The sequence below is a fragment of the Lepidothrix coronata genome, unplaced genomic scaffold (assembly GCF_001604755.1).
Source record: "Lepidothrix coronata isolate B3197 unplaced genomic scaffold, Lepidothrix_coronata-1.0 Scaffold1, whole genome shotgun sequence".
Taxonomy (NCBI): Eukaryota; Metazoa; Chordata; class Aves; order Passeriformes; family Pipridae; genus Lepidothrix; species Lepidothrix coronata.
Genome location: NW_016690181.1, coordinates 13,657,256 through 13,800,774, shown reverse-complemented (window position 1 = coordinate 13,800,774; position 143,519 = coordinate 13,657,256). Strand labels below are relative to the sequence as shown.

The window sequence follows — 143,519 nt, the reverse complement described above, 5'->3', positions numbered from 1 at the left end:
TATGAAAACGCTTTCCTATTGCTTGCTGTTCAGTGCAGGTTTAATTCCTTTTGCATTCTGTGGCTTTGGCTCCACTGCATTGGATAATAATGACCTTTAAGGGACTGTAAAGTAACAAAGGGAGAAAAATGTCAAAATCCCTAGTCTTGCAAATGTTGAGGTGTCCAGTCTCTTAGAGTCTGTGGCCAGATACCCTTTTCCAGTAAGGATAAGATGCAGATGAGAGACTGCAGACCTGCAACAGGAAACTACACAAAAGGGTTGTGTGAATAGCACTGAAAGGGAATAATGCTGCTGGGGAGACTGTAATGGATAATGCTACGGAACACTCCTGAAATCATGCCATGCAGTTTTCTTTGAGAAAGAAGTATTAGCAGGACTGCTCTGAATGTGGCACAGCGCGTTCTAGTGACTGCTGCAGTGGTGCTGATGTGAAACCCCACAATGAGCTCAGCATCACTGAACCCTTTGGCAAAGCTTTGGATGGCTGGAATGGTGAAGGAGTAAAGCTTAAGTGCAGAGCCCTTTTGCCATGAAGTCTTTCCATTCAGTATTTTACATAAATCATTGGGATGTCAGCTTGTAAGACTTCTGCTGAAGAGAATGCTACTGTCCAGATTGTCAGAGTAAAATATCCCAGCTTGCTGCTGGCATTTTTTTTAAAGACAATTAGAAGCATGTGAACTTAAATGCTTAGAATTATCATTTTGTGATATCTACTAGTAGTGTGATAGCTGATGCAGGTTGCAATCTCAAGTTTGTTGTGGGCCCCAGCAAATACTACAGGTATTCTAAAACACATGAAACATGCATATCAGCATTGGCAAATACTACTTTGCATATCAGTAGTAAAGTATGTGATACACAAAATACAGCAATTGGACATAGTAAACATTTTCAGCAAACTTACCAAAGATGTAAGTTTTTGATAGGTGTACAACAGTATGTTGACAGAGTACAGTTATACTTGCAGTGTCCTTAACCTCCTGAGAAATTTAAGGCTGTAGGGTGAACCTGGAGAGAGCAGTGATAGTGACTGCTGGGGAGAACAACGCAGCAAGTATCAAAAAGCTTGTGAAAAATTATCATTGTGCTGTAGTATTTATAACATTAGTCCCTCAGACTTTGGGGGAGAGGGATAGGAAACTAGCCAGCTGCAATCAAATGTGCAAAACCTTGTCCAAGCCTTGGGCAAAACCCACCACAATAAGAACAGCAGTGTCACTGGGCTGCCTGGTCTTTAGCACAGCGACCTGAAAATCCATGATTTTTCACATCCCTTGTATCTTTCCACGTTCTGAAATGACTTAGCATCTGCCATTCCCATTGAAGAAAGGAATTGCTGCCAATACCAGAAGAGATTTGGAATTTATGAATTTGCTTAGCTTCAATATTCTTCTGAACTTGAAAAACCAGTAAAGGAACATTAAACCAGGAAAATTGAGTTATCAGTTTAAATGTAAGATTCATGGGCCTTTTATTGGAGCAAAAGCAGTATCGGCATATAATTGCATACATTATTTAGTTAGCTGGGAGTATTTTGTTTGAATAAATTTGCTGATTGTACTGACAGAGGGAAGCATGTTTATCTGAAACGTTTCCAAAATTTGAATGCATGAACAAGTAAATGTGGACTGTAATACTTCAACATGCATAGGAGTAGTGAAAGACTTACAGTAAAAATAATTATAAATAATCAGCTCAACTATATGTTTTTAATAGCTCATTGCAGCCACAATGGCAACATCATCTGAAGAAGTGTTACTGATTGTAAAGAAGGTACGTCAGAAGAAGCAGGATGGAGCTCTGTACCTCATGGCTGAACGGATAGCATGGGCACCTGAAGGCAAAGACCGCTTCACAGTCAGCCATATGTATGCAGACATAAAATGTAAGTCAACACTTCCCCTGTTCCAGCTTCAGTAAGCAGGATTTTGACAAATATTTAAAGGTAACCCAAAGCTCCTATGCCATATGGCACTAGATATAGGTGAGGAAGGTTGCAGAGTAGCTTTGACCGGGCTACTCTGTGAAGCAGCAGAGATCAGGACTATGGTGAAGTATCACCAGTCTAAGGATGCTACTGCAGAACTTCTGTAGTTTTCAGATGTTTAACTTATACTCCATTTAATATTAACTTTTGATAGACTTCTGCAATAAATTGAACAGAAAAATAATCTATGCCATATGCTTGTGGAGGGAAGGGTGGGAGGAGGGTTGAGGAAGCGTATAGGATTTTCAGAGTCTTAACACAGAAAGTATCTGGCATGTCATCTGTTAAACTCAGCATCTAAAGCTGTTTCAATTTTCATATAAAATGAACTCTCAGTTTTATTTTCATCCAGCAGACCATAGCTTCAGAAGTGTCAGCTTCTGTCGTTTGGCCTAGCTAGTAACATTCTGAATAAGCATTTGCTGTTGCAATAGCAGAGTACTTGCAAGTCAAAACTAAACAGTAAATGTCTATAGCATGCTGCCTTTTTGGCTCCAATTAGTTCTCATATTTCATGTGCTGTAATGCCAAAGAAGGAATAAAAAGTAAGTTGTGTGCGTCACTTGGTGGTTTAGTGATTATTGCTGTTTAAAGTCACATCAGAGTACTGCAACATGATCAAAAATGTGTGATGAATCAGAACTAAGATGCTGTTTTCTTAAATATGAATGTAATAAGGAGTTTAAAAACCCTGTTCACCTATAATAATCAACTTTGCAAAGGTTTTATTTAGCTATTAACTTACACTTAAGCAGCTTATATTTTAAATACTTACATGTATAGGCACTGAAGTATTTTTAACTTAGATGAAAGATGCTCTTTTTGTCATCTAAAATAAAAAAAAAGGTGGAACGTATTTGTAAATTTGTAATAGAGAAGATGATTTAGTGTTGACATCTGGTTCCTGTCTCCCACTTGCACTGGAGAAAGGGATAATATTAAAAGTTAGGTTAGTGCCATTTGCAGAGCTACACTGAAGTCAGTATAGCATAAGAGTCTATAAGCATAGCTGTCCCAGCCTCTGCTCCCTCTGGTTATGAGGATGGAAGCAGGAATTAGGTTTTTCTTATGAGTCATGAGGGTGTAGTAGTACCTTGGAGGCACTGATGATCAGCTTGGGAAATACTAGTGGCTAACTGCACTTACCTCACCTCTGGAAACTGGGATCCAGGCATGCTGCTACTCACCCTGTCTCTGCTTTCCTACCACTGTCCTTCTGTGGGAGCTGGTCCAGCTGGAAAAACAAAAGGGGGTACTTTTCAGTGTATCAGTTCCTTGGTTCAGCTTGCTACACAAACACAGCCATACAAGAAAGGCAGCAGGAAGAAGTGGAAAGGGGGAATGAGGTTGTCATCTTTCAGCAGCAGTCTGGATTGGCTCCAGGTCGAGGTGTCCAGGTGATGACAGTTGCATTTGTGGCAGATTACTAATGGAGGTTGTGGGGAATGCAAAGATGAATCAGGGCTCCTGGGCAGGAACTGAAGGATACTGAGCAACAAGCTGCTGGTGTCTGTGTCTTGTGTTTTACCGTGAACAAGATGCAGGGTTCAAACTAATTCAGGGGGAAGACTGACTGTTCCACTTTCATGGCTGGAATTCACATGCAGGATAATGGTATTTAATTGGATGATGAGGATAACTGCTTATAAGCAAATACTCTAGGGAAGACAGTTTCTTGTATAAGCTTACTGTCTGTCTCTCTGCAATGTAGGCCAGAAAATCAGTCCAGAAGGCAAAGCAAAAATTCAGCTTCAGCTGGTATTGCATGCAGGGGACACGACCAACTTCCACTTCTCCAATGAAAGCACAGCAGTGAAGGAGCGAGATGCAGTAAAGGATCTTCTTCAACAACTGTTGCCTAAGTTCAAAAGGAAAGCTAATAAAGAACTTGAGGAGAAGAACAGGTAAAGGGAAAGGAACCTAAACTTTGTTGGATTTTTTTTCTTCTAATTGTTAGCTAACTATCATGTATTTCTGTTAACAGTTGTTGTTTCAACATCATAAGTGATACAGCATTTGTTTCCCTAGTAAAAATCTCCCTGCTTTAAATTTAGAGGCAGTTCCTTGGACTTGCGTAACTGTCACATGTTGAGACTATACTTGTATTCTTAGTGACACGTTCTTGAGGTGTAAATGCAGCCAATCTGCTTTTTTTCTTTTTTTCAAAAGGCCAAGAAAACAACCAAACTGCAAGCCCCCTAAAAAAAAAAGGAACAAGTAAAAAAACCGCCTGAAAAAATTTTTTTTTCCTTTTCCAGAAGTTTTCTGGAGCTTTGTGATTTTTTTTTTCCTCCCTGTATAGCCTCTTCCCCCTCAAATCTTCTTTTCTGATGTTTTATAGACTTCTAAATTGTTAAGTATTTTCATGTCTCTCACTTGAGATGCAGAATGTAATTTGGCATACAGGATGTTTATTCTAAAAAATGTTTTGAGATGATGTTGAGGATCTACGTCCTTTTCCCGAAAGGGCTAAGATACATTTCCGTTCCTTTAAACTGTTTGTGTTTAACCAGTCCTTGTGGCCATAGGGCTCCCTTCTCTGAACTCCTCAAATGAGTTTCACCTCATTCTAGTGTCTGCTGTGAATCCTGTACCTACAAGCTTCCATTTCCAAAGACTGTTCTAGCTTTGAACTTAGATAAGTTAAAGCTAGATTTTTCAAAAACATGGGAGCATTGCCTCATGGGGCAGATTGGATCTTTAAAGGGAGAATTCCCAGCAGAAGGACCAGAGCCCTAGTGCTGGAGCCGTGACACATCCAGGATTAACTGGTTCCAGTACTGCAGCAACCACTAGGGTCTGCAGCAGAGCAGCCTGCTTTGGCACTATTCCCATACTCGTTTCTTTATGCTACGTGCCTCATTTCTAACAGTACTGGTATTTAGAACATGGGCAGTCTGAGCCCTGAATCCTTGGATCCTTAAATGGAGTTTTACGGCATCACACCATGAGGCATCAGGAGCTTTTCTAGTTACTGAAAAGCCAGAAGCTCTGCACATACTCAGCCATAGTGTGTCCTCTTGAGGATTAGAAATCCAAGTCTAGTGAAGGGGCTTCATTAGCTTAATTTGCAACAGATAAGGCAAAAAAGTTTCAACCTGGAAGGATACTGCATCTAGAGTCTCTGCAGCACTGCCTTCATTTGTTGATATGTGGGAGTTGGGTATGTACCAAAATTCCAAGCTGTAATGAAATAATTAGAATAACAGACTGCTTTGTGCTGCACTAATTTGTAAGAATTGCCACTAATCCATATCTGTACCAACAAGAAAAAACTGGAGAAACCTTAGTGGTTAAAACATAATAGGGATGTGCTGCCACAAAGCTTTCACTTCCACCTCGTCCTACTTCATCCTTGCAGCAGCTACAGACTTTCATTCTGTCCAGATAGCACTTTATCCATATTCTTCCCTAGACCATGTACTATGTATTCATAAGATTTCTGATTTTTTTTTTGTTATTTGCAATTGATCAAGACCCTGAGGTACATGTTAAAGATTGGTGAGGTTATTGGCTGATTCCCTAAAAATAGCCCAGTGGGTTTCATATAAGGTACACAGCTGTATGCAAAGCTGCTTAAATGTGATTTTTCTGAAGATTCTAATGCATATACAGTCTTTGCATTTTGGGTAGTAAGGGTGATACTTGATATTTGGATGATAACTTTTGTAAACATTGCACCCTGGTGGAAGTAGTGACACTGACTGTGTCTGTAGCACTTGTGCTGCGTGTGATAGTTCAGTGATGAAGATCCTGCTGTCACCTCAGAAACATAAATGAACAAACAACTCAGATTAATGTGTGTTTCAAGGTATCTTATTCCATGCATATTTTGTAATCTATACTCTTGCACTTAAACAGAGATATGTAACTACTGAATTTTAAGATCTTAAACCAAGAATTGGACAGTGCTGAAATCTTTTTTTCCATCCATCATACTTTTCTTATGGAAGATCAAGAAAATTCCTTGTGCTTTTACAGTTCAGGAGACTCAGTCCTGGATGTGCAAAGACACAAGAGCATCAGGATATTTAGGACAAGACGTTAATCCCACGTTAACTTTTTCTTAGGCATTACTGTTTTCTAACATTCAGTGCTATTCCTTAAACATTTTTTTAGTCCTTTCATAAGTCTTTTGAGACAAGTGCTGCTATTGAGGTTGGTTGTTTACACAGTCTTGTTAAGAAATGCACAGCGTTTTGAAAGAGAAGTTGGTTTCTGTTCCTTTTGTGGACTCATGTTAGTTGTGGAAATAGCAGTGGTTTATTCTGCAGCGTTTCAATTCTATTCAATACATTCTTTTACCAGAATGCTGCAAGAAGATCCTGTTTTGTTTCAGCTCTATAAAGACCTTGTTGTGAGCCAAGTAATCAGTGCTGAAGAATTCTGGGCCAACCGTTTAAGCCTGAATGCAGGGGATAATTCTGCAGCACCTAGTAAGCAGGATGTGGGCATCTCTGCAGCATTCCTGGTACGTTGAACCTCTAACTTAAAGGATTTTAGAGCAAACAAATTTGGGAAAGTGAGGGTTCTGCTTATGTACTTTATTCCCATACACCTCAGTGTTGTTCTTTCCGGGTTCCACAGCCTAACATCTCTCTGCATAATAGGCTATTGCAAGTGTAAAGGAGAAAAAAAAAAAAGTAAAAGTTTTATGCAAATCTGCAACCTCAAAATTTTGTCAGTTTAAGATGCCCAGTTTGACCTTTAAATTGCCTGTAGGCAGATGTTGTTTGTGCTGCTGCTCTGCCTTCCATGAAACAGGAGTATTGTTTCATATAGAGTCACTAGATTACAGTGTATTAGCTCAATAAATTAGAAAGTGTATCTGTAGCAGCATTGACATGCATAAATGAACGTTTCTGCCCGAGGGTTTTATTCCCTCCCCAATTTTTTAAACTGGTACATGCTTTCAGCTACTTGAAGAACAACTTGTATATCTGAAAGCTCATTTTCTCTCCTCTTTCCCTAACCATCAGTTATTTTACTCATTTGTAGAAGCCATGCTTCAGTAATCCCAGTGCAGTTTAAAAGTAATCTACGTACAACTTCAGATTCCTCCCTCAGAGACATGTTTCTACTTCTGCAACACAATTCATTGATATGAATCTTTAGCTGGAATCCCACTTCCACCTTTGTAATGCACACAGTGGGTTTAAGAGGGAAAGAGGAGGTAGGAGTTGTTTTACACTTCAGCTGCTGTACAAACATTTGTGTTTCTCCCTCTGGAAATACCTGAATCAGTTACCAAACGAATTTGATTGCTCTGATTTCCTGTCTCCCGTTACTTTTACGCCTTAACATCAATTAAAAAAAAAATCACAACCAAAAAAAAACCACCAAACCTTCAAAACTGAATCTTTTGTAAAATAACTGGTTGTTTTTATGTTGTCTGCATTTGTGAAGAAGAAAACTTAAGATATTTGTGTGTCCTAGTTCAAGTTAAAGTATCTATCTGGCTCTGCTCAGAATGAGTGTTTCCCTAGGAAGAAGAGGGACTTTAGGTGCACAGGAAAAGGAGGAAAAGGTGGCAGCATGTGCAATCATGTACTTTTCCTGTTACTCATAATTGGACGGAGCACTTGCTTGCTCCAGAGCTTCCTAAAGAGGTCATTGAGATCTAAGTTGAAAGTTCTGACTAATGCTAACTCTGCATTTTTAAATTCAGTGTTATTTATCAACTACACTAAAATGCTTGTAATATATAAGGAAATAAGGTGTAAGAGCCATATATCCTTTTTTGTCACATCATTATTGTTGCTGACTATTCACTGAATTGTTGAGTGAACAATAACAGATGAGGCATATACAGTAAAGATACCTATTTTTACTTTAGAACGAAGATATGTTAAATTAAGCACACCTTCTTTTGACCAGTGGAGTTCTCTTTGCTTTCTAAAGCCTGCAGTCTACTTGTTGAATTTTCCTTTAAGTGGCAAGTATAATAAAGTAATAAATGCATGCTCTTTCATTTCTCATTCTAAAATACCTATTACGATCAAATACATTATGGATTATTGGAGGAAGAAGATTATTTTCTCTGCAGCAGAGCTTGTTTGCAAGATGTCAGCTTTTTTTCCTTTTCCAGTTACAGAAGGCATCCAGACATGACTGGGTTTTTTTTCCCTCTGTGTTTTTTCTTAGGCTGATGTACGGCCTCAGACAGATGGCTGCAATGGTCTGAGGTACAATTTGACTTCAGATATTATTGAGTCCATATTTCGAACATACCCTGCAGGTAAGAACTATACCAAACACATGCATTTAAGAATTGGGGTTTTACTGTCTTATTAGGGAAAGACTAAATGTTAGTCTGCACCTGGAAGTATAAGGGACCATATTTTCAGTCTTCTGGATGATTTTTCCTGCCTTGTTAGAGGGATGGGAAGAAGCATATTCATATGTTTCTGAAAATGACTGGTACTCTGGCAAATCAGACTTCTCGTGTGTGGGCAATTCAGGAGTGTTCAGGCCACTGTTTATGTGCATTTCTTTTCAAAGCATCAGCAAGCATTGCAGGGCATAAAGGAGTACCTGTTGCTCATGCCTAACTACTGCAGTCCCTTCCATTTAACGGGCATGAATAGAGGCAGCATTACCCAGAGAGAAGGCAAGCCAGCAAGGAAATGTTAACATAAAATGGTGTATAAACTTTTGTGGAACAGTTTGTAATTGTTCTTGGTTTTGTTCACAGTAAAAATGAAATACGCAGAAAATGTTCCACACAACATGACTGAGAGGGAATTCTGGACACGATTTTTTCAGTCTCATTATTTTCATCGGGACAGGCTCAATACAGGCTCAAAAGACCTCTTTGCAGAATGTGCCAAACTGGATGAAAAAGGTGAGCTGTTTGTTTCTGCAGTAGCTGCTACACTCATGGAGCACAGCACTGGAGAGGTGCATCTAGTAAACCTACCAACGCTGAGGTCAACAGTTTCCTTGTGTTCATAGACATCCTCTTTGGTGAACTGGAAAGTGAAAGCCATTGCAAGTTAGCTACAGCTTTGCTATTCTGAGCATGTTTCATAGTGAGGGCATTTCTTGAAACAAATTACCCTTTGGAAAGTGGCAGCACTAGAAATAAGCTATATTACAACTTATACAATAGTAAAGTCAGTGGTAAATTCCATAATTTGCCATCCTAGTAGATTGATTATGCTGTAGCATCAGTTACTATGGAATAATTTTGTGTACATAGGCTTTGTTTTGTGGTATGTGCACAATTTACGACAGGTACAGCTTTTTGTTATAGATGGGGATTTAGTAAACAAGATCTGTATTTGTCCAGATTGTCCAGAGGAGTTGCCATCCCCGTTCTCTGTCAGTCTTTTTAATGTGAAATCCTAATATAATATCTGACTTGAGTTTTTACTGAGCTTTTGAGATAGATTTGTGATGATACAGAAATGTGGAGAGTAGGGATCACTTAACACCGTTCCTTAGTACATATTCTGGCTAATGAAACCATTCTATTAGGAATGCAAAACCTTTCACCTGTCACCACATATAAATTGTCATTTTACCAAGGCAGGGCAGAGAAACAGTGCCAAAATTAGAAGAAACACAATTGAGGCTTCCCAGTAACTGCATATCAATTTATTTTTTTTAATCAAACAGTCTTCAGTAATGTCTAGAAGTTGGTGAAAACTGGGCTAATTAGTAGGAGGATCTTTTACAGTAACTTCCCACAACTATACCTTATTTTAAAAGAACTTTGAAAAGGGTTTAAAGTTTTAGTCTCAGTGTTACTTGGGCTTCTGCAGAACTTTTGTCTTTTCCTTTTAAATATTAAATATAATACAGTAATCCCACAATTATTTCTATTTGTTTAGATATCTTTTTTTCTTTGTTTCACACAGGGTTAAAAGCAATGGTGTCTCAAGGAGTGAAAAACCCCCTGATAGATTTAACAGCTTTGGAAGATAAATCCTTAGATGAAGTAAGTATAAGTATTTGGAGGAAAAAACATAAAACAAACAAAAGCTCCAAAGAAAACCATGCCCCCTCCTTAGTTTCATTTAAGGAGTAAATGGGTCCTTCTTTTAAAATATCTACAAATGCTAATTCTAAACCAAGTCACTTATTAGGCCATTGCATTGGTTAGGTACTCAACATCCCTGCTGTTGTATGTGTGTAAAGAAATGGACACTGTGCCCATGAACTTGTGTGCCTCACATCTGGCTTGGTGTGCAGGGTGCAAATGGAGAATTACTCTTCTACTTAGCTTTTTCATCTAAAGTGTACTCTTTGGGTTTTTTCTACCTTTTAGAAGCTGTGACAATGTACAGAAGAGTAGCACAAAAAAGGAAAAAGTCTGTGATTTGTTCTCACTTTGAACATTGCTATTAGTTTTGGCCTAATGTTAAGGACACTTTATACAGTTTTCTTAGTTTAGCCCTAAATACTTTTTTTTGATAAAAACATGATTTAACTTGAACTATTACCTGCATCCAAGTACAAGTTAAACCAATTTATATCAGTGGTGTAAAGATCTGCTTTTCTGCAGCTGATTTAACTGAAACTTTAAGTTGTAATTAATAATGTCACTGCAGTAGTTTTTTGGTTGTTTGGGGTTTTTTTCTTTTTTCTTTTCTTTTGTGTGAGACTTGTCCAAAGCTAACAGTCTGAAACCATGAGTTTAGGATAGGTGTGTTTGAAGTGCTCTGCAAACTGCCCTGGTTTGCTTTTGAGGCAGGTTAACTGCAAGCATGAAACTGCCCCTGGGGTAAAGTGAGTTGCCTTCAGCCACCTGGTAACTGAGGAACTCTGCCAACAGTAAGGCTTGAGGTTTCCTGAATTCCTGGTGGTATTACATCCTCCTGACAGATGTCATTTAGCCCATGGGCTGCTGCTGTCCCACTAGATGTTGAAAAGAGGTCAGTAAAACAATTGCTAGCTCTTCCTCGCCTGTGTTTTGTACAGGTGATCCTTAATATTTTTTTAAGCTAGTTCTGTTTTTACTTATAACAGGTCACAGTCTTATAAAATGATCTGTTTATCTTTTTTATTTTTTCTCTCTGACACCTCTAAATTGCCAAGCACTAAGAGAACAAAACAGTCAGTGGAGATTTTTCCAAGTACATAAGGTGATGGTGGGGCAAAGGTAGGAAAATGATGCTTCAGATGCTGATGCAGTATCACTGAGTGGAGTGCAGAGGAGGTGGCACGCAGACTTCCTGACTCAAGGGAAGACAGAATTGTCCTTCTCTGGGGGCAGAAGGTAATTAATGTTGTTCTCTTCGTAGGGCTATGGTGTTGCTTCTGTGGCCTCTACATCAAATGCCTCAAAGTCTGCTAGAGAAAGCAGCAATGCTGCCATCATAAAACGCTTTAATCATCATAGTGCCATGGTCCTTGCAGCTGGCCTCAGGAAACAGTAAGTTTCAGGGTTGTGTAAAAGCTTTTTGGTAACAAAGTTTAAGGAATTTCCAAAACAAAATTATGCCTTCCACAACTCATCCAACTTTCTCTTTTAATATTTATGAATTAATTATTTCTATCTAGAGACGAAAATACCTTTAGGTTCCATGTTACTTTACAGAAGTTTTTCAGAGCTCTTTGAAGTGACGAATGCTATTGTTAGCCATGTTAGCATATAAAGCAGATTCGAAAGCAAAGAATGTTTCCCCCTTAGATCTCTAGCCCTGGTGAACAGAATTAGTTTTCTGTTCACTGTGTGCAGGTGAGGGCTGGTGCAGGGAGTTCCTATTGCCTGCCAGCAGTGGGTCTACTGGGGCTTCCTGTGGTGGGGTGCAGGGACTTAAGTAAATGAGGAAGCAAAAGAACAGTGTGGCACAGGTGGATCCGATGAAAGATTCCTCTGATGCAGTACCCTGCCCCAACCAAAAACATGTGTTAGGTGGTTACATATGTTTACAGTGAACTTTGCAAATGAAACTTCTTAACAGAGGTACAAGATGTGTTTGATGTGATCTGCTCTGCAACTGGTTTATGGGCAACCGGCAAGGCATTACTGCTCTACCCAAATCCTACAGACCTTAACTGTGAGACATCTTAGTTAATACTTCCTTCTGGTAGCTGGGCTCCCTCATGTTGTTTTTCTGTCTTGCACAAACCAAACACTGGGCCTTAAACAATCTCTTCTGAGCACTGTGTGTTTCTATTTCTCAGTTCAGAAAGGGACAAAAGGATAGCTATCCTCCTGGGACAGTAGTATCTCAGGACTCCCAGAGCTCTGCTAATACCTGGTTGCATAAGAGCGTATACAAAGTGTTTCTAATTTAGCCATGATTTTGCTGTGTCCCACATGCACTGCTAGCATGCTACTATTTCTGAAGAGAGGGAGAAGCACTTTCCCCTGCTGTTGAATTTCCCTTGTGACAATCAGGGTTAATTTGAGGAATTGGTTCCTTCTATCTACATCAACTGCTAGAAACGAAGATATAAGGAGAAAAAGTTAACATACAGTATGTGAACATGTATATAAAGTTTTTGAAACAGATGTATTTACTTTGTCTCTAGCTTGTATCTTAAGTTTCCTGTGAGGTGAATTCTTCTTAATGCTGTTTCTCTATTTTAAGAGAAGCACAAAATGACCATTACAGTGAGACCAGCAGTACGGATGGAAACTCCAGGGATTCAGATTTCTTTCAGCCACCACTGAAAAAGGTATAAAGTCAGCTAATGCAATTCTGATTGAATGGAACTGGAAACTCTGTGTCTCATAGGATTGCTGAAAGTTCCTTACTTGTTTTATGACACATCTGAAGTGAAACCTCTTTAGCCCTGTTTAGAAGTATATAGAGTAAGTACCTGACAGCCTGTACCTCTGCTAGTACCACTGTTAGTAAACACAAATAAATTACACCTTGAAGTATTGCTCTGTTAATCTCTTCAGTAGTGCCCAGTGAAAGTAAAAAATTCCAACGTGCTTCTGATGGGACCCAGAAATCTAGTTATTTCTATTTGCTGCAGTTCTATTTTTGGCCTGCTCCCTTTTTTCCCCCCCCCCCAAATGCCTTAAAACTTCTAGAGAACATCCATCAGAAAGGGATATTGGTGTTCAAGCATCAATATTAGCCTGTCAAGCATGTTGTTTGTAGATGCTTAAACTGAATGATTAAACTGGAACATGGCAGGCTTCATCCTAAAGTCAGAAGCTGAAGTGAAGTTGAACTGAAAGTGTAGTTGATGCCTGGTGTACTGAAATACAGGGCAACAGCCTGGCTTAGACTAACTATAGCAGCTCACAAAGTGGAAGAGAGTACTGTAATTGCTACAAAATTGAAATGAACACTTCCTGGAGTTGACAGCCTAAACAGAAAATGCCAAAAGGACTCCAAACTTTGCTATATTGTGAGAAAATGTTGTAGAATACAGTATGTTGTTAAATGTTGGGATAGTCAACCACTTTGCCTTTCCCCAAAAGCTGCAGTTTTTACTGAGCACAGAAATGATATACCAGAACTAGAATAAACGTGATGAAAAGGGGAGTGAAAGAGTAGCAGGAGAGCAGGAGATTTCAAAAGCTGTTTTCTCACTGTACAAAGTCCGATATTGCTGTGCAGTTACCTCTCACCATTAATGCTCTGCCCTGCTGTCACTGGGTAGCTTTGGTAATTGCTGTGGTTTTAGTCTGATGCTCTTGTACAACAGCTATTAAATCATTACTATTTCTGCTAATCTGGAGTTAAATGGACATAAATATCAGAAGTCATTATCTATATAGCAGAACACTTTTTGGAAGTGGCAGGGACTGACAAGTTTTGACCAGAATCTGCAGAAAAGCAGTAGTGCCAAGACACCCAAATGGCACAATCTAAACAATATTGGGTTCTCTCTGGATGGTAGACATGAGTCATTCCACACTCTGGTTTTCTTTAAGATTTTAGTAACCCTTCTGCTCAAACTCAGTGAACTGGAAGAAAGCAGTAGATGTATGGAATTGTGTCTTCATTTGTAATGTGTATAATTTTTTGGCTTGTTTTAGGTGAAACTGCAGGAGGCCATTGAATACGAAGATTTATCAAAGAATAATGGCGTTAAAACTATTGCACTAAACTTAAAGAAGTCTGATAGGTGAGTTAAAATATGCACAGTTATTTCGGCATGGTTAGTCTAGCAGGTCTCTCATCACAGCCTGCACACAACCAGCTGATTTAGTCTCTACCACCCTTAAGCGTGTTTAGGCTAAGTTTAGAAACCTAATATGAGCTCTTGCATAAACCAGTTTCCAAGTAATTCCCTGTTAAATTTGTATTTTCATTTCACAGAGTGGTTGGGGTTGGAAGGGACCTCCTGAGATCATGTAGTCCCACCCTTCTGCTCAATTCCATCTTGCTTTTCAGAGTGTTGAGTCTCTGTAAGCCTCCCTGAATGCCTTTGACATGTAATTTCGGTGGAAGTCTAACAGACCTCCGCTCACAGTTCAGCACTTTGCTACAGCTTTCAATGGAAAAATGTACGTGTTACATGTGCAAATATATACGATTCCAGGGAAGTTCCACTCCCGGGCAAAAAAGCGCAATCAGGATAGTTTGGACTGCTCACTGGTCTTGGATTTTTCTAGTAGTAGTCCTCTTGTTTCCTAAACAAGAGTCTGAGAACCAAGATGTAACTTCAGAAAAGGAGTGATACTACAGGAAAGAGAACAGTTCCAAATGTGCACCTAACTTCATTTAGCTCAGTGTCAGTTGTAAGTGATGTGAATTGCTGCACTTTAAGGATATTCCCAGAATTAGGTGGCACAGGTAGATTTTCATTAGCAAAATGATGATCACAGATTCAACAATGGAAGCTCTTATTTTGCTGCCATACCATCCCTAACCCAACCTCTTTCCACATGGCAATGTATTGTACTTTGACAGTACTATCTAAACCTTATTTACTGATAACAGTTACAAAGTATCTAAAATTAGAAACATTAGAAGAACTGAGTTTGGTGTCTTGCTTTACCAACACTCTTATTAATGCACTTTTTCCTTTTCTCACTACACAGGTATTATCATGGTCCAACTCCAATTCAATCACAGCAATATGCAACCAGTCAGGATATAATTAATTCTTTTAATAGTATTAGACAAGAAATGGAAGCATATGTACCTAAACTAACTCAGGTATGGAAGAATACAAAAAAAAGTTTCCCTGTTGATGTTGGCATCTTGCTTTCTGTATAGGTTTGTGTCTCACGTGTACTGGAATTCTAATTTTTCAGGGTAAACTTAAATTATCTCCAGTAGTTTTATGTTACCTGATTTAGTTTTTGAGCTATCATGTTTAAGATCTACGCAGTAGGAAACTGAGTCATTGCTGATGCTCAGTTATATTCTACTGTTCCTGCTTTCTTTTGAGGAAATGGCAAAGGTATGAGGTAGTAAAGCAGGACAGTCATGCACAGGCCAGTGTATTGATCCCACCCTCTGAAGTTTAGGATGTAATAGTCTTAGAAGGTTATAGTGAGCAGGTTTGTAAGTGAACTGGTCGCTTGCTCCTAAATGCACTTGGTAGGCTATTGATCTCACCCTGGGCTGCACAGAAGCTGTGTCCTGGCACCTGGAGGGCAGCACAGCCCTGTGGCCAATCTCCTCAGCCAGTGTCTGAACTTCCTCCATTAGTAAAGCAGCCACAACTGTGAATGTGTCACCCTTCTGTACAATAACTCTGTCTCACCTCAAAGTAGCTGCACAGCCTGTTCCAGTCCTAGGTAAAGAAAGGGTTTGGTTTTTTTCATAATTAATTGGAGAGCTTTCACTGCAAATGAGTATAGCACTTAAAGGCACTGTGACTAATTCTGGAGAAGAGCTGACTGTTTGCCTGAGCTTCCACTGTATCTGTTCAACCAATCTTTGCCATTGGGGTTCAAATAGAACTTAGTTTAAAAAGATTTTTTTGGAAAACATGAGCTGAAATATTTGTTCCCTCTCCCTTCAGGTTCTTTCAAGTGGTGATGCTGCCAGCACTATTGCAGTCCTGTCACCTGGAGGAGCACTTATGCAGGGTGGAACACAGCAAGCCATAAACCGTAAGGATTTAGGATGTCTAATACTTTAATAGTATCTTATTGCATTGCACAGCAGTAGCTGGCTTGCTGTTTCATCTCTCTCTTGGAATGTGTTACAGTGATAAAGGAAATTATGGAAATGTGTAGCTGGAGTAGTACCGGGTTACAACAAAAAAAGGAAAGCAACAACCCAGCCAACACCATGAGGGTGGTACTGGCTACACCAGTGCTGAGGCAAGTGAGCAAGAGGAAAATTTTACAGAGCAAGTAATGAAGGATGCATTTGATAGATACTAAGTCCTCTTACAGATACTGGGTTTTACTTGTTCAGCATTTCTTTTCTGATATTTTTTTTTTCTGGATTGTAGAAAATGCAGGCATACCCTGAAAGCTCTAAGGAAGCAAGGTCTAGATCATTGTCTGAAACTAGGTTTTTTGCAACCTGATTTTAAGATCCACAGCTTGCTGTGAAAAAAGGCAACTTGAAGACTGCAAGGGCAAATCAGACAACCTCTCCTTCTCACACCTCCATGCAAGCACCCCTTTCCCTGTTGTCACATTCCTGCCAGTCTGAGTTCCTGTCTCTGTAGTCTGACAGCAGATGAAACTCTGTTCTCAAGATTTATAATAGTTTTCCAGTTTATCTTGTGTTACTTGCTCTGAAAAGCAACAGAAACTAAATCGGACAGCTGAAAAAGCAAGTATGAGTTCTTTATGGTAGGGAAAGAAAAGGAATCAGCAAGCAGTGGTGAGGCTTTCTGCCCATCCCAGTTGACATTCTGGGTGCTCACTTTGAGCCTGACCACCACTTTTTTTTTTTTTTTTAAAACAACCTCATCCTAGAGTTTGCTCTTCACTGTTCAGTTCAGTGTGCTCCTCCTCATCCTCAGTGATTGCTTGTGCTTTTTGTTTGGGTCTTCATGGTTGTGGTTCCTTCCTTGTTCTTGAACCCTGTCGCCCTTTCTTCTTTAAGAGTACCTGGGATACAGTTCCTTTTTCCTGTCTGGATTTTTCATTTTCCACACACTGTGACCATATTCTCATTGCCAATGTAAGATAGAGGGAAAAATTTGCTGTATGCACCACACAGTACTTAGCACAGTGCTGTGAGCGCAAGGTGCTGGTCCTGGAAGCAGTACTACCACACTGTTAGAACAATACAAATATACTACTTCTAATCCTGGGTTAAGGTTTGGTGTCCATTCTTTGCCTGGCATGGATCTCCCTGTGTAGCACACAAGCTTCCAAGTATAGAGCCATAAATAGCAGCTGAACCTGATCTAATAACTGCCAGTAGTCCTGATCTAAGAGCTGCTGAGGGATGAGGCACCTCGGTGTTCCCTGCTGGCCAACCTTTCTTTGATTCTAGTGGGAACATACATTGCTGACCTCCTTCATTAGCCGTAATTCTCACTTTTCATAAGACAGTTTGGAGTGATGTGACAAAACCTTTTTCCTGTTGCAGAGATGGTGCCAAATGACATTCAGTCTGAACTAAAACACTTGTACGTGGCAGTAGGGGAACTGCTACGACACTTCTGGTCCTGCTTCCCTGTTAACACGCCATTCCTAGAAGAAAAGGTAAGGCGGAGCTTCCTAGCGTGGCCCTGGTTAGGATGTGGCCAGATCATGGTTTAGAATGACTGTCATTATTGAAATATAGAATTAATACATGTGCCTTAAATCACTGCAGCTTTTACTCATCCCTAAAACTGAAGGTCACAAAACAATGCAAAACATTAAGTTTTTCAGTAATTCTGCTGATGCTGTTTAGTTAAAATCACCCTTGTTCCTGCCTCCCTGTTAGCTGCCTTTGGAGCAGTTGCTGTAAGCCAGTTTCAAGCAGATTGGTCAGCTCTCTTGCAGCTGCAGCGTTCTCATTCCAGTTTAAAACACAGAAACAAAAGCCTCTCTCCCCTAACTCCAAGAAATAACCTTTGTAGTGACAGTTACAAGCAAGTTTTCCTTATTCTTCTATCCATTGCAAAAATCACTGTCATACCTTCAGAACACACACTGCTTTTCAGAACTAAGGTGCAGACAAGAAGAGATGTCTGTCTACAGCCAGGTATATATGTATTCTTTCTTTTGACCTCACACGGAAAACAAAGATAAAAATTTGCATTCAGGTATTTTTGTATGTCTGCTGCAAAACGTGGCCTGAAAGTCCATGCTACAGTCTTTGCTTGAAGCAAAAAAAGATGTTTTTATGAATAGCTTTATCTATATTTAGTGTTAACTGATGGAGTAGTAACGATCAGAGTGCCACACTGCACTTGCCTCAAAAATAGATATGCACTCAAGAAGTGTTAGAGACTGATATTTGAATAACTGTTCTTTCTTAAGCTACTCATACCTGAATTAGCCCCCCGAATTAGTTACAAGGTGTTCTGTTGGAGAACAATTTGTTAAAGGAAATGAAACTTATGTGTTGTTACAATACTTCTGTATTATAATACTGGTTTCTGTCTTTCTCAGGTTGTGAAAATGAGGAGCAACTTGGAAAGATTTCAGGTTACAAAGCTCTGCCCATTCCAAGAAAAGATTCGGAGACAGTATTTAAGCACAAATGTAAGGGGAAAGTACTGTTTAATTATGTGGGTGCATACTAATAATTTCAATCTTAACTATTAAGGATGGTAGCTTTGTTATTTTCTATTCTAGGGCATTCTGAGTTTTTTGTTAACTAGGAAATGGGCAGAGGGAAATTAGGTACACAGTTAAGCATGTTGTCTCTCCCCATCTAACTTGCTGAGTGATGCCAGCAAGTGTCAAGAACTATAAGGTGAAATTACTCAAGTGAGACAACAGAAAGGTGAAGTCATGTTTCATTTTCCACTTCCACCATGAAGTAGAACTCGAGCAACTTCAGACTGTCTCCCACCATGTCAGACATGAAGTGGTTGCAGACCAAATAGTGGAACAGACAGCATAATCAGGTGGCACTTCCCTGTGACCTTACCAGCTTAGCAGCTCTCTGCACTGCTCCCTCTGTGGATACTTTGCAATAGAGCCTTTCTCTGACGCACCTCTGATTTTAGTGAGGTTACTTGTAGTGAATAAAAGAAGAATCCAACTGATTAGCAAAGGAAGGGGAGGGGATCTGTTTTTCCAGTAGCTAGGACAATTTCTCTCCCTCTTAAATGTTTCAGTTGGTAGGCCATATAGAGGAGATGCTGCAGACGGCCTACAACAAGTTCCACACGTGGCAGTCCCGGCGCATGCTGAAGAAGACGTGAAGGCGCACGCTGTACAGGTCTGAGAGCAAAGCCTGCAATAGGGTAGGAGTACAGCCTAGGTATGTCCAGATCAACTTAGAGTTCTTGCAGGAAGACCTGCAAGCTGTGGACTTCTGGAAACGATGCTAACTGAACTTGCACATTTTTGAAAAAGAACTGAAAAAAAACTTGAAAACTAGGGAGAAAAACAAGGAAGAACCAAAACAGAAGAGCCGAGGCGCAAAAATATTTAAAAGACACTGTTTACTGCAGTTACTCAGGAACTGCTTTTGATTTGCATAAAGAGCTGCTTTCAGAAATAAAAAATTTAAAGAGGGTGTATTAATAAAATTTGTTTTACTGTCTAATTTTTTTTTAAGAAGTGTATGGCACAGGGTAGATCTCAAAAGTTTTTCTTCACTGGATTCTGACATTTTATTGAATTGTTTGTACTTTCTGCAACAGTTTAACAATGGTATCTTAAAACATAGCTGAGACTGTTTTTGCTTTAAACATCTGGGAGAGTATAGCTGTCAGAAGACAAGCTCCTGCCATATGTTTCCCCACCAGTTGGAAGCAAGAGGCATTGCACTGAAAGTTGTTCATGGTCTGGGGTCCCTAAAGGTACATGGGGGCAAACTTTTGCCTGAAGTCTTGGATTTTTATGCAGAATTTTTTCAGCCATCAGTTTTGCATGTTTTCCTTTGAGTGCAAGTGTGTGCTACTGCAATCCTTTTTTTTTTTTAATGGTGGCATTTGTTCTGAGGAGAGAATGCATTTTTAAAAATGACATTAAATAAAGTTTCTTACAAAAGAAGTCATTTATTTTCAATTCTTAGGCATTTTTTTATTTCTTCTCCTAAATCTGTTTTCCTTCATTCTTCCCTTTTGACTATTATACTGTTTTTGGCGAATTGATAATCATTGCAAAGAGAAAAATATGTTATCACAATGTCCATAGATGTTGGGAATCTGTGCCATACTTTGTTCCAAATAGAATCAGTTCACAGTTTCAGACCAACTTGTCTTGTATTAAATGTGACTTTAAATGCAAAGTAACCCCCTTTTCTAGAATATATGCAGTTTAATGCCATCCTTTTATTTTTTTTGTCACCTTGACTGTACTAAAGCCCAGTATGGGCTACTGAACTTTTTTACTTAAGACTAAGCGTGACTGTTAAAAATGCATCTACTACAAAGACAAATCAGAGCGACAATATGTATTCAAAGCAAGCACAGCAGTGTTCAGTACAGCAGAAGAAATTCCCATTAGCCTGCATGATGGCTTAATGGCTATGTTTTGGTATGATGCTAAAATATGATAGTATGATGTTGGGTGGATAATTCTTGCAAATTCCTACAGAAGATGTATTGGTGTAGCCAAGTTGGTGCTTGTTCTGTGCTGCTGCTCCATTTATGCAAGAGGGGTTTTTTCTTTCACTGGTGTGTGGAAGTCAGCAGCTTCTTTTTACCCTTTTTTGCTTTCAGATTTTTGTATTATGCTATAATATTTTGGTAAAAGCTGAGTTTCAGTTAAATGCCACTGTCTGCACCAAAGTTCTGTTTGGAAATGTGTGCATATTGTTCAGCCTAGTTCCCTGTCTGCCTTTGCAGATTGATGCATGATCCCTGCTCTGTGCTGTTGATGTGGTTCTGCTACAAGAAATGACTGGACTCAACATGAGGTGCCCCTTGTTCTTGACAGGGTGGAAATGTCACTAGGAACAAACAGATGTACGTACAACATTTGGGGGATGAGGTGCACATCTTACCAAGAGTTACCTCTCGTGATAACTAAACTATTTCTCTAAAATTTAGGCTTAGGGGTACGGCTTTATTAAGCCAAATCCTCTTAGGTGCAGGCAGCTCCAGAAAGAAAGGGTAGTTTGTTCTCCCCCGATCCAAAGCATTTGATCTAGGAATTCTGTGACCAAATTTCAGCTGTTTTGTGAAAGCTAACACACCTTTCATCATATCAGGGCTAGGGTCAAGAAAACCTAAAATGTCTGATTTAAATTCTAACTGTGCCTGAAGCTATGAACAACGCATTTAAGTATTAGACTGCACTGAGACTTCACTAAAAAATGTATGGGACAGTTTTGAACATGGAACTAATTCACCTTTAATTGGAGTCAGTATTTAGTGTTCCTGGAAAGGCTGGGCAAAATGGTTAGCATGGTGGAAAAGTTTCAGTGCATCACAAGAACATTTTACAGTCCAGAGGACTGTCGTTTATAACCATTTCGGGGATGGTGTTGCAATAGCTTTAAGTTACTGTAGTGATATCAGGCTATCAAAATGTACCTTAATTAACAGAACTAGGGGGGAAGAGGACTATGATACAACAGTTTTGCCTAGAGACTGTACAGGCAAGGCTGCTATGCACTTCATATTGCTTTTTCAGGTATTGTGGCAATAAGGCACAGGCCCCTCCTCAAGTAAAGGGAGGTAAACTAAATATTCTTTCTACGTTATGTTCCCCTTTTCTGTAGCATGGTCCAAAACACAGATTAATTCCTTGAGTTTTGAAACTGAATCATCATGCATTATATTACTATTGGAATCTTTATACTGACTTGTATTTTTAATGAGAATTCATAAAACTTGTATCATTGGCATTGATCTAAGATTTGTAGAATAAACCCTACTGAATTCTAAAGTGAAGTCTTCTCTAATGCTTAGGCTGTGTTTTCTGATGTTGAATTAAATCCCAAACAGGCTCCACTCAGGTCTAAATTGAGAGAACCGTGTATAAATAGCCCAGCTGTCCCTTCATGCTGGTAGAAGCAGTCAGGAGCAAAAGGGTTACATTACAATTACTATCAAATTGTTTCATTTTTAAGGGTTGAGAATTTCTTCTGCCACACAAGGAATCTGTACCATTGCCAGTGCTACTGTCCCTCTGTTCCTCATCATACAAAATCCAGTCTAAGTCTCCAGGGATTACTATTCTGCCTGTTCCATATATTGATGTAGCAGCTGTTGGTTCAGGAGAGCTGCACAGGAGCATTGTCAGCCATTTTAATCCAAGGTTCACTAGTAATGGAGAAAGGATAATTTAAAGCAGACAGCGGCCCTGCTTATTTGTAGCCTGTGAATTTCAGCAGATGAAAGTCCTTAGGTGCACCACAAAAAATGCTAGGCTAGTCACCTCTCAAGAGCTCTGCCCCAGTCAGGGCTAGGAGGCAGCACCCTTTCACTGCAGTCACTTCTACAAGTAGTTTCTTACATGCTCACAGAGTAGCCCTCTAGACTAAGATCTGCAGCTTCCTAATGTGACAAAACTGTGGCCAAGGCCCTGCTGTGCTTTCCCAAATTGATAACTTTCCCCAGCACTCCTTTGTTTAAGATGCCTTTTTTACAGCTACAACGATTTTCCCTTATTTATACTGTAACTACATTCTTACAACTTCTATCATGACATGTTATTAGCTAGAAACCTTCCTTTATCCTTGCCAAAACTCCTATCAAACAGCTGCTTTGTCCAGAAAGTCACTTGTGTGAGCAGGGGAGGTGACAAGAAGAAAGCTTAAGACACGGTTTTCCATTATCCTTAAGGGAAGAGCCTACCCAAGCATCCCTGCAGCTTTGCAGACATTGTATTGCAAGACCATTTCAGAGTGTGAGCCATGACATTCTGAACTTGTTTCTATGCTCTCCCTTGCCCTGCAGCAAGAGCTGGAGCTCAATCCAAATGGAACACAGTAACTTTGGTATGAATAGTGATCAGGCATCACCGGGATCTAATGCTCATCCTGCATAAACCCTCTTAGCCAGAGACAGCTGTGCTCCTGCAGCACAGCTCCAAAGCCTGAGGAACCGCTAAATTACCTAACCCAATCTCCCGCATCTTTTTCAGGACACTGCATTTTCCCTCAGCTCTTGGAACACACCTCCCCAAAAGATGGGCAAACCCTTGTCCTAATTTGTTAACATCCCAGATGGAGGGTACTGTATCAGGGCTCCTTTGGGCTGGAAGGAACCAGACCCTAAGGTGTGAGCGTGGCTGACTTGGCTGAAGGAGTGTTGTGGCCAAGGGCATTGTGCCTGCCAGAGGTCACGGACCAGAGCTCAGCCCCTCCCTGTGCCCAGCACTGTGCAGAGAGCACCCCATGGGCACCCCAGCACACTCACCCAGGGAGCTCCCTACACTTGCACCCTGCTTCCCTCCAGCCCACACGGTGCCAGCTCACCTTTGTTCTGCTCTCCAGGCAGCTTTAGGATCGCAGCCGGGTGGCAGAGTGCCACCATGGTGATGTGAAACGCGCCTTCAGGAACGCAGCTGGAGCTCCTTGCTAGCAGTTTCCCAGCCCACATGCCCTCAGCTGCCGTGTTTCCTCCACAAGGAACATTTCCATCCCCTGCAAAACCTGGCAGCCCTCTGGTCTTCTTCCCCTAATAAAAGTCCATATGCTCTTCATCGTGAAAAAGCCAAACTACTACAGTGGTTCAGGTGCCAGCATATCCCCAAGGAAAACCTGTCCTGGACTTAGACCCTGTCCTCCCTGCATGCTAAGGTCCTGTTGCTTTATTGTCTCACCCACAGCCCTCACAAACCACAAGTTTAATCTGAACCTTTGGAAGGCAGCCTCCACCCTCCCCCCAAACCTTGACGCAGTTTTGTTCTTTAGAGTGTCACCATCCACACAGCCTCACTCCATTCCCTTCCAACCCAAGTTCACTCACAGGCACATAATGGCAAACCATCACTTTATTAGAATTACTGCACCCAGCAGGAGTAGCCACAAGCACTGCTGGCATCCCCCACTTCCTTGCACCACCCTCCTTGAGTGAGCTCCTGCCCTTAGTGCTCACTCACAGGACTGCCCATCACCTCTTTGCACAGTGCTGTCTCCTCCACACTTGGACACCCTGCCCAAGCAACTCATAGCCTGGGAATTCCAGATCCCTTCTGTAAAACCTCCCCAGGACTCGACTGCCCACACAATCTACATGGACTCACAGCTGTGCATTTCATACCCTAAATCCTAAGGGAAGGTGTTGTCCTGCTCTTGGCAGCACTCTCATCCTCCCCTTCCTACCCTGCAACTACCTGTCTGCATCACCTCAGCAGGACTCCAATTGCAAGTTCCAGAGAAAAGAGGGAAGCATTGGAGCATACCCAAGCTGAAGCTTCTGTTAAAAAGACATGTCCCGAGCACTTTGGAAGTTGGCCAGAGGTGACCAGACATTCCAGGGCAGGGACTGCCTCTGTCCAGGTACTGCACAGGGAGTGTTGGCCTCAGGTGGGACTTCCAGCCTGTCGTGTGAATCGCCAGCAGTACGTTCACTTCCTCCTTATCTCTCACCTGCAGCCTCTCCACCTACAGGTGACAGGCTGATCCAGATAAAAGAGCGTTGATAATAAATTTGACATATCACATGTCCCGTGATCGGAATTGACAATCAGATGCAACAGCCCCACAATAGCCACTTCCCTGTAAGCACTGCCCCCGTTTCTACCTTTGCCCTACTCTGCAGATAGTACGTTAAGGAAATAAATGCCGAGTTGTAAAGCCACGTGCTTCCTAAGTGACAACCCCCGAGCACCGGCACGGCTCACCAGCCTGTACCTGTGCAGGCACCACGCTCCCCTCAGCTTCCGGCCACGAGCTGGTCATGAAGGGAAAGAGCAGCAGTGAGGGACACGGAGGAACACTGGCATCAGGTTGGCTGGCTCTGCAAGGTGTGACTCAGCAGGGCAAAGACTGCCCGGCCAGAACCAGTCAGATATCGCTGTTCTGCACAAACAGGCCACACGAGTCACATCGCTATGAAAACCGCTCCACAGCAGCACAGCACGGGCACCTGGGGGCCCTCAGCGAGCTGTGTAGGGAGATGTTATGGCACCAGAAGGAGAATGCTTCCCTTGGCCCTGCAGCACTCAGGAAATTACACCCTCACAGGCTTTCTGCCTTACTCACCCTTCAGACAGACAAACTGCTCCATAAAACCTGGCTTGTGCAGGCAGGGTGTCCTGCCATGATTCCAAAACAACAGGAATTTCTGGAGTATGCTGTTAACCTAACACATCAAATATTGTAACTTGAATACAAGGAACCAGCTGACTACTTGAAAATGGTGGAATTAAGATGACTGAGATCTCATTAATAATTTAAGGAGTCACAGCAAAGGCCAACTACCAAACTAGGAGTGCCCATTGAAGACCACCTATAAGGAATAAACCCACTCAAACTCCCAGGCTCATCTGTTTCAATAGCATCTCTTCTATCTAAGAGGAAAAGGAGACCTCCAGTTTTACATGCCGAGTACCTGAGCCTGACACTCTTCTGTACGGGACAGATGTGGACAGCAAGGGGGCAGTTATGAGGAAAGAGAGGACAGGGACAGGAAAGAAGAAGTTCAGCTGGACTCCAAAAGCACTTTAGGGGTCCTGCCATAATTTAGAATTTACAATGATCAAAACACACTGGGAGCTATGGAAAACTCAGGAGAGATCAGATACTCTTTCCAGCCTAACTCCAGGCTCACTCCAGTTCACCAAAATGCCATTTTTGCCCCCATCAAATTCCTGTCACTAGCTCCCAAACTGGCTTATGCTGTTTTACAGCAGAGAGTGGAGTGGTTCTTTAGGGACTTTGGTTTTGGACAGGGATCCTGGGTGCTGCAGCAATGGAAGAGCTTTTCTCAATAGCTTGCCACTCCCTTGGGCACAGCTCCTCAACAACAAAACAAAAGCAAACAACAGTCCAAAGATGAACACAGAGGCTACTAACAGATTTTGGGATGACCATTCTGAGGTGATAACCGCTGCTTTATGCTGAGCAAACACAAACGCTGCCATAGTAAACCAGAACAAGAACCACTGTCAGAGCTGTGAACCAGCCCTATCCAGCTAAAGTATTCAGGATTGCTATCCAGCCATCTAAGATCCTTTTTACCCAGGGGCAGCAATTTTTCCTGGGGGGGAAGGAAATCCCTCTTCTTCATCATGCCCCTACCAGTAAGCCCTTCATGTCACAATTTCTAGATCTCACATCACAAGACTGACAATCCTTTTTAGTTCTAGAAAGGGGGATGATCCCAGGTCACAGCCAGGCCAAGGTATTCCTATCTGGAAAGCAGACAGATTGCCATCAGTTTCATGGGTGCTGATCTCTCTCCCTCATGTGGAGAGACTCCCACGACAGCAGCTTCAAACCTCACTCTGCAGCCACATCACTGAGAGCCTGACTTGGTGCCAAGCACGTTGGGAGCAAAAAACAAACCACCCCCTGAAAAACAGTGTCCGTTCCCTTACCAGCTCCAAATTCACCAGTGCTAGCCATTTGCAGCCCCTGGTTGGACAAGTACTGTGGCAGACATCTAGGCAGGGACATCTAGTTCTTTGCTCTATCAGTAAAGGGAAATAGCTGCTTTGTTAACCCTCTGCTCCCCCTCTCACCTCCCTTCACCCCATCCTGCGGAAGCAGCTGCCTTTTGTGGGACAGAGATGGGAACATGGTCTCAGAGCTACCATCCATGGAGGAACCATGAGGCTGGACAAGTGCCTTGGCAGCATGGCTGGCAGAGCCTGGTCTTGATCCCTAACTCCCACTCCCGTTTAGTTTGGGCAGCCTGGTTTGAGGCCACTTTCCCACACAGACTTGCACTCTCCCTGAGAGCTTCCTGTTATGCCCAAGCTGGGTGAGAGACAGGACAGCCAACCCCCAGACTCCGTATCTTGATGTACAAAGCCTGGGAGGAGACACAGAAGAGATAATGAGTTTCCCCGATACCTGGGATGGAGGCAGAGGTGACCTAAAGGCACAGCCCAGTGTCCATGGGGGTCAGTACCCATTTCATTATGTTTTGAGACCAGCCAGAGAAAACCCCCTCAGTGCACAGAGCTACTTCTCGGGAAGTTAATCGCATCACACCATCTGAGCGTGAAACCAGGTCCCTTCACCCTGCAGCTGTTTGCTGTATCCAAGTGCAGAATGACACAGGCTTATGAAGCACCATCCTACATTCAGAAATAGCAGATTCCTAGGGAGACAAGAGAGGCAGGCACGCAGGCAGAGTGCACGACACTGCCCTGGCACGCAGTCCCTGGGAGCTCTGCGGCACAGGCACTCACATACACACAGCCCCCACGCCTGGGGGCAGCATGGGCAGTGAGACAAGGCAGCACGTCACAGCACCTTTTGCAGCCCGTTATCAATTTGGACTTGGCTCCACAAAGGCTTGGTGCTCTCCTCAAGACATAGGTTGCAGCTGGCATCAGGGAGCCAGAATCAGGTCTCTGCCAACAGGTGTGAGGGCTCTGACTTGTCCCCTTGAACAAATAAATCTTTGTCCACAGAAGCATTCACTGTGTCAGTGTTAACAGCAGTAAACCTGACCAGCCCAGGAAATCTTCCATTAGAAGAAGTAGCGGGTAGAGAAGCTTCATGTTACAATACAGTGGCTGATTTCTGCCAGCTTGGTTCATTCCATGGTTAAACCGTGGCTCACAGGAAAGGAGGAGCATCATGATTCATGTCTAAGTAAGACTACCCAAAGCTTTCCCCACCACAGGAAAACTCACAGACACGATGGGGGGAAAAGCTCAAAAAATGAGCAGATGCAGTTTTGTCTCTGTCCTAGTCAGACTCCTGTTTAATCCTACAGGACACAGCACAGCCATGCCCAGAAACCCTACACTGAAATGTTGACATTTCATGCTCTGTCCCTGCAAGAACGCCTCTCCCCTACAGCCCTGACTCACAGCCGGCTCTTCCCTTTATGCAACACCGCTCCATTTCCTGCATAGCCGGCGATCCTCGGCGCCAGCAAGAGCTGCGGCCACATCGGTGCCCAGGCTGCAGACAGCCTGCGAGGAGGGCACCGCTGCTGCTCCTGCACTTGCACTTCTGCCTCAGGTCAAGATACATTATTACAGTCCCCCAAACATCCCTCCTCCCTTTAAAATAGTAAATATCGAGCTGTATGAAATCAGAATCCGATGCTATAATTAGACACCCCTAAAGCACACATTGCTCTGTTACACAACACGGCTCAGAGCTCCTGGGTACCGGCTGAAGCGACGTTTGCATTTTATTCACATCGTGAATGTGCTCTTAAAGCAAGATCTCCTGAGTGTTCTTGGTGACCGAGCTTTGGTTCAGATGACAAAGCAGTCTGAGAGAATGCAAACAGATTTCCCTGGTCTGAAACTAAACAAGAGGTGAACTCCAGTCACTAGTGGGTGTCACTCCACAGGATTAGACTAGAGTTAGCCAGAAGTAAAACCTCCAGCACACATACAAAGTGGATGTCAGGACCTCAGTACCAACTGTTCGTCAATATCTGACCCCCTTTATTGCACACAGGTTGTTACTGCAGACACAGCTGCTCACAGTTCCGTGCAACTCTCAGTGCCAGGCACTACTGCCAGACCAAGAAATGTCTTTAATTCACTTAAAGGATAAGTTCAAAACAAAAGCCAGGCTCCAAACTCCAAGGCTTCACATCTCAGCCACATTTCTGCTTTCTCTTTCCCACAGTAACAGGGCAAGATCCTGCCCAACTTTGTCCCTATAGCTGCACCAGGAAGCACTGGACTAGCTGTGGTAACTCACATTAATAAACTAGATAAATAGTTCACATTACTCAGTTTCAGCTAACTAACACAGTGATAGCTCTGTCCTTTTTAAAGGACTGGGTGTAAGGAAATGCCATGCTGCAGCAACACATGGAGGAGCCCTACAGATCCCGGTACAGCAAGAGCCATAAGGTGTCTCCAGACAGCAGTTCTGTGAGCCAGAGCTCCAAGCTCCGTATGCAGCTTCCCCACCTATCTGGTACAATATAACCAAGTCTTTGCACATCTAAATACCACTGGATGCAGCAGATTAAAATTCTTATTGGATATTTAAAAATCCAACCCTAGAGCCATCCTTGCTGACATTGTTTGGCAAGGGGGATAGCTGGGTGGCACAAGGCCCAAACCTTGCCAGCTGAGCGCCCGACCTGTACAGCTGTTTCGGAATCTGCATCTGCCAAACAACATCACGAGGAAAAAAAAACAACCAGACTCAACATTTAAGTTGTGTCATTTCCCAAGGTTACCGTCAACTGTTTATACAATCAAAAGGCAGTACTGGTGATCAAAGACAGCCCTACAGCTGGCCCTCGTCAGCATCAAACTTCCTAAAAAAAAATGATTACCTAATTCAGCCTCAAAGTGAGAGCATTCTCCCAAACCCAAGTTTCCTGTGTTATCTGTAAGATGTGATCTAAATAATTCAAAACTTCACTGCATCTAGGTCACTGACAGAGGTTTGTTTTTCAGCAAGATGTCCCAGAGGAACTAGTTATTTTTTTTTCTTAAATTGTTCCCGTCTTCCAACATTGTACGTAACAATACCCGACAGCAGATGGAGTGGACAAGATGAGAAGCAGGAAGGATACTGACAAAGGCTGACTTCAGCTTGTCAAAGCTGGGCTCTTTCTCACTCTCAGAGAACACAAAACTGTGGCTGCAGCACAGTTGTGCCTGTGACTGCTGGAAATCCGCAGGTTGATTGCAAGAGATGTGAAAGAAGACTCAGGCAAAGCAAGCTTCCATTTGCAAGGATCCACACATATCTCCAATGGTCTCCCAACTACAATGGTTGAAAACCCATCTAAAGAGAAGAGAGACCAGTTTCAGCTCCTCCAGAGGATCAATCCATGAAATGGACTTCTCTTGGTCGATTATGGAAGGAGCACTAGTGGAAGTGCCACTACATGGACAGTAACCTTTCTGAGCATCTCCCAATCCAGCCCTCAGGCTCTTTAGGTCTATACAGTTCATAGAAGAATTGCAGAGGCAAATCTTTAACCCTGAAGTACTTTTTCCATGTTTGCAGCAGTCCAAAGTCCACTGGTTGACCTTACTTTCAGATATGTTGGTTTTTCCCTCCCCTTTATTTGCATGTAATAACAGCAAGTTACATAAAGTCAGGAAATGGGATCAGCCCAAAGTTCAAACCAGTTTTCCTATTAGAGGCCTTGCACAACCATTTTTACAGCAGGCCTTTAATGACATCTTTAGTCCATTTACAAGGTTGAGATTACAGGCATTTTCAGGTAACTTGGGTAGATCATCAATACTTTCTGGAAAACAAGTTTTATTTTTCATATTTATTTGTCAAAAGCAGATAGCACTGATTAGGCTCATTTCAGAGGAACTAGAGGGTTCTATATCCTCCCTCAAAAGGACACAAATCCTGTGAAAAGCGACTTGTCTTCACTTTACAAATAAACATTTTCTCAAAGCTGCTTTATCACAAGCAAGCTACTTGCATCCTAAGTACTAGAAATGTAACAAAGTATTTAATATATTGGCCAATATTAAGCATTTACCAACTTTATCACACATGCGCATTCAAGATTTTGTATGAAATAAAGAGTTTATCACACTGTTGAAGGTTTCCAGACAGATTAAGTCAATCTTGGGACAATGAACTTCAGAGAAACTGTGCAACAGCTTAAAAAGGCTGTATTTAGAGGAACAACTGGCTGTCCAGATATGAAGTATCCAAATTCCAAGAACCTGATCTCTGCAGAATACATGAAACTGCATGTAAGAACTGAGATATTAATATATACTACATTTTAAAATCCTAACATTTTATTCCTCACTCTCCAAATTCCATTTCATATGTTCAGCAGAAAAGCATGGGAAAGGATGAGAGATTTTAAATTAGAATCATCCTATTTTTATTAATCAAGCAGCTCCAGCCCTATGGATTTTGTGGGCCAAATTCATCTCATGTTGTCGTATCAATGTCTCTAGAGGTTTCTTTATTTTTTTTAGTGCCCTGACTTTATTGGGTGTTTTGCACCAGTACTTTCTGCAGAATTAGACCTTCAATGCATTAGATATCTAATGTCTTAAGTGGTTAAAAATTTCAGTTTGGGATCAGAAGTCAGTGTAGGCACTGGCCCTATCAAAATCATTATCAGCAAGGTAATGATTTCTTTCTCTCTGAACTTCCTGTTTCTTTCTCATCTAAAACCAGACCATAGGAGCAGAGTTCTGAACTTTAGAATGTTGATTTTTACTTTTTTTTTTTTAACCTATTTAACAACCTATATTGCTTGCATGCCTCTCCCAGTGGTCCAGTAATTACCTCGTGATTTGATTGCTGTGCTCACCATGAGCCAAGTATTTGTAACACGCAATTCCCTGGGATATGCAGCCATGTCAACCTGCTCCAGCAGAAGCCAAACAATGGAGCCACTGTTTCAGCCTTGCCTCCTGGCTCACCTTCTCAGTGCAGGTTTTTGCTTCTCTGCTTCTTTTCACTGATACTACATCTGAGTAAATGCTGCAACTTTCCTTACAGCTCCACTTTCTGGAGTCCTGGGACTTTGTTAAAAAACAAACAGTTTTTCACTTATAAAACAGAAGCTTGGAAATGGGAATTCAGGTTTCGGAGGACATAAGGACAATTACAAGTACACCAGAGATGGTAAATTCAGAATTTTTAAGGAAGTCATGTCACTGAGAGCCTAAAGGAGGGGGTTGGGGAGAAGAGGAGATTTAGGTATATATTTGTATATATAGATAGATAGATACATTATATCTATCTCTAGATATACACTGTGTATATATATACATACTGTATCAGGGAAGTATGTAGAAAAAGCCTCCTCTTAACCTGCAAACAAATTATGATGGGTGCTGTTTGGATCATGCCGTTGCAGACACAGACTCCTCTGTGTTAGGGTGAGCCTGCAGGCTGCTTCATTGTGCACCATCCTCCTCCTCCTCCTCCGTCAGCTCCCCACAAGCCGGCCCAACCCTGCAGCTCTGGCGCTGCCAACCATCTGCTCCAGCAGCCCTCCCACGCACAGGCTGGCAAGGCAAACTCTTCCTAGTGCAGAGCTGATCCAAAGCCGCTCACTGCGCGGCTCAGCGCTCTCCTCTCACTCACTCACACTCAGCTGTCTCTCCTGTGGGATGAGAAACGCTGTGATCATCCCCTGCCGCCTCCTGCACTGAAACCAAACAGCAGATCTGGGGAGCAACTTGGCCACCCTGCTCCTCACTGCCGCGAAGAAGGACTGCACAGAGGATGCCCACGCACAGCAAAGCCGCCGCAACGTACAGAGCTGGTCTCACAGAGACGAGCAACCCGCCCATGGCAGCACACTGTGTTGGGGCATTGCCAAGCTCTGGACAATCACCACAGAACACACTTGCCAGAGGGCACCGCACAGTGGGAACAAGCCGGGATCCCCACATGGCTCAAAGGCACCTGCCAGGCCTGTCTCTGACACAGCTCAAGGCTTGCTATGCCTTGCTTTTTCCGCAGCTCTCATCTGCCAAGGAATGGTTTCTGGAGGTTCATTTCCTGCCTGTCTTCATTCTTGTGGAGTCTGTGGCCGCCCAGTTAGCTCTGCTCTGTGCTGGGGAACATGTGAAATCATGTCATGCCTCCAGGATTTAATGGTTTAGGTCTGCATTTGCCGATGCTCATGCTTTTGGAACACTTCTTAGAGCATTCACCTGTTTTTGGGAAATGTTTGTGACCTGTGTTGTTAACAAAGAGGGGTGCTAAAAATCTCTTCTAATGTAAGTCTCTCAAAGGAACAGAGCACCATTATCTGAGAAAAGAAGCTGGCACACAAGACTGAATTAGGCACTGTGGCTTGGCACTTCCTGGCACAAGTGAAATGGAAGCATCATCTGACATTCAATTGATCCTGAGACAGGATGAGAGGGTTAGAGAAGCTGGGTTACATATAAACTCCCTGCAGCTTTGTCACTTGGTTTAGAAAGGTTTGGTTTTGAGCATTTGGGTAAATTCACCTCAAAATACAGAATGCAGACACAGACCTACATCCTTCTGAATTTGCCATGCTCCCAAAATCACACAAGTCACTGCACTTAATTCTCGCATCAAGACTTATCCTATTCTGCTAAGGCTGACCAGATCCAGACCTCAGAACAAGCAATTTTGCATGTTTTATGAACAGTTTCAGCTGTAAGCTTTGGGTTTAGACACTGGCCACAGAAGAGCTTTGGACCTCAGTCTCCCAGTCGAGTATTGCTCATTATGGTTGGAGATAAGAGCTTTTCCAAGGAATGCATCCATATGAAGAATCACCCTAATCTAAGCACGTTCAGAGCTTAACTCCAGGACCACAGGACTTAAAGGAAACTTGGATGCACCAGCACAGAGGCCAGTGGTGCTGTGCCTGTCTGTGCTGACTCCCTGCTTTTCATAGCTGCATTGACTTGGTGGGTCCATCTGCTATTTTCCTGTGGCTTTCAGCCATGTGCCCAGGGGGATGAGCGCAGCAAGAATTAAAGGCTGTGTGAGTGCCCAGAATCATTCAGCACACCTTGCTCTGTGTGTGTGTGCGCACACAGGCACATTATCTCCCCTGCTGCCAAATTAACTACTGTACTCCAGGCTCTTGTCAGGCAGAGTGTGCTCCCCCAGGGACATCAGCTACTCCCTCCCAGGGGATCATAGCTGAAAGGGACTGCTGGGTGGGTGCTGGGGGCGGGAGCTGTTGCCCACAGATACCACACCAATGCCTCCAGGTTGAACGCAGAGAGACAGGCTCCCCTTCACTGTCCTTTGGCACATGGCCTGGGATAAGAGACCATGCATGTCAGCGATTGTGACAGGTCACAGAGACATGCCACAGCTCTGAGGCACCCTGCTGGGATCTCGGGAATGCTGCCAAAGTAAGGCTTTCATTTCTGAAGCATCCTCTACCCACTCTTGCTTTCTGCATGCCCTTCTCCTCCTTTCCTTCCTCCATTTGTAGCAACACTGCATTCTGTATGCTCCCTGAGAGAAATAGGGCAAACATAACCTGATTAACCAGAGGATTGGGGCAGGAAGGGGTGGGGGAGGGAGATTAATACGCAGAGAAACACAGAGCCTTTCCCTCTCACGTTAGCTCTTGCCTATTCAATAATTAAAGCATTCTGCGGTGACTCTGACTTTGGGATTTGCTATAAAAGCTTCTCGTAAACTCTGTCTCAGCATGCAGATATCAGACCGAAAAGAACATTCGGTCTGACAAGCTGAAATTTCTTTCAGACTCCAGAGTCAGTCAGAAGCTTAAAATTAAAATCACTTGGATGTAAGCCTATGGCTTCATTTTAAAACATAAGGGTCCCTCTTGCTGTTGTTCACCTATTGAACAAACTGAATCCAGCCTTTATTCAGCTACTCTGCCTTTGAAGCATGGTTTAGCAGTTAATGCAGGCTTTCTCCATTTCATGTATGGAAAAATCTCCAAGGCTGGTAGCAGCTTATACAGGCTCCTATGAAATAGGAACATGTTACACAGGCTCTGGCTGCCCTCCAAGCCCATTTTGATGTTATTTTTCTTTCTACCCATTCTTTCTTGCATATAAATGCCTGCATAAGGCATATAAATGTTCCAGGACAGAAATGCAAAGCTTTTCACTTGCAGAAAAGATACCTTCCCTGACCTTCAAGGAGCTATTTTTGGCTGCTCTTATATGCCTAAGAACTCTTACATGGGTCATGCACTGAACAAACTGACTCTCAGTAACTTTTGCCTATGAGATATGAAATGTTGCAGAGATTATTTTTAATTTATTTTAATTCTTTCTATAACCTAACATATTACTGACTCCAAATCTCCAGATATTGTTGCAAAGGAGTGTATTTTAAAACAGGATGCAAGCCTGAGATTATTACCCAAGGAAGGTATGTTCAACATTACAGCTAAACATACAAATAGAATAATAAGGACACATCCTTAATCCAGAATTTTCCAAAATTTATTGAGTACCTTCAGCCTTCAATGGCCTTCACTTTTCAAGACCAAACCTGGAGACAGAAATACCTGCTCAGCTCCAGAAGTTTCAGAGTGAAACAGATTTCTATTCCTTACTGTGCCCCTATGGAGGCACAAACAGTTGATGAGATTAAAAATGAAGGGACACCGGGTTAGCAGCCAAACACATGCACAGAATGATACTCCATAAAGACAGCAACAACAGACCCAGCTCCTTCTGTCAGAACATGTGCATACACCACATCACATCCCAGCAGTCAGAGGCCCCGGCTCCGGTCTGTCCCATGTCTCACGAATTCTAACACTGACATTCTTCCACCAAACTGGCACTGCCCAGTCTGCAAACATTTCAGTCCAGAGGCTGAGAGTGAAGCCATGGGTGAGTGCCACTGCCCCAGCAGGCAGCCCAAAGGCTCCTTGTGTGGCAAGGAGACAGCACTTCCCTGCTGCCACTCCAAACATTGTTCGCCCTCACACAGTGAGCAAAAGATAAAGCGAGCTGGTATCTTTTTCCTTCTGACTTCACAGCATCAAATATCAAAGATCCTCAACAAACACACAATGAATCCTATACACACTATGGAATGTATAAAGCAGAAGTGCTGTACAACTAGCAAAAAGCATACAGAGAATATGTGGGGGCTGAACTGTTGAGAAGACCCAACCTGCAGAAATCCGGCTCTCATGCACATGCACACACACACACCTGATACATGACACCATCTCCGAGCATCTCACATTTTTATCACATTGGCATCTTTTAAAGGGTTCTTGCACTGAGATATTGCCTCCTAAGAACAGAACTGCATAAGGTCTGGGAATACAACTGAATCTGGACAAAGCCACGAGAAAAACAACACAAGGTTGGAGTTGGCCAGCGAGAAATTATGTACCTTGCATTTACCACCCAGGACACAGGCATGCTGCTCCTCTTATAAGGCCCAAGTTAGAGAACCACCAGATTCCGCAAGTATCAGCATTTCCCTCATAGGAGCTAAAAGTCAGATGCTTTGGTAACGTCCATGTCCTTATACAAGGCTCACCACAGTTTGCAAAACAATAAGGCCGTGCCCTGCAAATATTTGCTAAACATTTGTGCAATTTCATCCAAATACAGGAACAGAGGGGCAGAGTCTGAAATTCCAACATTCCAACACTGTGAAAACAATTCATTGGCAGTTCATAGGCAAGCAGCAACCTTTCATTTTCTGTTTAAAACTTCATTATAAATAAAAAACCTGAATTAATTGACAGAGATAAGGTTCAGTATTTGTGTTCTTGAAAACACAGCAAACCAAACACCCTATTTGGCAATCATTCTGCTTTACTCTGCTTCCACTTTCACTTCCCTGGTTTGTTCTGCCTCTTTAGCTGAGGAGAGCTGCTCTGTGCCTGTATGATGTTTGCACTGTGAAGCTCTGCTCCTGACAGAGATGTTTAGCTTGGTACCTGCTTGAAGTATATTAATGATCTCACTATGGCTGCATAATGAAGCTGAGTCAAAAGACATGGTAGCAATGGAGGCTCCACCTCTGTCTCTCCATCTTTATTTTCCTCTGGAATCTCTGCCATAGTTCAGACCTTTAGTACTGAGTCATGGTGCAGCATATCACATTTCAATTAAGGAACAGAGGCACGGAAAATTAAAAAGGAGTGGAAGAAAATTAAGGCCACAAAAAATTCTTTCCTGAAAAGGATTAGAAATCAGTCTCCTCTCCCTGCCAAGCCACGCTTTGAACCTACATGTGATGGCAGGGCTCACATCTAGCTTTGCTGGGAGTAGGATGAGGTGGCCAGCACCAACCCACAAGCCTGGGAAATGTGCAGGACGGGCCACTGAATGCCCACAGTGGCCAACTAACACAGAGCTACAGCACATGGTGTAAGTCCCCTACAGTGCAAGCTAGGAGAGTTTGTCATTGAGAAAATGTGTGTGTCTTTCTTTGCATTAACTACGTTCTGCTTATAAAGTCAAACAGAACAAAATTAAAAACCTCAGGGAGCAGAGATAAGGCAACAGCTTTCTGCTGGGAGAAGCTCCATGTCCACTCCAGTAGTATGCTCTGCTGGCAGTACACAGGATATAAAGTGTATTTAAAACTCAGCCTGGTAACCCCTCTGGTACCTGCCTTTCACAGTCCTATCCTCCACCAAGGGCTCTGTGTTCACCCACAGAGCTGCAAACAACCATCACCACAAAAACAAAGATCTAAATGAATACCTTGTGCAGAAACAGTCAAGTTGTTTTTCCCATCTGAGAAGAGCAGAAGAGTTGAGGTTTGTAACACAAGCCGAAATCACTCCTCAGGACTCCTCCTTAGGGCTAAACCAGCCCAGCTGCAGGTCTTTTAAAGCCTCAGGGATGGCCCAAGTGTGGGAACTAAAATGAAAGCAGCTGGTTGCCTGCTTCCATTCTATTGCTGCATTTGTTGACCTGCAAGTTAAACTTCATCTTCCTTCTCCAAGGAAGGGATAATCATTTTGTCGTCTGTAGGCACACACATTTTCTATATTCACTGGGCATTATCAAACACTGACACGTGGGACAGACTATGAGGCTGTTGTGGCTTCCAGGCTCTAAAAGGAGACTGCAAAACCAAAATGTGATTTTCTCAGTGTCTGGTCTTCCATGCACTCCAGGGACAGAACTGGTTTTATTCACCAGGACACACAAAGAGCTACAGAAGGCAACCTCTATGTTACAAGCTCCAGAAAATGTCACCAGCAGTAAAAGTATCACTTTATAGCACTTGTATCTTCAGGGATAGCTTTAAAAAGCAGTGTCCTGCATGTCGAAGTGTGGTCTTCATGAAAACATAGACCCAGCTATTTTCAATGTCTAGGACTTCCCTGTCCCTGCAACTTTGTGCTGTTAAAGTGATAGCTTCCTTTTGCAGAGTCCTGGCTGGGACACTGCCATCTCCTAAATGGATAAAAGAGACAAAGGGATGAATTCACATCTTTCTTGAGCGCTATTTCTGTTGAGCAGGTAGGGCATGAAGTTCCTTCACCAAATCTGTGTGTCTGCAATGTTGATATGTACTCTCAGCTTTCTGCAGTGGTTTGTATGGTCCAGCAACTTCTTAATCATAGGCTGCTGACTTTCCAGCAATGTAACCTGGAATTTTGGTTCACAGAAATGAAAGTTTGGACCCAGTGATTTTTGTATGGGAGAGAATGCATAATCTGCTATCACATGGAGAGTCAACCAGATATATAAGGTCTGAAATGCTAGAAAAGTATCTCCCTCCAAAAGGGAGGCAGCATTGTGTCATTATGTGTACTGTGTCCCAAAAGGCTTGAATCAGTAACAATTTACCTTTGCAGGACTCTGTAGCTCTTTAGCCAGAGTTAACCAGCTTGTTGGCATATGATGTGCTAAGAATGGATCCTGGGGGAATCAGAACTGACAGCTGCAGAATGAATATGATTATTAAAACAAGGGCAAGGAGGTTTCTGCTCCAGATGGAGTGCAGGGGACCTTTTGCTGCTGAACCTGCCTGCCTCTCGAACTGGCAAGTAGCAGCGGCAGGAGCCCACAGCCCTCCTCTCACACCCCTCTAGCTCCTTACTGTAATTTATAGAAAATCTCCACTTCCTGTACCCTGCCAGGCACTCAGAAACAAGTCGGATGACAATGACAGTAACAGTAATAGTTCTGCTGCCACCAGTTTAGAAGGCAGCAGCCAGGGTGCATTAATGACTTACACTCCTCCAGACTGTCAACAGGAGGCAGCTGCTGAGCTGGCTGAGGTAGTGGCCCAGTCCATGGGAGTGCCTTTCCATCTCTCTCTGAGCATGTGATTTATCAGAGCATCCCATTTCCTGCAGTTCCCATGTAAATGAGTAAGATTTCAGAGCTGCATCGAGGGAATGGGTTTGGCTTGGAATCCTGCACAGTGACTCATGCTCTCAAGACTAAATTCATTTCCTTAGAGAAGCAAGACAAAATTACACATTCTACTTAGTCCAGCTACGTAGAGTGTTGATTTAGAAAGCTATTGCAAAAAATACAGTTTTATCTAGCTTTATACTGAATGCATAATTCACTGCTGCTGTGCTTGCAAACATTGCCAACCTTTTAAGGGGAAAAGAAAAACTTGGAAATTCTGGGTGTTAAAACATGTCAGCTAGAAACCAGTTTGCAATGAAAAACATACAACTAACAAAAGAGCTTTGTGGAAGTCCTAAGCACATTTAAAAATAGGTTGTAGAAACAGCCGTAAACACTAGGAAATGAGAATTGCATCAGCTAGCTCCTCCCACTCCCCACAATGACAGTGCAAAGAAAGTGAGGGTTTGAAGCAGGAAAAGCTCCAGATCTTTGTAACCTCAGCATCCTTACCATAACACATCTGTGGAAGAAGCTGAGGAGAGGGATTCAGAGGTGTATGGACCATGGCTAATCAGTTATGTGCAGAGATACTTCTTAGTGCAAGCTGAGGTGAAACTCATCCTTTGGCGTTTAGTTTTCTTAGGAGATCAGTTCAAATGATTTCATGTGGCTATACTGACCAAACTGGAAGAACACAAAATATGGATTTTTATGGAGCATGAACCAACTTCCTGTATCTTACCCTGCTAGGTATTTCAAAATTGGAGAGTTCTGGCTCTGGGAATTTTCTGATGTTGACAATTTATCAGAGAACACAAAACTTTGGTGCCAAGCTCCATTTTGGAGTCTGGGCCTCTCTGGTTTTGGAGAAGACCCTTCACAATTTACATGCTTCTTTATGAAGACGAAAGGTTTCATAATTAGCAAATCCCTGCAGTACCACCATCAGGTTGGTAGATAAAAATATCCTTCACATTTTATGAAGAAAAAATGAAGCCATTAAAGCTGAAGGAAGTTGTTTAGGCCTCAGAATAAATCAAATGGGAAGCAGGACTGGAATGTGACATAGCTATATGTAGTGCAAGGTCTTTCCCTCACACAGTGACATCATATGAAAGCAAAGCTGTTGATGATGTCAGAGAAAAAGCAGGACTAATCATGCCTGAAATAACAATTAGGATTTTTAAGGGCAAATTAAACCTCAAGTCTCAGGTAGAGCACAGAGATTCCACAGACCTTTTTGAGTCCCCTCAGTGTCCACAATAACTTTGAATTACTGCTGACCTCCCAGCTGATCTGTAGCTCACACAGCACACATGTGCAGGTTCTGGTTTGCTGTCATTATTCAACTTAGCAGCACCATCAAATTTGACTTGGTCTGTCACAAGCCAGGACCTGAGCAAATGGAGAGTGGAGTAATTAAATGTACAACCTCTTGTGTATTGGCAAAACAGATAAAAATTTACTAACACTTTTTAAGTGTTTTATTGAAAATGACAAGATGTACACATTGAACTCGCCCTGTATAACTGTCTCTGGGCTTTATTTTTGTGATAAAGGTCTAATCTGTTTCTCCTGGTTTAAAGTCAAGCACATTGTTTAAGAAGAACATGGCATCGCTTCCATCTGTTACTGCTCAAAGCCTGATCAAACGCCACTGGTGGCCACTGGAAAGGCTTTGCTTGTAATTCCTAGACTAAAATATAAATTTTTCCACATTCAGCACCTTCTGTTGCTTTAGTTTTCATATTTAATCTGTGAAAGCCTATATTGAAAAGAGGGCAAGCAGGCTGAGGAAGGGCCAAGCTTCCCCACAGAGACACTGTCACATTTCTGGCATTCCCATCACTCCATCAACGCCACCTCCCGCTACCGTGATAAAAGGCAGCAGTGGAAAATGAACAGGAAGAATAAAACTCCTTATGTACACAAGTGAGAAAAGTCAGTCCCATCCCTACAATCAAAGTTAATCACTTAAAGGAAATCAAAACAGACCTGGCCTCCACCTTCCCAGTGCAAGAAAAATGCCCTTAATTTGCTCACCCTCTTCTGTTTGTGTTGTTCTGAGCCTCCTCTGATTGAAGCTCTCTGAGGCACAAAATCAATGTCAATCTTGCCAGGCGACTGCTTTCCTCTTGAGCATCTACTACTGATAATAAGATCACAAAGGCCACGTGGCGAAAATTTGGCTGTCGCAGCTGCCTTCTCATTTCTGTAACCTAGGTGAATTAACACTGGCATATTAAAAGCCGACATTATTTTTAATCAAAAAAAAAAAAAGGCTTCTGATCTGGTTATCATCATAGAGGACATGCTGGGACCAGGATGGTTTTGAAACATCCTAGTTGGCTTGCTTTGGCCCACTCTATCTCTGGTATCTGAACAGGCACCAGACTGACAAAGACAACCTGGTGCCTTATATTACAGAGAATAGAGATTTGGTCTTGGTTCTGTTCAGTAACGAGAAACACAAACACAAGCAAGTAGAGATGTCTTTGGAACTTATACCCTGAAAACCATGTCCGATTTTATTTTGTCTGAGCCACAGGATAAGAAGAATCTTACAATACCAACATTCTCTTAGGAGCCCTAATCTCACCGTGAGTCATAAAATACCCCTTGCTCTATATTAGTTACACATTTTTTAAATGTTCATTATCAATCCAGCCAGTCTTATCTTAGAAGCTGCTTATCTTACATTTAAATTCTTCAGGAGTAACAATTTTTATAGGGAAAAAATATTTTTTTAATCTTCATTCATGTCAAGTGTTTATTTTCTGTCTCACCAGCTGTCTGTAACCTAAACGCTGGATGAGATGTTCAGTCTCATTCATATAAAGCCACTGTAAATACAGATTCCTGGGATGCAGAACTAAATTTCCTAATCCATCCTTGAGGCTTCTGATAGAACAAGATGCCCAGTGAACCCAGAATAATGCAGAATGACATAACTATGTTTCCTTTTATCCTGCATTCACGTGGCTTTAGGCCTGCTCAGCATCTACCCATGCTTTCCTTCCTTAGTGACCAGTCTTCTCTGACACGGCACATCTCACAGGCATCGCTCCTTCCTCCAGCAGCAGCAAGGAACAAAGCACATCTAGTTCAGGAACCAATAGGCCATTATATTTAACCTCCATACCAACAAAAATCAAACATCACAGAGGCACCGTAAATACAAGAAATTTTTTTAAAAAAAAAAGGGGGGAAGAAAAAGGATCACTGTAAAACAAGGATGGGAAAACGAAGGTAACCCACTCACACAAGATTCAATGAATGCTTTCCTGATTTTCAGTAAGGATGAACATGTTAATCCATGAGGTAAAGACAGGAGGCCTAAGAGAAGAGGCAGAAGGCAGAAATGGGTACCAGATAATAGATGAACATATCCAGACAACAAGCAAAACTCACTGAGTCTGCTGTGTTCCACCTGGAGGATCAAAGCATTCTTAGCCCCTGAATTCTGATGCACAGTAAACCAAAGATCCAGATGCAAAGATTTTAACTAAATTTACCTACTTGAAGGCATTACCACAGGAGCAGAAAAGAGCAAGTGTTCAGAAGTGAGCCATGGTGGAAGCAGTTTGGGCCTGTGCTTTTGATGTCTGTGCAATTCTTCAGGGAAAACTTACAAAGGAGAATTTAACTACAAATGTGAAATTCAATGAATAAAGGGATAAAAAGTAGCATGGGTTTACTAAAAGTCAGTTTTATGGGATGACCTACAAAATGGTGTAGTATAAAATTGAAACTTCAGCCATTCAGGAAATATTTTTTTTGTCTTTTTGTTAGACTCCTGGCAAGAAATAAATGAAGAGAACAAGGACTTTTAACTTTACTAACCAACCACGGGGTGATAGAGAGCTGACAGCGTGGCGTGACTGTGAAAAAGACAAGTGTGAGTCCAGTCATGGAATTTCCGGTCACTTCAGGAAAACATTAGTGTTGTGTTTCAGGCATCGCTGTCTAAAACAGTCCATGCAGTAGCCTCTCTCAGGAGAAAAAGCATTCAAACAGAGAGTTCCGCAGGAAGGACATCCCAATGACCAGGGCAAAGCTTGCACGGTGCAGGGCTGAAAAGGCTTGGCTTATGTAACCTAACACAACAAATGCGTGGGAATTGGACATATAAATATATGGAAAGGGGAAGTAAACAAACACCCCAAGCATTTATTGATTCAGTTGGAAATTAGAAGCAGGTTTCCAGCCACTGGACAAGACGCTCCACCCGGAAGGGGCGCACAGGGCTGGCTGGCGCTGCCGGGGTGGAAAACGAGGGCAGGAACGCTTAAAATTCCCCTCAGCTCTCCAGAGCCGGAGAGTTTGCTCTCATTCATCCCGGCTAATAATCGGAAGAGGGGAATCTTCCCCGACGACAGCCTCGAGACGAGCCTTGAGGGGCTGCGCGGCTGAGCCGCTCAGTGCCCGCCCCAGCTCCTCACGGCGCCGGCCGCTCGCCTCGCTTCACCCTTTCGGCAACTTCCCCGCTCCTTCCCTCTCCTCCTTCCCCCTCCCCTCTCTCCACCCCGACGTGTCTGCGGGCACGTCCCCACCATCGCAGCCCGCCCGCCTCACGTCAGCCGCCCGGCCCCTATTTAAGGCGGCGGCCACCTCCCCCCCCGCCTTGTCGCCACAGCCGCGCTTGTGTGAGGACGCTCGGTAGGTGCGATCGCCGTGGCGGGTTGGGACGGGTGTGGGAAGGCGGAATGCAGGAAGAGGGGATGCAGGCGGTATTGTCCCCTCGTCCCGGCCGAGGAGGTATCGGGCACAGCCTTGGATTTGAGCCAATCCGGCGTGATTTCCACTCACAACCCCCCCATGCTCTCCCCTCCCTCCATCCCCTTGAACACCCGCGGATTAACTTGCTTCCCTTAATCGGTGCGCGTGGCCCCAGGGAGCGAGATGGAAAAGGGACGTGAGGACGGGCTCAGGGCTGCGTTTGAAATACAGCGTTAATACACCACCTATTACTCCCCTGACCTGCTTCTTTCAGGGGAACGGCACTTTAAAAGCAAACATTTTTGAGCATTAAGTGTAACAGAAATGCTTAAGTGGATGCCTTTCATCAGCCCTGCACATTAAAGTGCTTATAGTGCAACGGGAGGACTTGGCACATGGAGAGTGTGCACTACAGTGGCCACGCTTCAGGAGGCTTCTGCAAATGAATACTGACGTAGCTCGGTTGATTTTAACTAAATATGGGCACTGCTGGCTTCCTGTCCCTTGTCCCTTCCCCCAGCCTCAAAACGCACAGTCCTTCCCCGCTCTACTTGGCTTTTCCCGCTCTGAACGAGTTGCCGCCTGTTCAGTACTAACTTGAGAGTCGCGTTGTGTCCGTACTCGCACCCGTCTGTGAGTCTGCTCCTGCCCTGGGCTCTTCAGGCTGCTCCCAGGCCAGCTCCCAGTGCAGCTCCCAGTGCAGCACCATTTCCTATGAAAGCGTGGTGCCGCTCTGCAGGGAGCCGGCCGTCGTCACTGTGCCATTTCGGCACACCCGTGACTCTCAGAACCCGTATAACCAGGCTGCTGTGATTGCGTGGGGGAGAGATGGTAACACCAGACTCCAGCCATCTTAATTCAAAACCGTGCAGTTTCACTTTAAAGCAAATTCATAAAGTTGAATTCAAGGATCACGCTGTGCTGAAGAAAGGCTTGCCTAAGTGTTGCACAACTTCAGCTCTGGAAAGGCTTCAGGGCACAGAATACCAGTTTTTCAGGGCAGTAGAACAGAGTGCCAGACCATGCTGTGCTTAGAAGTACTAAAATGGCTTCCTCTACTTCAGTGTAATATGGATGGCCATTTAGAACATTCTACTGCTGCTGCTGGAGTGCCACCAGCTATACAATCAGCGGGTCTCAGGCTGTATTTGAGGGAAAGCTATAGTGAGCTTAAACAGAGGATTGCCATCAATAATTAATTTTTGCAATAATTTTGTGGTGAACAGGCAGTATTGCTGGATGTTTTAGGCATGTGTTTTATATCCATTTTCTTACCATCCTGGAATAAAGTCTGTCTTGCTTGATAAAAATATTCTGGTGTCAGTAAAAGCTCCAAAGCTTGGAGAAATAATCTGTTGCTTTCCTTTCAGCAGTGCACCATGTCTCTCAAGGATCAGCTCATCCACAGTCTCCACAAAGAGGAGCACAGTCATGCTCAAAATAAGATTAGTGTGGTTGGTGTGGGTGCAGTTGGAATGGCCTGTGCTATCAGCATCCTGATGAAGGTAAGTGTCAAGCTTGGATGAAGCAGCAGAAGAACCTGAGACCTAAAAATAATCTCCCTTATTAGACTAAGCACACAAGATGAATTTCTGGTTATACATTCCTTTGTTTGGGCCCAAAGTGAAGCAGCAGTTTTCAGGCTATTGACACAGAACAAATAGCTGCAGTTTGCCACAGTACCAGATAGAATGTAGTTTATGTATAATTTTAAGAGCTGCATATACCTTTGAGGGACTTCCAGACTCCCTTCCAAGTAGGAGTTCTCTAACACTCCAAAATACAAAAAGATTAAGAACTGAGGAGTCATTTTGTCTTAAGCAGAGTGGACAATGGAATAATTCTCTGTAGTGTGGTCTGGAAAAATTGGTCCTTGACACTCTGAATGATTTGTACTCTGTTGTCCATTATCATATTGAAAATGCTGTGGTTAATACCAGGCTTGCTTTTCTTAACTGTCAAATGGGTTGCTTATGAACCACTATTAAATTATTCTTCATTATTGTCCTGCTAAATTGTACAACTATTTCACACAGAATGTGGTTATGAAAAGTATGAAACAAACTCAAAAAAAATGGACATCCCAGGAGACTAATTTAAGGACTCTGGGAAAGAGTAAAGTGTTACAGATAAGCAAAACTGCTCAAGCAGATCATGGCTTTTAAAATAATTGTAACTTCACAGTTTACAAACTGGGGGTTTTGCTCAAAGAGGCAGTGAACTTACCATTAAACTTTGGTCTCTTGCAGGACTTGGCTGATGAACTCGCCCTTGTTGACGTTGTGGAGGACAAGCTCAGAGGAGAGATGCTGGATCTCCAGCATGGCAGCCTCTTCCTTAAAACACCGAAGATTGTCTCTGGCAAAGGCAAGTAGTTTGCTCTAATGTGCTCATTATCTCCAAATGGAGAGAGTCACTTCAGGTCTCTCACCGGTCATCCAAGCCTGTTACCCTAACTGTTAGGAGGAAAGCTCACAGAAATAGTACTCAGCTGACATTGTTTCATGTACCTTGTTACAGCCAGTCCAGCTAGAAATTACCTTCCAGAGTTCATTACTTGGTACAGCAAGGTGAAAGTACATCTGCACCTTTGAGAACTTTATTTCATAGCCAGTTAACCCCCTGAATACATTACTCCTTACTTCATGGCTAAAAATGTCTGATGGATTTAGGTTTAGCGGCAGCCTTGAGTAGGGCAAAGGCTTAACGAGCTTTAGTTACTGTGTAACATATTAGTTACTGGGCGGCTACAGTGCCCACAGGTGGCAGGTTATGAGGGCAGAACATTCTTCCTCTTCTACACAGCACTTGAACTGAATGCTATCCCTATTCCCATCTGTGCCTGAGAAGCATGGACTATCACTGCCCACATCTGCACGCTAAATTGTTGATGTGCCTCGAGGTTGCTGCTTGCAGCAAAGTCTAGGGTAACAATTATTGGGAGAATAATTCAAACTTCAGAATTTTAGATCTCAATATGAAAAAGAACTGAGAACTCATGTTCTGAACCACGTGTAGAAAGAGGTTGTGTTTGACACCACTTTTGTCTGCAGATTACAGCGTGACTGCACACTCCAAGCTGGTCATTGTCACTGCTGGTGCCCGTCAGCAGGAAGGAGAGAGCCGCCTTAATTTGGTCCAGCGCAACGTCAACATCTTCAAATTCATCATTCCCAACGTTGTTAAATACAGTCCTGACTGCAAGCTGCTTATTGTCTCAAACCCAGGTTTGTCTTGTGTTGCCTTAAGAGGATTTGGCTTAGAGAATAGTGTTTCTTCAGTAACGTGGCATTAGTGTACTAACATGACCAGCACAGGCTTTTAGAAAGTACTTATACTGGGGAAGAAAAGGCTCAAGGGAGACCTTGGAGGTAGTGATAGGGCAAGGGGTAATGGCTTAAACTGAAAGAGGTAGATTTAGATTAGATATAAGGAAGAAATTCTTTATTGTGAAGGTGGTGAGACATGGGAACAGGTGGCCCAGACAAGTTGTGGATGCCCCATCCCTGGAAGTGTTCAAGGCCAGGCTGGATGGGGCTTTCAGCAACGTGGTCTAGTGGAAGGTGTCCCTACCCATGGCAGTGGGTTGGAATGAGATGGTCTTAAAGGTCCCTTCCAATACAAACTGTTCTGTCATATCCACATAGCAAAAAGTGTCATCTTTCTTCCATGCTCAGCAGTCTGTTCTTATAAAAAGACATTTCCTCTAACCTGGGTTTTCAGTCCACGTGATCTTTAGCACATGACACAGTAAGGGGCATTGGTAATTGCATGCAGAGCTGAGAGGCTGTTTAATAAAAATGGTTATATTGGCCCACTGCAGAGCCTGGCCACTGGCATGACTTTATGCTCTGGTTCATGCAACTAACATGCAGATAAAACACAGATGAGTGGAACGTACCATCCTAGTTATCAAACTGCTCATGAGTAGCACTTGCTCTGTTTACAGTGGATGTTCTGACCTATGTGGCCTGGAAGATCAGTGGCTTTCCTAAACATCGTGTTATTGGTAGTGGCTGCAATCTGGACTCCGCCCGTTTCCGCCACCTCATGGGAGAAAGGCTGGGCATCCATCCTCTAAGCTGCCATGGATGGATTGTTGGAGAGCATGGAGATTCCAGTGGTAAGGGTGACATCTGACTGGTTGTTACACGAAACTTTCTGATACTTTGTTTGCAAGAAACACCTTGAAAAGCTACAGCAAAACTGCTCAAAAACCTTTGCACTGCAGCACCTTAAAAATGCAAGTCTTGGTTTAAGTCTTTTGCTGCACAGAGTAGTAACCCTAGATGATCTATATTTGACCTGTGTGACTGCTTGGAAAGGTCATTACTGTAATCTGAGGTGGCTAAACATTTCTAGGCTAAGTTGTTCCCGTAACTCCTCAAAAAACCCAAACTGAAGCAGCAAGAGGATAAAGTTCTCTGCAAGGGACTCTCCTACTGGTAGTCATTCAGTTGCCTTTACTGGCATCTGTTAGTCACTATATATAGGAAGTGAAATGCAGAGGCAAGTCTGGAGGACAGGAGAAAGAGCAACTTTCTCCTTGCTTAACCTGTAGTTTTCCAAGCAGCACCGAAGCAGTACTGTCTGCTTCCTGGCACTTGGGAGGAAGCATTTGGAATCAATTCTTACTTTGAGAAGGCTTTGCAAAATACAGTTACTGTCATTTTTAGTTCATGTTGCCCAGGTGCTTTAATGCTGTGGCATCATATGTTTATATGCTCCTAGGTTCTCAGCCTGCAATTTAGATTGGCCTTGTAGGTCACACTATATTTAAAGTCATATCTAAATCAGAAGTGATATGTTGCAGATGAATCCAGCTAGATCTTATGTTAACTGTTAGTTTGAGGACAAAACTAAATATTCTTGTGAGATAATTAATCTATGTGCAACTCTCAGTACCTGTCTGGAGTGGAGTGAATGTTGCTGGTGTCTCCCTGAAGACTCTTCATCCAGACTTGGGAACTGATGCAGACAAGGAACACTGGAAGGAGGTCCATAAGCAGGTCGTGGACAGGTAAATACCGCTTTGACTTTTTTTACTGCAATATGAGAACACATCATAAAGAGCTAAAACATCTCTGAACTGCTGTACCCAGATGTGGTTTCATACATACCAGAGTAGGCCAAAACAAATGTCAGGATAAAAACATAATAGAACTTGAAAGTATTTTAAGCATTAACATAGATCTAGCAGAGTTAAGTTTTCATGATTAGTAAACTTTAAATTAGGGAAGTCCTTTGGCTTCCAGTATAACTGGGAGGAGTAGTGTAAAATGCAAACAGAACTACTCACTGCTGAGTTTATTTCAGTCCTGCCAACAAATCAGTGAAGCAGCTTCTGATGACTCCAAGTTGCTTAAGACCCCTCCAAAAGCCCTTCTTACAAGCTTTAAGTACTTCAGTTGACAGTACTTGTTTTTTAATGAGTGTCTCTGTCTCTGCAGTGCCTACGAGGTGATCAAACTGAAGGGGTACACGTCATGGGCTATTGGCCTTTCTGTGGGAGATCTAGCTGAAACTATTATGAAGAATTTGAGAAGAGTGCACCCGATCTCTACAATTGTTAAGGTGAGAAGCCCCTTTTTGCTAACTTCTGTCTTACTGAGAACTAAAAAACTTGAGAATTCTAAAGAACACTGATCACTTTCTAGTTTAATTTCAGCTAAATTTAGTTGAGTTTTCCTCATAAGATATTCTGTGAAATATGCAGACACACACAAATTCTAGCCTAATAATCCTTACCTACTTTTCAGGGCTTACATGGAATAAAAGAGGATGTCTTCCTAAGTGTTCCTTGCGTACTGGGCAATAATGGCATCACTGATGTAGTAAAGATGATCCTAAAACCTGAGGAAGAAGACAAATTAAGGAAGAGTGCAGATACACTCTGGGCAATCCAGAAGGAACTACAGTTTTAATTCTGCCCAAGCAGTTCTTTGGCTCTTTGCAGTTTAACGGGTTTAGTGGTTTGTCTTACGTTGCACTTTTCAAGTAAGTCAAATCTTTCAATGTATGTATCTCGACTAGAACACACAAAAAGCTCAGATCTGAACAAATGAGTTTCCTGAAGATACTATTAGGAAACTATTCTACGGTTTTCCCTGCTCACAGACACCCATGTTCTTAGCCAGAGCTAGATAACCTAGTCAGTCTTGTTCAGTGAAGTGGTACAACAGAAATCCAGCATTCAAAGCAGCACTGCCTAAAAAAACCCTTTGCCTTTTCCTCATCTTGTTTCATGTTGGCTCAGAAGAATAACTAACTAATTGCTACACAGTGTGAAACCAAAGACTATTTTCTTGCAGTTAAGGGATTGTCAAGCCAATTGACCAACCTTCTCTGCCAGCTGAATAGCTTAAATATTTCACTGTTGGTAGGTCCAAGTGTATTTTCCTAACACTGCTTTGGAATTTTTGTGGATACTTTTTTTTAGAGAACCTTATTTTTGTGTACTATATCAGTCTAGTTGTAAGTTCTGTCTCCTGAGCATGTTTAAAAAAAATGTTATGGTTTCTCTGTGCAACAAGACAGTGACTGTCCAACTGTAGTACCAGCTCCAACACAAAATAAACCACAAACTGTTATTTCTGTCTCCTTGTTTTTCTTTCTAGGGCTTGGTCTCCAAAACAACTCTGCTTGCACTCATCTAAGTCAAACAATATTATTTCTCAAGTCACACTAACGAAAACAGCACCTGTATAATAATATGGGCAGCTAGGACTAGCTATAATATAGCTAGTCCTAGCTATATAGGACTATATATAGGACTAGCTATAATAGAACTAGCTATAATATAGCTAGTCTGTTGTAGGCTCCAGATATTTATGTAGTGAACTTTCTTACAGTCTCAAGATAGGAATGAAAAAACAGTAATAGAAGTATTTAAATACTCAGAAGAACTTCAGATGGAAATCAAGTTTGATGCACAGAAACAGGCTCAATTGCCATGATGTGAGGGGAGTGGAGAAACATGCATTACTTTGTTGCATTATAAGGAAAAAAAACCTCTCTGCATCAAATACTTGGCATCCATAAAAAGTCAGCTTGCTCCTAAGCATAACAAAGCATCTCCTCTGGAAAAGCAGCCATGGATAGAAACAATGACCAAGTTACTCCTACAACTCCATAGTTAGAGCAGGAAGAATGAATCACCTTACTGGTCAGTAACATTTCAAAACACCTCATGACAGGGAGGAGGGAAAGGCCTTACTCTGAGCTTTTTCTAACAGCAGGACGTGGCATAGGATAAGAATGGATCACCTCATTCAGCCCAGAGTAGATTTTTACTATGTACTACAGCTGGTGCTACTTCTTGAAGCAAAATATTTTACAGTAAGCTGAAAGTGTTCACGAAGCAACTTAATCAAGCTGTAGGCACCGTACCACTTTCCCTAACATCCAAGTGACCAAAATAACACCCAGAAAGAGCACTTAAACATGACTACTTACAGTCACTATTGCTATGTAGATGACAGGAAGATGGTATGAAGCCACTTTCAAAGCTTTCAGAAGATCCACAGGACTTAATGTAAAAACTGTAAGCCTCATTCAGCTTTTTAAAACAAACTCCAAACTCTTCAGACCCAACAGTAACATGAGAAGCCTTAAGACAAAGGCTGGATACTGTGCTGAGACCAAGAAACTTCAGTGTTCAACCTAGTTTTGCTGGGGCAGCTACAAAAGGCAGTGGAGGACTGCAGCATGCTGCTGGGAGGAGGCAAGAGCAGCACCATGAATCTCTACAGCACTCCAAGCTGGGAGGTGCTTCGTACAATGCACCCTCTTATGCAGGCAGTGCAGTGTTAGAGCACCAGGCTTGTCACTGAGCTCTGTTAAACCACCAGCTTTGTCACTGAGCTGTCCCAGCTCAAGCAGCCAGGACCCAAGTTCCTGTGGTACTCTGGTGTGTTCCTGGCTTGGCAGGGAGCACAACACCAAATGCAGCAGCAGCCTTCCTTCTGCCTAGTATTTTCAAGTGGAAAAATGCAATATACATAAGGGGTGCTCCACTAGGGCCAGAACCCGATGGTAGAATAGGTGAGTCAATATTTATCTGTTACTAAGCTCATTTAAGAAAAGTATCCTTGGATGTCAACAGCTGTGTCAAACAACAGGGCCTTGAAATTCTGATTGTTCAGTTTTCAGTGGTTATAATAAACATGGATTTGTCCGATTTGGGACAACTGAAACGTCTTCCCAATCTCAGAAGTAAAGTGAAAGTATGGTTAAGCTGCCACTGCATAAGCCAGGCCCTGCTTGTAAAGAAAGCTCATCATACACAGTTCTGTAGAGGAAGAAAATATGCAACAAGTTTTATTCAGCGTTAAGTCCACCAGCACAAAGAATACAGGAGATAGAAAGTGCATTAATAAAAGCTAGTCTTTACCAAAAAGAAAATATATTATTGATTCAAAATATCTTACACTTGAATGATGTAATAACTTATTCTGGGCACCTACTGATTAAGAGAAATATCAAGAAAATGGCTGCTTCATAAGGAAATCTAACTTCCCAGGTAAAGTCTGAGAATTCAGTAGAGATCACTGAGTCCAGCAGTCTTCCTTGCTTTCTGCATTAGTGCTCTCAGCTGGAACTGCTTGCGAGACAGAAGACGTACATGCTGCAGAAAGAAAGAGTAAGAGCAGCTGACTATTGGGAAAGTCTTGATATAAACTTAATTATATTGCAATACAAATTTTCAAAGTCCAAAACATTCCATGACCCAAACACGATGCTTTTGGAAACACTTAAACGCATTATTCTACCAAATGGCATTTTCTTGGCTTAAAATGACTGGCAGGTGGCTAACAAATACAATCACTACAGCATATTTTTTGTGATTTTAATTACTAACTTTACATGTATTCTATCAAAGTAGTAATATGTACTCCAGGGTGAAATCAGACTAATGCACTTCCCATGGGGCAGACAACAGTTCTTCTAACAGTAGCTGAACAGAACTAACAAGCCATACAAGAACGAAATAATATGTCTCTGTGTAGTGCACTGTACACAGGCTGTTGGAAGCAAAGCCTAAGTGGTACCTTTGGGGGGAACCTCAGTTGTTAGAAAAAGGAAGGACTGGTAACTCTTGCTAGCCAGTGGCCCCAGTACAGACTAATCTTTCCAGATCCAATGGCAACATAAGTTACTGACGTACACATTTTGTGTTGTTTTATTCCACCTTAAAAAGTGGCTTTAATCTTTTCAAAATAACAACAGATCTATTTCCTGTGCTATCACCATGCACATAAGTTCAAAATAAAGGAAGGTTTTTAGATCAGACATTATGAACTTTCAGCATTAAAGACAGCAAAGAAAGGGAGCAAACTGTCTAAAAAGGTCTCTGCTAGAGATGCAAAACTAGCTTGGGTTTTTTTTGCTTTTTTTCCTAGGGTTCTAACACTTTACCAGCTGCCTCAGCAAAGGCATCCATAGACTGCAAGTGAAAAGCTGTCTGAATACTCCAGTCACCCTTAAAGTTAGTTGCTCCAGCATTAGGATGCAAGCCCAGTGGAAAGATCATGTTGACACTTGCATTGCCTAATGATAAATGACTTCATATCTATAATACTTATAAAACTTATCTTAATTCTGAAATTACTTTCTAAAACTTATGCTTCAACATGTAAGTATTCATGTTCCTACACAATCCTCTTCAGTGAAGAAATCACAAACATTAATAAGCTGAACAAAAGAGTTCAAAGTAAATGCATTTAAAATGCACATCTTAAAAACATCCCAAGAAACCTACCTTTAAAAAGACATCCAAATCTATCACTCCACGTCTCAGTGCTTCCCCTAGGTAGAAGATGGTGTCTTCAATTGCATTTTCCTCTGCATATAAGTTCAGGATCTGCTTGTAAAGTGGTGCTGTAGGAATAATAACTTCATCTATGTCATTATTTTCTGACTGACTTTCCATTTTCTCTAAGGCCGAACTGAGCTCCTCATCCTTCTTTTTGAGAAGTTCAATGTTCTTGTCAACTTCAGCCTAAAAACAATTAAGATGTATATTTACTTCTTAGGTCTCGAGAGCTGAATGTCTTCTTGTGATATAATTGTCTAGATGAAAGATTTTTAGACATACCACTTGATTCTTTACTTCTTTGCTTATCTCTATTATGATTTTTACAAAAAAAAGAGCTATCAGTGTATATATTTCAGATTCTTTCCTTTTAAAAAAGTAATGTCTGGTTTAGATAATGTCAATCCATTATCAATTTATAACTGTAGAGAAGGCATGCTAGCAGTCTTTAAAGTATTTTCCAGTTGGCACATAAGGAAAGATAACCATTTAAACTAGCTAAAGATAATAAAAGCAAAGCCAAAGTATTTTCTTTGGAATGTGTCTCCTGAAGTAAGCTCTTATACAAGCTTGTTGAGCACGGATCAAACACTTATCTGTACTGACAGGACAGATAAGTGCTGGCTTTACCCACTAAAGGGAACTATAATTTACCTCCATCTGTGTGAGATGTACCTCCTTTTGCTACTCTTGAATTTACCTCCTGATATTTTTCATGTCCCGCTGGAACAGACTGTACACCACTGTGCTTCTCCTCGTATCACTCAAAACCATGCAGACTATGACCATATTCCACTCTTTCCGTCCCCCACTGTCTTTTTTTCCAGACTTTAGTCCTACCACATTTAGTCATGTTCTATATGGAAGCTGTCTGATACTGCTGGATCATCCTTCTTGCCTTTGCATCAAACATCTGCAGTTCTATTATGTCCTTCCTTCCAAGATAGGAAAGACTAGAACTACACAGTACATTTAAAGTAGGCACATCACAGATTCACATGGTGACATAATGGTATCCTCTGTTCTCTAGTCCCGATTAATAATTTCTAATTATTTTTTAACCATATCTGAACACTGAGCTCATTTCAGAAACTGTTCATCAATCCCAAAATCTTACTCCCAAGCACCAGTGCAAGGAGCAGATGGACTAAGCAGAAGATGCCTTAATGAAAAACCGCAGGAATTTCTGAGCATACCGTGAGTAGGAGAGAGTCCTCTGGGAAAGAAAAAGTCTGCAGGTTATACAAGGAGGCTGTGACCAAAATCAGTATTCTCTGCACTAAGACACAGACGTTCTCCAGTGCTGCTGTTGCACATTATTATCAAGAAAGTGATACCCAAGTATGGCATAATCTCACAGCACTAACAGTTTTCAGGAAAGCTGGAGGAAAATTATACTGTTCCTCTACTACTAAGCAGTGACATTTGTAATATACAGGCAGGACACTGCATCTTATGGACACTGCTATTTCTGATTTGCTTTCGTCTGAGCACATGCGCCCCAGCTGTGAAAGAAAAAACACTGGAAACTTTGCTATTTCTATCACGCTTAATAATTAATTAATTACATGCCTCTGTTCACTACTAGGAACGCTCAGGTAGGAGCAGTGGTCCATCTCAGCTTACCACTTCTTGATCCAGGCGTGTTACCATCTCTTCCAGTTTCTGGTGCCCTTTCTTCAGGTCCTCTTCTGTCCTTTTCAAGGCATTGAGTTCAGCTTGTGCGCGATCCATTTCTTCTTTCATCCGCCATCTCAGTTTGTCACTGACCGCCGAAATAAGGGAGGCTCGAATGGTGTCCTCACTGATGGTTCCATCTCTGCTGGGTCCTGCACAAGAAAATTTCACAGGCATAAGACTAACTGTGCTGCAGTGGCTTCAGTATAAAGCCAGTTGGAATAAAAAGTGGCCAACTTGCTGTTGTACTTCAGCAACATGAGACAGTAAAATAAACTGCTTTCCCTAACAATTTTCAGAAGCAGTGAAGAAACCACAGTGAGATAAACTACATTCAAAGAAACACAAGTAAATTTAAGAGTATACATCCATTCATTCAGTTTACTATTTTGGTTTTTTGTTTGATTTTTTTTCAGGATTACTTGGCCTGGTAAGGAGAGCTTTTAACTAGGAAAGACAGAGAGAGAGTTACAGAGACCATCCATGCAGCCTGAGTGGGGAAGGGAATGCAGCTCAGAAAGCGATTATGAGGTATCATCTTGCACCCCTCCTGGGAAACAGACATCCTTGAATACCTCACTGAAGGGCCTGTACACCAATATAGGCAGTGTGGGAAACAAAGAGGAGGATTTGGAGATCTGTGTGCAGTCGCAAGGCTTTGGTCCCACTGCAATTACAGAGACATGGTGGGATAGCTTGCATGATTGGAATGTTAACAGGAATGGCTACATACTTTTTAGGAAAGACAGGCCAGGAAGGCAAAGTGGTGGAGTTACCCTTTATGTAGAAGAATACATGGAATGTATGCAGCTCTGTCTCTGGGAGGATGGTGAGTTGAGGGTTTATGGGTTAGGATTAAAGGGCAGACTAGGCAAGGGTGACATTATTGAGGAGGAAATAGATGAGGCCTTTTATAGACAACTGGAAGCAGCCTCACAGTCCCAGGCCTTGGTTCTCATGGAGAACTACAACCACCCTGACACCTGCTGGAGGGACAACCCAGCTGGGCACAACAGTCCAGGAGGCTCCTGGAAAGAGCTGGTGATAACTTTCTGTTACAGAGGAAAGGTGTGCTGGGACCTTATTTAACTAACAAGGAAGGTCTGGTTAGAGATGTGAAGGTTGGGGCAGCCTCAGCTGCATCGACCATGACCACAGAGTTCTCCTGCAAGGAGATAGCAAGGCAATGAATAAGATCACAACCCTGTACTTCAGGAGCGCTAACTGGCCTCTTCAGGCAGCCTCTTGGAAGAATTCCATTGGAATGTATGCTAGAGGAAAGAGGAGTCCAAGAGAGATGGGGAATATTCAAGGATCACTTCCTCCAGGTTCAAGAACAGTGCACCCCTATGGGTAAGAAAGTGAGCAAATGGGGCAGGAGAACTGAATATTGCTTTTGCAAATCAGCCTTTCAAGGATAATTTCAAGAGTCTGTCACTAACACCTTTTTAAACAGAAAGGTAAGTGCTTTGTGTCTGTCACAGAAAGTGCCATGTATCTGCAGACCAGGAAACTCAGAGTGCTCTAGAGAATGTAAAGTGGCTACTGGTGCAATTTATCACAAACCACATCAACTATTCCTCTGTGGGGAAAACTGGAGTAGCAGCTTTTGTGCCTAAACTTTACAACCCTTATGAGTGAAATGCAGAGAGGTTTGAAGCTCTATAACTGCAAAAAAAAAATCTGCAAAAAGAATTTTTACCAGAGTATCTTCTTATACAGAGACAAGGCTATCAAACCCCTGAAACTGTTACAGCGTTATGTGCATCATGTTTCCCCGGATCCGAGGTTTCAAAAAATTACAAAGTGAAAAAATATTCATCACTGCTCCCATGAATCTTGTATAGTTGAAGACAAAAATCTTCAGCATATCTTTTAGTTTTCTTCCCAGAAGTTCAGAAAAGTGTCTCAAGTCAGCTGAAATCCAATAAACCTCTTCATCTTTCTTAATAATCACAGGCCTTCAGAAAAAGGCAAAAGCAAATAAGCAACACAAAGCATACATTAGTTTTGCCATTTAGACAAAATAGTTCAAAGACTGGCATTTTTAGAGTAAATCACACTAAGGTAACCAGTGATAAATATATTTTTGAATATGTTATTGACAGTACTCTAACTGAACTATTATTAGCTAGAAATAAGATTACAATAATTTCACTAGTTATTCAAGAAAAAGGTGGGATCTTTAGTGACAGTGTTCTTGGGGTAGGCTGGATATCTTCCTGAGAATCAGCAACAATCCAGAACAGTTTAAAAATCTAGAACAGTTTAAAAATCTTAACTCTGCCTTTAGAAAACTGTATCTGAATGGAAAGATTAAAAATTTACTGTTAAGGTATCAACATAGCATAAAAAAAATTGTTACTTGGAGTGTCTTGGCATTGTTATACTAACAAATGCAAACTGCTGTTGATAGGACTACACATCTTTGTATCCTTAAAACATCCTGAGGATTTTCTGGACTTCTGCTAACAAAACAAGACTGCATAAATTTGTATCTCTTCCCTTACTCTTTTTACTCTGCTCCGGTCCACAAAACCTACACCAAGCCAGATATGTAGAAAAATAAAGTTATGCAAATAAATGACAGGAACTATGGGAAGATGCACATCATGCTTACTAATCCATCAAAGCCCTCTAAAATTAAGAACACATACAGATTTTGATCAGTACAAACATGAGCACTTTACTTAACATACAAGTTGCACCAGAATATGTGCAATTTTTAAAAAAAACAAGCTAATTACTACTGAAAAATAAAGAGATTGAATTATTAATCAAATGGTGCAAAGATAGCCTCAGGAAAATATGAATGTCCCAACACTTGATCTGATTTACCAGTAAACAAGGTAATTTGCAATATTTGGTTAACTATTAGAACCAGCAATAGAAGTTGTCAAAAAGCACCATACACACAAACCACGAATCCACCAATGCTGCTGCTTATGAGAAGGAGAAAGAACAGCACTTTCTACATTGAAAAGTAAAACCTAGACCAAGTCAGTGAAACTACCTAGGACAAGGATTTCAGGACTTTCTGTTTTAGGCAGACAATTGTTCCAAGTCAAAAAGGCTTTTCCCTTCAAAAACAACATTAGCATGATTTCAGTTACTGTTTACTTTACATAGTGAATTATTCTCTAACACAAAGTCAGAATCTGCCAGAACCAACATCAATAGAACTGATGTTTACTTTCTTTTTCCCCGATATCCCTCACTCAGGGAGATTTTATACAAGGCTCACTTTAACAGTAAAGTAGGACAGAAAAAATAAAATCACAATACACCCAACACAATGAAAGTTCACACAGAAATGCCAACAGATAGGAAAGAGGTCTTTGAACACATAAAGCATTATTTTATACAGCTCAAGTAGATTTTATGTATCTTTTTAAAGAGCATGAACCCGTAGCATTTTCCGTCACTTCCATAATTAGCCCAGCCTGGGGAAGATTTTATGGCACATGGTCAATAAATTCACAGAGCACTTGAGACCTTTACCCTTTACCAGGCAGAGTCTGGTTTCAGAAGTAACCTTACAGAACCATCAAAGTAGGAACTGCATCAGAAAGGTAATTAATGGCAGATGATTGAACAGAAAGAAAAAGCCTGAAGGACTATTTGAAAAACCAGCAATTATTAAAAACTTAAGTTACTCTGAAGGAGCATTTTCATTCAACTCAAACTAAGCTCACTATAAGAAACACCACCACCACCTGCCCACAAAACTCTGAAGCTGTAGCACCTGATATGCTCCTAAATAAACTATCACAATAAACCACAGACAAATAAACAAAACTCTACAGGAAATAAACATTTTCAGTTGAAAGGAAAAAAAATACTGTATCGTCAAAAAACGCCAACAAAATACACACACCAACAAAAAACACCCACAGTACTGTAAATATAATGGATGATTAAAGAGACGTGTTTACATTTCATTTGGCACAAGAGATAAACCAGGTAAAACAGATGTAGGACTTTTACCAAGCTGCATCAAATGAATCAGTCTAATGTAAAATTGCCACTACAAAACCTGGCATTACAACATGGTCTCAGATGATCTAACTCAGGACTTGAAGAGCCTTCTATCTCTGGCAGATATTCCACCTCTGTTCCTCTTCAGTGGGGATGAAAACGAGGGAAAGAAATGAAATAGAACATACCTACATTTTAAATTAACTCTCTACTATATAAAAGCAAAACTGGATTTGTTTGAGAAAGACAGTGCAGACAGCCAGCATTCCTTGGAAAGGTTACCAGCTCCCTACATGAGAGCAGTGGAGACCATTCATTCTTCCAGAATCCAACTGCAGCCCCACAACACCGAGCACTATTTCAGGCACTTGAGTGGGACAGCAGCTTTCCTGCAGTGTGCGTGGCAGACACACATCACCTCAGAGTGACCTCAGGGGACCAACTGAGGCAGCCAAGAAGTTTCAAGAAAGACTTTTTTAATTCAGAAGGCTGAAAGAACTTGGACACAAAGGATGGGATCAGGCACAAAGAGAATACAACACACAAGTTACTGTTGTTTCCAAATTCTGTAATAAAAGAACTCCTCAAATATTTTATTAAGAGTAAAGTAGAAGCATCTTTCTTCTCTTGCCAAGCCATGAACTTGCTTTGTATCCATGTAAGCGATGGAAAATCTCAAAATACAGAGAGTTCTGGAGAGAAGAGACATTATATGATTCTAACCCAGGCCATTCTATAAATAACTGGGAGGTGTCACGTATTAAATGAAGAACCCATGGATGCACTTTGAAGTTATGGTGCAAAATAGACTACAATGGACCAATAATGTGAACAACATTACAAGAGTCTACATCATCACCATTTAACTGTGCCCAAAGGATTATCAACCAACTGCAAAGTTACTGCACCAACTTCCTACTTAACTAGATGATATTAAGCACTGATTCCCAGTCTCCTACACACACACTAAAAAGTGAGGTTCAGAATGGAAACAAAGCTTGTATTGTGTCAGCAAAGGGCTACAGAGCAGCAGACAGGGAAAAGAACACAAGTCAATACCCTAGATCCTGCTGCTGAAGGGAAGAAAGGAGGAAATGACAAGTAGGGACCAATAAGAAGCAACAGAGAAGAGGCCGGAGAAGAAACTCAGTAAAAAGGAAGCTCATTCCAAACCCACTGGAAACCTCTGCTTTAGACAGCTACTACTTTTGGAGTAAAAAAAGTATAAATAAAGAGTAAATAAAGCAAGTCCAGGAGACGTTTAAATGATGACAAAAGTCTTTTTCTAAACCACAAACAGAGCAATGCAGGCAATCAAAAGTCACCGCCAGTTAAAGGGTGAGAAAAAATAGGTAGTTACATCCCGTGTTCTTCAAAATATTCATAGAGCACACATGATGTATTGCATCACCCAAGAATTTATCAAATTCCTGAGTGAACAGAATACAAGAAACAAGACGTCTGCTACATTTTATTCTTCCTTTGAATAACTTTCCTAATTAAAGATTATTACTTCGGAAGCTCGGAATAAGAACAACGCATTCCCTTTACTTTTTATTTCTTTACATATCAGTTACAGAGGGAAGCCTCAGTTCAGAGAAATCCTTTCCAAGGTACTCACCAACAGTGGTCACAGGAGGAGGAGAAGGGTAGTACTGAACACTAGTGGTTGCTGGAAATGGAACACCACCTGGATAAGGATAGCTTGAGAAGCCACTTTGACAAAGAAAGATATGCTAATGTTATGTAACTATTTGGAAAACATCATCCACGTATATTATCTTTATGTCACCACATTAAACATTTGTTTATATAATAAAATGTTTAAATTGCAGATCAAGTTATACTTTTTCTCTTTTTCAGTTCACTTTTTCAGAAGCTAAGACATTTTTCACAATTTATATTTCTGATATAATTTCAGATACCATTTAATCTGAAACTTTATCTAGTTATTGCCTTTACATTATTACAAATTACAAATTCTGTTCAATTTCTTAATTTTGCTACACGAAACCCCAAAAGTATTTACATGAAATTATTCTAGCTACAAACCCACGAACAGTAATCCCAATTTAATAATTTTTAATAATAATAGTTAACACGATGACTGCTGAGCTGCTAAACCTAAAAATAAACATAAAAATGTGGTTCCAAGTATGGTTGAGGTGAAATAAAACTCCTCCAGAAATTCTCAGCCCTGCTCTGAAGAATATAGAAAAGCAAAAGTATTAATTTGCTCACTGAAACAATTGTGAGATGGCATAAAACACGACAGTTCAGAACACCTTTCTAAAATACATTTACTATCAACTGAAACAAGGACTCAAAGTAGTCAGCGCTAGACTGACAAACACCTGCATGCAGCAGAGTATCAAATGAACATATAAGTAAATAAAATGGTCCAAGAAAACATGTAAAATATAGAATAAGCATATTCTGTCTCTCTCCAGGTAACTGAAAACTTAATAGGTCTTAAAACCTTTCGGTTCATTCATAAATTATTTTAAAATTAGTTCTTCTATTAATCACTTTTGTACAAACATTAAGAGCACTTTAAATAAATGTATGTAGGAAGAAAAAAACATGCCATAAGAACTTATAAAAATCCCTACTTTTTGCCTCTTAAAACATAACACTTCCCCTTCCCAATCCTTACAGGGGTTTAAAAGTTTTTATTAAAAAAAAAAAGAAGAAAAAAACCCCCTAATATACTACAACAACAACAACAACAACTCTTCAACTCTTCATATGCTCCTAACACAAATTCAAGACATAAGGATATTAATAATAAACCAATTAATTATGATGTAAAAAAATGTAGGCATACACTAGGAGGCAGTAATCAACATCTTGCTATTTACTAAGACAGAACTGGAAGTTTTCTGGAAAAGCTTTATTCCAAACTATTATATAACACTTAGAGGACAAAAATCTTGGTTTACATTAATAAAAAGCTTTTAAAGTAATTTTGCGTCCTTCAAATTCGCTTAGAGTGCCCTGAATTCAGCCCACATTTATGCTGGAGTCAAGGTTTGTATTAACCCAGCAATGTTTTGGTCAATTTTTGAGTTGCTAATTACCCAAAACAACATTAACAATGCTAAGAAAACCCCCAACTTGTAGAAGCTCATTTCTTTCTATGTCATGTAAACATATCAACATTATAAAAACTAATCTGATATAAAAACAAAGCAAGATAACAGCTGGGAGTTAGGTAATAATTTCCAAAATGTATTTATCACCTGAGTATATTGTATTTGAAGCAACATCAAGAAAGCTAAACTTTCCTCCAACTTTATTTTGGCTGTTGACAAAAATTCAGCCTTCACTTTTAAAAAACCCTGCTAACATGAAAAAATTATACAACCAATATGTCATAAGAAAATATAACTAAGACTAGATACTATTCACTGAAACTCTCTACCTTGTAAATAGTTGATGTTGGTTTAAAGGGATTATTACCTTGGGTTTGGAGTGTTTGGTGCTGGATAGGGAGATATTCCACCTGGAATTCCTGGCACATAGGAAGCTAAATAAAAGAAGGATTTTGTATATTTTTACATTTCAGAAGTTTAATACATGATATGTCAAGCTGCTGTAAGATGCTTTTCAAAGTTTATTGAACAATGAATTCAATATAACACAATGAAAAATGAGTAAAGAGAAGTCATTCAGTGGCCAAACTCCCTCAAAACCACACACCCTGCATCCCCCTAACACCACTCCTTTTCACAACAATCCCAGATGTTTCCCTGGCTGCTCTCTTGGAGCTCAGCAAGAGGCCAACGTGCAGATATTTGGTATGTCCACTGACCAAGGCAGCTGCTCCCTCTCTAAACACAAAAAGGCCTAAACTAAACCTTCCCACCATGCACTGACCAGTTAGAATTTTATTTGTGTAACTAAGCACATTTTAACAAAACAGAAGCAAATTTTGCATTTCTGAAGATTCTACCTCTACCTATCAACTGTGGTTAAAGTATTTTCAAGAGTATTTCAAGAGTTTGGAGGGAGACTGTGAGAACTGTAATTGAATTCAATTAGACATTCCTTAGAACAGCTAGCTAGGACACCTCTCACTGTGTTATTTCCCACAATCACAGAATTGTTAGGGTTGGAAGGGACCTCTGGAGATCATCCAGTCCAACCCCTCTGCCAAGGTCACCTACAGCAGGTGACACAAGAACATGTACAGCTGGGTTTTGAATGTCTCCAGAGAGGGAGACTCCATGACCTCTCTGAACAGCCTGTTCCAATGCTCTGCCACCTCCAATGTAAACAAGTTCTTCCTTATACATAAATATAACCTTATTGCCATATGGATTTTTTTCTTAATCATTACTTTTAACTAAGCACTGCGTGGATAAAAATAGATACCGATTTAAAAAATGCACAAGAAGTTGGTGTACCAAGTGAAATGTGAATACAAAAAAAAAAAAATCTCCAGCCAAGGAACTTAAAAAAAAAAGTCATGGTATTAAAGATGACACCTGAGGAGCTTTCTTATATAATAGCTGAAAAAATAAAACGACCTTTCTAATGTAGCCAGTGTTTTTTACTCACTAAATAATGAGTACATAATTTGAGTACTTCAGAGTAGCTGAATTTCAAAACAGCTGATTAACTGTTTAACAATCCAACCACGTTCCTACCCAGCAATTTCTGCTATTTAGAAGTTATACTTTAAAAATCAGTTATCGGCACATATAAATGTCCAAGGCTTTAATAGTCTTCACAATTTTAAGTTTCTTCTTGAAAAGCTGACAAAAATCATGTTTTAGACATACTTATTCCACATTTCTAGCAATTTTAGGAATATTACATTAAATAGCTTTTTTTTTAAGAGTCGAGCTATTTTCACCCTTGAATGCTTTCAAATGATTACAGTTTTTGTAAAAGGGCTTAATTTCTTCTTACACAATGTCTGTAGAACTTGAAAAAACCCAAATCTTAAATGTCTGTAAAATAAGGAAAGTCTGACTACACCAGGAAAATTAAGTAGCTATTAACAATTTAAAAGACCTGAAACACTTCCACTAAAATTACTTCAACTATGAAGTAATTCATAGTACTTCAGTTCAATTCAATTCAAAACAGTAATTCAAAGTACTTCAGCTTTGAATGACTACAAGAGTAATCAAGTGTGTTTCAACTGATGGTCTGTCCTTAAAGCACAAGTCACAGTCTCTACTAAAACTACACTTACACTGACACCCACTGTTCAGGACAGTGTGTTCAGGACAACACAACCACCTAGTGCTCTTACAGGCAGGCTAGTGCTGGACAAGCAAAAAAAGCTCGAAACCCCTGCCTTTTTCTGACTATTCCTAATGGTTCCATTTATGTTTGCTATCCCTTTTCTCACAGGTTAAGAGCCTAAGACCTTGTTAAAAATGGTTTTTGCTGGAAATGGCAACGAATGGCACTTCAGCATTTCATATGTAACACTATGATCAGGTAAAAGCCATATTTCAATACAAAAGTATACAGCCTTAAAAATACAGCAAAAATAAATAACCCCAAATACAGCTACTCTACCATTAAGTTAAAGTAGAACTCTTATAACATCGTTAAAGAATCTCCAGCTAACTTGAACCCCCTCCCCTCCTGCCCCAGTCCTTGGCTTGAGTAGGTCTACTCTACCCAATGCAGTCTCCTCTTGGGAGAATTTCTTGGATTTTTTGTTTCCTCCTTCCCCTTTTTGCCCCACCCATCTATCCCCAGTCTTTAAAATAAGATGCCTCCACAAGTTTAAATAAATACAAGATTTAAAAGGTCTTGAGAATTTTTGCAAGGAAATAACAATGGGTACCAAGTCAGAGCACCAAGTCAACAGAGAAGAATAAAAAAAAAAATCACAAGGCAGAGTTTTTTTTCCTAATTCAGCCAGCGTTTTTTAAGAATAAAAATAAACCTCACAAAGCAGGAGCACGGGCATAGGAAACACATGCAATAAGCATGCCTTTGCTTATGAAATCAATGGTTGCAGGAAACTTATCAGAGGGATGTGTATTATCAGAATAAATAAAATTAAAATAACAGTTACCTGAATAATCTCTTTTAAAGGCTATCTCAGAATATTGACGGGTTACTGCTTGTTTTGTGGAGCTTGGGGGGGTGTTCTGTTTGTGTGTTCTGGTTTTGTTTGGGGTTTTTTTTTAATACAAACTTGGTTTTTCCCTTCCAAAGCCCTAAAAACCACACACATTCTTTGACTCATAGAATCTTTTAGGTTGGAAACGACCTTTAAGATCATCAAGTCCAACCAGGCCAAGTACAGCACAGATTAATTCATTAGCCAGCAATACACAAAGTAATTCTACTGTAAAATGCGTAATTTGTTGAAAAACTACGCAGGGTAACAACCACTGTGGAATATTAATATGATTATTTGCAGAAATAATGAGCACTTACTAGTTGGAGGGCCTGTTGCCTGGTATGGTGGGTAGCTCGACGAAGCAGTGGGCCGAGAAAAGACTGGAGGTTCCTCTCCAAACACAACAATCATGACCTGAATCAGCTCTAGCAAGTCTGACTGGGGCTGTGAGGGAAAGCAAATCACAAGTTGTTCAGTTTTCTAACAGAGAGTTTAACTGACTAGAGCAACAACAGGATACCAACAGCCCTTAAAAGCATTCCTTTTATTGTGGGTTTAAATATTTTAAATATATATATATGTGTATATATGTGCATATTTAACTCCCTTTCTGGATTTTTTTACAGATGCCAAACCCAGCCAGGCGGTATTTAAAATACTATGCCAAAATACAGCTTCAGCCACATCTACACCCAGAATAAACTGGGTAATACACAGTTCCCTATCAACTCCAGGACAACAAATGACTGAAGATGACTGCCCAATGGTGGATTATAATAATATTTTACAAATTTAAATCCACTTTCCAACTTGAAAAAAGTGCAGATCACTAAGTTTTCAGACGTTTCAATTTCATATATCATAGTTTATTCTCTGGTGCAGAATGTCTCAATGGAAAAAATATTCTAACCCACTAAGGAGTGGCAAAAACCTCCTCTAAATATAGCTAAACTAGGCTTTTCTGTTTATAACTACACTTAATACAGGCATGATTTCATTTTGCCAAAATAAGAACAAGCATCATGAATGTAGTACCAGATGAAATATCCCATTTCCAAATTTTCTCAGCTCCATAATCCCCTTACTTATTTTTACCAGCCTCTCAAACTGAAAGAATTACGTATCCCCTGTACCTTGGATGATCCTCTTGCTAGTGGGAGACCTGTATCCTGATCTGAGCAGCTTTTTTCCACTATTATCATGCAAGTGCTGACCTACCACCCATCATTAATAAATTTTTTCCTGTTCCCTTTTCATGAACTATGCGCTTTGTACCGTTCTTCTAACCCCGTCAGCATGGTTTATCTTCTTTACAAGTCCACGTTTTGGTCACAACTTCTACGAGGCCTGCACTGCTCAACACCTCTATTCATTGGAAAAGCAAATATATCCACACACTCGAGGCATAAGGAATGACTATGTAAAGTCCAAGTGCTCACACAAGTGCATTTTAGTCACAGAGATTAAATTCAGCACAGAGATGTTTTAAGAGAATTTATAATTTCCCTTCTGTAAATATTCTTATCTCACAAGTCTTCACAACAGTGTTCTGCCACAGAAGGATGCCTTTATGCTGCACTGTTTAATCAGACAAACTGCAACTAAAGATGCAATTACATTAAATTACAAGGACCCAGAATGAAACATCCTGAACTTTAAGATATTACAAATAATAAGCAGCTGTCTTCATTTTAAAAATGATTTAAGATCTCAAATAAAAGGGATAATGTCTTTTGTTTAAAATCATTCAACTATCTCAAGGAATGCAGAACTGAGCAATTTGAGAATTTCAGGTTCCCTGTACTTACATATTTCCACTCATGCAGATAAGGAAGGTATATCTTTCCATTTGCATCAACATGCTTCCCAGTTTTTATTGTCATAGAGCTAGTGGGTTTAACAAAACAAATTGGGGGGTTGAAAGGGTAGGTGTCCAGCAGCCACAGGCAAATTGGGATATTGTATGTGTTACCTAGAAAAGATATTTTGAAAGATTTTAAAAGTTATTCCAACTCTTCAACTGTCCTCTTGTATCCAGATTTATAAAAAAAATGCCTAAACCCATCAAACTCAACTGCACAGTTAGAAGCTGAAGCCAAAATCTACTAATAACATTCAATGAATAGCTGACATTATGGCCACCAACTCAACATTTTCAGAACAATTTAACTGTGATCTACAACTGTCATTTGCAACTAATACATTACCTCATTTGTTCTACAATGCAACATTACTAGATCCTACTCTGAATTATCATTAGCTGCAGCAATACATAGTTTGCACTATTGCTCATTCAATTGATAAGCTTGAAAAATGTGCAGTACTGAAAGAAAAAAGATGTTACAGAGCTGTACAAGACTGAAGAAGCAATGCTCAACATTCAAATTTTATCCTGCAGCGAAAATAGGGAACAATTTCTTTAAAATATTTTGCTTTGGGCAAGTAAAGAATTTCAGAAAAATAGTGATCACCAAAGCAGTTTGGTTGAACCAGGACAAATCTAAATAATTTTTCATGTAATTTGGGAAAATAAAGGGGTGATGATAATTATAATAAATGCATACCTCTGTAAGGCACAGGAATGGTTCCACTGAGGCTCATCAACTCCCTAGATGAACCATCGTTAAAAACTGAAATGGAACAAACACACACATTTGCTATGTTAATCTCTACTCAGGTTATACCTCTTATATTTATTGGCATAAGTTTTCAAAGTTACATCCATATAAACTCAGCTTGAAAGGTTCTGCTCTTACACATTTATGAACTAGCAAATGACTGTCTACAGTCAGGCAACTTCTTATGAATAACACATTTCTGAGAAATGAATGACTAATTATTGTCAAACTACCTTCACTGCAAATAAAACTGTTTCCTCATTCAGAGAGCAAGTAAAACATGTTGGAACCTCACAAACTGCAAATCATGCAAATTGCTGCAAAGATAATCTGAACTCAAACTTAATTTTAGAAAACAGCTGTCATCTGAGGATTGTAAAGAATTTCTTATGCTTTCACCAAACAAACAGATCAGCAAGAGTACTGAAAATTACTGGGCCACAGGCATTTATTACAGAGTCAGTAAAGGTAATTTAACCAAACAATAACACACTGAAGAGGAAAAAATGAGTAGCACTTGACTGACTGCCAAATCTGTTTTAGTTCACAAACCACACAAGAACCCTGACCTACATTTACTGAGTTGCTGTATTTAGTTTTCTCTTACTTTTAATCCAATACAGTATTCTTGGCTGAATAAATCAGCTTCTGCTGAGAAAGCTTTTGTCTTCCTAATTTCACCTGAAAGTTTCTAGTCATACTTCAAACATAGCTTACTGTGTACAATTGTTGTGGTGCTAAAGTTCTGCAAAGGCTGGTAGGACATGTTGGGACTTAGATGGGGGCATATATTTCATTATTAATATCAAGTTGAAAATGATCTCAACAGCAATGTAATCATTTTCTTGTCACTGATGTCACTGCCACAAATAATATGGATTATCTGTAAGTGATTCTGTGCTTAGCCTCTCCCAGGCAGCTTAGAAAGCATTAGGTAACACAAATGGCTACAGCTCAAAGCTATCTGGAATTCTGATCACCATCCTCAGACAAACTTGTGAAGCTATTCCAGCCACAGTCCTTTCCCTCTTGTTTTGTTTCTCCAGTCACTGTGTGAATTTTTATTTCTGTGACAGCTGCTGGCTTGCAGCTATTCAAGTTAGAACTAATTTATCTTTTACTTGTCCATGCCCCTTCTTAATATTTCTGAATTCAAATTTACAATATTAAAAACAGAAGGCTTTAAAATCTGTGGTGATGTTTTGGTAATATAAATTAACTCACAGAGGAATCCCACAGCTGACAGTTAAAAAAGGTGATCATAAGGAGGTTGACCTCAGCAGCTATGCTGGCTCCCTGTATGCTGTGAAACCATGCCCTCATGGAGCTAACTCTAGACACCATCTTCACTTAACACATTTAAATTATAATTTACTTAGAGCCTTTAAAATAGCTAACAAACAGTGACTGCCATCAGTAATTTACATTACAAAACCCTCATGACAATTTTCTATATTGACTATGTGTTCTGCATACTCTTACGGACTGCCACAATTATTTTTAATGAAGCATTTGCTCACTGATTTACCGTTCTTTCTAAACAGAATTCTAAAAATATCTTTATATGGCAGCACAGCTGAATTTGTAAGACACCAGCAATCTCAGGACACCAACAGATATGACATCACTGAGTGATTAAAAGCTAAGCTGTGAAAAATGCATCACTTCTTGGCATATTAGATAGACTAAGAAATACAGAAAGGTTACTTTAGAAAATAACTTTGTCTCTAAAGAAGTATTGATGTCAAAGACCAAAAAGAGAAACTTAAATTATGTTTTCTGATTTTAATCTCTTTTTTCCCCCCCTAAAAACAACCAAATGCATCTAAAGCATCAACAATTCAATAACAAAAATTTTCTCATGCAGTGACTAACCATATGAATCCATGACAGGTTTGAGGTCCTTGTATTGAGTAATAACACTGGTTGTCTCCTGTATAGTTAGGTCTCTATACTTATACTGAAAAACAAAAGAGATAGAAATTACTTCACAGACTACACTTCCAGAGTAATTTAATTTTATTTTACCCAATAGACTGCATCTATGAGAGTTTACACTGATATATGGATATTCTTCTCCATTCTTAGTTTGGAATAAGTATTTAATTGTCCATTAACTGAACACTATTACTGGCATTGCCATTATTAACTTGTCACTGTCATTACTGTATCTGTCATTATTAACTTAACACTGCCTATATAACTTACCAAACTTCAATGAAGTGTTAAGATGTTTTTAGTCTTAAATAATGGTCCACGCATAAGTTATTTGGGAAAAGCTACTCCATTTTCTTTCATGTTCTACTGTAAGCAGCAGGATCTGAGAGATACGTGTGTATTTTGAGAAAGAAGAAAAATAAGGCATCTCCAGAAAAATATAGTGATGTTTTGAACATTCCTGATAAAAACTTATCTAGGATCTGACTCTCACAGGTATCTTTCACAGCACTTTTCAAAGCAACACAGTATTTAAGCATCATTGATTAGTATTTTCATGTATTTTATTGGCTAGAAAGCAGACATAGCAAGGCACAATATTACCAGATATAATACTGGTTTCATCCCCTTCCTTTTATCAGGAGCAGGGAGTAGCTCAGAGCACAGATGACCTGTAAACCACAGATACACTGTAACAGAATGTAGCAGTCTCAGAACTATAACCCCGAGACAGCAAAGGAGAAGCTCCTGGGCAGCAAAAGGTTGGTTCACCACATGGTGCAACTTTTTAGCCTTGTGGCCATTCCTCCCCATAAATACTATTAAAAAGAAAAGCCAGCAATGTGGTCCCTGGACAATGTTTTCACTGTAACACAACTAAAAAACCTGCAATCTTCAGATGTCTTAAGGAACACAGACATGCCTTCAGGAAGACAAAGGGCCCAGAACAATGAAATGCCTGATATCCAGAGTTCTCAAATGTTAACAACATCTGAACAAATTAATTCAGACATTATCCAAGAGCAAACTGTGGTGCCACAGCTAAAGGTCACCTTGCGTCTGACAAACATTTATGAGTTGTGAAGCTTAGAAATTAACTCTTCTTCCTGTTACCTACAGAGACTGACAGGGATGCTCCTCCTGGGCATGACCACTTGTATTTACTGAGCAGAGTTGAAGGCACCACACCGCTTCCCACAATGCCACCTCAGCCTGCAGAGTGATGCTGTGGTGAACCTTGGGTGATGCTGTGACTTATCTGCCTGAAATGACCAGGGACAAAACAGCCACACGGTCCCTCTGCAAGATGCTGGTCTGTGGGAGAGAAAGCAACCCTTCCAGTAGGGATGCCTGTGTGTGCAGGGAGGCACCAGCATGGAGATCAGTCAACCCCTGGGTGCTGATTTGATGGGAGGGTTGTAACAAAGCATCTCAGCCTCCTTTGGGAAGTGGGCGCAGGATTGGGAGCGTGCAGGAGGGGCTTGATAGAGGAAAGACAACTTTGCTTGCATTTGAGTACATTCCTCCCTCCTTCCCCAATGCCTGGCAGAAGGGAGAACAGGCATTGCTGGAACATGAGGAACAAACCTTATGGTTATAGGATATAGCTGCAAGAAGATTGGCATAATCACTATTAAAAGAGAACTGGCTTCCACTAACAGAAGCTCCTAACAAGCACAAGGATCACAGAATCACACAATGGTTTGGGTTGGAAGGGATGTTAAAGCCCATCTTGTTCCAACCCCTTGCCATGGGCAGGGACACCTTCCACTAGACCAGGTTGCTCACAGCTCTATCCCACCTGGCCTTGAACACTTTCAAGGATGGGGCATCCACAATTTTTTGGACAATCTGTTCCAGTGCCTCACCACCCTCACAGTAAAGAAGAATGCAGAGCCAGGAATTAACTCTACTTTTGGCACAAGAGTCTCAAGTAGTTGAGTCAAGAAATCAATAAAACAATGCCTGCGTGCTCAGCAGGCACATTGGGAGTCTGGTATGCAGGGTTGATAAAATCCAAATTTGTCTGTCTGGGGTGCTTTCAGAAATTAGGCCCAACACCTGAATATTAAATAAGTATTTTCATATGTCTGTTAAAACTAAAAAAAGTAATATTGTTGCAAATAGTTTTTACACAGAGAGTGATGAATCATGAGTAGAGAGACACTTGTAAGATTTCAGCTACTGCCACAAGCAAAATTAAGCGCTACATGAGCTGTTAATTCCCATACTTAGATCCATTTCCAAGACATGTCAAAATCTTTTTGGAAAATAATCATTACTACAAAGGTGACTGAAACTGATTAATTTGAATTCCTAATTTCTAGAATTTTTTTCCTCCTCCACTCTCAGATGGTAAATGCATCCCCCTCGTTTTACATATCAGGTAACAGATCACAGAAGGACGAAGCTTTTTAAGATCACACAGCAGCTAAATACCTGAAGGTAAATTAAGTGCTTACATCTACCAGAACTAGGGGTCTTTTGTTATCTCACACACTGAACTATTTAATATGGGAAATAGCACTGAACTTTTCTCTGTAGAAGAGGAAGTGTAATTATTTTAGAAAAATAAATATAAGGTAGTGAGTGAAACACTGTCTTCATTGTTCATCAGCTATCAAGCACATTTCACTTTGAACTGACCTGCAGAAAGTTAGATGGGAGTATAAAATGGGCAAGTGTGGGGAAATGAGGACAGTGGACTAATTCAGAAAAGACAAGTATATACAAATACATACACGATGTCACTTGCTGACACTGACTAAGCATTCAACACTCATTTTCAAGCTGAATAAAAGAATCTGCTTATGAGTCCATGCAGGTGAAAGACCCTTTAATAACCTTTCTTCTGTTTTGATCAGATTCTCAACTACTGTATTTCATTCTAAAACTGTGCAAATAAAATGATTAAATGTTGCTAAAAAATTCCCCCAAACAAACCCATAACCTCCCCCTAAATATTCAGCCTTAGGGGATTTCATTTCAACCCATAACTCCCCGTGTGTTCAGCCTTTGGAGTTTTCATTTCAGGCTGCTGGACAAAGCCCAGTTTTCACCTGAAGAGCGGCATACGTGGCTCTGTATGATTCATGATGTGATTAATGATTTGCCTTCCAAGAGCTGTTCTCGTTTCCTTGAACACCGGCGATAATAAAACCCACCCATCCCAGGGAACGATGCTGACCCTGCCTTCCCCCTCCATGAGTGAGCACCAGTGACACTGCACAGCCCCACGACCCACACCGTGCTCCGACCCCCGACGGCGCCTGGCAGCGTCCCAGCCCAGCACTGCAGTCTCGCAGGGCTATTCTGCCATCGGCGCGCCATTCCTCCCTTAACTCCATCCACAGTCTCCCGGTGCCTGGGCCCCGCTCCACCCCCCACACCTCGCCGAGCCCGCCCGGCCGCGGCAGCACCTTGGTGAGCATCTTCTTGAGCTGGCTCTCGGACACCGCCATGGCGGCCGCCCCTCTGCCGGTGCCGCTCCCGGTGCCGCCTGCCCGACCCTACATAAACACAGGAAGCGGCCGCGCGCCCGCTTCCGGCAGCGGCGCCGCTTCCGCGCGTCACGGGGCGGGCGCGGGGCGGCCCCGCCTCCTCTGCCACAGGTACCGGACGGAGCGCGCGGGCGGCTCTTTGCAGGGCAGTTTATTGTTAAAAAGCCTCTCCGGGAGCTAATTCTACCCCTGATAAAGCCAAGTGCCCTTCCCACTGCGCCGACGGAGCTGCGGTCCTTTGGTTCTTGTTCACGGAACGCGACACAAACACAAGGTCAGGAGCGTTAATGTACGAAACATACCTGTGAGAGCTGGCAGCTTAAGATGTATAAAACAACACTTTGACTATTCGCATGAAAAGAAATGCTTAACAGATGAGCAGCGACACCTTGAAGAACAACGTAAAACCTTAATTTCGTAGTGTTTTTTTCCAAAGTAAGTGGGAAACAACCCAGAAAAGTGCAGCCATTGCGTTCCGTGGTTTTTAAAAATACAGCAGCAAATTTGGTTACTTGCAGCCATCACTAATTTTGTCCCACCACTGACCACCACGATAAAGGAAATTTGAGTTTTCCACAAAAAAAAAGTCTGAATCACTGAAGGCTTTTTTCTATTTTTATCTCAGTTCTGAGATCAACATACACCCAGAACTCCTTGCAAGTCTGGTTCTTTGTGAGATATAAGCAGAAGGCACAAAGGAACAGATCTTTGGCTCTGCCACAAGACCCTACTTTTGCTTAGAAAGCTTCATCAATACTTCATATACATTCATTAAAACCAGACTCCCCTCAAAGCATAAACATGGAATGACATTCCTAAGCTGCACACAGCAGGAGTGGAGCCCACATCTCCTCTGCCTGCAATGTGATGCTGAGGTACAACCAGGATGAATACAGTCTTTTACAGTACAGTAAATCAAGAAGTTAAAACCCCTCAAAAATCTCAAAAAACATCTGCTTTTTGACTTATCTAAAAACGCACATCCAGCTTTTTCATCCCACCCTTGGCCTCTAAGGAGGTGGGTTACAGGTTCTGTTGCCTTCTCAAGCAGCTGTATGTTCCTCAGCCTGATGTAAAGCTCACTGCCCTCAACTGGCTTTGGAGCGAGGTCTGAATGCACAGATACTTCTGCATTCCTTAACTGCTGGATTTTATCCTTTATTTGAAGCCCATTCAGGAAGAGCACCTGTTGCAGTGCTGCATGTGTGTACCGAGAACTGTAGACGCCTTAGTGTTCTGAATGTCTTTACGAAATAAAAGCAAAACAAGTCACGACCAGAATATTCCCGACAGCATTAAATATGCCACACAAATCCATATCCAATACTTCAGCTCTGAAGGGTATTGCTTAGCAGGATTAGTAGGAGGTAATTAGCAGTTCATTGACATAAGAGATCAGCGATAGCCATGAAAGATGGAGCTATGGAATGAGGTGGAAAGAGCTAAGATTAACCCAAGAATCAGGCTATAATCAGCAACCAAAAACCAAAGGCGAATGTCACCTGAATTCAGGTAAAACATTCTTGCATATTACCCTCCCCATTTTGGCTACCAAAAGTGCACTTTTCAAAGAAGACATTACTGTACAGAGCAGTATTACATAATTTAAACCAAAACTGAGAAAGCACTTTGGGACAGCAAGGTAACAAAACTTCCTGTTTTATATAGAAATCCATATATACGAAGCAACCTCTTCTGCCTTGCAAATCTCCGACTTGTGTGAGCAGACACGGAGGCCTCCCTTGTGCTTCCTTACAGCTTCAGCTGCTGCTGAAGGTCATGAATTGACCCTGCGCTGCTTTGCAGTTTCTCTTGCACCAGTGGGTCTTCTTCCAGTTTGGCCATTTCAAGCACTCCCTTGGTTCCAAGAATACATGGGAGACTTAAGAACACTTCACTGTTTATATTGCAACATCCCTGAAACAACACACAAAGAACGCTGTCACACAGTTACTTGTACATGCCATCTGAAGCACGTACGTACACAAAAGAATTGATTATTTTAATTAAGCAAGGATGTTCCATCATATGGCGTTTGGATGGGTCAAATTCCAGTTATTTTACATACTCTGCAGTGGGTTACTGTATAGAAACTGGAAAAGATTACGGTGCAGATAAAAATTTGTGAACCATGCCACCCTTGGAGGAGTTTTCCAATATAGATATATCATATCTCTATAACACAGGCAAAGTTTATACTATTAACACCCATTCCTTAGGTAGAACAAGCAGGGACACTTGATAGTAAGGTATCATTAGTTTTTTTAAGACTGACCAAAATAAAGTAAAAAATATAGCCAAAGAGAGGTATCTGGGGAACATTTTTCAAATACTGATCCCATATTTACTTTGTGAGAGAATTCATCCAACTTATATCCCTATAATTCAAGTTTACACTGTAGACTGCATTTATTTTTAGGATCTGTATGGGAAATTTTAAACTGGAGAGTAACTACAGAATATAAAAGACTTGTCACCCCTCTGTATCTGAATTTAGTTCATAAACTATTAAAAACTTTATTTGAAACAGAATGATGAAATTAGGTACGTGTTTGTACTCAAAAGAATAAGCAGCAGCTTCCCTGCACTGGGACATGCAAATCACCCTTTTGAAGGGTCTAATTTGAAGGGACAAGTACATGTTTCTACATGGGTTTTCTCGTCATACGAAGTGACTTAATGCTTTAATGAAGCCTCTTAGGAGAAGCTTTAAACAAAGTTCAGTCTATAATTTTAAGTTAACTAAAGCTTCATAACTTTTGCCTCTAATTAAAGTATCAAGGAGTAAAAAGGCAGCTGTTTCAAACCTGGTCAAATAAAATAATGGCAGAAACGCATTTTGTACTTTCATAAAAGATACTGAACTCTTTCAGCCTCTAAAAAAATCTACATTCAATACTAAACACTCAGGAACTGCAATTCACACATTTCTTTTCATTTGCCAAATCCAGCTATTGCAGGGGTGCTGGTCAGCAACCTTGAATGTATTTCCCTTTTGGACATGTATTTTTGGGAGAATAATCCACTTTTAATATTGGTTTCAGATTAAAGCATTAACTGACTTTTACTCATTTTTGCACTATATTTGAAAGCTGTGGTTGGAAGAAAGCAACAGCAGTAGCATTGCTTCAGACATGCCTGTCTGCTAAAATTAATGGTCATATCCAGTATAAATAATATAATTACACTGCCAACCTAAAGATATTAATAACACATTTACCTTTGCCAGAGTGGATATAGAATGAACCTTTCTTCTATCTTTCAGAATGCTGTCAGTCAAATCAGCAACTGAGAGCCCAACAGACCAAGATCTCTGACCTTTTCCCTTCAGAACTTCCATAGCTCTGTATATAAACCAGGAAAAGAAGAAAAACATGATGTTTAGATTTTAATTATTCCTATTTTGGTTTATTTGTAAAACCCAGAAGACAGATTAAGTGCACCATATCAGGTATAGTATACTACAAAAGTATGATTCTCTGTTTTGGAAAACAACAAAATGGAATAAAGAATTGCTTTAAAAAATTTCTTTACAATACTTTTTACCCGCAGTAGTAACAATTCTCTTTTCTGTCAAGAGGTGTAACTAATAAGTAGCTAATGGAATCAGGTAAATTCACCCAAAGCTGTGCTTTGCTTTGAAGCAAAGGATTCCAACACAAGCTCTGAGAAAAGTGTGTCAGAAGGCTTGTCTATTATTTTTTCTTTAACACACAGCTGAACTGGCAGCCTCTGATATTCTGGTGTCTTCTCCTTAGATTGCCACAGGCACAACTTTATTAAGAACTTCAGAAAAACAGTGACCATACACACTGACCAAAGGAGAATGACAACACGACCTACAATCTGCTATAAACTCAATGTACGAACATTTTAGAGCAAAGTTCACCCAATTCATAAAGAGAAAAAGGAGAAACTCTGCAAACATCAAGTACCTGAACATGAAGAAAAGGAAAGGGTTACAATGGCATTACCTGTTGGCCACCTTTTGCCTTGAGTTACGAGCAGCCATTCCTTCCGTTTGATTTGCAGCTAAATTATAACTGGTCCACGATGATACTAAATAGAAAAAAATCAATGCTTAAATGCATAGCTAAACAGTGACTAACATAGGTACCAGATAAGGTGAGGAGAAGAAAAATAAAAAGAAAAATTCAGGCTTTCCAAACTTTCCTTCCTCCACAACAACCCAAATGTAGATGACAACTTTTTAATGTTCCCTGGAGTGATGAAATAAACTCTATAGTAGCACCTTGCCAGAGACACTTCCTTAAAGATGATTGAAGTAATGTGTAATAATTGTTACAGTAGTAGTAACCTGCCATATATTATACCACATTTCCTTCCTCTTTCAGTACCTCTAACCTGTATTCTTACTATATTGTTAAAGCCAAAAAGAAAACCAGCATGAGGTTGGTTGGGGGGTTTTTGTGGGTTTGTAATTTTTGGTTTTTTTACTGTGACAAATGTCAAATACTTCTGCTATCACTCCAGGTCTACTGACTTTGGTACACACAAAAACTGTCTTACTTAGAACCATTATGAAAATCTACCACTCATTACTTCTCTTATTACCTTCATTATTTTTCTCAATTATTCTTTTAAATTCAATTACTTAAGCATTGCCAGGACATCATCTGCTCATAGTTATAAGAAAGTATCACTTTACCTTTGTCTTCCCCTTGTTCACCAATAACCCAGGCATCTTTTGCCAGCACCTCTGCTTTCAAAAGGTTTGTCAGTATGTACTGAAATCTCTCCGAGTCAAGATTGGCACCTACTCCAATCACTCTGCTTTTGGGAAAGGCACTCAGCTTCCACGTCACATATGTCATTACTTCAACTAAATGTGAAAGGAAAGGATGTTGCCAATGAAGGACCACTCACACAATTCGACACAACTGCAAACTCTGAATCACAATGACAAAAAACTCTGGACCAAGTTGTTTACTTTAGAAAATGCATAAGCATGTAAGAACATACTGGTAGTTTATTTCAACCTAAAATACCAAGTCAGGTGGGGAGGAGGTGAAAAAAATTCACAGCCCAAGTAAAGTTTTAAGAGAAATCAAGTGAAACTTCAGAATAAGCCACCACACTTCCCTATACCAAAAATCTCACAGGCTTGTACATTTAATTCAGCCAGTGTTTAATTTATTTTCATTTGGCAAGCACTCTCTGCTCCATCTCCACAGCTCAAAAATGGTAGGAAGGTAAGAGTCACTTGAGAAATACACACAAGGGCTGTCTTCAATGCATTTACAGGACAGAGGCTCACACTTACTTCTTTCCCTTTTAAGTAGTGATCTTGCTTTGTCTTAGTTCACAGTATCCCTGACCCAACAGATTTAAACCTTTCACCAAAATATAGCTGCAATATTTACTATGAACACTATACTTTGTATATTAGTAGCCTGTGAGTGTGATCATATGGCACATAACACACATGCATCTGTCCTTCCTGCACAGGGGAAATGTGTACATAAAAATCACAACTGACAAGACAACAGCCAATGGATGTGAATCTCGTAGACACAGTCAGGTCGAAACTACATACAGAAACATACTGAAATACATACCTTTTATACAAAACAAAGTATACTATTTTCTTTTATCTTGGTAACAGTAAAGAAAAAACCCTCAAAGACAGTGTCCTGCTCAAAGCTGAAAAGGAAAACATCTTTCAGAGTGGTAAGAAGTTCTGGCTATGTGGGTGTATTCAGCAGTAACATATTTTTAAAACAGGCCAAAGAAAAAGCCGTGTAAGGGACAGAACATTTTGCAAAGTACCAACATACCTGGATGAGAAGCAACAAGGAGAACAGCATTCTGACTGTAGTGTGATATTGCTGGAATAATTCCTTTGAACAAATCCACATTGCTTTGTATGACATCGAGGTAAGTCTGAGCATTACCCAGAGAATTAACTGTAACTACCACAACTTTTGAATCAGCAGAAGCAGAAAAATCTGAAAATACAAAGAAAAGAGGTTTTTAAAATTTATGTCATTCTATTGAGTCTTGGATGCAACACGAAGAGCCATTCTAAAGGCTAAACTGCAGCATCCAGCTTAATTAGGGATTCTTCACCTCCTGTCCCTCCCAATTTCCCCAGTGTGGAATTTGGGGCACTTCCACAGCACCTGTAAGACACTGCTCTCCCATAGAACTACTTTCCTGTTTTACAGTTGCCAAACACAGAAGACAGATTGCAATTTGTCCAAGGTTACACAGTAGGGACCAGAAAAAAATCTAGATAGCGTTGACAGTTAAACTTTTCCAAGTTTTCTTGGCAAGAGAGGAAAAAAATACATCTCTGAAAATGCTCCTTCATTTTTATTCCAATTGTTAAAGAAGGGGAAAGATTTTACTCCTAATTTTTGATCTTATACCTCACTCAAGGACATGTAGATAATCATAAAAAGCACCTCAAGTCTGTTTATTAACTCCAGTAAAAACCCATGTATTTATTAGCCCAAGGAAACACGCAACCACGTTTGCTGCAGGAATTTGTAAGTCAAAGCTGCCTTCAGCAGGTAACTTTAAATATCTGAGTACCACACAGGTGATCAGCTTGGGCACAGCAACAAGGTGATTTGACTGTTGCACCACTTCTGGAACCAGCTGAAGCCAAAGCAGAGGCCTAATGCACTGACAAACTGGAAGCATACTAAGTAGGATATAATTAATACCAGCTTGCCCTAAACCTAGATATAAGCATACTAAAATAACAGGTGACAGTGTACAAGCATTTTGTAATTCTGTAACACTACTAAGAGCACAGCCAGCAACAACATACAAGCTTTTTGTACCACAGCTAAATGTAAACATATAATAGGCGACCACAAAGGCACAGACAGATTTGTGATACAGTTGCACAACCAGGGTTCAGGAAAAAAGTGTGCTAGCAGTAAAACCTGCAAGATAAGATCAAAGAATGTACAGCAGGCAATGCCAGCTGCAGAACAAGCAACAAAGACACCTGGTGGAACCAGAACAAGTCCCTGTCCCGAAAGTAAGATAAATTACAACAGAAGCACAAGAAAGCCCCTCATTTCCTCTTGCAGAGGGTGCAAGGAACATGCAAACATGACACACAAGCAAAGAGGAATGGGGAAGTCGCTCATTTCAGTTTCAGCTTCCTCTGTGGAAGAGCTTCTGAGTTGCACCGCCCCAAGCTCTGCAACCCAGACCAAAGACTGTGGCCATCATCACTAATTACAGACATGGCATCGACTCTGTTGAATTGCACACTCACAGCTAACTGAGGACAAGATTTTTAAGAAGTCATTGTTTGAATATGCAGTGATACTGATTAAGAACTAACTATTGGCATGTTTAATGAACATCGATTTAGAAAAGCAGAACTTTGAAAAAGTCCTTTATTTATCAGCCTTTTTAACACTGGTCTCACAGCTCTCTCCAATTCCCTAAAATACATATATTTTTTTCCCCCTTTTTTCCTCTCTCTCTGCCTCTAACACTGAAGTATCAGCTTGGCTTCTATGTATTTCTGCATGAGTCCAATCTCAGCATTAGCCTCTTATCCTGGAAGTACAGACTAACATACCTCTACCTCTATAAACAATGGAAAAAGCCTGAAATAAAAGCTTTCAAGCTTTGCTGAACCTTCCTTTCCAATTTTACTCTGAAGAGACAGAGGAAAGCAAGAAGCTATGAAAAGAACACATCTTTTAAAAAAGACAGCCTGTATGCCTCTCTGTCTCCCCAAGTGTCCTGCTCTCATTAAAACAAGCACAAGCACACACAGTACAGCACTTGCTCCCATTCCAGAAACAACATCCAATACCTCTGCTGATCTCCACATTTGGCAGAGCAAAGATCTCCAAGTCCATGGTCCCTCCTTTTGCTGCACCTTCAGAAAGATCCAGAAGAATCACCTTGTCTGCAACACCCTGTATGAATAAAAATAACACAGATCAACAAGAAAACAAACTGAAACTTGTTGGAGTAAGGAAGAAAAACCAAAATTCCTCCAATTCCAGTGTTTGTTGCACTGTGTACAAACCAAACAAAATTACTGACCAAGATTACAGTCAAATCACAGGAAAAAGAACTTAGTTTAGGAAAACTCTCCTTTTCCAGGGGACTAGGAGATCCCAATTGTAAGAGGCCACCACTCAGGCAAGAACCCTTTAAGTAAGGATTTTCAAAGTAAGGGAATTCAATATTCAATCCTTTGACTTAAAAAAAGCTGACTGAGAAAGCAGGGCAGAAATTAACACTTCTGCATGTCTGTAAGTTAACTGAAGAGGCAAATGACTTAAGCAGTGACAGGGCTGTTAAAACTGCTGAGGTATTTCTTTGTGTCAGACACTAAGAACTAGACTGGAAACCTCTCTATTAATCAAGTCTGTTGCTATTTTTATACTATTTTATAATTATGTACCTTTGCTGCAACTGCTAGCACACATGCAATGCCAAGATCTCCAGCTCCAACAACAGTAATTTTGTTAAAACATCCTTCATTTTTGCCTCCAATTTTACTCCTTGATTTCATGTCAGTCTCTCCTACAAGTAAAAGAAAATCACAAATTTAGGTGCTAATCCACACTGTATTAATACAAGTATTGCTGCTTCATAAAGGATCATGGTTGTGCCAGAGTTAAATCAAATTACACAAACCTTTTCAAAACAGTGGTCAAGCCTGACTGCAGAAAATTCATCACAACCTGCAAGGTTGTAAAACACAAATACTCCTCTTTAGATAGGAATGTTTTTTCACTAAGTAGAAACATATGAGTAACAATAGCAAGAAGCTAGACACTAATATCACACAAACAATGCTCCCTTTGCTGCTGTTACAGATGTGAATACATATCATGGTCAAAAAATTTGTGAAAGATATCATATTTTGAAAAGACATGCAAAATGGAATTTGATTAAAATACAAGAACTTGAGGTTGCTTAGCCAATGCTACTGGCAACACAGTGATTCTCATTCTGAGTATAATGCAGAGAGATTTAAGTTTGATTGCCTAGAAATCTATATCATGTGCACACCACGTTTGAGCTCACAAGCAGTTTGTGCACACAATTACCAGAAGAAACAGCAGAAAAGGGTTAAAGGGAAAGGTTTGCACAAGCTGCCACAGATCACCATCCATGATTCCACTAAATAAAGGAAGAAGAAAAGACTGACCTGAAGAAAATGTATCAGGGTGAAGAGTAACAGGACTGGAGCCATAAAACACCCAAGTATGGAAAACCTGGGAACTGTGAAATTCAGGAATTTTGCCCAAGACTTAAAATGGGTGAGATAAAGCAATGAGGCAAAATGCCAAATTGCATCCACTCCTGAAGGGTATAAAAGACAAGTCCAAAATCAGCTTGTCAGCACTGAACAAGGAGAACTCAAGACACATGAAATGAACTCCACAGCCAGCGTTCCTTGTTCTCAGTGCTGCACAGCAGTGACTGGGGTCAGCTGGGTCTCAGGGCTTGTGACTGAGTGTGAGAGAGTGAGATCTGAGACAGTGCATGACTAGGATTGGGTAAAATCAACTTGTTCACAATAAAATCGCATCTCCCTTCCATAAAATCTCAGACTGAGTTTTCCTGCAGTGATTTCCAAAAAATTAGTAGTATCAAGTCTACAGTAGTTTTCAGTAGGCTTAAATGCAAACATCCAAAACGAGCTGCTTACTAAATAAAGAGAATCTGAGCTCTCTGTTCAAAGAGATACTTTTGACTACACAGAGAAAACACAAAACACTGTGGACAGGCAAACACCAAAAATTCAGATATTAAAACTACGTAGTGTTCTTTGTGATATCAAGTAATAACAATAAATGAATATATCAATAGAAACAAGTTCATGAAAACATCCACACCTTCTGTAATCTTTGCAATGTAGGACAGAAGTTCTGATTGCCTGGCTGCATCAGAGGATGACAGTGAATACAAAGGGAGCTCTTCCTCAAACTTTGCAATCATTTCCTTGATTAATCCAATGACAGTCGATTTAGGCTGAAATATAGCAATACAGAAGACAAAACAGCTGACCAGCTATATCATATAGTGATACCAGCTGTGAACTCCCATAGTTATACACAGTTTAATCAAATCATAAATATTGACACCCTTAATATTTACACGAACATTTAAGGGAAAGAAAAGCATCACTTTTTGAAGATACTTTCCAAACAGAAGTATGGAGTAAAAGGAATTTAACAAAAAGGAATTCTAAAATTGAAATTAGCAATGCAACTAATTTTTGAATGCATCCATGAACATATGGAAACCTTTGATATAGCCACATCCAGTATCATAAAAGGGACAAATCCTAGCTAAAGGAAAGATAGTTCAGTCTTCTCAGATGAGTATTACTGTCCAGAGTTCTTGCAATTCAGCCCTTCTTCAGGCAAAATACACAGTGAAGTCATTAAAAGTTCTCATAGGAATGTCTATATCAATAAAGTCAAATATAGTCTATCCATTTCAGAAAGCTGGAATTCATTAAATCATTTTTACTGGCCTGGCAGTCCTATTTAAGTGAGTAATTTAACAGTGTACAGAATCATTTTGCAACAGCATTGGCTCTAGAATCTCTGTGCTGTTTCAGAGCTCTGCCAACAGAGACATGCCCAAAAGGTAGAACCTTCCATTGAACTTTCCTAGGGATACTCAATTGGTCTAGTACTATGACTCACTATTAACAGAAACAAAGTATCATGAGGCTTACATTGCTTTGGAACAAACTCGGTCCCTTTTCTTCAGCTTAAAATAATTTTCCTTCAAATCACTTACAACTTCCTTTACAATTGCTTCGAACTGCCTGAAAGCTGTAATTTCAAGAGACACAACAATCTGCTTCTCTTTGCATAACTATTGCATATTTAAAATTAACAAAAAAAATGCAGAAAACAAAAAGCCCTGAACCCTACTCACTCCACTCCACGGATCTCAATATGATACCATGCATTGTTCCCAAGTACTTCCCCCCCGTCAGCCACTCCACCTCTTACATGGCTCCAGTTCTGCAGGTAGGGCAGATAAATCCTGCCATGAGCATCAACATGCTTTCCCACTGCAATGCCCATGTTTGCAGTTGGCTTCAAGAAGCAAATGGGGGGAGCAAAGGGATGAGAATCCAGAATCCACAGCTGAATAGGTATGTTATAGGAATTACCTGTTCAACACAAAATAAAAGCCATTAGTAACTTCTGCATTGGGAAGAGGCACTAAAAGCCAGTCATGTGTGTGATGTGATTTACACTTCATAATAACAAATTAAAAAAGCCTGAGAGATCACTTTCCAGATTCACACAGAGTATTTATGTTACTTAGGCTAGTTAACAAACACAGACTTGTCTGGATCAACTTGAAGTGCTACTGATCGTGTCTTTCTTAATATAAAGCTCTGTGGATGTTTTGCTTCCCAAGGTCCTCTTATCAGCCAACGTGACCTCTTTTCCCAGCAAAGAAATCACTTAAAGGTACCATTTCATATTTATTTTAGGACTTAACAACTAGTGCAAAGAGGCAGCTATTAAGAGCTTTACCAAAGGCTTCAAGTTAAAAATAAAAAATTACCTACTGGTTATTTTTGGACACTGCCTATACAAGCATAGGGCTTGTATATATAGAGTTCACACAACCTCCATTAGAACCAAAGAGTTTGCCTACACAGTCTCAAACTACATGACTTTTTAATATTTATTTTACCTATATAATTAATAATTTTTAATTTCAACATCTGTTTTTGCATCTGCACCTGTTTTTGCAGAAGTGGCTTCTGCCAATTCATGCAAAATGCTTTCTAGCCCTCTTTAAAGAAGCTGCACTACTGCTAAGAGGCAGCACCCAACACATTTCACAATTAGATTCATAACTGGCAAGAAAATTTGATTTATCTTACCATATTTCACTGGAACAGTACCACTGAAATTCAGGAGGTCCTTCTGGGATCCATCCTTGAAGGCTGAAATTAAAAATGTGATTTTAAAAAATAATAAATGCTTTCAAGTCTGTGATGGTAATCTCATCTGCAACTACCAATAGACAACAACGATTTTTCTTTAGAAATCAACCACACTGCCCCTGAAAGAGCCAAGACTAGAATGCTACAAAGGTCCCACCTCCCCTTTTCAGTATCCTTAATGGAATCTTAATGAAAATTGCATCATTAGTCTGAAAATCCCTTGTCCTGGGTAATTCTGATGTTGCAGGAATTTTCAGTCAGGCTGAGGGATGCTGGAAGTACACTCTATAAGATACAAATAGCAAAATGCTTTCAATACAATTGTGAAAAATGGGGAAAATGGTGTTACATATAAAGATTTTAAAACATCAATCTTCTATAATTACTGACAAGCTGAAATAAAATGAAGTGAATAAGTCATTGAGGTTTTTATAGTTTTTATATAGAGTCAAAGTAAAGACAGGAACACAACTGAAAGATATTCACACTATTTAGATTCTGTTATACACAGTCTGAATCTATGGCAAGTAAGAATCCCCACAATTAGTTCAAAGTAATTGTATCACTTCTTACTGTATGTGTTCATGGAGAACGTGAAGTTTGGGTATGTCTTGCTAACATTCTTCAGCTCTTCTATGGTCAGGTCTCTGAACTTATACTGGGAAGGGGGAGAAAATAAAAAAATCAGGAAAAAAAAGTTTCACTTCAAAGGCTTCTTTCTTTAACAGAGATAGCAAAAAGGATATGAGACAAGGCAGAAACACAAGAAGGGGAATGTAATGATTACTTATGGTATTATAAGTAGTTTTGATGTGAAATATATTATCAAACAGAATTGATTACAAAAAGGCTTTAAACGTATCACAAGTCTGCTGTTGCTGCATAAGAACTCAAATTCTGAACCTTACTCCTTACATACCATTTCTTTCCATTCACAGCTGTGTGAGCAGAGGTTTAGTAAAGTTTAGTCTCCTCTGCACACAATAACTAAAAACAATATAAAAACATAAACCTCTTAGAAAAAGGAGATTATTTTATTGCTGACACAGTAAAACTCAGATCCACCTGCACATATTTTAGAAGAGTTTCATAAGATGTCGATTGCCACAAACATACTAAATGTGTAAGTGATTAGCCTCTGGGATTTTTTTTCCATTTTTATGCTGTCTTTGAGAGGTGAGAAGATGAATCACTGCTGCTTGAGACTGTCCCCAGCCAGACCAATACCTGAACTTCCAAGAGATTTGCATCCCCCCACATCCCAAAGTTATGAAGAATATTTTCCATTTCCTAGATTAAGGCCTCTGCTTCTCATTTAGGAAACCTGGAGTTGTTTTGGAACTCTTGCCTTAGCAAACACAACTGCAGCCTGACAGTGGCTTAAAGAGCTTCTCACTGCCCTGGAATACTTGTCACACAGTAGGAGCTTAAACCAAACTTGTCTTCAGTCTGGTACCCCACCAGCAATGCTACAGCTATGGGGATATTTTCCATTTTGTACAAGAAAACACAGAGCTGCTGAAAAGAAACACCTTTTAGTCAGCTTCTCCCCATTCAGTCTTACAGGATACTGCAAAGTCAGGCAAGAAAAAAAAAAATCAAAAAATCAAATCTGCCCAAATTAGGAATGTCTGCACAACTTAGATTTAACACATTTTTGGAAGCGTTGATTCATCTGGTTGTGAAACCAAAGCCATCTTTCCCCAGCTGGACCCCTTCTATTCATAATGCAAAACGAGGCATTATTCCTATCAAATAGTTTGTCCTGTTCTAAAGATCAGAGGATTTATGAGGTGAGTCGGACATGGACCTTGCTCATTCCGCACCTGAAATTATCTGGCATGCCCAAAGTTTAAATAAGCCCACCTCAGTTTCTCACATGGAAATTAAAACGCTCAGAGAGGTGCTACAACAACACGCCTGTGTTCCCAGGGAGCGGAGGTGCTAACGCAGGGAACCCCACCAAAAAAAAAAAAAAAAAAAAAAAAAAAAAAAAAAAAAAAAAAAAAAAAAAGAAAAGGAAAGAAAAGAAAGAAAAAAAAAGTTACCAATTCCCAGGTGGATTGATAACTCCGAGTGAACAGTAAGGTTGCAGCCGGGAGGCACGTCCCGAGTCACGGGAATAAATTAACGCGCAACTTAAAGCTCGGCTGCGGACAGGGCAGGGACGGGACGGGACGCGACGGGACGGGAGTCCTTCACCAGCCACCACCACGAAACCTCCTCCCTTCCCTCCCAGCGGCTGTTTTGGACCCGCAGGACCTTTCCATTCCCGCCGCCCTTATTCCTTCCTCCCGCCTCCCTCAGCGCGGGGTCCCCCGCGCGCCCCCTCCCCTCGCCTGCCGCGCGCGCACCTTGCCCAGCTGCCGCCTCAGCGCCTCCTCCGCCACCGCCATGGCGGCGCGCGCCGCGTCCCGGCGGCCCCTGCGCGGCACCCACCGCCCCTCAGGGAGGCGGGATGGTCCCGGGCGCGGCAGCGGTTCGGTTCGTCCGGGGAAATGTGAAAAAAGAAAAGCAAAACCGTCATTTTAATTCTCCTTCTCACGCACGTAAACGCTTCAGTACGCGACCGTGGCAAAGAGCTTCTGGGCTGAGTGCCATTTCAAGCCGCCATGGTGTTGCAAAATGTGGAATAGGTGGAGGTTATCTGAAATCAGGATATTCCTTGATGTAAGATGTTTGGATACTTTCAAGCCTAATCAGCAAGAAAGAAGACCTAGTCAGTGTAGGAGCAGGCAGCACCCAGCGTCCCCTAGACAAGGACATCCAGGAACTACCAAGCTTTAAGGATGCAGTAAATCAGCATGTTGTTTATAGAATCATAGAATATCCTCAGATGGAAGGGACCCATCAGGATCATCGAATCCAACTCCTGACCCTGCACAGGACACCCTAAGAATCACATCGTGTGCCTGGAAGCACTGTCCAAGTGCTTCTCAAACTCACACAGGCTTGGTGCTGTGACCACTCCCCTTGGAAACCTGTTCCAGCGACCAACCTAAGGAACCTTTTCCTGATATCCAAGCTAAACCTCACTCAGCTTTGTGCCATTTCCTCCAGTCCTGTCACTGGTCACGAGAGTGAAGAGATCGGTACCTGCCCCTCCACTCCCCCTCATGAGGATATTGAAGACCACAAAGACCCTCAGTCTCCTCCAGGCTGAACAGACCAAGTGACCTCATCTCCTCCTCATAAGGCTTCCCCTCCAGACCCTACACCATCCTCACAGCCCTTCTTTGGACACTCTCTAATAGCTTAATGTCTTTTTTATATTGTGGTGCTCAAAACTGCACACAGTACTCAAGGTGAGAAGAGATAGCAGTTAGCACCCCTTAATCAAGGACATTCTGGAACTAACAAACTTTAAGGATGTAGTAAATCAAGATGTTGGTGTATGTAATGCCTTGCTAACTTGGCAAAATACTCAAGGTCCATGTATCCTATAGCTGAACTATTTTCACTATAATACTAAAAATCACAGCTAGAGGTCAGAAAGACCCCTGCCAAGGTGAAGACCTTTCCCCTGAGCATGTGTAGAAGATAGCTGGGGTTACATAACTTTTATGGAAATTACTAACCAATCGTAATGGGGGGGCATACTTGGAAAGCTACTAGTTCTGAATTTCTGTGTATAAATAATGGCATGGAAATTCCAGTGGAAAAAAAATAATCTCTCCAGGAGCCCACTTAGACACGTTCTTTAGGACAACAGGCAAGGGCATGACAATACAGAACAGAGGTTTTGTAGGTTCCCCGCATGCTACTCCTGAGGCAACTCCTTGTCAGGTGCGCATCCATGAGAATGCCTGCCACTTCCTGCATTAGGAAAATGAAATCTGCAGGAAAACATGACAGAGCCCCTATGGGAAATACAGATGTTCCTCCAGCAGGTCTCTTCTAGCATGTGATGGCTCCAGGCAGTTGGTACAGCCACAGCAGTAAATAATTAGGTGTAGAACAACCTTTATCAAGCTTTTCCATCATATGTGTTGTTTACTGATGCTGATTCTTTTTCTGTGCTGAAATCGTTGTATGTAATGTAATGAACAATGTTGCAGTTTCACTGTTCAGTTTGGAAAGTAGCAGAGCCACAAAAAGAAAAGAAAAAAAGGAAAGCCACAAAACTGGGCTGCTCAAGATCAGTCCTTCAGGAATTGGCATTGCAGATTCCAGCAAGTGCTGCACATTGTTTGCCCAGCAAGCACAGTACATCTTGGGTCATGAAGTTCTGCAAACAACTGAAAGATAGTCATTACCTTTGGGATGTTGTTTTGTGAGTAACACTGAAGGAGAAGTACTGTGAGGCAAGTTCCAAATAAATCTGCCTCTCTGTAAAAGTGTTAGCTGTTTCATGCAAAAGGTCACAATACCATCAGCAGAACTCCTAAAAGAATTATTTTTAGATTTTAAGGTGTTGCTGCATACTCCACTAACAAGGCAGAACTTGAGATATGCTTTTTTCAAGCACAGGCTTTCTGCCAGAATAAGTTGCTGTAGTTCAGCAGAGGTTATAGCAACTTACACACACTGAGAATCTGCTTTCCACCCCTCTGAGCTTCCCCAGTGAATCAGCATCTGATTATTTTAAAATATTACTTTTAAGACACGATGTTCTCCATCTCAGAAGTAGGTATATAATTTAGAGCAGATACTTTAGCTGCCAGCTGTCCACATTCAATATAACTGAGTTTCAGAAGGGAGATATAGACAGACAGTTCAGAGAAGATAGGCTGATCTTACCTTTTCCTGCAGCAGGATGCTGGGACTGTTACATATTGATCTTTCCTGCACTGCAGAATCCCAGCTACCTGGATTCACAACAGCATCTTGTATTTGGGGTTGTGAAAGCCCATCTGGAAGCAGAAACCATAGCTTGGCATTTAGGAGGACAATGCCCCATGGCTGCAGCAGCAGTGGGACTGGTGGAAATAACCAGACTGGTGCTCAGCCCCTAGCAAGTGACAGGTGGGGCTTTATGAACCCCATGGTGAGGGGGAAGGAGGACCTCTGGAATGGGCAAGACATAGGGTAGGATGCCAAACTCACCACGGACTGGCTCTCTGTGAACAGGTGATACAGTGAGGGCCAACTTTCCTCCTTCCTGGTGGTCTCACTTTTCCTTGGTCCTTTCCTTGAGGCCCATATTTGTGCAGAACTGCTGGTACCTCCAGGAGAGCGTTTGCAAGGCAGGATGCACGAAAGGGCAGCAATGACCTGGCATGACACCTCCAAGCCCCCAGCCCTACTCTGCACTGTATGTGCGAGGTCAGCAACGTCCCAGGTGCTGTGTCCCTCACTCTACCCGCCCAGAGAGGCCCCTGCCCTGAGGAAGGGAGGATGGAAGTTTGTCTCAGGGACTACCACCAGTGTAACCTTGCACACTGCGCTCTCCGGGGTGGTGGGCGCTGTGACAGAGACCCTCAGTAAACAAGGGGAAGTATTCTGGGCAATCTGGGTTTCGTGGTAGAAGGAACAGTAAAATAAAGCTTTACTGGGACCTTGAGAGCGCTGGTCTGGGACACATGCAAAGGCAGCTGCCTTCACCTCAGCCTCCTACAGACCCTGTGGCTACATGCTTTTTTGGAGCTAGCAAAACCTATGTTACACTGTTACAGAATGATCAGCTTGAACATTTATCTAAACCCTTTTAAGAGATCATTTTGTTTCACAAAGGTCCTAGCACAGACTAATCTACGAGAATACAGTTTTCCTTTTAAATTTTTAATATCAAGCATTTAAACTTCAAATTTCTCCCTATTTCATGGTAAAAAAAATTAGGAAAACCTGATAGACATTTACACTTACTAGCAGGTTTGATGTCTGGAAACATTTTTAAAATCTGTGTGCACACATAAACAAAATAATCATAGAAACCAGAACAGTGACCACATCCCCTTGGCCGTGATTTACCACTACTTTCTCAAGAACACAGTGGTGATACCATTTCTGTTCAAGGCTTAGAGGTCACCCTTGACTGAGTTTATACCCAAACTACAGATGTAAATTTCTTAGTACTCACTGTTCAAACTCTCCTTTAAATTCAGAGCTGGGTGGGTCTGTGCCCTCTGACTCAAAATTTTCTCTCATGTCATTTGCAATGAATAACTCTGCATTTCATTAACAGATCCTAATGCCAGCTAATATCTAGGCTAATGATCTGCCCACACAGAACACAGCCTTGCTACCCCACATACCTCCCTGTACCAGTCCTCTGATGCCGTAGAATTTTTAAGATTTGTAGCAAATGTGGATTTTTAGTATGGCTGTAAAGTTTCTCACACAAAACCAAAACCGCCTTTAGCCCCGGAAATATCATGACCTAGAGCACAATTTTTCTCAGTGTTCACTTTTGTTCTGAACAAGCAGTAAGTCAGCTGTGTGTGTGTGAACTACACTGTGACCATTTTATATGCCATAACTATCACTTTGAAAGCACAAACCAACTAAGGCTGGATTTAAACCAGCAGCTATGAGGTACCTCAGACCTCGCTGCCAACTGCATAGGGCAGCAAAGAGGCTTCCACATATAATTAAAATTTTCCCGCAAGTTTCAGCATCTCTCACGCAGCTTGTAAACAGGGCTCCTCACAGCCCCAGGCCACATCACACACCATATACTGCCATCACCACGTTCCCTTCGTACACACAGCCGGCAAACAGAAGCCAGGCTAATAAAGGGTTTGCTGGCTCACTCACTTTGGGTGAGGGAAGAGGGTGGTAACAGCAGCACCTCACTCTGCGAGAACTCTGAAGAGTCACCTTATGTGATGTGCCTGTCTGTGCCTCATTCCCAGTGACAGCTGACACCACTGGGACCTGGCAGAGGTCTCAGAAACAGACTTCCTGTACATCTTGTATATATCATGAACCAGATAAAGTGGATTGACTCAGACTAGTGCCTCTCCTGTCCAAAAATAACCATAAACAGTGTTCTTCATCAGCTGAAGAGCAGCAGGTTAATCGACAGGTGTAGTGCTCTTCCACATACACCACTTCTTTGGACAAACCTCATGCCATACCGATTGTGTTGAGGGACCACAAAGCATTCACACAACACAGGAGCTGGAAGAAGCTGGCACAGAGAATTATTGAATCATCATGATAGGGAGTTCAGGACAGACAAACAACAAACATCATATATCCTTAGCTCTATCATCCAAGAAAGCTAGTTACCTCTCCTGAAAAAGTCCACAAGAGAAGCTAAATACATTGAGAAGTACATGTAAGGTACCCAAACATGCTTTTGCACTCAGTGTGTGCACAGGTATGCTCTCAGTGTTATTCCAATATACTACAAAACCTGGACCACTATACTCAAGTGTTTTTTCAAGTCATAATCAGGCCCATTCCTTCAACAAGATAAAAAAACCTACTGAAGCTCTTGATTCTCTTTAAATTGTTGATTCTCTTTAAATTGTTGATTGCCATCAACTTTCACATACATAGTATGAGCAATGGCATCAACAGAGGAATGTTGAGAAACTGGGCAGAAGTTGCATCCAGCAGACAAAAATTCTGTGAATTTGCTCATGCAGGGAAAAGTATATAAGCAAAACCCAGGACTCCCATGAAGAACTGAACCAAAAAACCCAAACCAAACAAAAAAACCAAACAAAAAAAACCCCAAAGCAAATTAAGCACCAGGTGGTGTGGAAAAACAAAACTATCCGTTGTGGACAGAGAAGTTAGGACTAAACTGGCAACATGCTTCATTACTTCAGGAATGTCTTCTGTCCTTAATTTAATTCCACAGGGTACATTAAGCATGATATATCAAAGGCTTTTTGGATTACCAGGCTCATGAATGAATAAGTGTTTCCATATGCATTTCTAGGGGTAAGAAAAGTCTATCTATGGGGATGATTCCACTGTAGTTCTGTCTTGTGGAACTAAAATGTTATTTCAAGTAAATTGCAACTAAAAGCTGCCCTCAAACAAGGAAAACCTGTAACTACTTTTTCTAAACCTTAGTAAAATATTTTTTTGCTTCCAGAGAAGTAGCTTTACTGGCTGGATTAAGATAGTAACTCAATGTAGAATCACCCTCCCTCTGAACAGAACATATTTGCTTTGAAATAATGGCTGATAATGACTGATTACAGCTATTAAGATGCATGAAAAATCTCGAGGGAATTCCATACAGGGTAATTCCAAAGAAGGTAAGATTTCATGCTTTCAAAACAAGGACACATTAAATACTGATTTGCAATACAACTAAATTTTTTTTTTTTATGCACAGGACTGTGCAAATGTTACTGTTCAAAGAAAAGGCGGGTGGGCTCCTTTCATCCGTTTGGAAGTGGGTCACAGCACCAGCTGATCAGAACAGTCACTGCATTTACTTCCCCCTGTCAAAGCAGAAAACCTTTCCAAAGGAGACAGCCTCCAAGGCAGTTCACATTCCTTCCATGGGAGTAAGAGAAACCAAGAAGGATGCTGCTTATGAAACTGTAGGATGGAAAAGATTAAAGGCAACGGGCACACTTGCGTATATGATCATTCTAAAATACATGTACTTCCAAATACAAATTATGTCATAGCCTGAACTGCAAGAGACACCAGTAACTTTCAGATCTTTTCTGAAGGCTTAAGTGCTTCCATTAATTTTTCATATATTCTTGCTCGCTGCATGAGAACAATTCTAGGTGAACAGAAAGTAATTCTGATAAATCTCCCATAAAGTAAACCAATGAGAAATAGCAGCAAAATGTTTAATGCCTGTAATTTATTGTATACATACTCTGCAAAACTTATATGCATTTGGTGTGTGCAAAAGTATACACTTCTTTGACAGCACCAGAAAGCAGTTAAGCTATGTACCAGTTTTTAACCTGATTTGTCACATTGTGTAAAAAGACATTGTGCACACACGATATCCCCAAAGGAATAAATCATTGGCTAACACTAGAAGCACCCTTATTTACACACTAACACTTTAATATTGCATCACACCCACTCACCAAAATAAATAGAAGTACATTCATCACAATTTAAACACCAGTCTCTCCATATATTTATTTACTTTGACATGTTTTGGTCTCCAGAAATATGCTTTATCTAGAAATATGCATCAGCTACTAGATCATGTTACAAAATGCAAAAAAAAAAAATAGAAAATAGGTTTTCCTGGACAATATTTTGGGCTTTACACAAAAATAAATCCAGATTTCAATAGAGATCTCATATACTTCTTGAAAGATTTTTATTTTAAAGCACAGCACAGAGTTGCACACTAAGGCTTCCTGTGATATGCAAAACCCTGGCCTCCAAAAGACGTTGCTGTAAAGTGAAATACAGCTCAAGTGTAAATACAAGACATTTTCAAAAAGTAGTCATCAGTAGAAAGTGCCCTTCATTTGATTTAGCATTAGCAGTAACGAAGTAACTACCTTAATTGTGCAATCAAAGCCAGACCTGGAAGGGTTTTATGAAACGTATGTCATTTCACACTCTCAAGTTTAAGGATATAGAATCTGAGATAGCGGAAACCAACCAACCTTTTTATATTCCTACATTCAATACTTTTTTTGACACAATTTAGTAAAAAAGGCACGTTGTCAAACAGTGAATTAAAAATCTAAAAACCAAACCAGAATTTCCTTAAATACAATTAAATCATTAGCTGAACATCTGATCCCAATAAACCAATAAAAGCATTCTTCCAGTTTTTCTTAACCTCAAATTCAGATGCACTTCGGACAAGTACTGAAATACTGTTACTAGATGAATACTATTAATCTGGCAAACAGTAAACATGTTTTTGGATACAAGGTCAGGAATTAAAAAAACAAGTTTAGTTCCTTCCTAGCTGATTTACAAATATGCAACAAACGCAAGCACATTAAAAGCCAAACATTTGTACAAAATATGAAACCTATTAGCATCCCGTGCCAATTATGAGAAAGTACTTCTTGATCATAAAATTACAAATGTGTCCTTGAATAATTTTTCATATGAAATAGGCAAAATTTAAGCAATGATCACTGTGTGAAGAGACAGTTATACAGTGTCTTAGGGAGGCTAGCAGAGTACATTCCAGTCACCATCTAAATGACAAAGTGCTTTACAGATTAAGAAGTTTATTTAAGCACGCAAGATCAGCTAATCAGAAAGTGGTGAAATAATTAGGTTTTATTTAGCCTATATTTGTCTGAAATGCAGATTTCATTCCCAACTGAACCAATTTCAAATTAATGTATTTCTTTTGCTTCATAAGAGACTTTTTTTTCCCAACCAGGCAGGAAGTTGCTCAGCAATATAGCTGTCTGGGTTGACAGAGCTAGAGTCTTTTCCAGCTGAAAAGAATTAAGAAGTAAAAACCCAGAACTTCGTCATGGTCCCAATGTTCATTGTCTTAAATGGGTAATTCTAGAAACCAGGAAATTTCCAATAGGAAATTTTAGATGGTCCCAATGCAGCAGAGAATACAACACACTTCTAGACAGTGAGGTTACACTATCTTGCATGGTCTTAAGTGCACACACTGAGAAACAGTTTTTGTTAGTTAATAAAGTTAAAACTACAGAGGAGCAACAATGGTATCTTCACTGGGGCTCTGTGTCAGCTAATACTGAATTAGTTTATAGAATCTATACCATTAGCTTACTCACATCGATGTTTTACTGAGGCAATGAAATCTTATGCCGTTGACAGAACACATCTTAAAAAGGCAAATCTGTTTTTTCTTACATTAAGAGTCAGATGTTTAAACTTGAGCAGCTTCCAAGACTGTTCTTTACAGGTTGCTATCTGAACTGCTTCCTAGAAGCAGCACTGTTAAGAATAGGCCCAACAGGAAAGGTTCCTTTGTCATTTTTCCACAATGTAAGTTTTCCTTTTTCAACCCCCCAGCCAACACCCAAAGCCCTTTTTGTACTTTTCCAAGTATTTCTAGCATTAAAGCATAATGGCCTGAAGCAGCTGAAGATAGATACTATCAACGGAGTTCTGGGGCTTGAGGCAAAGCTGAGTAGTGACACTGGTGAACTTTGAAGGGCAACTTGGAGAAACCAAAGTAGATGCAACACCAGATTTGAGCTTCAGACTCTCAGTCCTGCAGTCCTTACACAAACCCTGCGCTGATTGTAAACAAATTCAGTTACTGAAACAAACAGTCTTTAAGTGCATAGTTAGAAATAATGTGCAAATATGGGCATTAAGGTAAGTAACTGAACTAACTCTCCTGCTATACATAATATAGGTTTTTGGCTTGATGAAATCAATCACAAGTATTAACATGAAGTTGTTAATATCGAAGAGCTGCAAATGCATTCTAACCAAATTTAATTCTGATGTGCTTTCTAAACATTTAAGATAATTAGATAGTGGCTGCTTCACATTTTAAATAATTTAACACATTGTATGTTTAGTGTAAGAAAAAACATCATTTGTAAAAGCAGCAGAAGCTGTTAAACAAATCTGAATATCTACAGGGCAGGAAAAGAATTTCCAAGCACATGCCTCGAGCCCAAAAGCATAAGTTACATACAAACACTAAGAATTCCTGTTTTCAGGGTGTGTGTTTCTCATACTGAATTAGACTGGCATTGGAATTCCAGACAGAGCAAAAGCCAACAATCTTTTGGCCATACACATAACTGTACAGTTTGCAAATGACATGCCCTTTTCTATTTAGAAGTAAAGAGGTTCAAATTATTTTTATGGGTCCTCAAATCAGAAGATATGCAGCACGTTATTGCTTTAAACAAACTTTGGCTGAATTTACACCCAAGCCGCTGCTGTACAGAAGATGACATTTCAAGACTTTGAGGCTCATGTTGGGAGACCAAGTAGGATATAAAGCAATTTCTCTAATTCTCAAGAAATATCAGGGAAAAAGAACACCATTCCTTTCTTTCAAGTGAATGCAAAATTGGTTTACTGGTACGTGGCCCACACAGTTCCATGTCAGTGCATAGCTAGTCAATATTTCTGCTGGCATTTTGAACTGGTTTAATCAATGGAAACATCTATTAATTTTATTCCATTTAATATGCATTAGTGCATTAATGTCTTTATAAAAAAACAACCCTGGCAGGTATTAAAAATAAATATCTTATTTAGGTCAAACTAAAGCCTTGCTTTTCAGTACTTTAATCCCTTTAAATATTCTTTTGCCCTCTAACAAGCAAATGGAAACTGAAATAGAGTAAGAGATGTACGGAGGCAGAGGGTAGCAGAAACATGAACAAAGTCAACACCGTAAGCCAGTTAACGCGTCCTCAGCTTCTTGGACTGTCTCTTGCGTTTCAATTCTTCTTCTTCCCGTCTCAGTTCCTCGAGGTCTTCCTGAACACCGAGTCTCAAGCTGCCAAATAAGATTAAATCCTTTACACTGCTACTCAAGACATATGAAGTTTTACTTTCACCCCTCCTTCAAGAAAAGCAATCCTAAAAGTACTGATTTGAACAATAATTTTAGAAGAATACAGCTTTACAAAAATAAAGATTTTATCATTAGATTAGAATCAAATATTTTGAGGGGAAAAAACATTTAAAACTTCTGTTAAAAAATAAAGATTATGTAATAAAAAAAATACATACGGTCTTCTTTTCCTCCCAAAAACCAGCTACTGAAAAACATCCATCAATTCTTGCCAATATATCATCATACAAGTCATGGCAGGACTGATGCTCATCGGTTTCTAAGAGCCACCTAAACTTTTTACACTGGCAAGGGAGTGAATGGATTTGTCAAACAGTAGAGAAGTAAAAGATTTTGTTGAACTTCCTGGCTTGAGGCACCATATACAGGTAGCTACAAGCTCCACCCTCAGTCCACCTGACTCTGATGAACAGGCCCATGGAAGAGATACTGATAATACAGCATGTTCTACCCACCTCCCTGAATTCAGGAAACTGCAGTCAGCCAAATTAAGGACAGAAACAAACACAACAAGGATCTATGTGATAAAACTGGCTTGATGAATGATTTTTTTCAATTTGGCTTAGAACAACTATAATTTAAGTGGACTTGCTTGGTTAGAAGTTCTTCATTTCAAAAGGCACAATGCTTTTAACCAAGCACTCAGTGAAAAACAGTTGAGCATGGAAAAGGGTAAAACTGAGCTTAACTAAAGTTTCTTAACTCCACTGCCTTTATGCTGCATGTGTAGTTAAAAGTGAGTCAGGAATTCAACTCTGCAAAAACTCACTCTGGGTTTTCAACAGAGAATTTGGTTAACAGCAACATCACTTAAAATTCCAGTTATTTCCCCTAACTCCATTTAACAGACTATAGATTTGCATGAGCTGCAGCTCTTCCTCAGAAGCAAGGAGGAATAAGAACACTGACTAACTTAACAAAGATGCAAGTTTCTAATGCTCAAGGCACCTTCTGAATAACAATATAAAAATTTCAGTAGAACAAAAGAATTTGGTGTCTCCGTGGATTCCAATATCTATAAAAAACTCTTATAACTTTCACAAATCTTATCCCACAAGCCATTAAAAACCAAATCAGTTTATAACATAAGAGTTGTGCAGGTCCAGAGGCCAAAACCAATGGTCAAAACCAATATGAAAATATTAAGCAATAAACTTCCCAATTTCTATCCAAGTTTAAATCCATGCATACCTCCTAGCTTCTTCTTTCTGTTGCTCTCTCCAGCTGCTCTCCATATAACGTAAGGCATAGTCACTTTCATCTTTGTACCTGGAAGTTAAATATTAGTTTTCAGAACACTAAAAACCATCAGAGTGTACAGTTAATGAATTCACACCCCTTCTCAGAAAGAACAATGACTTGCCTGCAGATATTAAGGTTTTAAAATGACTTGCCTGCAGATATTAAGGTTTTAAAAGGTTTTAAAAGTTACAAGCCTTGAAAATGCCTGTTTTCTTACACTTATTGTCAGACAAGAGGGAAGTATTTAAATAAGCCAGCTAAGAGCCTTCACTTTCCAGCAGTTCCTAGGCATACCAAATTAGATCCTCTCACAGAGCAGGTGACACTATTGCATTTAGCAGTTCATACTTGGGCACTTACATCTAAAGAATTCTGAAGTATTGCAGACTGCTACAGAAGGCATTTTAACATCCAGTAATAAAGAGTTGCTATGAATTATCCAGGTGAGACAATGAAGCTGTGCTGTTTTCCAGTGATGTCCTAGTCAAATTTTATTGCTCCCTAGAAGAGCATTGGAGGCAGTGTGAAAATTCAAGGTATCTTCCACAATAAGCAGAAGTAATGCTTGTTAAATTTCTTCAATGCGATACAATTTCTGGATACCTGCACTTCCCCTATTTCTAAAACATTTTTATTTGTAGAACTACATTAATTTCCATTGTTCTACTGCTTGTTCTGCAGTATCTTAGAATGGTCATTTTTCTTACCTTTTCCGGTCATAGCCAAATATTTCCCGAATATGTTTTGATATTTCTTCTTGGGGTTCCCCTTCATCTTCAATGAAGTCATCCATTTCAGAGTCATACTCATCATCATCATCATCATCTTCTATTTGCCTCTTGTAACTAATTGGTGGTCTTCCAAGACCTAAATGACAGGAGAGCAGAAAAAAAAATCATTAATAACATGAACATTACATTAATTTAACAGGACCTCTCCTTGCTATACCTTGGGCACTGCCATTTTACAGCTTTGGGCTTCAAGGCAGAAAACTTCTGCCTCAAGTTAACTAGCAATTCTCAGAAACTCAGTAAAAGGAAAGACTTCCTCTAAGTTATGCTAGAGAAGATTACATATCAGTATCACCAACAGCATCCTGAGGAAACCACCCAGCAGATGTCTTCTTTGTTCGGGGTTTTCTAGGCATGTATTCACTATACTCCACTCTGCTTGTTCCTGACCAGAAATAAATTTTTAGAACTGCTTGTTACTGATAAGATGAACTCGCCAAAACACTGAAATGTAAAACCACAGAGAGCCTGACTGATTTTTCATGTATCCCTTCAAGCATCTGTTATTTATGACACTGTGAAATATTACAGACTAAGTATTATTAAGTGATGCTAGAAGTGAATTCTTTTCCTTCTAACAGCATTCATATACCAACATCCATCACAGGCTGCTTAGTTTTCTTTCATGTAATACTTCACACCACCTGTATTTCAAGAGTTATGAGCATAGGCAAAAATAAAAAGTTGCAAAGCAGAAAAAACATTCTACTGTTAAAAGCAATCTTTAAAAGGCAAATGTGGTATTTTCTCCAAGTCTCCCTAACTGCATCTATAAATAGTCAAAAGTCTCTTAGTGACCTCAACTCAGACATGCATAAAACATACAAAACAATAACTAAGTGAATGTCCTTATTTTGGCTGGGATAGAGTTAATGTTCTTCCTTGGTAGCAGTACAGTGCTTTGTTTTGAATATGAGAAAGGTTAATAGCACACTGATGATTTAGTAGCTGCTTAATAGTGCTTTTCCTCAGTCAAGGACTCTTCAGTTTCCCATGCTCTGCCAGTGAGCAGGTGCACAAAAAGTCGGGAGGGAGCACGGCCAGGACAGGTGACCTGAACCAGCCAAAGGGATATTCCACACCACAGAACATCGTTTGTACCGTGCACCATGTGTTTCTCCTACGTTTTACCCCCCTTTCATTACAATTATTACTGTTGTCAATATTATTACATTTATTTCAGTTATTAAACTGTTCTCATCCAAGTTTTACCCTTTTTTCCAGTTTTGCCCCCACTGGGGGACAGGGCAAGTGAGCAGCTGCATGGTACTTAGGTGCTACCTGGGGTTAAACCACAACAGTGAAAAAAATCTGCTCTACAAATGTATACCTTGTGGATGAAGCACAGGTCTATGCCCTTGAAAAGGTCTCATTCCATTCATCTGTCCATTGCTAGGTCTTGTGACTAGGTTTTTAGAAGAAATGGTCTCTGACACGACAGTACACTTCGGTTTTACAGTTGCACCTGAGCCACTGCCTGGTCGCCCAGGTCCTGCACTTGTGCTAATGCCTGGCCTTCCTGGTCCTGCTCCCAAGCTGCTGCCTGGTCGCTTGGCTCCTGTGCTTGGACTGATTCCTGGCCTTCCTGGTCCTGTTCCCAAGCTGCCGCCTGGTCGCCCAGGTCCCACATTTGTGCTGCTGCCTGGCCTTCCTGGTCCGGTGCCCAAGCTGCTGCCTGGTCGTTTAAGTCCCATGCCTGAGCTGCTGCCTGGTCGCCCAGGTCCTGTGCTTGAGCTGCCAGTTGGCCTTCCAGGCCCTACGCCTGAGCCACCTTCCAGTCGCCCAGGTCCTGTGCTTGAGCTGCTGCCTGGCCTTCCAGGTCCTGTGGCTGAGCCGCTGCCCAGTCGCCCAGGTCCTGAGCTTAAACCACTTCCCGGCCTTCCAGGTCCCATGCCAGAACTGCTGCTTGATCGCCCAGGTCCTGCACCTGAACCACCTCCAGGATGTCCAGGTCCTCCTTTTCCTAAGCTGCTGCCTGATCGTTTTGCATTGGAGTTGATTCCATGCTGAAGGGCAGCAGTATTTCCTGGTTTTGCATGGGCAGGCTTTTTCAGGCTGGATTCTTTAGCAGATGGTAGCCTTTGAGTCCCATTGGCCATGGGCTTTGAGGGTGGCACGTGAGAACTTGAGCCAGACTTCCTAATACCATTGACAGATAATTTGCTATGACTGCTACCAGTAGAACTTTTTAAGGAGCCATTTTGTGGTTTTTTTTCCATATGATCAAATCTGGAGGAAGATGATGACCGTGAGTGTTTTTCAGTCAATGCTGGTGCTTTGGATTTCTTATCAATACCACCCATAGAAAGCGACACATTGGGTTTTGATGTGGAATGTTTATCTACTGAGCTTTTATTAAGTTTTGCATTTACAGATGTTTTTTGAGAAGACATTTTTTTTGAAGAGCTGGATATCCCTGTAGTCTTAATCTCCTTCTCATTTTTCCTAGGCATTTCTACTCTTTTGTTTTTGCGTCCCAAATATTCCCTCTCTCTCAATTCTTCTGCTGTTCTGGGTCTCTCTTCTACCTTTTTCACTGGTTTTATTTCCACTGGTTCATACTGTTTCTTTTCAGCAAGCCTCAAGAGCTCTGTAAAGTTCAGAGGTGGTGGTGCACTTTTGGGAGGTGCCTTTGGTTTCACTGCAACTTTGGATGGTTTCTCTTCATATTCTTCTTGCTCATGTTCAGATTCAGTCTGACTGTACTCAAGTTGCTCAGTTTCATCTTCTGTTGCATACTCAGCCTCTGGGGCCTGAGCAACATTCTCACTCGTCCTCCTCTTTTTAGGCTTCTCTTCAACAGGAATGCCATTATAGCCATAAAAATTATCCTTTGTTCGTGAGGCCATAGCTCTTGCCTTTCTGTCATGTTTCAGTTCAATACGCCTTGCCAAGAGTTGCTCTTTCTTTCTTCTTTCTTCCAGTGCTGTATGAAAACCAGGAGAAAGTTAGGCAAAAGCACTACTTTTTACTTCAATTTCTTCCAAACTGATAAGCCATTTAGGACAGTAATTTAAAGATATCTGGCTCACAGGTATCCAAAATAGAACAGAAAATGACCAGAGGTCTGCCAACAGGGCAGGCTAACCCACCTGTATAAGCTACTCCAACAAAGGCAAGCAATTAAAACAAATGCTGTTATGGCAAAACCCACTAAGGCCATTCAAGGGAAGCAGCTCTCCAGAATGCCATGAAAACTACAGAGAAGCACTGTGCGAGAAGGTACAGAAGGAGTTATGGGATCTCTGGGTAGTAGAGGGAGTTCTGAGACTGACCAAGAGAATTTTGAGACTTTACTATCAGATGTCTAAGGGAAGATGAGGAAAATGAGGGAATAAAAGAGTATTGGGGGGATAAGAATAGGGAAATACGACAAGTGTGTGTGTAGAAGCATGCAGGGTTGATACAGAAGCAGTCAACCACAGATAAGCAAGCATCTGGTCACTACACATGTCTGATAAGAGACTATCTCCACAGTCTGTCTTACACTCTTACTGAACAGTTTTTAGCTATTTTCTGCATGAGTATGCGGTCTTATGTCTGTGCGTGGTCCACTGACAAAATTCAGGCTGAACTAGCTGGTGAAGAGGTAAGAGATCTGAACACCAAATACCGGAGAGACCAAGGGTGTGGGGGCTAAATATCAGAAAGATTCAGGAAAAGCATAAATTCCTAGAAAACGGACTGGGCTACTCATTGTTTGGGTGCTTGTAAAGGTACCATTCCCTGTTTATATTATTTCACTGTCAAGGGCTGTGACTGCGTAGCATGAGGATGCAAGCATTCCTATATGGAATTCATGCTCAATCTTGCTTCTGGGTGCACCTGACAGCAGGAATAAGGAGCAGACTCACAACTGGCCCAGGAGAGGAAGAATACCCTGGGCCATCCAGTCCATCAGATTTAATAAAACATCGGAAGCAATCCAATATTAGTTCATTCTACAGACTATTTAAAGGAAATATAATACAGTGGAAAAATTGTGGCTCAAACAAAGCCTCTGACATATACATTTAAAATTCAGACTGTATTGATACACTAAGTTAACACACGACAACAGCAACTCTCTCCATTTTTCACACAGATGAAGCTTTTCAAACTTAAGTTACCAAAGTCCAGATGGCTTCTTGCTCTTACCTTAACTACTTCTCAGTAGTTCTAAGTAAGACTACTTACTTAGTCCTGGCTTTCCCTAAGCCCCAGGAATTTCTGTGCATAAATTCCAGAAACAGACATGTAGCCATATTTACAAAAGCTTTGAATAAGGGGGCAAATATGAAAGAATCAACAAAAGTCTACTATAGGAAATATTTTGGACTTTTACCTTTTTTTCTTTTTTCTTCTTCTTGCCGTCTGAGAAATGCTTGCACTGCTGCAGACTCTACACCCTTGACTTTTGGAACTTTTTTGGGAGGACCAACGGCCAAACTGTACCTTTTCTGCAAAGAACAAAGAAATAGGTCAGAAGAGTTAAGAAACGTAAAAATCAGTTTTTGAAACTGAGGAGTTGCATAATAGTCATGTATTTGACTTTAAGCATAGAAGTGGTCCAGAATATGCAAACAACAAATTCCCACTGAAGCTGAGAGTTGTTGGATATACTTGACTCCTAGATGTACTTTGTTTCAGGCTCACTAAGGAACAACTCGCCTCAAGTCACTGGGGAAAACCTGCAAGCTAGAAAGTCCCTGGCTCCCATACAAGGGACTAGAGGTATCTTGAAACATATTTTGAAAGGTGGTTTCAAAACCCAGAAGAGCAAGATAACCAAAGTATTGAACAAGATACAAGCACTAAAAATGAAGACATCTATCTTGTCTATACTGTTGACCAGCAGCCAACAACCTCATCCTCTAAATATTACCATCAGGATGGGCCCCAATTTGAGCTCTGCCTGAACTGCAGCTGAACTGCACGGCAGGTGACACCTCCTGAGCAGGGACGCCTTTCATGGCTAGAGATTCCTTACCTGAAACTAAGAGACCCTTCCTTACCCAAGGCAGAGGGATCCCTTACCTGTGACAGCTCCTCAGTAGGTGACTGAGAGCATGCTGAAGTAATATGAGGAAACATTAATAATCCATTAATTCCATATTATTATAAACACTGTATGGATAATTTCACTAGACACAAACCATTAACCAAGTCTGAGACTACAATTGGATCCAGCCACACCTAGGCTCCAAAGGGAGTTTAGAAAGCAAAGGAGTCAGCTCTGAACCCTGTGATTCAACAGGAAGGTGCTCCTCACTCTTTGCGTCACCAGTCTGAGAATCATTCTAGCTCAATTTGAACTCTATTTTCCTTTGTGTGTTTCTTCCATTGAGTAATTATTAAGATGAACCTTGCATCATACTCATAGAACCCTGTCAAACCACTGTCAAAACTTTGTTAAGTCCCACTGAACTGTCAAATTATTATTTTATCTCAAAATACATTGCTGCAGGTCTTTTTAGTGAGGTACTTTCTACTCATCTGTGGCAGGGATTTGCTCAGCTTTTGGAAGGAACGAACAGGAAACCAGAAAACAGGAAGGGAAACAGAAATGAGTGAAATGCACTGGATTAATAAGGAATGTAATGGCTGCATTAGTAATGGAATAAAAATATTTCAGTTCAGCCTTAGTCTTTGACCAAGCAGGAACCAAAAGCAAACTACAGCTCAAGCTGCCAGTCAGTTCAATTCCAGACTGCAGGCTTACAGCTCCATTTTCAGATTGCTTGTGGACACTCATTTCAGTTTATCTAATTCAGCAAAAATAAAGAAATAGACTCAAAAAATTTAATTATTCCAAAACTTGGAATGGACTCCATCAGTAGATTGATGTAAAACCAGCAATACTGATTTACTTCCTGCTGACAGTGACTACTGTGTATCAAGGAGTTACTGATCCACATAGCAGGTGACCTGAATGGGTCCAGGCCTGCACTCCACTTATCGCCTGAGATCAGTGTGTGACCTCAGCACTAATTGTGACAGCACACACAGCCCACACCTGGCACCTGGCAATTATGGCACTTGCATGTGGTGTAATTTGCCAGGCGAAGAGAAGGCTCCAGAGAGATCTTATTGCAGCCTTTCAGTACCGAAAGAGGGTGCATAAGAAATATGGGGACAGACTTCTAAGCAGAGCCATCAGCAACAGGACAGGGGGTAATGGTTTAAAACTAGAAGAGGGTAGATTCAAACTACATATAGGTAAGAAATTGTATATGATGAGAGTGGTGAAACACTGGCACAGGTTGTCCAGAGAGGCTGCAGATGCATCAGATGCAGATGTTTCCCTGGAAACACTGAAGTTCAGGTTGGACAGAGGTCTGAGCAACCTGATCTATTTAAAGATGTCCCTGCTCATTACAGGATTGTTGGACTAGATTACCTTTAGCGGATCCTATTCCATGATTTTATATCATATCTTGAAGTGAAGCAGCATGTTTTCATATAACATCCTTTTCCTTGGCAGAAGAAACAATAAATTGTGCCATTTACTGCCAAGGACATCCTGCAAAAGCTCTAAAGACTACAATGTTGGTCATTCACACCATGGACAGGATTCGCACAGCTTGCCATGCCTAGATGTCTGTCCAGTGCTGTTCAACTTGGGATTCCCACAACTGAACAGATGACAAGTTATCTATGCTACCCCCTTTTTTGCTTTCCCTGTTAAATCCGATAAATTTTAATCAATATCTTAAGAGATCAAGTGCCTTTCTTACTGGGATCTACTATAACAAACACTTGCCCCAATGTGCTATGCCTGTTCAAACACTGCCTTTCACAAATGTACCAGACTCTGCTTAAAATGGAAAGAAACCCCAAAGACTTTTTTTTAATTTCTTCCCACAGACTACAGAAAAAAATCCAAAGCAATAAGAACGAGATAGTTGCAAATATAAATACAATAGAAACCAGTTAAACCCAGAAGCAGCTGGAAAGCAAAGTGCATTTAGGAACAAAGGAAATCCAAACCCAAAACTGAGGTTTGGGAGGGTTTTTTTATTTTAGTAGTAAGACAATAGATTAAATTCCAACCCAAAATCTCCCACATGAGACATTAGGATCCTCACCAAAAGAAAGAGTTGTGAAAAACAGTATCACTGAAGAGCCACACAAGTAAGCATTTCCATATATTTATGCACATGATCATCCTACCCTCATGTAGCCTTACAGAACTTAAATAAAATAATTAAATTATAATATCTGGCAAAGAAACCTACATCCAAATCTTTTAGAAGCAATGATCAGGCAGGCTACTGGCATAACTCTAAAAATTCCAATATCACCCAACTGAAGCCTTCATTCAAGTTTCTGATTAATTAATCTGCAGCATATTAATAGATCCTTTGATTACTTTAATTACTAACATGCAAATCCATACATTATCTTGAATATACATGCACTAAGAAGCAAGGTTCAGAGGCTCATCCCCGAACTGCAGCCAAAATTGACTCCAAGAAAGGCAGCTACAATACCAGCTACTTGTAGTAGCCTCGAGAAATTTCTGAAATGACTAGAACAGAATTACGAAGATGCACCATCCACACACACTGCAGTAGTAAAACCTGCAATGTTGCCTCATCACACTGAAAACCTACTACAGTCACGCTCATTTACTGAGCTTCACCTCTGTGTAAGGAAGTTTACAATCTGAGAACTGACTTTGTTGTTTGCACCAAAAGCATTCCAAGATCTGACTGTTCAGGAAACCTGAACAGTGATGCAGTATTGCCTCTCAGTTTTTGCTCAGATGTGGCCCATGACTCAGTGTCCCCAACTAATCTGGCTTACTCCACCTGAATTGGAAAAGAGAGAGAAATCCACTCATTATTAGTCAAAATCCTTTCAGAAAAAGGTTGAAGCAAATTAGAACCTTAGAAACAATATTCGGCGTTTTGTAGTATACTCACTGTAGTATAATGATATATAATATTATACTCATCTTAGTATAACAATAATTAGTATTATCATTTACTAATTTTCTTACGAAGTCAAATATGTCATGTTTTGTCATTGGTAACCTAATTTGGCAAAGCTTGGTTTAATTATTCAATTTCTACAGAGTTTTTAAAAACTAAGAATTTTCAAGACTGAGGATACAACTGGACTCTATCTTAAGGGTCTTTTCCAACCTAAATGATTGTGTGATTCTGAAAGAGTTTTATGCCTAAGGAGCACCTTTGAAAACTGCTAAACAGCAGGGACAAATGTAGATTGATCTATTCTGTTAGAAAACCTTATAAAGAATTAAAGTGATGGGGAAGCAGTTTTCAGGCTTTGTTTTGCTGTACTATGACCAACAGTCGTATCCAGGAGCAGGTTTGTAAAGCAGCTTGACAGACAAGCTGTTTTCTGACTGCCACTAACATGGCACATCATGCAAAATTCAGATTTAAGTCTTCCTATCACTAGCATTTCTTGGTATTGACTAGCAACTGGCCACACAGCTAAACAATTCATAAATTAATACCCATTTTCTGTACAGTGAATCACTACTATTGTTGACGCAAGTTTCATTCACTTTCATTTAGAAATAAAATGACCTGCTTAAGTAGCCTTTTTAAAAGCACTGAACCATACACATGTTCCACAAACACCGATAAAGTGTTTGCATGAACATGCACCAGATTCCAGGCAAACCAGACAAAATAGGCCAGGGCATGTCACTTCATCATCTAAGAAGCAGCAGCACTACTCTGGCTTTTTATAACTATTGCTAGGTTGGTTAAATCAACAGAGTAATAGAAATGCCTTTAGGAGAGAGCAGGTCAAGCTGTTCCCAGAACACTGCACTATTCGAGTTGTAAACATGGATTATTTGCTCTGAAGTCACTGACTTCCTTCAAAACATGGCACATGATCCTGATACAGTTGCGGCTACTTCCATGTCAGAACTCAAGTGCCAGATCTTGGACTGTAAAACAGAATTTATAAAATAATTGTAAACTTTGTGGCATCCAAATGAAGCCCCAAAAGGCCTAAACCAAATACCAGTCCCAGACAGAAGCAACAGCAGTAGTATTGCCTTTAACAGTGATCAGCATTTACACAGGTAGCAAGATAGGACTGATCAATTCTGCCAAACCTGGTTCTTAAGTAGAGCACCTGTGCAAATAATTATTGCTGTGGGCTTGCACACACAATGTAAAGACAATTCTACTTGTGCTATTCAGTATGGGCAGCTTGCAGAGGCTCTCACAGGCTGGAGATTTTTTGGTGTGCTTCCTTTTCACTAGCACGTTGTGACCCCTGTGTGATATTACAACACTTTTCCTCTTCTTCCTTACCATTCACCAAGTAATGTAGCCTTCTCCAATGGGAAGTCTGAGTTTCCCCCCTAAATATTCTGCAGGGTATAACTTTCTGGTAACATCAGGAATGGTTCATTCACCATATACATCCTTGTTTATGTCACTCTTTTCACAATGCCCTAATACCAGTTCCTCAAAAGGCCACTTTCCAAACTGTAAGTGGCCATTGGTGTTAACTGCCCAGGGGCCTCTGCTCTCATCCTGGACTGGTATTTCCAAGGCCTCTGCTCCAGTCTCACCACTGGGTTCCCAGCAGCTCCCTCTGCAGTCTTAGAACATGTGCACACAATGATTTCTCAACTACTGCTTTCAATATCTAGTAATGACAAACTAAATGGTAGATAACGAGCATGCTTAAATTTGTTTCCCTTCATCTTCCAACAATCCGTACCAAGAGAAAGGCTTTTCTGATAGGAGTATTTTAACTATCAGCTCACACTGCTCTCCTCTCCCAAACCCAATTTAACCGGGTCGTACATTTTTTTCCCTAAAAAAGCAAAAATAATTTCTTAAGATTTTTGCAAATGCTGCCATAATATCCAAGCTGAATCATTAGCTGGAAGAAAGGCAGAAATTTCTTCTATTACATGTTGCTTCACACAGAAAAAAAATTTAACAGATACTTTATGCTTTCCTTTCTGTAGTCGTATGTTAGTCCCCACTTTCATCTGCTTTTGCAAAAAAAGAGACCAGAAATAGAAAAAGTTGAAAGTTTTACACATTCTAGTCAGCATTTGCAAGCATTTAAATTGTGACAGTCTGGAACTTAACTGTCAGGTCAGTCAAGCTGAGAGTAAAAGCCCTCCTCACCCCTGCCAACATTTCACACTGTGTGTCTTGCAGCTCACACGTGGAAGCTGATATAATGCAAAGCATTTCAGGCCCTGTTTTGAGGCAAGTTTTAGCACATAATAAATGCACACACACTGATCAATAGGAGTCTGATCCTACAACAGCCTGTATTTCACAGTCATTCCCCACTATTTCTCTTGCCTATGGGCAAGCGTTCAATAGTTTGTAGAGTAGAATTTGACGGTCAGGCTCTCTAGCCCAAGGTCCTCCTCTGAACAAACTCTGGGATTCTGCTAGTGTTTCACTTCATAAATACTTTGTTTCTCATAGTCACCTGTATCTGTCAGCTTCACTGGGGGCTGTTTTGTGACACTAGGTATCAGTCTGACTAAAACTGAGACCTCAGCAAGTGCTGACGTGGATGACAAGATGTTCCCGTTTTGGGTCACCTCTTTGTGGTTAAATGATATTCTGTATCAGATTTGATGTGTCAATTCTGAACACCAAAGATTTGTCCTCAGTTAAAAGGAACTGGGAGCAATTTGAGATAATTCCTAATAAATTATTAATGACAACAAACACTAGGTGAAATAAAAGGTTTCAACTGCACTCAGTTTTTTTTTTTTTTTTTTAAACTGCAATAAAATTTCTGTATGTTAAAGAATACATATGATAAAAATATCTGGAAGTGCTTCACCACATCCATAACATCATTTAAAATTCGTGGCATAACAGTATATCAATTTCACCAAAAAGAATGACAATGTATTTAACTCTTACTAAAATCAACATGAAATCTCATAGCTTTTATCATGTCTAGTCAAAGCAGATCATATTGAAAATCTAATGAACTGCTAACATGAACATATGTAACAAGATACAACAGCAAAGTCCCTATGGAATATTAGGTAGGGGCTCTACTCAGCAACTGCTAGGAAGATTATTAGCAATACATCATTAATAGCTTAGACACTAGTTCATATATGTACTCTTTTATTTAGAAACAAAACCTGATGCAACTAATAGGGCACTAAAAGGCTGATTTCAGCAATGTTCCTTTTCAATCTGGATTTCCATAGGAAGATGAACAAGCAGATTTGTTTTTACAGGGACATGACGTAATATCTGCTTTATCCAGGTCCCCCTTTTACAATACAAGGCCATATTGTTTCTTAGAGTTTTTATATAGTTTCCACTTTGAACTACACACTACTTGTATAATGCATATATAGAGTTTTATATTTATTACTTGTGCATGTCACTACTTTTCATTACAATGGACATGGAATATTTAATTCAGTGCACTGTAAAGTTTAAAATAAACTTCTCAGAGGGAAATTCAGGGAATATGTTCATTAATGCAGGAACTAACATTTCTGGAAACCTAGTAGCTTTACATACCAGTAAATTTTGTAATTTGTCTATATGGTGTTTTTAACAAAAATATTTTCAATTAATTATATTCTTCTTATACAAATACATTTAATATACTAGCTTTAATGTAGTGGAGTTACTTGGATTTCCAAAGATCATAAAAACTCCATAGGCTCTCTTTTAAAGCCAAGCAGCTGCAGATAACCTCAAGCTGTACCAAGTACAGATCTGCTTTTGCTTGGAGGCTAGGGCCAACTTTAGAGTTAAAACCTGCACCACTAATGTGCTAAACAAACTGCTTCAGCTATGGATTCAACTGCACTCTCACTACATGAGTTAATTAGGAATTAGCAAATCCTAATGCTGCCTTTCTAAAAAGAGTAACTAAACCCTCATCCATTGCACAACAAGTAGGATTGCGTCCCTCCACCACCACATCCACAATGGAGAACATGGCAGATATTTTATCAATTCATCATCATGAGTTATAAGTATTGTGGCAAAAAAAATCGTGGCACAGTACATTAAAGCTGCATGAGAAAACTAAGAATGTAATGAGAAGCTTTAAACATCTGAAGTAAGAATTACAGTAACCCAGTGACAATTTAGTGGAACAGCTTGTTTTAAGGTTAATAAAATAGGTATTGAAATATCTTAGAGTATTTCTATATTTGATATTTTAACATTTACGTTACAAACCAGATGTCTAAGTAGAGTCAGAGACAAACTAAATGTGCTTAAATTTAAAAAAGTATATTTTATAAGATTTTAAAGACACAATGGAATCTAACTAACTACACATATCTACCATATGGTTGGTACATATTATCAACTGGCCACAATATTAGCAAGCATTACCAAAGTTCGATTAGTGATACAGATAGACTGAGATACTCCGAATTCTACAGTGTTTCCATTTTAGTGGTGTCAGAACTAATGAGTATAATTTTTTCTGCTTTTCCCACTGTTTATGCTAAAAACAACTACCCCTCTCATCTACACTGGTTTAAATGAGCTAATCATAGAAACCTAGAACTCTGGCACTCTGTTAAAGAATAAACAGAAAAAATGTTTCCCTAGCTGGTGGCTACCAAAGAGAAAATATTTTTTATCCAAATAAGCACGCATGACTTATAATTTGGGTCCTGACAGAGGAATAAACCCCAGGATATTAATATATGAAAAGGCCACAGGCCCTTCCTACTGCCAAATTTCATCCAGCCATGCAAGTGGGTTATTTCACACAAAATCCACATATTACTGATATCTTGAACTAGAATGCAAACTGCTGAAGTACAGATCTCAGAATATTAGCAATATACCAAATGCCCTCTGCCAATCATCCCCCACAGCGTTGTTACAGGTTATTCCTTCGCAATGGATAGAATCAACTGGGTTGGAAAAGACCTCAGGGATCAAGTCCAACCCTTGATCCAACACCGCCGTGGTAACTAGACCATGGCACTAAGTGCCACATCCAGTCTCATCTTAAAAACCTTCCAGGGACGGTGAATCCACCACCTCCCTGAGCAGCCCATTCCAATGCCTGATTACTCGCTCGGTTAAAAAATTTCTTCCTAAAGAAAGACGTCACACAACGCAGCACATCCACCCGAAACTTGTCACTTTGTCTCCGACCCGCACTTGAGACGTGGCAGACTTCTGCTTCCAGAGCAAACAAAAGGACTTATCCGACTTTTAGCCACAGGCTTCCCCCGCAGCAGCGCTTCGCTCTCGGCATCTCGGCACTTCCAGCGGCCAGCAGGCGCCAGCCCCGGCTGCCCCCTCCGAGCCCGGCCGTGCCGGGACCTGTTGACTGAAGGGGCCCTGCTCGCCCCCTCCCCGCACACAGACTTCTCCAGCCCCCACGAGCGAGAGCCCCCGGCCGGCGAGGCGACAGGCCCGGCCGGGCCCGACACCAGCTCTGCCCACGCGAGGGCCGAGGCGGGCAGGGGACCCGCATCCCGGCGGGACCGGGCGGTGCGGGACCCGCCGCCGCCGCCGCCCCCCCACGGGCTGCGACCGCCACCGCGCCCCGGCCCCGCGCTGCCCCCGCCAGCCGCGGCCGCCCCGCAGCTCACCGGCACCGCGTTCAGCCCCTGCTGCTCCGAGGCCATCACGAGAATATTGCGGAAATCCATGGCCGGGCCGGATAACCGGGGGGCTGCGGCAGCCGCCCCGCTCCCAGCGCTCACCGCCCCCCGCCCGCTCGGCTCCGCTCGCTTCCGCCCGCTGCTGCCCTACCCTTTATATAACCTCGCCTGGCGCCGGCGTCACTTCCCCTGTGGCGGCGCCTCGCCACGGGAAACGGGGCTGGGAAAGGAGGAGGGGAACGGGGGCGATGCCTCACGGGAGCCCCGCAGGATGCCGGGGCCCGGGGATGCGGCGGGGCGGCTTTATGAGCCCACCGGGGCCGGCCCCGCCGTGCCCTGCCCTCCCTGCCCTCCCTGCCCGCCGCCCCCCGCACGCAGCTGCCGCCCATGCGGGGCTGATGATGCCGCGGTCTGTCTCTTCGCACTCTCCGGCTTCGCCCGCTGAAACGCCTCGGAGAGAGGCTGTTTGCAAGGGCACGTAGTGACAGAACAAAGGGGAATGGCTTCAAACTGAAAGTGAGCAGGTTTAGATCTGATATTAGGAAAAAAACCTTTACTGTGAGGGTGGTGAGGCACTGGAACTGGTTACCCAGAGAAGTTGTGCATGCTCCATCCTTGGAGGTGTTCAAGGCCAGCTTGGATAGGGCTCTGAGCAACTTGGTCTAGTGAAAAGTGTCCCTGCCCATGTCAGGGGGGTTGGAACTAGATGATCTTTAAGGTCCCTTTCAGCCCCAACCATTCTGTGATTCTATGAATATTATCCCTGACCTTGGCATGGGGATGTATCCCACTTTTTTCTATTATTTTTTTCAGTAGCTACTCTTGGTTTTTCAGTGGTGGTCAGGATTGGAGTGTTTTGAAGCAAAAAACCTTTTGGGGCAATGGCCAGTGGCTCCAACTGTACCCTGGCACTTGCCCCCATTCCCAGCAGTGAGCTCCAGCCACCAGCTTGGCCCTGAGGGGACACAGGCCAGGCGGAAATCCTGTAACAAAGGAGGAATATGGATTAAGTTTCCTCAGTGATCTCTCTTGGTTTATCGAGTCTTGAAAATCAGTGCTTGACTTCTAGGGGCGTCACAGTTACATCAGCAGTGTGCTCCCAGCTGCAGGAATACTGCCTGATAAACAGGGCTCCCAGGAGCAATGCTGACTCTCAGAGTGGCCAAACAAAACACTCTGTGTGTGTATGTATGTTCAAATATTTTTCCAGGTCTCTAACAATCTGGAACATTGTGCAAGAACACCAGCTGACTGAAGACTCCTCCTCACTTGCATTGGATATCAGCTCTTTTCCTAGATCTGTTATCTGAGATCCATCTGAGTAAAATTACTCTACACTGCTTGTCATAGAAACCTGGGCACTGAAAGGAAGCGTTTTTTCTTCATTTTGTCATTCTTTAACATAAACTCTTTAACACTGCTGTTACTTGACCACTCTTCACTTTCAGTGCCTCCAGTTCCTTCCTGGCTTTTCCAATTTCCCTTTGCCTCTTCAGTGACCTCACTTCCCCCCCCCCCTCAATATCTGAAATTCCTTCCTGAGTAGGGCTATAAGCCACATTGCAGCCTGGTGTAAAGATGCCCAGTGAGGCCCTAAGTGAGGGGAGGAACTGGATGATTTATTTGAGCCAGGCACTGCACCAGTTAAATCACAGGGCTTTTGTAGTTCTTGAACTACAGATGATCTGAAGTTGTTTCTGTAATGCTTACTCCGATATCTCTGCGTGGCACCACCCTGTGCAGGGTAGACACTCCTCCTGATCTCCCACTGCTTTTTCTTGGAACGCAGTCCTGATGTAACACCTTGTCCTGTAACAGCTTGATCCTTTTCTTTCTTCTCCTTTTAATTCTAATCTCCATAAGACATTTCACTGACTTTATTTCTGACTCATATGTGATCTACTCTTTTGGTTCCTACCCTCTTTATATTATTAATTTTTCAGTTTAATTATTTTTTAGTTTTAAGACTTTCTAGTCAGTCTCTCTTCATGGGCAGTTATTGGTTCATCAATTTTTCTCTCATTTTTGTAATTCTGTTTCCCTCTGTGGTACTGTCAATAAGATTATGATGCCATTTTCTGGCAGTCTTATCTGCCACCCCATCACTGCTGTGGTGCTTTCATCAGAATTTCCCTGCACAGTCTCGAATTTCTTGTATCTCCACTATGCCCTTCCTTTAGAGGCCTCTTAGTATGACTCAGATTCCTGTATGACAACAGCAGTATTGACACAGTGATGACTGTTGCTCTCTGACTTTTATGTTTGCTTGCTTTGGAGAGTTGGCAGGAACACTTGGCTAAACGAAGTCTTCATTTTGCTGACTGCAATCCTGAAGATGAGTGGAGAAAATCTCTCCCTGCATCTAAAAGAGGAGTTACGGCCAGGCCAGGCCAGGGGATGGCAGGAATGGCATTTCAGTCACCTGTTGCATGTTGCTTTTTGTATGTGGAAACCTCTAACTACAGCTGTTACCCTTTCCTGTAAATGGCAATACTGTGACATCACATGTCCCTCGGCAGAGGGGATTTACATCTGTGTTAGGGCTGATGGGAGAAATAATAACCCTGTGTAAACATGCACTGCAGGCATTTTATAGGGCTGTAGCAAGTGATGCTGAGCTGTGTCAGGATTCCCAGATCGCAGCCATGGCACTTACACCCAGATCGAGCACGTGTTACACATCAGCACAGCACCTTGACGTGGTCCAGCCTCTTTTTCTGGCAGATGTGCAACAACAAATGGGAAGCTCCGTGCTATGTGTGCCTACAGCTGTCCTCCCTGTGTCCTAAATCACTTCCCAAATTGTGTTCACTCTTCACAATCTTTGCATATGTTTACAGTGTGATGAACTGACCCAGACTAGGCTTGCCAGGACTCCCAAGTCCAGCTAGTCTGTCAGCAACAAGAGAAGGAACAACTCTGTGCTTTTAAGCCAAACTGACATTTCTGTTAAATAAAAACCAGGATACAAAAACGTTTCTTCCCCTTTTTGTAACTCTCTGATCTGTCTGATTATGTGCGTGTTTAACATCAAACTAACTTTGAAAGAATTGTAAAAGTCTGAGAAGTTAAACCTACATCTTCCAGAAAACAAAAATAACTCCTCTTAAATCTCCCAAGAACTTGTAGTTTATGCTGCTGAAAAAGTTCAGACAGATTTATTCTTTTTGTGTGTACATTTTTAAGCAAGAACCTGCCTAAGTTTTATTTTTATTAAGTATTTTCAGTTTAGGATATTACTTGGGACTAGAACTGCTTAGAAAAGACCTAGAAAATATCAGACAGTATTCCACCAGAAAGTGTTTTCGTTGCAAGTTTTTAATCAGCTGTACTCAACAATAGCTTTTTGCCCCAGCTATGCACACTTCAGGCATGTGACTAATCCTATTAACTTGAAGTGAAGTGTATTAAAGTGTTTAAAGGATTAGAGTCTTAATTACAGGCCATCTGCAGAGGTCAAATATCAAAGGCTGTTCAGAGCCTGAGTTTTAGCATTTTTCTGAATGAGTGACTGAGTAATATTCGTGTGAGTTTCCCTTTCCCCTTTTCATCCAGCATCCTTTCTGCAGTAACGTAAATGGGTGTTCCAATATGGCCTTTATTAAATGAACTGAATCATCCTGATGTTCAACAGGCAGGTCTCTGGATCATCAGCTGTTCAGGCATTTTCAGAGCTGGCCATATATGCTTGAAAGAAGTTTAGGACTTGGAAAAAACAAATTTGAACAAATTGAGTTTGCATAGCGTGGTGCCAGTCTACTCTATAGCTGCTTCTGATTTGAATTATTAATCACTAAGATTTTTTTTGCTTATGATATGTTGAAGAGAAGTGGAAAGCAAGTGTCTCGGCATGATAATTAGCTGGTGGTGAAAATGTATAATTTATATATCTGACTTAGATGTCTAAATTATGACCTTTGGCTCCAAACAAAAATGTCAGAAAAACCGGGACGGAAATTGTTTCCTTCCTCCCACTCAAAAAGCAGGTAATTTGTGGTTATTAGGTAATTTCTGACAGACACTTGTTCAATCTGCATTTGAAAACTCAAAAATGAAGGCTGTCATTCCCTATATTATTCTCTCTTGCTGTTTTTTCATCTGCACCGTGAGAAAGCAGTTTCTAACATGTAACCCAAATCTCTGTTGCCCACTGAGCCTTTTCAGCCGATGAGATGGCTTTATTGCCCTCTCCTTAGAAATACTGTACACATATTTAGGGCTCTCCTACTGGGTCTACCCTTTCTCTAGGACAAGCCACTCCAATTCCTCCAGTGTTTCCTCAAAAGACCTCTAATTCTCTATTCTAACCAAAGCAGAATACAATACCCCAACTGAAGGTTTACTAGCCCCAAATATGACAGAAGAATAGTCTGGCAAACAATATTCCTTTTTACATAACTCCCAGTGCTATTTTCCCTTTTTGTAGTACCATGGCTGATTCCTGTTTGGTTTGTGATCCCTACTAACCACCAAGACTGTTTATACACTGATGCTATCAGACCAGTAATTCCACAACCTGCATTTGTGATGTTGGTGATTCTGCAGAGAGTGAAAGCATGTCCTTTGAATTACTTTCTTTCCCCCTACTGTAATTTGCCAGGTGTGTTGAGACCCTATCCCTGTCCTCCAACACTTCCTGCCCCTCTCAGGCAGTGGGGTTGGTAAGCAAGTTGTCTGTTCTGCCATCCAAATTATTTAATGAAAATATCAGCTTGGTGCTACAGAGATGCCCCTGCAGATTTCTGCTTGATGTGTCCAACCAAGTTAACAACAGACTCTTGTTAAATATTCCAATCCAGTTTACACTCAGTTCTGTATTTATCCATTTGTGTTTTTCTGGACTTGCTTGTGAGATGGATGGCTGTGTGAGACAGTGTTAGAAGTCTTTCTAAAACCAAGAGCTGGAAATGAGCTTGCTTGACATAATTTATTCTAGGCAAAGTAATCTCTGTGATACTAATTTCTAGGTACTTATATGTGTCAGTGGAAGGAGAAGTTTAGCTCCAGCACCTCATTGTTTAATGGCTCAGCAGGTCATGAAACAGGTACAGTTTCCTAACACAGGAAAGTAAGCAAAACAAACTGAATTTGGAGAGTGTGAATTCCTCTGTACGTGATCTAAAATTATCAGTCATCTAAAATGCATAAAATTTCAAATCCACGGCAATTACAAAATGTTGGATTCCAAAAACGATATGAGAAAAAGAAAAACTGCTAAGTTTAAACAAAGCCTTAGGCGGACAGAGACTTGGGAAAACCTGCATCTAGAGTCCAGACAGGGATCCATTGATGTCACGGGTTTGGAATGTCCAGCCCAAGCCTGGAGAAACCATGCCCTGTTCTCATCAAACCTGTGCAGAAAACCTTTTGTGTTTTATCTCTCCCTTTGTGTTACCTGTTACCCCCTGTAAAATACTCCAAGGTAAAGTAGGGTTTTTTCTGTGATGTAATTGTAAAACCCTAAGATTTGTTAATCTGGGTTTTTCCCTTATGCCATCCCTGTGAAACCCCTCAATTTTAACAGAATGAATATGCAACCCCCCTGTTGAATATGTAAACCCTAAACCCTTTAAATATGAATTTGTGAGTCCAATAAAGAATTCCAGTTTCTTGCCTCCCCTGGGATTGTCTTAGCTTTATTGACCTCCGCAACAAAATATCACTTTTACATTGCTGTTCACTGGGGATAGAAACAAACTGAGGATGCCAAGAAACTTCTTGAGTCTTTAAAAGTGATTTCAAGTAACTGTCTTGGATTTTTTAGGACAATTTGTAGCTTTGTTATTAAACAAGAACTGTGAAACTTTCTGATCCAGGGACAAGTGCAAAGAAATACAGTTGCACCCCACCAAGCTATGCTGCACCCTGTGACTGCCTGAGTGCAGTTGGCGTATTTGGAGGTCAATGGATAAACTGTATTACGAGGGTGAAGAAATGGGCCTTATGGGCTACCCATCAAATCAGGACACTGCTGATGAAAATACTAACATCTTCATGAAAAAACCCACATGAACAAAAAGTAGATCTGGTAGAAAGTGAGGGTAATGATACTGAATAACATCAGCTGGTAGAATAGCTATATTTGCAAAGTATTATCCTAACCAAAGAAGAAAGAAGATTAAGAAGGGGGGGGGAAGAAGAAAATACTTAATTTAGCTGTTTAGCTTATTCAGTTATTCAATAGTTAACAAAAGTATCTTTAAAATGCCTGTTGCTAAACATGTCAAAAACCCGAAAAGATAAGTGTATGGAAAGTAGACAAAAATAACCCCTCTATAATATGTGGTCATATCGTTTTATAAGAATAATCTCCTTTGCAAAGATGCTAAAAAGAAAGCAACGAAAAAATCACCATCACAGCAGATGTGGGAAAAACATTATTTAAACATTAAAAAGCAGCCCACATATTATGGAGTTGGAAGGAAAGCAAACAACACAAATAAGACAGATGTAAAGCAGTAAGGGCTTTCCTCTGTAGCAGGATTAGGCTGATTTTAGATCTTTGGAGAAACATGAGACTTCGAGGAGAGCATCCCAGAGGAGAAAACACACGGACTGAGAGACAACTGCCGCAATTCAGGAGCCGTTTCCAGCAGATGGATTATTCAGTACTGGTAAGCTCTCTGCCCTGGAAACTACCCTGAACCAACCCCCCTGCCTGCATTTCACCCAAGCTCCCAAATAAGAGACCAACTATTTGCATGGAACGTAAACTCTGGTGTATAGAAAACAACAGTCAGCACAACCGAGCAGCTGTCAGTGCCACATGTACATACAGAGATATATGCACATGAGCTGGCTGTATAGTTGCCTTGGCAAAGTGCCCGTCTCTGCCCCCATTTCACGTGGCAGGCAGCATTCCCAGAAGGATGTCATGCAGTGTCACTGCCGGCTGCTCATACACACGCCAGCTCATATGACCGGTAACAGCAGTTTGTTGTTTCGGCTGGGGAGCAAAGAAATAAATAAGAGATAAGAACTGAGAGCAAGGTTGAAAGCGGCGAAGTTGCAACTGGGAAATGAAGGCTCCAGCCCACGGGAGTCGCTGGTGGGCAGGGGCGGATAGGGCCGCCCTCCCGCGGGAATTCCGCCCCTTATTCGCGCTCCCTGGCTGGGGTGGGTTATGACAGCAGATGGCGGTCGTGTCTTTAGTACAGCAGCAGCTGGAGCCCACATGGCGTGGAGGTGTTGCACAATGCCATGCTCATAGCAGCATCTGTGACCCTCTCCTGCTGCCAGCCGTGGTTGTTCATGCTGGCCCCTTCTCATCCACTTTTGAACTGCGCTGAAAGGCTCAGCAGAGCACTCCCTCCCAGCCTTCCGGGAGGAGATCGTTCCACAGAACGCTGCTGAGATAAGTAAACAACAAAAAGAGCATTCCAAAGGTTTATCTATTTTACTGAAATATGCGAAGCTCTTCATAATCATACATGCCTGCAAAGCCGAGAAATGTGTGTTTGCCACATGCAGTTGCAGATGGTTGTGGCATCTGAAGCAGATCAAATGGATTGTTCACTTTCTCATATTGCTCAGAAGCCAAACCATCTTCTTTTCAGACACACTGAGAAATACTTGGATTTATTTCCCAGTGTTGAGAGCCTGGTTTGAAGATCTACTTCCTTTTTGGGGAAGGGCTATGGCATTTCTGAAAGTTAGGCTCCCAGTTGTTTTTACAGATCTCTACTATATTAGACATGAAAATAAAAACAATAAAAAACCCTGCCAAATGAAAGCAACCTACAATGAGCTGTTTCTTGAAGCTCTGCTTCTCTACCTATTGCATCTTTTCATCTCATCCCCTCTCTACCTTGAAGAAACTCATGCCCAGATCAGTAAATAGCCCCCACACTCCAAGATTAACAAATCCAACCTCTTTTGCATATTATAAGGGAACAAGTTCCAGAATCAAGGGCACCAAAAGCCCTGCACATCTCTAGCAGATCAGTGTTACCCTGAGTGTTTCCCACGCTTATGTAGCAAAGTTCAATGCAAAACCAAATACAAGGGACAGTTTATTTTATTTCAAACCAATTTCACACATACTTTCTCTCACAGACTGTTTTCACTCCTTCTTTCACGTGTGTGAGGGTGGAGATGGTTGTGGCCATGTAGCCTCTGTGGTGCAAGTCAGGAGCTGAGGGTGTCCCAGCACAGGCAGTGCCTTCATCGACTGGGTGCAGATCCCGAACGTGGCACACAGACCTGGATACCGATAACAGGGTCCATCGACAGTCCCAAACAAGGCAAAGTTAATGAATCAGGCTCGGGGGCCATCCAGGACTAGCAGGAGAATAAAGGGACCAGAGACAAGGCTTGAAACAAGGCTGCAACATAGATCCACAGTCCACCCAGGAGATGAGGCTGAAGACAAAGCAGTGGCATAGCTCCAAGGTCCACCTGGGAGGCATGGCTGGAGTCATGCTAGCTCTAATATGGGCCTGAGATCCACTCAGGAGACAGCCCTTGGTTTTTCAGATCCGGGTGCCTTCAGAAGCTGCACATGCCCCTTCTTGTTGTTTCTTGATGATTTCACACTTGCACATTGCCATTCACACCCCCACTCACATCAAGCTTACTGTTTCTGTGTCAGATCCCTATGGCTATACTCTCATTTCAGAGAAGTCTTTACCTGGTGGCTGAGTTGCAAACAATTCAGTGTAAACTACTTCAAGTATCATCAGGAAGGCAATCAAAAGCTAGTGCAGAATGAAAACAGCAATGTCAGATGCTGCCTATGTGAAACAGATTTCAGAAAACAGGCTGCTGCCTCCTACACAAGCTCTGTCTTTTGAGTGTAGCCCCCATATCGAGCACTTCACAGTAGTGTAATCTCACACACAATTTTCTCATCAAGGTTCTCTGCAGTGATAAGCTGTATTTACCATGTAGTTAGCATGGTCAAAAATTGAGAATGTTAGATTTAAACAAATATAATAATTTCCTGATTATCATCTCCTGGTAAGTCTGGCTTTTAGCAGAGTGCTAAACCTCAGTGCAGGGATTGTGGACTTAGAAATAAAGAACATAAGGTCATTTGGAGCAATATAGTTTCAGTTAAGAAAACACAAGGGTATTTTCATTCCAATATGCTCTCAGTAAATCTTTTGGTTTCATATATTTAAGCTTTTATGCAACTGCTAGTTAGATAAACTTAATTAACCTCCATTCTGCAGGTTTATATCAGATTTCCTAGAAGGAGGTTGTAATTTGTGGAGTATATTGTACTTATCTGGTGTAACTGCAAAATAAAGAACGTGTGGCATTGTAATGAATGATACTATAATTTCTGGCTTTCCTTCAACAAAACTATCTTCTTGACAATTCTACGTTGAAATAGACCACCATTTTATCCCTGGCACAAATATTTAAGGGAAAACCCTTTTGTCAGAGCATACCTTGGTAAATTTAATTCCACTCCAGTAAATGAGCAGTGCAAAGAGGATTGGAGCTTACCAGGAAATACTGAATGAAAGGTCACATTTGTAGTGAGTATAAATCAACATTCTTGCATGGCTTAAGCGGATTTATGCCCATATATACTAGTCAAGAATCTGGCTCATTACAAGTGGATGAACTACAAATAGAGCGTCAAGTAGGAGTTTAACACCTATTTCTCTGACTTGTTAGCTAAATCAGATTCTAAATATTCTGAAGGCTTTTTGTTCACTGTAACTGAGGAGGAAGATAGCCTGGAATTTGGTTAAATTCCCTCTGTTGAAAGCTACCTTTTCAAACAAGGTCTGTGCAGTGTTACTAAACAGCTCAAGCAGAATGAATTGTTGTCTGCTTTTCCAATCCATACATTTCAGATTTTGAAATGTACCTTTAGGGCAACATATATAACACAAACCCAGTGGATGGATTGTCCAAGCCTGTGATGATTTGGTGATGCTCAGCAGGATATGATTTTGGTATTACGGACTCACTCCTCTTTGAAGCACTCTACTCCAGACAGTGCTTTGTGAATATTTAAAGAGCATGCAGCACAGGGAAACTGAGCAGAAGGCAGTACAGGGAGGAGCAAGCCCATCCTAGGATTTGTGCAGAGTTGAAGGAGAGTCTGAATAATCATCTTGGAGGGTTTTACATTCGACATGGTTTCATCAAGCTTTTCTTGGAGCAGGCATCCCACAAGTATTTGTGGATGGCCTAAGCCAGCACAGCTGCTGAGAGAAGAAACCTCTGCTCAGCCTGTATCACTGGCTTATTTGTGCTGGCATAAGGATTTGTAGAATTGCACAATGAAGCTGACTGGGAACCATTCAGCTGGAAGCAAACCTAACAACAACAAGTTAGTTCCCCTAAAGCCACAGCTTTCAGCAGTGCAGACAGACTGTTGTTCATTGAACTCTGCTCTCCCAGAGGGCTGGAGAAGGAGGTTAAGGTCACTGCTCTGCAGAATGGCTACCTGCCATTGTCCCTTTTAGACAAGTTCAAGTGCATCTGGAACAATGGATTCCAGTCCTGAAACACTGACTCCATGGACCTCAGTAGGGTGTGAGGGAAGGAGGGGAGGGACGTGCAGGAGAGAAACCTGGGCCATGGGGAATTTGCTCTGTTGAGTAAAGATGTAGGAGGTCATAGATCAAGCACTTCACCTTTGGGATCTTTGCCAGGCCTTGGCAAAGTCAGATTTGGTTTGTGAAATCCAAAAACTGCTCACAGAGCTTTTTTACCCTGGGTATCAACTGATGAATAATGAATGCTTTTATGTTCTGCCATTCTCTCAATTTCTGTTGCTGTTACTAAAGTTGGCTGACTTAGAGAGGTTTTCTCCTCTCACCTTGGTGTCTGTAGCCAGATCCTCTAGGAAAGTCAAACTCCTGGATATAATTCACTACCACAGGAAGTGAAAAATCACAGTGTTTACTGCATATTGCTAAGAGTGAAAAAAACCTCTGAAAAGAAACAGCATTATTGATCAGAAAGGTCCTTTTTAACTAACAAAAGTGTTCAAAAGTATTTTTACTGAAGCATTTGAAAAAACATACATATTTAGAAGCAGAATAGCCTAGTTTAGGATTGTGCTGTTATATCTCAGAAACTTCAAGGCAGGTCTGTGGCTGGAAGGGTAACTGTGTGGAGAAGCAGCAGCCACTACAAGAAGCCAGGTTGATAAGGAAACAGAAACTCCCTCATGGCATCCCTTGCCCACCTGATCTGTCTTTTAGATGAATCATGAAGCAGAGGCCACTTCCACTTCCAGATGTCAATTCTCTCTTATTATTTCCCACGACCATAAGAGTTTTAGCCTTCGTGTCTGTCTTAGCTAAATACTCTTACTAATTCTGTTTCCCTTGTATAAATTCCCTGGCAGTTTTCAGTTCAGTTAGTTAAATAAACCATCATTTCCTGCCTCAAATGTCAACTATTGTGGCCCAGGGTTCCCTAAGGGTCTCACTGCCTTTGGATCAGCTGCTTCACAATCTGAGCACATTCACCTCCTTTTTAAAAGCATTTTCTCTGCTTTTTTTTTTTTTGCATGAGGACTTCCCTTGCACAGGAAATCCAAGCTTTAACAGTAAAGATAATAGACAAGTTGTTTTCTTTAGCATCAGAGGGATTACAGGAAGCAATGCAGCTATGGCACTGAATCGTAGATTCAGCAAGCTCTAGTTCATGTCACTCAAAGGAGACATCCTTTGTGGGGGTTTCAAACAGTCGAGGGGCATTGCAAAGTTATGAGTCAAGATTTGTACTCTCTTCTTGGAAACTGGAAGTCTCCACCACATCACATCATCTATTTTGGCCTGTATTCCCAGGCTGCATCCCTATATGGGTTTCTGGACCTCTGCTTTTTGTTAAACAATCCTGAGACCATTTGAAGATACCTTTGGACTTTCCTCTACAGGTGAGGAGGTCAGGGTTCCTTTATCAGGCAAACTGCTGACCCAACAACGAGGTGCAAATAGCTGCAGATTTTGAAGTTGCAGTTACAAATTTGACTCTTAACTTTTCCTGAGAATTAGTGTGCTAGAGGTGGGGAATTGATACCTTCCTTCCTGGTAAGTAATAACTGAGAAAACAGTCTCTCGTATACATCGCAAATACTACTCAGCACTTACTTCCTCCTGAAGAGGTCCTGAAGGTGTTGCTGTGTTTGAGCAGTGGAATGAAGGAACTGATCCCTGTTGGGTCTAGTGGTACAGAAATGCAGTGTCTGACATAGACTTTTCACTCTGAAGAAGCTCCCAATGTACTTGTTGGGTAGTGCTCGGTTTATCCGGTCTGCAGGTCCCCTCTCGCCAGCTGGATTCCTGCCTCCATTCAGATCCACACTGTAGGGACCGGGAGCAAAGGCACAGAGCTGTTGGAATGTTTTGAAATACAATATAAGTAGTGGCATTAGCCTGAACACCGATGGCAATTCTTATCTAATGCAACAGTAATACTGTACACCAGAAGCAACAGTATGTCTTTCTTAAACAAGAGAATCCATGACTCTTGAACATTTTTCCAAACACCCGGATACATGAAGAGTCCAAGCAAAGGCTGAACTATGGGGGGACCAGCTGAGTGCTTGGGGCCCTGGCTGTGAAGCTGGGCAGCTCTCCATCCACCTGTGTGGTAAGGTAAGGAGGTCTCCTGTCCTCAGAGAAACAACCATGCCTGGGTGTTGCCAGAATGGCCTGTGCCTGCTCCTCACCTCCAGGTTCCTTCCTGTGTGAATGGGCTCAGTGATGAGGGCAGTGCAGACAAATTATGATGGCTTGTTTAGACACAACACATTCAAAATTAAAGGTCAAATCCCAAGATCCTTAGCAAGGCAAAGTTCTTAGCCAAGCATGTGTTTTACAACCTAGGCCACACTGGGTAACCAATTTGTCAGTGGGAGAACTCACTGATTTCTCTAGAGTTACCTGAACAATAACTGACTTAAATACTATCATTGTAGAGGCCCCCAACACTTGTAAAAAGATGACCTTCTTGATGTCTGCTTGGTATAAACTCTTGTCCCAAAATTTTCCCAAAGCCTCCACAAAAAAGCAAGTCACTGATTCTTCTAATTTATGCTTTTTGAATCTAAAGCAATGAGAAGCTCTCGATTGCAGAGCAGACCAGCCTCACAGGGCAAGGGTGTTCTCTGGGGGAGGCCAAGCCCTCTCCTGCACTGCTCAGGGGAAGGGAGCTGTTGCTCTTTCTTTGCTGATCTCTAGAAGAATTCAGTTTTCTCTACCTCATTCTAGTTGTCTTCAATTTTCTGTCACCTCCTGGCACTTGTCATATAATACATGAGTTGCTGTGATATTAAAGAAAACAAACCCCAGTAACAGCATCATTTTTCTTTCCCAGTTTGAGTGTTACAGAAAGTTTGCTGCTTCTTGAATCTTCCATGTCAAAAAGCCCCATCAAAACCCACTTAGAAGCCCTATCACTTTTGCTTGTAGGGTAATATATTTGAGGCCTTATGTTGCTGCATGAATGAACATTGCCAATGAGAAACTTAGTACCAGTTCTACTGGCATTGAAATTCAAATCTGTATGGTGTGGGAGACTCAGCTTGAAAAGTATTTGTAAATACTTAGGGAAAATATTTATTTTTAGTTGGAATAAAAGGAAAAGTTTACAACTTGGCTTTGTGACAGAGAAATCCGTTTCTGGAGCTAAAACTAGGGTATGGAATTGCTATTGACATCTCTTCTCCTTTATCTAGTTACCTGAAATTTGAATGAGAAAATCACTTACAACCCAGCTGGGACACGTTCAAGCGTTTGCTGATAATGCCTGGGGCAAATTCACAACTCTGACATTTAATGAGCACAACCGATGGCTCTGAGGCGTTTGACTAGCTGCCAAATTGATATGTCTGTGTATCCCATCAGTGGCTGTTATATCTCATTTGGGTTTGGGTTTTGTGTTTTTTTTTCCTCTGATCTCTGTCAGATTGATTTTTGGCCAGTTTGTTTGGTAATCGTGCTGAAGCACTGCAAAGCGGACACGAGTAGGAACAATGCTAAGCAACCAGATGTAAAGAGACTGGAGCAATAAGAAAATGTATTTGTTTTTCACTGTTTAAACATGATATATCAGCCTGGAAACTGTCTTGCAGGTTATACTGCATTTCCATTAAACTAATCCAGAGCACAAACACACCACACAATGTGGTCTTATAAACACACCTCCTGCAAATACCCCCTGCATGCAGGAAGTGATACAGCAGGAACAGCTCAGGTGACAGTCACTGGAGACACAGATGGAACGAAGGACTGTCTTAGGACGACTGGGATATTATGCAACATATATCAGTTCTAGGTAGGGCTACATTTTCCCATGTGTAAAAGATCTCCATCCACCTGTCAGCAGCTGCTTTGAGATCCTGTGGTATCACTGGAGCACTGGCAGAACAGACAGATGAGAAAAGTGCCAGGAAAGAGGGGCTGAAGGGAGGACTTCAGCTGATCAGCTGGAATATTGCATGAATGCCAAATTTGTGCCACAAGCAGAAAATTAAAGGTCCTAAACACAAAATTAAGACCCTAAATACAGACAGATAAAAAACCGAAAAGCCCTGATGTGGTGGATCATGACAGATACTGCACTGTTCACATCTGGAGTTGCAGAGCCTGGCCCTTCACTGCCATATTGTTGGGCCATCAGACAGCATTGCCCCATTGTCCTCCTCTACATTATCCAAAAAACTTCTGCCTCTCCTCCAGCGATGAGGAAGATAGGAACTGTCAGAGAGTGGGGAAACACAGCCTACCTTCTTCACTGCTGTTGATTTTACTGATGAAGTGACTTGTAATAAGTAACTTTAGGTCAACACCTCTTGAAAAAACTGAGAGAAGGTCTTTGCTGCATCCCCACCCCAGCGTGTAAATGTTGCCTTTCCTTGCCAAATCCAAACCCTTTATGCTTTTCCTATGAAAGCATCTTTTTTTCCTGCTCTGAGAAAGAGAACATGCTGAGCAGAACAGTATAAATTGCGTCATTAGGTGGGATAATATTTACCAGACCTGATGCTGCCAGTCATGAAGCTGCTCCTCACTGCAGTATTGGAAAGTAGCTTCTGAAGCAGCACGTCCAATCCATGGACCTCTCTCTGGCATCTCCTGTGTTTACTTTAACACATGTCCAAGATAAACACCTTCATCTCCACTCTTTTAGCCCCCCCTTTACTTCCTTCAGCCTTATCTCCACTTCTTGAAGCTGTCCTGGGCCTCTTGGCCCAAACTCCTGGTTTAGTAGCTGCTCTCCTGACTGTTCAGGCCACCTCTTCAGCTCAGTTACCCAGAAGAGAGCAAGCAGGGAATCAGGAAAACACTGGCTCTGCCACTGCCAGCTGAACTGGAAAGATCCCTGGCTGCTTGCTGAGCTGCTCCCAGGGCACTGATGCACTGCCCTCTGGTTAGGATGTCCATTGCAGACCCCACCTGGAGCTCCCTTTACCCAAGAAGGTGGGACAAACCCTGTACAACAGAGCTCTCGGTTCAAGAGTTTATGTGAGGTTAATTCCACCGTCATTGAGTTAATAGATTTTCTTCAATGCTGTTTTATATCTGATGGTCAGAAAATTTTAGGGATAAAAATGGCTATAGCCCACTCTTGGAAAGGAGAGAATTTTTACTTTGCTTTGTAAGGTTTATTTCTAGGCTTGTGACTTTGCAAGAAGAAAATCAATCAAAATCACATCATTCTGATTCCCGTTACACCCTTTTTGTTCTTTTCTCTCTTGACTTTAGAGGTTGCTATTTTAACAACTGTTTGCAGTTGAAATCAATGCCATGCAACACTGAAAAGGCTGAAATCCTAGTTTTCCTGAGGGAAAACATTCCCCCACCCATCCCTATGGGACAGGACAGAGTTCAGCAGCTCCAGATGCCTCTTAGAGATGCTGTTTTCATCTTGTCTCCTTCCCCATGTTATGCTGGACATGGTAATTCACAGCCACAGCAGGCTTCCATGCCTCCAAATACAAGAATCTGCCGAAGTACAGGGACCTCAAAGAGCTGAGGTACAGGGGAATGTGGTGGTTAAATGCTGTTTTATGTGTTATGTTACTGTGGTCTATTTTAAGCAGCTGTGATTGCTGTGTATTGCAACCCTAAGTCACCTCTGAAATTATAGTTGCAAAAATGAAACTGAAAAACAAATTAATTGGATCCACAGAGTAGCTCAAAAGGAATCCTGTCTCAATATTTATAGACCAAATAAACATAAACAACTGTAAAAATGTCTTTGTGTTCTCTCCAGTTAAATACAGACCCCTCTGCTGCCGATGCTGTGGTTGTACAGTAAACATCCCAGCATCTGTGCTGTGAATAGTTGTTGCTGGGACTTCATGGGTTTTTAGGTCAGCACAACAAACATTTTATGGTTGTTACAAAGTGCAAGGACTGCCAGTTCCCACCCAGTCTTCTGTGCTTGAATCTTCTTTTCACTTAAATCCTTGTTGTGGTGGTGTACCTGTGATGAAATTAGTTGCTTGCTTATAGGTGCTCCTGATTTGTGTCAGTGAAAGTAAGAAGAGCATCAGTCCACTTGCACTCTATTTTCTTGGCCAGTATAAAAGAGAGTCAGCCCAAAGCAACATAACTTCTCTAGTTGGTGAAGCAATACAGTTTCTCATCTTACAGGTTGCTTTGTTGCCTTTGTTCTCTGCTGACTGTGCATGCAGACGGGATTTTTCATATGTTTGCTCTTTGATTTTATGTTTTCTCATGCCCAGTCTGTCTAACTGCCTTTGCTTTTCAGTTACTGTTTCTCAAAATGATTCCAACCACTCTCTTTTGCCATCTGAGAGGAAAGGCACAATTACATTATTGTACTGAGTGAATGCATTTTTTCACACATGTAGCTGAAGGGGAGATTATTTAAATATCTGAAATACTCTCCTAATTGGAATAATGACATGGTAGGAATGGGAGTGCGAGGAGAATTTAATATTCAGGTTCCTGAATTTCAGTGAATGAGTAATCAACATTCCATCACTTCCTACTAGGTTAAACAGTGTTTTAAGCAAGTGGTTACGGTAAAAACACAATTTGACTGCATTAAAACAAAGGGAAACCCAAGTATGGCTATTTCTGGTGATCTTTAGATTGTGTGAAACCTTTGTGGATCCCTAGTAAAGGAGAGGCTCTCTTGAAATGCTGTTGGCTGGCTGGTACCTCAGGGCTGCCCACCAGCCCCTGCCCCCTGTTTGCCCCAGCCATCCTGTCTCTCTTCACCTTAGAGCTGGGGTCAACACCAGCGCTCGGAAGCCAATGTTCCGAGCCAGATTGAGGGGGTGATTTGGGTTAAAAAATAACCCAGCAAAGTATGCTTGCTTGTCTCCATGCGTGCACATTGAAAGGCTCAGTTTCCCCATGTGATTCATGAAAAGGCTGTATCAAGGTCTGTGCTGGCACAAGGTGCAGGCAGGCGCAAGGGGGGAAACGGAACAACCCCAAAGAGCTGGGGAGGAAAATTGGCTGATATTGCTGCCAAATATTTTATCTTCTGAAGTCACTGTCTTAGACCAGAGCAATTGCATTGGTTCAGGTAGCCTGTACCTTAGCAAGGCTGGTCTATCTTTATGTCTTGGTTTACAGCTTTATTCTTATCAACAGGCTGGTCATTTTTGTGGTCTGTTTATTGCTATAAAGTCCATTATATGCAGTTACTCAGAAGTCAGTGTGTAGTGGTCTAATATAATCTAATAATTTTTACATACAAAATGTAATTTTCCTGTCATCCTGCACATTCACAATAATTGCATCAGCACTCTTAATCATTTACCTAAAAGAGCCTTTAAGCAGTTCTGAGTGATTAAGCACTGTTGCCGCTACTCTCTTTTGCATCCTCCAGTACTATGTTTTTCATTTTATGGTTTCTTTCCTGCCAATTGTTTCTATAATTAACTTCATGGGGCTTGATCTGAAGCCCATGGAGGTGACTGCACAGGCTCTCATTAACTTGAATAGGCTGCAGATCAGACCTCCTGTAAATGCTTTAATAGCCACAGGTCATGGACTTGAGATTCAGAACACTCATTTTACTCTGTGTTTCTATCGCTCTTTCAGCTAGCTCCATGCAGAAATGCAAACTGTCCTAGGTACAACTCTGAAAAGTAAAAGTCTATACTACACTTATTACAAAAGTACTTAGAAATGCCAACCTCAGCACAGGTTGCACTGTGCCTCACTCAAGCACCCAGCAAGCGGCAAATTGAGAGACAAACAGGCCGTTTGTGGCAGAACTGAGACTCAAATCCAGGTAACATTAAGTTCAAGCTTAGTGCCTGTTCTCTTCCCTGCTCCCAGTTATGCCTCTCGTTCTGCTGAGGCACAGCAGCACATGTACCTGTGCAAGTGCAGTGTTCTCTAATCCTTTCTGATAATGATATTAATCCAAAAGAAAGGGCGGACACTTCGGTGTTTCTATCTACCCCTGTGCTGTTTGCTTGCACAGCAGCAATTATGGACTCTGCCACTGACGGCATGAATAAGTCTTTCCAGTGTCTCCCTGATAAGAAGACACTGCAAGAGATCATGTGTACATGTCTCGCAGGGCTCAAAGTTTCCTAATCCTTTTGCCATTCAACTTTTCAGCATTATCAGATGCACTGCAATATCCAGCCTTGGAGGAACGCTTGAGCTGAAGGGACTTTTGCTGCCCACCTTATACAGTCCTGCTCAAAAGCAGCCATCCATGACCAAGTGTAGTAAAAACATAAACATTCCAGCTCAAGCTGAAGCAAATCCTTGTTGCCATTAATTACTCAGAACAAACACTGGCAATAGTGCATCGTCCCTGCTGGAAAATATACCATTCTCTCACAGTGAGAAAGTTAACTACAAAGTTAGCTTTAGCTGCTAAAAGAGTTATATTTTTTCACAACAGTAGAATGAACACACATGAGTTATCATGAGGTGAAAAACAGGCACTTAGGAGCAGACTCTGAAGTCAGCAGTTTGGGACAGACATTCGAGCTGATCTCAGCAAAACCACATAGTCTTCTGACTATTTCCACCTCAGGAAACAAATGAACATTAACCATTCAGAAGTTTGAAAAACTAAAAAAGATTAAAAAAAATAATTAAAACCTATTTTTAGAAATCAAGTTTCAAGTCTCTTCTTTAAGCATCTTAAACATTTGTAATTCATCTACTGATCTAAATGCAGATTCAGTTATTTATGCTGGATTTATTGTCCTTTGTGCTCTGGCCACTTGCTGACTCTGTCTCAGAGACTACATGAACTCTGATGACGAACAGAGCTTCCTCTGTGCCAAACAGGAAAAATTTTAAACTATTTTCCTGGTATGACAATATTGATAATAGTGCAGAGAAGCACTTTGGACTTCTGAAAGGTACACTGATCTTCATTATCTTCTGTTTACATTACTTTTTGCTCTGTGGAAGAAAGATTAGGAGACAGCTGGCTTAGCTTGGTGTTGAGCTGGAATATAGAAGATGGCAACTGCAAGGACACATTATTTACTTGATCAATAAGAGTGACTTTGGAGTGCAGTCCAACTTGCTTTCTGAATAATTGTCTTAGACTTCAGTTCCTAAATGCTGCCTGAATCTCAACTGTCAAAATAAGGGTTTTTACATTACTTGCCTCCTGCAGCTGGTTTGTAATAGGGACAGAAATTTGTAGACACCATCCAGATCTTCCTTTGTAAAATAATTTTCCTTCTTTCCCTAAAAATCTTCAATAGTCTAAACAAAAACCAGATTTCTATGTTTCTCAGGGCCTGAAATTGTTTTCCAAAGACATCAGTTAATGTCAGCTTTGCCTACTTCTGATCTTATTTCTAATATTTCTCTGAATTTGGTCCACAGACCTTCCTCTGAAGCTTTGACATTTTTAAGGTATACTTCTGGAGGAGCTGGGAAAAATCCCAAATGAGCTTAAAATATATCCATAATTGCAAGAACAAGAAATAATGGCTGTACTGCCCGACATTGCCATGTTCCTAGAACAGAGCCTTTATGGGAGCAAACATGACCTTGCTGTCCTTCCTCTACTTGCTGCCCCAGAAGTGTGAGGTGGGTCAGGATGCAGCCTAGCAGCCTTGTGCCATCCTGGTGCTACTGCACTGCTGCTTAACCTGAAACCTCTCCTTGCCTTCACTCTCTGCTCTTGGGACCTGCAGCAAATCCTTGGCGCACCAGATGGAAACTACTGGTGCCAGTGCCAGGGTCTCCCCTTCCCATCAGGAGATTCATGCCCTCTATTTGCAGCACTTGTCCTTCCTGTGCAGGTGTGGGTACCACATACTCTAAAGTGCTTTGAAGTCTAGTGTTAAAAAAAACAATTAAGACTGTCAGGAGAAAATCATTGTCTTTGAGGCTGCTATCACAGATATTTGTGGTGAGAAAATGCTGGCCCAAACTCAAAGTTATGCCTTTCAGGCTAACAGCTTAAAACAGGTGAAGCACAGAGGCAGTGTGGCTGACAAAGAAGCTCCTCCCAAGCTTGTGTACTGCAGCACTCAGGACACTCACAGACAACAAAAAATGCTATTCCAGGTAAGGAGGCAATGCTAGTAGCTATCCTAAGCTACTCTCCAGTCTCTCCTTTTCTTGGTGTGTTGGCATACTGGTAGTCTCTGAGAGGAGCCAAAGTAGATCCTGACTCACTTCTCTTTTCCAAACATAATTCTGATTAGAATGAGCGATGAGTGTCACCCTGGATGGCTGCATGGGTGCATGTCTGCCTGCATTCACCTGTTGAAAACTGCCACCTTGCAGTTCTGTCTGGAGGAGACAGGAGCAACCATTCTGGGAGGAGAATTTCCCAGGCTGGGGCATGATGTGACCAGCAACACTGAACTGCACTGCTGGCAAGGTGTGCAGGGCCTCACAGCATGCCCAGGAAAAGAGAAAACCCTAAGGGAGAGAAAGCAAAACACATAAAAAATAAATGTGACCAGAAGGGGCCTGCAAAGGCTCCCTTATGTGGGCTAGCAGCTGTTGGCTCATGCCTTTATCCAAGGGTTTCTGGGGGCACCACTGACTTTGTCATCTTCAGCAGTCCCTGACTGTGTCATACAGGTTCCTGTCTGCCATGGAGATGGTGTGTTGGTTTTGGACAAGGGGCAGCCTCTGACATTTGTGCTGGGAAATGTCCATGTACTCCATAGCAGAGTCTGCACCATAATTCTGCCCATGAGTGGGCACCTCATTGCAGTGACACCCTTCCATGTGAACTCACCCACAGTTCTCCCTGGGCCTCTTGCAGGTTTTTAGCAGAACCTGCGTGTGGGCATAGTGGGCTCCGTGGCAGATGCTGACACATCAAGTGGGAAGACATGGTGAAAAGCCTTGAAAGGTCCAACCAACTCAGGATGGCCACATGAAAATGGAACAGCAATAAGTTTGTTGGAAAAAGCAAGCCCAGCTGCTTAATTCTACTGATTTTTCTGGGTCAGTACTGGATGCTGTTGTAACATTCTTTCTCCCTTTCTTTGTCCTAAACATGAACTTATTGTTTCAGGATGTGATGAGGGAGTGGGGTTTGGGTGCTGAAATTTCAGAAAGAAGGAAACACCATGCCTCGTCTTTCCAGCTCTTTGTAATTACTTGGGTTTCTGGGTCTTCCCTGAGGGAGTCTTAATTTCCTTCTGCCAATTGTATACAGAAATTAATTACTCTGATTCATATCCTGGACCCTGGCACCTGACAATTAGGTGTCCATAAGGGTTGCAAGTGGGTATGTCCTCCATAAGGCTTCCAGAATTCATCCCAGAAATGTAGTTAAGTGAGGATTTCCTTTAGTGCCAAAGTTCACTCAAAACCCTCCCATCCCTCCCTTCTACACCTCAGTCCCTCTCCTGGACTTCTCCAGCCCCCAAGGTTTACTTTTAATACAGCAGAACTCCACAGAGAGTTACATGGGTACGATGGTGAAATCAAGGAAAGGAGCAGGAACAGAAGGGAGGGAAATGCCTGTCCTCACTGAACCTCTGCAAAGGGCTTTTAAGTTCCAGTGATGCCTGAGGCCTGAAAACACAGGTTGCAAGTACTTTGCAATTCCCAGGTAACAGTGTTAGTGTCAAAATTTGGGTGTGATTCTCTAACTCTGGGCAGTGATCATACTGACCACCAAAATGAGGGCTGTGCCACAAGGTCTATTCTGGGACTAGCACCCACGTGCAGGCGCCTTGCATGAGTTTTGCAGTGAGAGGCCTAAGTGCCAGGTTTTTTTCTCCTGGCTGACTCACTGAGCCAAGCATGACCTATCTAGAGCATTATGAACACAGCTAAGTCTGAACTGTAGGCTCCAAGACAAAGCCATTTTCAGTAAGGATATTTTTTATAGCCCACACATGGAAAGAAACCCCCTTTTGGTTGCCTTCATCTCTGCTGGGTTTGAATTAGACTGTGAAATGCCCACTGGTTTTGGTTCCTCTCCAAGTATTCTGGGGGTCTTTACTCCTGACATAACAGCCCTCATGATTCCTGCCCATATCTGTGGAAAAACCAGATGCTGATTCAGCTGTGGCTCTCTTGCTAGGGGAAACCTGAGTTTGGGTTTTGAGGAGGTAGGCCAGCCTTCAGGAGTCTTTCCCTGTTCCCAGGGGAACCCCAGGGCCAGGGATGAAGACAAAGCACAAGATTTGGTTTCAATTCACTTTTTTAAGCTAGTGCCTTTTCAAAAACCAGTTTCTATAGTGACAGGAAACTGTGGCACCATTGTGAAGGCCCAAATAGCCCTGGCCGGGTATTAGCCAGAAATTCAGCAGTGCAGCCAGCTCTGGAGAACCGGCCCCAGCCCCTGCTGTGCTCACAGCAAGACTCTGCTTCAAACACCTCCCCTGCCAGCCAGCCACACTTTTAGCTGCCTGTGGGCTGCATTACCCCTGAGCACTACAGCTTCGCTTAATCATAGGTAAAATGATGTATGTCCAAAATAGGAATATGCTTTGGTTGGGTTTAGCTGTATTCAAGCTTACTTTCCTATAAAGGGAAAAGCCAGATTTGAAGACAGCTTTCAACCATTGTTTTCTATTGCAGACTGGTGCAAAAACATGAAATGTGCTCGTAATCATCCATCGACTCAGCAGAGGAGACCGCTGAAAGCCCGGGTCCTATTTAACGCTTATTTATTAGAACGTGCTGTCTCCTACCTTCCCTCTTGTTATCTGTTGTGCTGGTTACTTCCACCCATACATATAATCCAGACCTTCCGAGAGGACCTAGGAAATCACACACAGTCATACAATTCTCCCAGTCCTTCCCATGACACATAAGAAGTGTGCCAGAGAGAACATCTGCCTTGTTTGACTCAGTGTCAGGTGGTGGAGGTGACGGATGCCACCACTCACTCACAGTGCTCATTTGCCCTCATCCCTCGTTATCTGCTGGATTATGTTGCAGTCTATAGTATACAAAGAAATACAATCTCAGCACTCTTACAAGTTAAATCTCAGGTAAAATTACAGGTGCCTGTCAAGTGCTTATGTTACCTGTGGCTTCTGCATAATGTGCCTCATGCATGTGTAAGAGATGAGGGAAGTGTGGTTGTGCTATTTGTACAAATCTCAGGAAGCCTTTCACTAGGTTTTCACTTAAGCCTTTCCTCAGGAATAGCCGGGCACACAGACATCAGGGAGGGTTTCTGTGGCCTGTGTTGCCATTTGGTGTGCAGGCCCATCTCAACTGGTGGGAGAAGGATGCCTTTCCGAGGGACACAGGGATGTAAGAGCCCCAACAGGTACCTCTGTGTACGCAGTGATTTCAGAACAGAAAAGAGCCACGGCCTGGAGCCAGACAAGGCTCTCCTGACACTGAAGGCAGGGCACCAGTCACCTCCTCCAGTCCCCAGCCAAGCACTGTTATGCCTTTCAGTTTTATGATAAACTATCATTTTTCTTAAATATTTTACAATTGTTATTCCCTTCCTAATCCTCCTATTTTTGCCTGTATATCCATGCAACACTTTTGGAACTGAGATCACATGCAAGGAAACAGAGTGAAAATGGCAACCAGGATAGTTTTTGTCAGAGAAGAATGCTGTACATATTTTTTCCTGTTAAACCATAGGAAATGGCATATCCAAACAAAAAATTGTTCTTCTGGTGCAAGATTTTAACTCAAATGAAAAAGGCCAAGTTCTGTAGGAAAGAAAAAAGGAAAGAGAGGCATATTTAGACCAGTTCTTATACCAGTATTTCCAATGTAAGGGTAGTTCACCAAGCTAAGGGTTTGTCTATCCTAAGGCTGATGGTAGAGCCTCAGAAGAGGCCAAGAGGCTAGACATACTTGCTCTGTATTTCCCAGCCTTCAGCAAGCAGCTGCTCAGGGATTTAATCAGACAGAGGTGAAACTGTGTCTATATTTCCAGGACAAACTGAATGAAATAAGAACCATGTATGTCTTGAAAAGTAATCATTAGGATTCACCAAAACTGGAGAAGTGCACGACTCTGACTGTCTTGTGATTGTGAGTGAAGGCACTGTTTTAGGGAGGTACTTCCCGCAAGAGATGAATTTTTCCCTTGCTTCCTCGAGACCTTCAAGTGACCCTACTAAATTGTTAAAATTCCATTAGGAAGTGGCTGCTGGGAACATGTGCAATAAATAGCTACTAAGATCAATGGCAGTCTTGTTGATTTAAAATCAATGTATTGCTTGCTGACGGAACCGGCAGTGCTTTCCTCTGGGAAATGTAACAGCGATTGGTTTTAAATAAACACGGTGGTAAAAAACTTTATCTGAACTCATTAGTGACTCGGTTGGATTTTAGAGCAATCCAGAAAATGTCTGTTGCCCACAGACAAGACTTGGAGGTGATCAGGGACTTTGGATACTGCCATTTATGAACCACTTGAAAATAACATAGAACAGAGCAGAACTTCTGAAAATGCTCTCTGAAAGACAGGTACTTCAGGTACCTAGACCATCCTCTGAAAGCCACTGGTCACTTTTGAAAACCCGAGAAAAACAACATCAGGTTGCTATGCCTCTAATGACCACTGTGAACTTTTTCCAGGCCAATTCCTTGTTCCCCTCCCAGCTTCTAGCTGGCCTTCATCCCATGTGACACCATGCATTCATGATGGAAATAAGTCCACCAAAATCTAAAATGCCGCAAAAAGTTGGTCTCATCCACCTGTCACCACCACTTAGCTTTGGGTTGGGATCCTCTCTCTCTTCTTCCTTAAAGATTCTCCTTTATCACAAGCACAATTTTTTCTGTCAGTTGCTCAGCTAGATTGCTTCAATGAAAATAGACATGAAAGCATTTGCCCTACCTACATTCTGTTTTGTAACCTAACCATTTAAATTGCATCATGTTTTTTCTGTGCAAATCATCTGATGATGATTCCCAGGACAAGCCTTCACCTCTTTTCCTGCGCGTTTTAGTACTTCAGCTATTACCACCTCATGGTTGTAAATAAGCACATCACTAAATCACAAGTGGATTGATCACTAGAAAAATCAGAGGTTTCTTTGGTGGGTTTCTAACCTGGGGAATGGGGCATCTTAGTGAGGAACAGAAACTGTGACCACATCAGAACCCTCTGCAGTCTATGGCTATAGATTTTTAGAAGGAATAGGCAAGGAGAGAGGCCAGGGCATTTGCCATACATATAAAAAAATAGATTGAATGTACTAAACTGTCTTTGAAAACTAGCAGTGAACAGGATGAGAGCTTATACATAAAAACTGGGGGCCAAGCAAAGCAAGGAAACCTCATGGTTGGTGCTCGTTGCAGGCCACTGGAGCAAGGGGAGCCTGTTTGTGAAGTGTTCTTACTTCGACTGTGGGAAACACCACACTTGCATGCTCTGATCCTGCTGGGGCACTCCTTGATATCTGCTGGAAAAGTGGCACAGTAAGCTGTTAACAATCCAGAAGAACTCTTGGAATGTGTTGAGGATAATTTCTTAATCCAGGTGACAAACAGCTGGATCGGAGAAGCATTACTAGTCCTGTTGCTTACCAACATGGATGAACTAATTAGACATGACAAGACTGGTGGCAGCCTGAGCTGCAGTGATCCCACCTGGGTGGAATTCACAGTCCTGAACACCTCTCTTGTGAAGAAAGGCTGAGAGTGTTGACTTGTTCAGTGTGGAGAAGAGAAGGCTTCAGTTAGACCTTATTGCTGCCCTTTGATTTATATGAAAGATGGAGAAAGACTTTTTACCGAGGTCTATAGTGATAAGACAGGGGGCACTGGTTTTAAACTGGAAAAGGGTAAACTTAGGTTGAATATACAGAAGACTTTTTTTTTTATGATTAGTGTGGTTATGAAGAGGTTGTCCAGAGAAGTTGTGGATGCCCCATGTCTGTGTGTTGAAAGTCAGAAGCAGCTTTGAGCAACCTCACACAGTGAAAGGTGCTCCTGCCCATAGCAGAGTCTTTGGACTACATGATCTTTAAAGGTCCCTTCCAACCCAAACCATTCTATGATTCTATGATAAACTGTAAACATTTTAGATTTTGTGATTTACTTCCATGCTGTAGAATAGAAAATTTTAAAAAATGGATAATATTTTCCCTTCCCTATTAATGTTCTTTACAAGATCATAATGTGCTTGTTTTGATGGTGATTAGGATATAAACCAGTCACAAACAAGCAAAATCCCATAATGGACCTGCACTCTGGATCCTCCTTAGTTATACAGATGCTCATCTCTAGAAATACTAACTTTTCCATAAAGATTGACACATACACACACCATTTACTAAGGCCAAACAGCAAAGTGGTTTTATGCCTGGGAAGAAAACTTTCAAATACAAAGCCTATAAATAGATTATATGTTGCCTTTCTGGCTCAGCAAATAGCTTGAAAAAGTGCTCTCAGGAGACATTAATTTGCAGTGTCCCCCCCTTTATTTCACTGAGACTTTAATTCTGCAGTCTAAATTTAATACTTCATTGTCATTATGGGAATTGCCACCATGAGGGAAGCAAAGGCACTTTCTGCATTTCTATAAGCATCAGGAAATAAATCTGTATGGAAAGGAAACATCTCCTCATGTGCAGAAGGAAACACGAGGTTACTTGACATGAAAAGTATCAGAACTAGTGCAATGACCAGTACACAAGCCACGAAGACGCCTGGATAGAGTTGGATATGACAAAGTAGAAAGCTGCATTGGATATATCCTGCAGTAGCTGACATGCACACTGCTGTCCCAGGATCTGGGACACTGTGCTTGCAGCAGCCAGCGAGGAGATGGCTCAGGAGCATCTCAGCATGGATGAATCTCAAATAAAACTTTTCCAGCCCTTACTGACACGCTTGTTTCTGGTTCCTGAGTAGTTTGATTCCAAGGCCCTTTTGTATTAACAGTAAATCTGAAAGTGCAAAATGAAGCATGTGGCTCCATGGCTCACAGCCAGAGCCCACTCCAGCAAAGTGAGAGCAGATGCAACCCCTAATTCCAGAGACACTTGAGTGTGAGAAATGTTTTGCTATTCTTCCAGCCATTGCTGGAGGTAGGACAACCTCCCCGAGTAATAAACAGCCAGAAAACATCAAGCTTTAGGGCTGTTCCAACATTATCCTATAAACACCTATATTTCATGCAAATATCCACAGACCCTTTTACTCCAAAGGCAATCACTTTTGGGAAAGTCTCTCTTTTTTTTTGGACCTGTTTGAACTGTGTTTAACAACACAGAGCTCTAAGTCTTCCTCAGATGCATTGGGCTTTGAGGGGACGCAGCTAGGAGGGACTGATGGAGTCCATGCACTAACGTTTCTCCTACAGGAGAATAAACCAGTGGGGAAAAATACAGAGAGAGGAGGAAAAAAAGAGGCAAGCTATAATTGAAATATAAGGTAGTAAATTTTAAAAAGAAATGATACACCCTCATGAGCCACAAAGCTACTGCACATTTGAACAACATGGATTCCTTCATAAATAATTGGTAGTGTAGCAGCCTTGCTGAAGATGGAACTTCTGTTGTTTTTTTCCCCCTCTGCACACCACAAACATGGCCCGGCAGAAGTATTTTCAAGAACAAACATGCGTAGAAGTACTTATGCTCTGTGTTGCTATACCCAACCCCCATAAATTTATGCTCATGTAATTACTGTTCTCTGTTTGTCTACTGATAGGGAGTTAAAAATACCACCCCTCCCCCCCCCAATTAGAACTGGTTTCTATTTTTTGTTAAATCCCTGCAGTTGATATTGAAGAAAATGTTGTGCTGAGCCACATGAGATCTCTCTTGCCTGCACTAGTCAAGACAGAAGACTGCAACAACACCAAAAAAAAAATCTCACCAAAAGCATGGCATGTACAAATCAAGACAAATTTGACTGTGTTATGAAGCCATCAATCCTGTATTCTCTTTCCTTTCTTCATCTGATGCTTGGTATTTCTACAGTGGGAATAGATTTGTGCCCGGACCTATTCTGTCAGAACTTGCATTCAGGCAAAATGTAAAATTTGTCTGCAATATCCAAATTCTTAATGTGTTTTCCAAGGTGTCCATCACTTACAAGGAATTACTTATCATTGATGTAGCACTTATTTTGATAGTAGAAATATGGACATCATCCCATGAATAATCTTGTGAGTCACATGAAATTAATCTAGTACCAAATAAACAACAACAGTGAATTCTCAGCTTATATTCAGGATGTAAAATCTTTGTCACACGAGTCATCACACAAATACCATATTTGCCATTAGGGCCTCTGAGACTCTATTTTTAAAAGCTTTGTGGAAGGAACTGTCTGGAAACATAAGGTCAACTTCTCCCCAAGCAAAACTAAATGAGACTGAGTATCTCAGTGCCTGTTTGAGATGGGAAAGTCAGGACATGCACACAATTTCCCCTTCACTTCTGATAGGCTTCTTTGAGCAAATAACATAGCACAAAAACCAATGACACGGAGAAACAGCTCATATGTGAGACCAGGTGAAGCTTCAACTGGCAGCCAGTGAAGACAGATATTGCATTACAAAAAAAAGAACAGATGCAACCATCCTAATGTCATCTCCCACGTTTTGAGCAGCAGAGAAAATACCGAATGCAAACATGACACTATCCACTCAATGATGAGCTTGGTTCATCACTTACTGGCCAGGATAAGCAGATGAAGAGTTTGGCTAAGGACTAAGAAGCAGATTTATTTTTTTTTAGATATTGAAAAGCCAAGACATAATCAAGGTCCCAGAAGGATTTTCAAAAGCAATTAGGAGCCCAAGTTCTGTTAGTCCATTGGTCATTCTGAAAATCCTGCATAGTAGCAAATTAACTGTCTCATTGGACATCAAAATACCTCTGTGTTCTTGTGCTGCTTCTGCTAGGGATGGTCACCCTTGATTTCAGCAGGGTAAAGTCTCTTTTATGAAAAGGTGAGCAAGTTCTTTCCATTCTTTAGTTCACCTAGCTCCCTTCCAAAAGCAAAATTTTATCCTTCTCTTGTTTAATGAATGTGTTGCTGCCTCATAAACTATTTTAACTGAAATTATAAGATCAGCACTCAATCCCCAGTCCATGGTTGTGCAGGTCTTTGCCGTACAGAGAACAGTTTGCTTTCATCTGGTTGAGGTTTATTTGCCAAAGATTTTAATGCCTCTCTGATCTGATAGTGCAGATTTGCAGTGTCTTTCTCTGGGTAGAAATCCCTCTTGGGATTGACTCAAAGATTGATGACTCAAAGTTTGCAGCATCCATCCCAGTCCCATCGGGTGGTGGTGGGCCAAATGCTGCCTTCTCTCTTTACACATCTCTACTGATAGGAATCATGCTGCCTGTGTGGGATTTTGGGACTGATGTTTGTATACATTTCATTCTCAGAAACATGATACCAATCTATTGCACACAGACTGCAGAAGAATTGCACAGGTTTTTTTTTTTTTTTATAGAAGAAAATGTTCCCTCAATGTGATAAATACTGAACACGACTTTTGCTCTGGCTGCAAATAGCAAACTACTTATTCATCTACTATTTAAGTACCTGTTGGTTTTGTCATAAAGTGAAACTTTTGAGCAAGATCATATTGCACGGGAAGTGGCTTCCTGAATCCTTAAATATTAATCCCCAAGTAAAAACAGACTGAAGGTAGTCCCAGGGTCACTTTAATTAAAGTCTGAGCTGCTGCGTCCCACTGTCTTGTATCCCACATTAAATGTTCCTCGCCTTGTCTTTGTGCCAACACCAACATTTTCAGAGTCTCTGGGTGACCTTGGCAGGAGGACGGGGATGTGAACTGGGAGGGACTCATTCCTGGGGGGACACAGGGTCCATTACCAGTCAATGGGAGCAGGGACAAGGCTGGAAAACATGGCCAGCTCTGCAGGGAGAGGGTTTGTCAAGGACCTGTGGGTCTTAAGATGGTCAGATGATGGAAAGTGTTAAGGGGGCAATTGTGAACCGAAAGAAGCCCCTGGAAAGGAAAAAAATGTGGCAACGAGGGGTGGTAAAGAGTCAAGGTGGAGCAGAAAGGGTGGAAGGCCACAGGGGTCCATGTAAGAAACAGGGATGTGAAAGGAAGGACAGGAGCAGGAGCGGCAGGCGGGAAGCCGCAGGAAGGGAAGTGAGGAGATAGACCGGGGCTCGAGTGTGCG

General features: G+C 41.3%; 5 protein-coding genes and 1 long non-coding RNA gene across 11 annotated transcripts in view; 2 read left to right on the top strand and 4 right to left on the bottom strand.

Moving 5' to 3' along the window:
• GTF2H1 (general transcription factor IIH subunit 1) overlaps window positions 1–21,838 on the top strand; it is a 24,012-nt gene extending 2,174 nt beyond the window's left edge. The window contains exons 2-15 of one of the 2 annotated variants that reach the window (XR_001873890.1): window positions 1,723–1,891; window positions 3,705–3,897; window positions 6,302–6,464; window positions 8,138–8,231; window positions 8,688–8,837; window positions 9,856–9,935; window positions 11,242–11,372; window positions 12,538–12,625; window positions 13,947–14,035; window positions 14,955–15,072; window positions 15,887–15,977; window positions 16,076–16,190; window positions 17,422–17,537; window positions 18,435–18,527. Coding sequence is in view for 1 of the 2 variants with exons in the window: in XM_017809168.1 (XP_017664657.1) it covers window positions 1,738–1,891; window positions 3,705–3,897; window positions 6,302–6,464; window positions 8,138–8,231; window positions 8,688–8,837; window positions 9,856–9,935; window positions 11,242–11,372; window positions 12,538–12,625; window positions 13,947–14,035; window positions 14,955–15,072; window positions 15,887–15,977; window positions 17,422–17,537; window positions 18,435–18,527; window positions 19,109–19,195 (1,647 nt within the window). In the remaining variant the exon portion in view is untranslated. Of the gene's footprint in view, window positions 1–1,722; window positions 1,892–3,704; window positions 3,898–6,301; window positions 6,465–8,137; window positions 8,232–8,687; window positions 8,838–9,855; window positions 9,936–11,241; window positions 11,373–12,537; window positions 12,626–13,946; window positions 14,036–14,954; window positions 15,073–15,886; window positions 15,978–16,075; window positions 16,191–17,421; window positions 17,538–18,434; window positions 18,528–19,108 lie in introns of those variants that run through there. The other variant, XM_017809168.1, reaches the window with a different exon arrangement.
• LOC108494546 lies at window positions 25–35,932 on the bottom strand. Its single transcript, XR_001873892.1, has 4 exons — window positions 35,833–35,932; window positions 3,181–3,227; window positions 2,769–2,822; window positions 25–1,014 (listed from the first exon to the last, which is right to left on the bottom strand). It is a non-coding gene; the product is annotated as an uncharacterized LOC108494546 (long non-coding RNA).
• A 7,368-nt stretch (window positions 35,933–43,300) lies between these two features.
• LOC108495397 (L-lactate dehydrogenase A chain) lies at window positions 43,301–50,083 on the top strand. Of its 2 annotated transcripts, none has more exons than XM_017811071.1 (8): window positions 43,301–43,433; window positions 44,864–44,998; window positions 45,743–45,860; window positions 46,547–46,720; window positions 47,443–47,616; window positions 48,396–48,513; window positions 48,944–49,067; window positions 49,253–50,083. In XM_017811071.1, exons 2-8 carry the CDS (start codon window positions 44,873–44,875, stop codon window positions 49,415–49,417), a joined length of 999 nt encoding a protein of 332 aa, XP_017666560.1. In that variant the 5' UTR covers window positions 43,301–43,433; window positions 44,864–44,872; the 3' UTR covers window positions 49,418–50,083. The 2 variants fall into 2 exon arrangements, with proteins under 2 accessions (XP_017666560.1, XP_017666568.1); XM_017811079.1 differs by having other exon boundaries at window positions 43,317–43,433; window positions 44,867–44,998.
• A 1,698-nt stretch (window positions 50,084–51,781) lies between these two features.
• On the bottom strand, window positions 51,782–73,167 carry TSG101 (tumor susceptibility 101). The gene is made up of 10 exons (XM_017811405.1): window positions 73,035–73,167; window positions 69,553–69,637; window positions 67,624–67,689; window positions 66,868–67,031; window positions 65,377–65,503; window positions 62,425–62,491; window positions 60,584–60,678; window positions 54,934–55,136; window positions 53,254–53,493; window positions 51,782–52,119 (listed from the first exon to the last, which is right to left on the bottom strand). The coding sequence occupies exons 1-10, from the start codon at window positions 73,074–73,076 to the stop codon at window positions 52,030–52,032; spliced, it is 1,179 nt and encodes a 392-aa protein (XP_017666894.1). The 5' UTR covers window positions 73,077–73,167; the 3' UTR covers window positions 51,782–52,029.
• A 1,092-nt stretch (window positions 73,168–74,259) lies between these two features.
• Window positions 74,260–87,473, bottom strand: UEVLD (UEV and lactate/malate dehyrogenase domains). Of its 4 annotated transcripts, none has more exons than XM_017811371.1 (12): window positions 87,414–87,473; window positions 85,633–85,717; window positions 84,997–85,059; window positions 84,104–84,267; window positions 82,970–83,105; window positions 81,526–81,647; window positions 80,926–81,031; window positions 78,914–79,084; window positions 77,785–77,958; window positions 77,090–77,174; window positions 76,336–76,459; window positions 74,260–75,032 (listed from the first exon to the last, which is right to left on the bottom strand). In XM_017811371.1, exons 1-12 carry the CDS (start codon window positions 87,453–87,455, stop codon window positions 74,868–74,870), a joined length of 1,437 nt encoding a protein of 478 aa, XP_017666860.1. In that variant the 5' UTR covers window positions 87,456–87,473; the 3' UTR covers window positions 74,260–74,867. The 4 variants fall into 4 exon arrangements, with proteins under 4 accessions (XP_017666860.1, XP_017666870.1, XP_017666875.1 ...); XM_017811381.1 differs by lacking the exon at window positions 87,414–87,473 and adding an exon at window positions 87,108–87,335; XM_017811386.1 differs by lacking the exon at window positions 87,414–87,473 and adding an exon at window positions 86,125–86,331.
• A 6,291-nt stretch (window positions 87,474–93,764) lies between these two features.
• SPTY2D1 (SPT2 chromatin protein domain containing 1) lies at window positions 93,765–113,166 on the bottom strand. The gene is made up of 6 exons (XM_017812963.1): window positions 113,033–113,166; window positions 103,802–103,916; window positions 100,808–102,403; window positions 99,394–99,553; window positions 98,636–98,713; window positions 93,765–97,366 (listed from the first exon to the last, which is right to left on the bottom strand). The coding sequence occupies exons 1-6, from the start codon at window positions 113,090–113,092 to the stop codon at window positions 97,270–97,272; spliced, it is 2,106 nt and encodes a 701-aa protein (XP_017668452.1). The 5' UTR covers window positions 113,093–113,166; the 3' UTR covers window positions 93,765–97,269.
• Between the last annotated feature and the right edge of the window lie 30,353 nt (window positions 113,167–143,519).

What these genes read in the sequence shown, in the direction of transcription:
- LOC108495397 (XM_017811071.1), top strand. Translation starts at nt 44,873, where the DNA reads ATGTCTCTCAAGGATCAGCTCATCCACAGTCTCCACAAAGAGGAGCAC. An exon ending in GAAGATTGTCTCTGGCAAAG is followed by an intron (nt 45,861 to 46,546) that starts GCAAGTAGTTTG and finishes TTTTGTCTGCAG; the next exon opens with ATTACAGCGTGACTGCACAC. An exon ending in CATAAGCAGGTCGTGGACAG is followed by an intron (nt 48,514 to 48,943) that starts GTAAATACCGCT and finishes CTGTCTCTGCAG; the next exon opens with TGCCTACGAGGTGATCAAAC.
- TSG101 (XM_017811405.1), bottom strand. Translation starts at nt 73,076, where the DNA reads ATGGCGGTGTCCGAGAGCCAGCTCAAGAAGATGCTCACCAAG. An exon ending in TCAAGAAGATGCTCACCAAG is followed by an intron (nt 69,638 to 73,034) that starts GTGCTGCCGCGG and finishes TTTGTTTTTCAG; the next exon opens with TATAAGTATAGAGACCTAAC. An exon ending in ATTTGGATGTCTTTTTAAAG is followed by an intron (nt 52,120 to 53,253) that starts GTAGGTTTCTTG and finishes TTCTTTCTGCAG; the next exon opens with CATGTACGTCTTCTGTCTCG.
- UEVLD (XM_017811371.1), bottom strand. Translation starts at nt 87,455, where the DNA reads ATGGCGGTGGCGGAGGAGGCGCTGAGGCGGCAGCTGGGCAAG. An exon ending in TGAGGCGGCAGCTGGGCAAG is followed by an intron (nt 85,718 to 87,413) that starts GTGCGCGCGCGG and finishes CCCCCTTCCCAG; the next exon opens with TATAAGTTCAGAGACCTGAC. An exon ending in TGCTAGCAGTTGCAGCAAAG is followed by an intron (nt 81,032 to 81,525) that starts GTACATAATTAT and finishes TTATTCATACAG; the next exon opens with GGTGTTGCAGACAAGGTGAT.
- SPTY2D1 (XM_017812963.1), bottom strand. Translation starts at nt 113,092, where the DNA reads ATGGATTTCCGCAATATTCTCGTGATGGCCTCGGAGCAGCAGGGGCTG. An exon ending in AGAAGAAAAAAGAAAAAAAG is followed by an intron (nt 102,404 to 103,801) that starts GTAAAAGTCCAA and finishes GTTTTCATACAG; the next exon opens with CACTGGAAGAAAGAAGAAAG. An exon ending in TTTGGCTATGACCGGAAAAG is followed by an intron (nt 98,714 to 99,393) that starts GTAAGAAAAATG and finishes TTTAACTTCCAG; the next exon opens with GTACAAAGATGAAAGTGACT.